At 42.5% G+C, this 135,703-nt stretch overlaps 4 protein-coding genes across 5 annotated transcripts; 3 read left to right on the forward strand and 1 right to left on the reverse strand.

The window, feature by feature from the left end:
* Positions 1-11,499: 11,499 nt before the first annotated feature.
* Positions 11,500-41,852, forward strand: efemp1 (EGF containing fibulin extracellular matrix protein 1). Of its 2 annotated transcripts, none has more exons than XM_064317962.1 (11): positions 11,500-12,829; positions 13,497-13,587; positions 15,384-15,429; positions 15,960-16,214; positions 32,127-32,249; positions 32,777-32,896; positions 34,637-34,756; positions 35,052-35,171; positions 37,673-37,796; positions 38,415-38,610; positions 38,932-41,852. In XM_064317962.1, the coding sequence occupies exons 2-11, from the start codon at positions 13,507-13,509 to the stop codon at positions 39,091-39,093; spliced, it is 1,347 nt and encodes a 448-aa protein (XP_064174032.1). In that variant the 5' UTR covers positions 11,500-12,829; positions 13,497-13,506; the 3' UTR covers positions 39,094-41,852. The 2 variants fall into 2 exon arrangements, with proteins under 2 accessions (XP_064174032.1, XP_064174033.1); XM_064317963.1 differs by having other exon boundaries at positions 11,500-12,760.
* Positions 41,853-41,992: 140 nt separating this feature from the next.
* On the reverse strand, positions 41,993-89,573 carry LOC135245221 (myoferlin-like). Its single transcript, XM_064318139.1, has 55 exons — positions 89,309-89,573; positions 88,850-89,067; positions 88,097-88,152; positions 87,656-87,747; positions 76,602-76,710; positions 76,160-76,259; positions 73,223-73,389; positions 71,667-71,795; positions 71,411-71,473; positions 71,024-71,074; positions 70,762-70,792; positions 69,860-69,975; positions 69,381-69,507; positions 68,927-69,001; positions 68,804-68,814; positions 68,336-68,404; positions 68,108-68,151; positions 67,569-67,651; positions 65,722-65,846; positions 65,059-65,172; positions 64,439-64,616; positions 64,159-64,283; positions 63,798-63,907; positions 62,951-63,143; positions 61,739-61,894; positions 61,076-61,214; positions 60,397-60,494; positions 57,976-58,092; positions 57,450-57,552; positions 57,198-57,337; positions 56,330-56,494; positions 55,981-56,068; positions 55,321-55,398; positions 54,903-55,084; positions 54,404-54,562; positions 54,191-54,292; positions 53,402-53,563; positions 52,887-53,052; positions 52,251-52,327; positions 52,071-52,082; positions 51,465-51,563; positions 51,023-51,151; positions 50,730-50,885; positions 50,376-50,467; positions 50,113-50,283; positions 49,687-49,835; positions 49,279-49,418; positions 47,941-48,029; positions 47,281-47,376; positions 46,605-46,746; positions 46,272-46,371; positions 45,838-46,031; positions 45,279-45,388; positions 44,367-44,514; positions 41,993-43,497 (listed from the first exon to the last, which is right to left on the reverse strand). The coding sequence occupies exons 2-55, from the start codon at positions 88,935-88,937 to the stop codon at positions 43,459-43,461; spliced, it is 6,054 nt and encodes a 2,017-aa protein (XP_064174209.1). The 5' UTR covers positions 88,938-89,067; positions 89,309-89,573; the 3' UTR covers positions 41,993-43,458.
* A 12,087-nt stretch (positions 89,574-101,660) lies between these two features.
* Positions 101,661-119,155, forward strand: LOC135245223 (cone cGMP-specific 3',5'-cyclic phosphodiesterase subunit alpha'-like). The gene is made up of 22 exons (XM_064318140.1): positions 101,661-102,549; positions 102,921-103,073; positions 103,981-104,070; positions 105,844-105,984; positions 106,121-106,195; positions 106,301-106,365; positions 106,869-106,935; positions 107,477-107,524; positions 107,737-107,886; positions 108,086-108,229; positions 108,609-108,674; positions 109,402-109,548; positions 110,242-110,349; positions 110,707-110,816; positions 111,149-111,236; positions 111,323-111,423; positions 111,906-112,013; positions 112,240-112,303; positions 112,465-112,539; positions 113,306-113,389; positions 113,945-114,089; positions 119,103-119,155. The coding sequence occupies exons 1-22, from the start codon at positions 102,088-102,090 to the stop codon at positions 119,153-119,155; spliced, it is 2,544 nt and encodes an 847-aa protein (XP_064174210.1). The 5' UTR covers positions 101,661-102,087.
* Positions 119,156-123,940: 4,785 nt separating this feature from the next.
* On the forward strand, positions 123,941-133,917 carry LOC135244894 (leucine-rich glioma-inactivated protein 1-like). The gene is made up of 8 exons (XM_064317558.1): positions 123,941-124,662; positions 124,962-125,033; positions 127,180-127,251; positions 127,342-127,413; positions 129,134-129,205; positions 131,237-131,406; positions 131,787-131,951; positions 132,528-133,917. The coding sequence occupies exons 1-8, from the start codon at positions 124,472-124,474 to the stop codon at positions 133,343-133,345; spliced, it is 1,632 nt and encodes a 543-aa protein (XP_064173628.1). The 5' UTR covers positions 123,941-124,471; the 3' UTR covers positions 133,346-133,917.
* Positions 133,918-135,703: the final 1,786 nt, after the last annotated feature.

Here is a 135,703-nt window from a genome sequence, read left to right on the forward strand (position 1 = left end):
TCTCAGAATCTTGCATCAGAGCAGTTCTGGTGTGGTAAATGATAAATGGACTGCATTTATCCAAAGCACTTTACAATTGATGCCTCTCATTCACCAGAGCAGTTAGGGGTTAGGTGTCTTGCTCAGGGACACTTCGACACGCCCAGGGCTGGGATCAAACCGGCAACCCTCCGACTGCCAGAAAAACGCTCTTACCTCCTGAGCTATGTCGCCCCTATGTGTGTGTGGGGGGTGTGTGGGGAAGAACGTCTTAAACAAACTGACCCCACTGGAGCTCCTGACCCTATAAACCAGGGGAGAAAAGGGCTGGTGTACTTAACAAGGTCATAATTGAAAATCGTGGTTCATTAATTAGCAGATTCGTTAAATAGTAGAGTCCAGTACTGGGCCAAAACAACAATCTAGACCCGCATTGGCCCTTTTTGGATAAGATGGGACACCCCTGCAATGAATCCCGTACCCACTGCAGTATGTAACAAATTCTTATAATCCAGCCTGGTAGTCAGGCTCTTCTACAGTCACTGATCCTCGATGTAAATTAGGGTTAGGGATCATAAAACTGAAGTTGAATCAGTTGTTTCAGTGAATATATCCTAGCTAAAAGATGGAGCAGAAGGCTTTTCTCAAGTTGTTTGGCAGCGCTGTTATGTGTGGATGTTATTGAAGTGATTTTTAGGGCTGGCCCAGTAAATAATTTGATCACTGGTTTGGTAGAAGTTTGACTTCCTGCAGGAGGAAAAGCAACTGCGTTATGGCCTAGATTTAAGAGGTATTTAGCCTCAGAGTGGTTAGGCCTTAGGAAATGTGGTGTGTAGCACAAGAGTGTATACAAAGATACTGTTGTACATTTAAAATGGGGTCATTGTAAATAGCTTAAGTACTCATCAGGGAGTGTACAATATCGAAGAGTGAAAAGACAGGTGAATTCCTCTTGAGTTTCTGAATTTCTGTGGTAATCATTGTCTTAAAATTTGTTTAACTAGTTGATAAATTATTGTGAAATGTAAGATGCATATTTATTTTCTTAAACTTCTCAAATTTTTAAGGGAGAGAGATATTAAAATTTTTCCATTTTCATATACAGCTAACCAGGAACGCTTCAATAATATAGGGGGTATTCTTTTAATAGACATCCTTATAATTGCATTTTTTTATTGTTCCAAAAAGTATTCATCCAAAAGATAATTTTAGTCATTAAAAAGATCATCAGGATATATGTCAATGACATTTTACAAATATTACAAATGCATCGAAATATTCAGATCTTTAATAAATATAAGATTTATTGAATATTATAAGGCAAAGTTTCAGATGAAATTGACATGAATGACCATGCAGTATTGAGATTGTTTTCAGACATAAAATAATACAATTCAATAGCGGTGTAAGACGTAATTCTATGCGACTCAACGAGCATCCGAGAAGTCGGAAAAACGTATGTAGGTCCTACTACTGGGAATGCTTATAATAGAATTTCAGGAACATTCAGGGAACCAAAAATAACTGTTTACAACGTAGGTTTGGATTTAAGTAAAATGCAAGAGGATTTTTAAATTTGTATTTATTTTTATTTTATTTTTTGGGCGGGGGTATTGAGCGGAAGCGAGAACCACTTTAATAGTCATAGCATAACTCAATTATGGCAATAAAACTGCTGCAATGAGGTGATTTGTATCGATCGTCAGGACAGCACATACAGCAGACCCATCACAAAGGTCAGCGTTCCAACAGGATTCAAATTGCTTCCTCCATATTTGCATGTCGCATAAATACAGTTTTAAATGGGTCCAAATTGTTTCTGTGATGTATGCCAGCCTTTCGGCTCGTAATGATGCACCCACTCCGCCCCAATCGGCTCTGTCTGCCAGTGGACACGGAAGTCTCGAGAAATTATGTATCCAATAAAAGGGAGTGGATATAAATATTAGCAGGCGGAGATTGGAGTCTGCTGTTCCAGCGGCCGTTTCATTTTCCGTTTAAATAACGGACAGCGACGCTGCAGACTGATTACTAGTTTTTCCTTAAACTACCTCCTAGCCTGCTGCCCGATATCATTGAAAATCAAAACGCTAGTGAAAAACATGCTCTCGCCAATTGCAGCGAATGCTTGTAACGAATAGTCCCCATAAGATTCATTGCAAACAATTTTAATCTCCCCGAATAAAACAGTTCCAGTTTAACAGAAACATTGTATATATTTGCATCTTAAAATAACAGCAATATTTTATTTAAAATGATAGTGTTCTAGTGGGATGACTCCACACAAATACTAAGGCATTGGCTACTGATATCACACCGTTGTTAAACCTACATGTATTCAGCTTTAATATTTGATCCTACAAAAGACTATTTTAAAATGATGGTATTGGATGTGCAGAATTACCTGTTATCTCAGTTTTAGAATATGCGCAATCTACTTTTCTGTTTTACCCACATCTGTCAACGTTCATGCCTTCAAGAATGATTAGCCTACCCATGGCCCGTTCTGTGCTACATAGCTATCTGTTCAATTCCTAAAAATGTGATGTAATAAACAAAAAAGAAAGTATTTCGTATCTCCTTGTTCCTGGAGGTAAAGTCAAGGATCAATAAATCTAATATTCTGATGAAGTGAACTATAGAATTGGCTGTAAAATATGGAGGAATCGTCATTGCGTTTAATAGGCTGAACACTGGTGATAAACTACGTGCGTGCGCGAACGTGACGGGAAGCCCGCAGGTTTGGTCGTGTTCCGCACCGACCTTCTCCGCCCTCAGTCAGTTTTTACGGCCGAAGCTTGTACATTGAAGTGGTTTATATCTTTTATTTTTTATATAGGGTAGGCCTACATTTTATTTGCCTGCTTGCAACAAGGGGAAAGAAGAGGTGGCTGTTTGTTTGGTTCCAGGTTGCAGTCTTCATTCCACAACCCCCCACCCCCAAACCCTCATTTTCCAGTTTGGGCTATTCAAAGCTGCGTTGCTGAAACGAATAATAACGTCAGTCCTGCTCACGAAGATTTCAATTGTTCGCAGGCAATCTGCGCCCCACAGGGTCCCGGTGGACGGGCCCTCTGGGGCGTTTGGAGGATCTCCTGCAGGTCCTACCCAACCCCTCGCCCCTTTTCCTACGCTCAAACTGTCTAATTCCTCACCCATCAGGGCCTCTATCAAACAGTACAATAACCCTCTCTGGGACGCCTCCCTGGCCCAAACTTCTTCATAATTCGGATGACAGGGCTATTGTATGAGGAACTCTTTGAAAATGGCTTCCAGCTGACAAGTTACATCTTATTTTCGTGGGAGGGAAAGGAAAAAGAATACAACTGTACAGTCGCGTGTGGGGGGGTGGGGCTGGGGAGAAGGGAGAAGGGGGTCGCTGTTAGGGCAGGGGTGCGGGGTGCAACAGTGCGTACAAACTGTAGCACATTTGAAACGCCGCAGTGCAATTGTTCGCCTAACCTCTCATCTCTCTTCTCATTGTGGCCATGAACTAGACATTAACTGATTGTCTTGTTTTTTGGTCGTTCATTTAAATCACAGAGGTTGGATTTTTTACAAAATTTTTTCATTGAACACAGCAGCTGAACTTAGAAATGGTTATGGTAAATACTCAGCAATTAACCAACTTGAGGCAGGGTACAGGGGCCAGATATGTTAATTTAAGTTGTTTGGTAAGACGTTTAACAATGAACGCAGTTGGGTGCGCTGCTGAGTCTAGCGACATCTGCAAGCGGCACCAACTAAACTGCCACATTCGTCGCCTGCCTGAAGTGATTAGGCAGCCTGACGGTGACCGTCTCAGCTCCTCGCGACAGCGGTATAAAACAAGTAAAATCAGCGGGAATGCGGCCGCGGGGTGGCTGCTCCGATGCCGCCCTGCCTCTCGCCTAGAATCAGGCTACTCGGAAAGATGACTTCCTGTGTGTGTTGACCCTAGCAACCAGGTAGTGTTGTTTTCATTGTATTTTAGTGTTATATATTTGTGCACGCAAGCAACAGTTAACAGAAGGCCTATTGTAGGCCAAAGCGAATAAGAGTTGTGTTGTGTAGGCTTGTAGGCTATTTACTGAAGCAGGGCTGTTGTAGAATTTGAAGGAGACCAATTACAGCTTTCCAATGTGCACTTAGGTAAATGATACGGCTTAAGCATTTGGTGTATACGTCTGTTTATGGCATGATTTAAGAGTAGACTATAAAACTGTTTATTAGCAACGTTCATGTACAAGGGAATGAAGAGGCGTCTTCTTGCTTCTCGCTTGTGAAACATGGGACTGAAATGACTTGCATGCTTTAGTTAATTTTAATTAAGTGTGTTTTTTAGTTTACGGATGTAGGCTTTTCAGACCAAATCCTGAGGAGAAACTGGCGTTCAGACAGATGGCATTAGCTTTTTGAGCCGTACTGCGCTCAGCGGGACCCACAGGTTGGGAGGTTAGGGCTGTCAAAATGACTCAAGCTGCGGACTGTCGGACAGTTCCATGTGCTGAACTTAAAAATGTTCTTTGTCAGACCTGAACCAGCATTTCAGAATTGCTTTGCCATGGCCTGAACTCACTGGATCCCACGTGGAATCAAAACACTTTGCGAATTATACTTTAGTAAACAAAGTTGAAGTATTGGACGTAGGCTATTCCTGATTTTTTTAAAGTCCATACTTCTGAATATGTGCCATAGGCTACAGTGTAAAATATAAACTGAAATAATTAGATGTTAAAAAATTAGCCTCTGGAATAAATGGAATATTTTAGCATTTCCCCCCTCGTTTTATGTTTTGTCCCGCAAGTTGTGCTGTACGTTGGCTGATTTGTTGATTTTGAAAATTTGCGGTCAAGCAGGCCAACACTTATGCCAGCACAAAAATATATTGTTTCAATATAGTCATGTCAATTTGATTTACGTACAGTGAAGAATTATTGCATGTTCGCCCTCAATATAATACAGTTGTATTGGAAACCTCGATATCGGTGTTGGCTATTTTAAAATGCTTGTTAAATTCCTAGTGCACATAAATTGTTTGCATGCTGTGTGAGCAGAATTGCGTAATATTAACAGGTGCAGTGTAGCAATATTTCTATTCACTTTCCATTTTAAAAGCAAATGGATGGTACATTGGATTAACTTGATATTCAGCGCAACGAATCCCGTAAAATGAATGATACGTGACGATACCTATAGAGGGTAGGCCTACATAAAAATAAATCTTCCAGTGTCGTGGCAGAATTAACTATAATGGAGAAGCAGTCAATTTAATTTCCCGTACTGTTTTCTTAATCCAAGAGCGCATCAATTGTTTGCGATATGATACGGGAACAAAGAATTCGTCAGCGAAACATTTGGTTGGAAATCTTTTTTGTTTTAATAACAAAATAGATGATTTGTTAGTTTCAGAATCCCCACAGATAAATAATCAAAAACAGGGACAAACATAATAATTTGCTTTGGAAATATCTGAGCAAAAGTAAGCTTGTTCAAAAGTGTCCGTTGATGGTATTTTTTATTGCGTTCTGTGTTATTTAGCCAGATTGTGAAAGAGGGCTCTTCTGTTTTTGCTCCAAAACTTGACTGAACCAGGAGAGGGAGCCAAGAGCTTGCAACATTGCAATCCCGTACCTTTTCAAATTGGAGGCAATCGCGTTATTACATACATAGACAGGCTAAGTATTGGGTTTGACCCCAAATAGAATTGATAAAATGTCGAAATGTTTCCGACGGAATCAACACGGTGCGTTAAAGCTTCTAAGCAATGCTTGTTTCTTACTTTCCTATCACGTTAATTCAGGAAAAAAATGTTAAATTTAATAATGCTTATAAAATGTTCCACTCAGGCTGTAAATTATTATCTGAACTTATGAACCTGAAAGAAATTAGATGTACTTTATTGCTGTCCTGGCTATGTATCTGTTGTTGGGTCCTAAGATACACACTCAAAATACTTGTATGTTTTCCTGTAGACTTTCAGTCCAGTCTTGGGTTAGTTTGGCCTATCGATGAAAAGAGTTAAAATGGAACATCAAAAATTCAAATGTCATCTTTAATAATTTACAAATGCCAGTGAACACACAGGTTTGAGACTCATGGAGCAGAGCAGAGTTTCGAAGATCTATGCTCCCTGTGTGCAGCACAAAGCCCACGAGAGAGAGAGAGAGAGTGTGTGAGAGATATGGAGGGAGGGAAGGAGAAGAGGGAGAACGAGAGAGAAAAGAAAGAGGGTATGAGAGAGAGACGGAGATAGTGACAGTGAGAGAGGACCGATAGAGGGTGTGTGAGAGAAAGAGAGAGAGAGAGGGTGATAGAGGGAGACCGAGCTGGTGACAGAGAGAGAAGGGTATTTGGGGGGGGGGGGGGGGTCAAATTTACGACCGAGGGATTAAAAAAAAAAATTTAAAAAATAAAACCAATTCGAAAAATTGTTTTCCTTTCATCACCCCCCTGCCCCCCAAACTTTCCTTTTACTGTCTTCCTCTCAATTTGTTTCAGGATTCGGAGGGGGTGAAAAGGCCAGGACCTCAGTGTGAAGGTGCAGCCCCCTCTCGCCCCCCTCCGGCCCCCCAGGGGCTCTAACTGACCCAGGAGAAAAGGCCCTGACAACAAGGCACGTGCTTGTGCACCATTTCCATGGTAACCATCGGACCTTGCCTGTAGGATATCGACTCCCTTGGGAAGAGGGGGGGGGGGGGAGGGGTTTCAAAACTTGGCCCAGCTGCTACCGGGAAATCCCTGTTACACAGCACCAGATCCTTACACCGCTTGTACAGCAGATGGCGCCACAGCCTCTCCCAGCTGTGCCAGAGATGGACCCCTCAGTCCCCCCCCCAGGTCAGCCAATCACGGGTGGATCACCGTGTGGAGTAACTCCTATCCCAGGACTTCTCTTCAATCAGGTCAACAAATGCTTTTGTTCACCGTGACCTGGACACCGAGGTCAAATCAGCGAGCCAGACCTTCGTGCAATTAAGATAAGTTAATCAAAGAGAACATGCTTGAGAAATAACTTAAAACACCTGTTTTTCAGTGACATCATCTGATGGAGAGATTGGCTATAAGAAAGACCAGCATACACAGGGCTTCCCCCAGGGCTGTGTGTGACCCATAATGCTACACCCACAACGCTAACAGGCAGAAGAAGTGAAAAAAAACAATCACAAAGAGAAAAAACATTAAATAATTAAATAGGATACATACGTAAACCAGCAGGCAGAGGATTCTGATTATCAGTGGCTTGTTAGCGGACATCCACAGGTTGTGACATGGATTGTGAGTGTTTTTCATAAACCCCCTACTGTGACAGTTAATCTACTGCCCTTTTCCTCAAGCCAACAACAAAATTCAGGGAAACTGGATGCTGTTCGTGTTGGTAGTGTACATTGGTGTCTTGGTGTACGTTGTAAAGTGTCAATATCTAGTTAAGGAGCAAGACTAGCTGTGTGACACGTGGCCCCAGTGAAGATTTTTGTGGTGAAAAGTTGGTGAAACGCCATCTCGGTGTTCAGGTATGAAAACTCATGGTTACATTTGGTTAAAAAGTGAAAGTTTTCTAACCGACTAGGATGTAGCCAGGTTACGTCTGAGCTTTATTGTGGCTAACCTAGTCCGTCTATGTCAAAGTGTCTCTCAGCCTGGATTTCCACTCCTCTAGATTGGGGCTTTTGCTTTTTACTGGGGGAGGCCAGGGACGGACTGGGTAATCTCTGCAGGCAACTGTGATGTGGAGCTTTATCTCACATTAACCAGCAGAGATTCTGTGGTCTGTCTGCACTGTGCCTTCCTTCAAGCGAAGCTGCTGCCCGTTGAAACCGCTACCTGGGTACTGTGTGGAGTTGCTATGGGAACAGCTGTGTGCAGTGGGCTGGGGACTGGACGTTGGTCTGGAGAGTTGCAGTGGGACATTATTAGCCAGTTATTTCGACACGAAGTTGCTTTGGTGTCCCTCTATCCACATTGTAATTAATGGCCAAGGTGACAAAAAAAAAAAAACGTATACATAAGTCGTTTCAAGTCACCTGGTCAATATGAAATAACTGTTCAGGGCTGTAACAAATTTGGAAGTTAAACCAAGGAATGTGCTTTGCCTTCTTTTGCGTTCATAAGTAATACCATGCTCTGCTGAATTGATTCTTCGACTGTGGGTTCACTTTATTGAACATTTGAATGCGCATAAGATGTGCCAGATTTAGCCGGGGCCTTTGCCCTACGGGGTATCTCTCACTCAGGGAAAAACTTCCAATTTGATGCTACTCATGATTATTTGGAAAGGGGCGTGATTAAGCAAAAAATGCTGTCGCAGTGGATTTTCTGCTCTGTATTGTAACACCAGAAACTCCTGTAGTTCAGAGACTCCTGCATGCTAGCCTCCGTCCTTCTCAGCGATTGCAACAGGACATTTATACCGATGGTTACATTTATCAAAAGGAGACATCAGACAGAATGCCCTTGAAAGGCTATTTTATTTTTGTCCTTATTTGTGGTTATTCTTCGGTGTGCGAGTGTGTGAATTGCCCTATAGGTGCGGCAACAGGCAGCGGTATTCGGATGCAGCGTGCTACGGCCGACGCCGCGATGTTGCCCGTGGGCGCTACGGCGACGCGACGGTCGCTCGCGGCGTCGTGGCGACGCGCGCTCTGCCCTGGAGTTCTCTGCGCGCGCCCACAGCCGCCATCTGGCCAAATCTCAGCAGGCAACTGTGAGTGTTTTTGCCCCTCTCACAGTTGCCATTGGGGTTGTGCTAAATGTGGGATTTTTCCTCTGGAGAACCTGGTTTCGTGGTCATTAAGATGTTTATTAACTGTAAAAATATGTGCGTAGTTAGTCTAATGATTGTGTATAATTAGTACAAATATCCGTATTATAGTAAAATATTTTATTTGGATGGACTGCCTGAGTTATAGTACCCTGTGCCATGAATAATTTTAAGAGTTATATTTAACGAACCAAAGAAAATAAATTGTGTGATGTGACCTCAATTCATTTCAGGTTTTAGCTTTTTTTTTTTTTTTTTTAATCCTGAAAGCTAGTTCTTGTACAGCCCACTAGAGGAGATTTTGGTGCTGTAATTGTGATTTACATTACAGTGCATTTGGCCTGCCAATCAGGGTAGTGAAGTGGCTATCTATACAGAATAGACAGTGCCAACTTTTGTGCTCACAAGTGAAATGCTTTACATCAAAAGGAAATTTTGCAATTTTTCATTTTGTACATTTGGAAACAGTAATTGCAGAACATAATCTTAAATTTCTTAATTTAAATGTAAGAGGGAAAAACATGACCAGACAGGGCCTTTTAAAGCTCTGTTTGTTGCAATAGTCCTATCAGCCTTGCCTTCTGTTGTATTCTTTCATTCCTTTTCTCTGGACATTCGTTGTGTTGTTGTGGTAGTTGTTTTTTATTTTCTTGCCTGGTCTCTCTCATATAAAGTATTGTTTGGTACTCTGGTGACTTAGAGAGCACTTGGACTCTGAGCAAAGAGCTGTCTGATGTTGATGACGTTGCATCAGGAACTGATTGGATGATATTGAGGCTTTCTGATGTTGATGATGCTGCATCAGGAACTGATTGGATGATATTGAGGCTTTCTGATGTTGATGATTCTGCATCAGGAACTGATTGGATGATACTGAGGCTTTCTGGTGTTGATGATACTGCATCAGGAACTGATTTGATATTGAGGCTTTCTGATGTTATGATTCTGCATCAGGAACTGATTGGATGATATTGAGGCTTTCTGGTGTTGATGATACTGCATCAGGAACTGATTGGATGATATTGAGGCTTTCTGGTGTTGATGATACTGCATCAGGAACTGATTGGATGACATTCAGGCGCCATCAGTACCGGTTGCATTGCCTTCAGCATCGAAAGAAACGACGGAAATTGTCATGAGACATTCCTTTATAACATATGCCATTTTTTGCTTGTGCGTGGTTGTAAGAATATCATTTTTCCATTTTTAAATGTCAAAATAATTTTTATTGCTTGTGTCAGCAAATATTAAGTTTTATGTTAATAGGCTGAAGGGACAATATTTTCAGAATATAATGCCCGGGGATACAAAAGTGGTATTACTGAGGGTTATGATCAACCTGAAAACAGATGAAAAAAATTAATTGGATTTGTGTCCTGGCATTGAAATGCACAAGACAGTAAATTCTCAGATGTCGTGCTAAATGATGTCTTCTTCTTTGTTACAACATGTTGAAGTTTTATTCTTGACATCTGAACAATTTTTTTTCTTTTTACTTTCAAAAGAAAAAAGTAGTTGGTCTCTTGCTAGATTCTTCCATGCTTTTCACAGTATAGCTGGGGGCAAAGGAAACCTTATTAAATTACAGGGACATTGCATAGTCAGGAATGCCAAGTATAAATTCTTGCCTCCCCACCTCTTGAATCCCATATTCAAACAGCCGCTGGACGCTTGTACCATAGTTCCTGTCCGAGTTCAGCTTTAAGAAAAACATTTGGCCAAAATAAACTTACCAAAAAAAAAGATTTATTGGCTAATTTGTTATTTAAATACGTTTAAAACGAACCATTTCTTTATAACGGAATTGCCTCATACATGGCATGCATGAATGATAAATCGGTAATTAATATAAATCAGTTTTCGGTTAACTTCTGTGTAACCACAGATGTTTAGAATAAAACAACATACATCATTGCCGAGCACTGTAAAAAGTATACTACGTGTCTGTGAATTGGCTTGGTGTACAAGTGCTTTCTCTGTGTTCTCCAGACAGTCTCTGACATGCTCAGACTTTTCTGTGTGTGTTACAATCAGCGCGGAGCCTTCTAACCGGACGGTTTTAATAGGCTGACTTTGCCCACAGTGACTCCCCCCCCCCCCCCCCCCCGAAAAAAAAAGAAATAGGCGCAGTTTGTTTTTTGTTTTTTCTTGCTACCGCTATATAAAGTGGCATTCACACTACCCTAGGAGAAACGCAAATTCAGTAGTTTACGGAGGGCTGTCATCCATCACGCCTGACTTGCACGAGCAGAAGTATTTTTCATAGTTACCATAGCAAACAACAAACTGCAGACTGCAGAACAACGTGCTCTACTCAGAGGGCTCCACAGTCACCAAGCGAACATTTTAATATGTCTGACTAGTATTTGCTGTGGAGTTCTCATTTGTATATAAACCCTGCAATTGGGAGAATGGTGAATTACTGCACTGTCTCTGTGGCACCCTGAAATGAGCCCTTTCACGCATAGTGTTCCAGGGACGTTTAACGTGACTCGTAGGCTATATTCTGAACTCCCCTGATTAATCGGAAAATATTTTAAAATGATGTTTTAGTATTTGTAGACTGAAATAACTGGCGATTTTAATTTTTAGTAACACGACAGTGTTTCAATATTCTTTCGTGCGACCTTGCACAGACAAAACGCGGACATTGATTTGATTCCCTCATTATATTCAGTACTCTAGCGTTTGGCGCCATCTATTGCTTAGCTCTTGATGTTCTGCAATAGGCTTTTCCACGTATTTCAAGTGATAGAAGCCTTTCAGGGAATAGTTTTTCCTAACCTTCAACAAACATATGAAGAATGAGAACTAATTATTGTAATTCCCTTGCAGTTTGATCCTTATCAGACCCAGGTTATTTTAAATAATTGAAATGAAAGTTTTTGTGAAATATCTAACCGCCGAGACACCGGCGACGTTCCAACAGATTATTGGCAATTTTAAAGAAACACAGAACAGAACAAAACTCTTCTTTCATGTGCTTGCACATTTTGGTTAGTAACGTGTTTCCTAGAACATATTCGGTGTCTTGATGATAGACTATCTAATTGCGAGGCGTTTTTTAATAGACCGACATTCGTTACACATACGAAACAGTTGCGTAAAAACAAAACTGGCCTGCTATTCCCACTGAAATGAGAATTAAGTTTGAATGCCTATATTGATCTACAGGATGCAAAATAATGTAGCCTATATTTTATGACCGCTGCACCTCCAATTTACGAAGTATAGTCATGACGAATAGACCACTATTTTCTTTGTGATATGTTTTTTCTCAAATCGCCACATTTAGAAAAGGTCACGGCAATATATTGCTATAGGGTGTGTGCTTGCTTTTTCAAGTTTAGTAAGTTTAGCAACGTCTCTTGAGGCAAAGGCTGAGCTCGAAAGCTGCAAGAAACGCCTGACAAAATGTGGATATTGATGGAATGTAATCAGCCGTAAAACACGATTTTATTTAAAACAGAAAACAAATTTTCTCTTCATGTTATTATTTTCGGGTTGTTGTATTTATTTATTTTTATTATAGAATACAATGGCAGTGTAGAACGAACATTTTTAATGCGCACGGGTAAGATGTAGGCTAACACTGGACGTTTGGAACATTTTATTCATCAATCAATCAATCGATCAATCAATCAAAACTTTATTTCGGACTCAAGGTCCATATAAAAGGCAGAACATTACATAGATAAAATTACTCATTACTTATCGCCAAGGTTGTATTGCAGCCTGTAGAGGGAGCCACATCCTACCTAGATAGCACTACAATCTTAAAGTTGGAATCGGATGAAGGAGAAGTCCGTGATACAGTGGTGGTGTGCAACCTGCACGGAACGGAGCACCGCCCCTACATTCCACGCGCACCGCATGTTCACAGCGATTGTTGTTAATAATAAACCGTCCGATTAAGCCAGAGGTTACTCCTCCGTCAAGCGGGTAGAGAACGCCAGGTCCGACGCTGCAAGTGCGGAACAATCAAAGGGATTGATCTTAAGTGCCGAAGCCGTTTGTTAAGAGAGGGAGCATATTTTACAGGTATCGTTAATGTGCGCATGCATGTACAGTGCATTGGCATAAGGACGCGTTTATTCAAGGTTGCTTCAGGTGAGCGGCACTATTTTGTGTTTATAAAATAGCGCTGTATTACACTCAAGTTACTTGAAGAATTAAGTTTCCATATTGTAAGGAATGCATATGTGTTCTGTAATCTTATGTTAAATGTTTTAATCATTTTTTTGAAAGGATGTGTGTGTTTTAAAATGAAAATGTGTGCAAATGTTATGAAAATACACCTGCAGATCTATCTGTGTGTGTGTGTGTGAGGGAGAGAGAGAATGAGAATATAGACAGCATTCTGCATTTGGTCATTATGGGCTCATTTTTGTCCCGCTGTTTTTGTTGCTGTTTTAAAATGAACTGTAAGCGTATAGACTCATCAAACAGTATGATGGAAAATGCCGGAATGTTCTTTACAGAGCCGTGTGGTGGGATGTACCAGTGCACTGATATGTTTTTAAGTAATTTTGTAAAAAATTACACCGGCGCTCGTGACCTATGCAGATAAGTGACGTGAAATTCTCAGCACTCCAAAGTATTTAAGTTTTAGCTGGCCTCTTGCCAATGAAAATAGTGTGTAAACGCGGGGATATGTTCGCGCTTGCTCAACAATTCAGCTACTGATGTAGCCTAATAAAGTGTTTTATAGTATGCAGGCTGCCTCGAAAGACTGCACAAAAGAGTTAATGAAGTTCTCACCCCTCCTCTGTTTTAGACTCTTCGCTATGTACAGGATCTGTTTGTGTTTATATGTGGCCATCAATTGTGTTGGTTCTCAAGAGGTAGAAGAACCTATCTCCTACACGGTGAGTGGCATTGTTCAATACTACATGGGACTATACAGGGTACATACTAAAGAACAAATAGCCAACATTAACTAAATGAGATTGCAAATAACATAAGTATTTAGAAATGCTTATGTTAGGTTTGCAAAGCTAACAGGTTCAGTTCCAGACAGTGGAATACAGTAAACAGAAATTATAAAGTGAAAACTCTATGATATATTAAGATATTTTTTTGGTGGGATATTTTCCATATTGGGGTGGCACGGTGGTGCAGTGGGTAACTCTGTTCACCTCACAGCAAGAAGGTCCTGGGTTCAAATCTCGACCTCAGCCTTTCCGTGTGGAGTTTGCATGTTCTTCTTGTGTCCATGTGGGTTTCCTCCGGGGACTCCGGTTTCCTACCACAGTCCAAAGACATGCAGGTTAGGTTAATTGGAGACTCTAAATTGCCCATTATTTTGAGTCTGTGAGTAAATGGTGTGTGTGGCCTGCAATAGATTGGCGACCTGTACAGGATGTATTCCTGCCTCTTGCCCCAATGCATGCTGGGATAGGCTCCAACACCCCCTGCAACCCTGACCAGGAATAAGCGAGTACATATAATGGATGGGTTTTAGGTGTAATCAAGAAGAACGTGGAATCTGTTAGATTAAGTGTATAGGGTTCTGGTGAAGAGTCATATTTAGATAAATGTTGCCAGTTTTATGTTGTACCATTATTGATGTCGCAGTTTGTATTCTATACAGAGATCAGTGACTAATTGAAAGAACTGAAGCTTCCCTAGATTGGGAATGTCATGTCCCTCCTCGTTTCAGTTCACTGGCTGCTTGTTACAGCTCACATCAGGTTTGATGCCTTTGCGCTAGCCTACAGGGCAGTGAACGCAACAGCTCTACGACACCTCCAGCCAAACCCCAAACCCCCCTGCGTCCCGGCCAGGGCTCTCCCGTTTCACATCCTTGAGGCGGCTGGCTCTCCTGGTCGTGGTGCCTGTCTGTGCTGGCCCCACAGTAGCGGGACCGACTTCCCAAATCGGTCAGGGACAGCTGATTCATTGGCTATCTTTGGACGCGAGCTAAAGACCCACATCTTCAGACTGCATCTTGATGCCTATGCCAGCCCATCCCTGTGGCAATCCTCAGATATGATAATGTATGTTTTTGGTTGTTGTCGGCAACAAGGGCGTAGGTTTGGTCTCAACATTGGTAGGGACACGTGCAAATATCATACCTGAGTAGGTATGATATTTGCACATGACGGGAGCCTTCAGATAGCCCCCTCCCTGTCAGCCAATGAAATGCTAGTATGCCTAAATTGGTCGTTTAGGAGACAGCCTCTGAGAGGGCAGATCGGAGTTATCTAATATGATTTCACTCCAAAGATAATGCGAACGAGTCGCTAAAATATTGGAAGGGACATTTCTGTCCTCCAAAATATTGGTAGGGACATGTCCCTACCGTCCATATGCAAACCTATGCCCTTGGTCGGCAAAAACAATGCTATTGGATTGCCTGCTGGACAAAGAATGCTAACTCCACAAAGCAAGGCCATTGATCTCAGTGTCAACAGACTTGGTGTGATTGTTCACATATTCATATTGGTTAAGACTGGGGGCATTAGACATAAATGAACTCCGATGCACCGTTTGCTACATTTTTTTCTGTTTACATAAGAATGGTCCAATTTGGTGTAATCAAAATCGAGCTTGGAATCTTTTGGATTATGAGTGTAGGGTGCTGGTGATGAGTGAGTCTAGGCAGGCATGCCAATTTAAGCCTTAATGTAATTTACTGTTGTACACTTTTTGTATTCAACAGTGCACAGATGGCTACACATTTGATCCTGTCTTACAAATATGCAAAGGTAAAAAACAAAAGTTTTAAAACAGATTTTTAATTTAGATTTTTTGTGTTTAATGAGCAGTATACAGTGCAACCCATGTGTGTATTTTGTTCTTACACTGTGGGTACAAGAGATATGGGATATTGGGACCTTCTACTTGATTGCTGCTTGTTCATAATGATGATGTTCAGATATGTTTCTGAATAAAAAGCACTTTTAGAGTGAATCCTTTTTAAATGTGGAGTGGAACGTGGGGAAAGAGAAGTCTGAAAATGTAACGTACTGTAACATGACATAACATAATGATGGGAACAGGCCATTCAGCCTCACAATGCTTGCAATTTTCCTAATTAAATTGTACCTAGTGCTCTGATTACCCACAGACTAGATAGTATCTAATGCTGTATCAAGCCTGGTCTTTAAAATCCCTGGAGTTTCTGCCTCTATTACGTGACCTGGCAGGCGTTTAGTGCAAGGCTGAAGTGATAGATTGTACGAGGCACATCATTACCGGGAGCAATCGTTCCCTCCGTTTCTTTCCTGTTTTTTAGACGTTAACGAGTGCGCCATCATGCCGGACGCCTGCAAAGGGGGCATGAAGTGCATAAACCATTTCGGCGGGTACCTGTGCCTCCCCCAAAACGCCAAGATCTACATCAGCAATGGGGACGAGGACGCCCCTTCCCCCACGCCCGTGCCGACGCCGGCGCCACGCCCCCCGCCCGTCCGCCGGGTGATACACAGCCAGGCCGTCTCCATCCGGTGCGCCGTGGGATTCACGCTGGACGAGCAGAACTACTGCAGGGGTAAGGCCTCCGGCTCTCGCCCTCATGGGCTACGAGAGGGGAGAGGGGAGAGGGGAGAGTCTGCTTTGGTACCGCACTCTGGGGTTTTATAGGGAAGAGTAGGTACTTTCCCCCAAAAATTCTAAAGTCGCTGCAGGTTTTCACTCCAACCCCTACAACAAAGGGCATCTCGTTGAACAGCTAGAGATCTCCTTGAGCTGCTGATCAGCAGAATCGGGTGTGCCGAGTTGGGGTTGAAGTGAAAACTAACAGATCTCCAGGAAGAGGGTCGGGCGGCCTTGCCTTAAAGGGCTGACCGTGTTTCCCACACCCACTCCAGCCCGCTGGAGCCAAAAGCCAAAGTGAGTTTGGGCCTCTAACCTCATGCCACGTTCGCGCTTCTTGGGGGCTCGCCCGTTGGATTTGGTCAAGGTGCACTGGACGGGAGATCTTTGGATTGTCTTTCTCCCCCGTGGCTTGTTGTTGGTTGATGCCTCGTTCAGCGAGAGTGTGTCAGTTGGGTTGAGTGTAATAGTTTATTGTGGGCTGGATGGGTAAACCAGAAGCGTTTCTCAAATCTCCAGTCCTCGGTAAAAAGTGAAACTGATGGAATTGGTGGCTTGAATGGAGGTAGAGGTTTGTGTTTGGGTCAGATATGGGCTGTGGTGGCAGAGGACATCTTTTGCTCTAGTTAGACTTGAGGTCAAAGCTGTAACCCTTTAGTCAGGGCTGGGGTCAAGCCATAGGCGGCATATCCGGTCACCTAGGGTGGGGGGGGGCGGCAATGATAGTAGCTGGTGGAACCCGCTTGGTCTACAATCACGTCAACCCCCCCCCATCCCCCGCTCCACTCCCCCACCATCTTGGGCCGCAGAAAGTCTCGAAGCCTTGCCCCCCTTTAGCTCGCCCGTCATAAAATTTATGTGCATTACTGACGCCATTAAAGAAGTACTTTCACCAGTGTTCAGAACAAAATGACTTTCACATGCTTGAAATTTTTGGCTAATAACGCATTCTCAGATTCTCATGAAAATGCTCCATTCTCTCAGCAGAAGAGTCACTGTTATGTACCAAATCTTCCCACAACACAACAACAACAATGACAACACGAATTTGAACGCAGCATAGAGTCCCTTGTGCCCAAAGCAAAACAAAGTTAAAATAAATTCCCCCAACGTACAAGCAAACATGTTTATTATAAGGTCACACAAAAAAAAACAAACCCAAAACTATAATGTACAAAGAATTGTAGGTGCTGGACAAAACAAGTCAGGCCAAAGCAGCGCCTACAGAAGACTACTGCCCCTAGTCTGCTATAAATAGTGCCCTTTCTCCCGATGAAAAGAAATGGTGAGTCTTCCACAGGTTTTCTAAACCTAAATCAACATTCCCTATCCAACACCACACAAAAAGAAATCAAACAAAGCCACAAATGTCATCAAAGTGCACGATCCAGCCACAAAATTGCTCCACAAAAGCTTCTCTTTGTCTTTAGCTGCAGCAGGCTTTTTGTAGGGCCACCAGTAGGTGAAGCCAATCTGGCGATCAGCAGCTCATTAAGGTGGAGCACAGGTAGAGAGAGAGAAGCACAGATCACATGCAGGGGGTTAGTTTAAGCACCCGCCTCTAACAGTCTCTCTGCATGCCCAGAGGCTGTCTGTGAATACCCAGCCAGCCTCGTCATTATAGAATGGCAAATAAATCACTCCTCAGGTAGGTGAGTGAGGTGAACAGAGCAGGAGGTAAAGCCGTAGCTGCAGTGTGTGGTTGAACTTGCGTTGCTTTTTCATCACCAGGGAGACACACAGGCGTACACGTGCACACACACACACACACACACACACACACACACGCACACACACAGAAATACACACACGTACCCACAGGCATGTACTTACACACAAACTCGCATGAGTGCATGCATGCACACACACACACACATCACAACAGGAGAAGCTAAATATTAGACCGTTCGTGTCATTAGTGGTACATTTGGTGCATTGCTTGATATGGCGCACGGTTTAGTTTTCCATGTTCGTAAAATCTTAATTTATTTTGGTCTGAAACATGAAAGGAGGTACCTGAAATCATTCTGTTGTCGCAGCGGGACACTTCAATCGCGCCGTTTGTTTTGAACCGGGTGAGGCGTATGCCAACGGGCGCCAGTTAAAAGCGGCCACTTCGCAGATCTAACGCGAGGACCCGTAGCCACACGCTGTTTTGCACAAAAGCAAAGCTGACGATGTGCCAGCTTTGGAGCATGATTTACTCCTGCCATTTCCTCCTTTGCTTGTTTTGGATGCGTGACGTTGAGTTTTACCATCAGCGCACTTGTTTTCATAAATGGAGAGAAGCCCGGAACTGCCCCTTCCCTCGTTCCCCCCCCCCCCCCTCCCCCAAATAGGTTCAGTTGCACTTGGGGCTTTGTCAAATCCCACAAAACCGTATTTGGGAGAACAGATGTGGAGCTTATTAATGTGCTGGGAGGGGGGGAGGTGGGAGGTGGGGGGGGGGGGAGATCAGTTTTACTGTTTTACCACATGGTTAGTGTACATCTGAGACTGTGGAGGGAGGAGGGGGAGGGATCACACACAGTTTAACGGTTCAACTAGATTCAAAGCGAAGGGGGTGAAAAAGCAGGTGTTTTAAGAAAGCCCCCCCCCCCCACCCCGGCCCAACCGATCCCGCTTTGCCATCCAAAAATTTCACAAGAGCTGTCTGCTAGCCCAGTTAGTAGCAAACGACAAATCCAGAGCTGAACGCGGAGATGGAGATGGCCGCTCGCATCTCTCCCCCCCCCCCTCCATCAGCGCCAAGTTACGTTCTCTCAAACCGCTTCCAGTGAAGATGTTTTGGCCTGCCTGCCGCTTCCTCTCAAAAACAGGAACGGTTACACGGCTTTGAAAGTTCCGGAGAGACGCTCCTTGTCGAGCGCTCCCTTTCCCCTGCGTAACTTCTGGATTTAAAAATGGGGTACGCTGTGCACTGTTTTCGTAGATTTTTTAAAAATGAGTTGATCTTTGAACCGTGCTACTGGATTAGCGTTTTTTTTTTTTAACCATTAAAAACTTGCGGAGGAATTTCATGGACATTCCTGGCCGGCTGGTTGCCATGCGCACTGACATTTATGGAGCCTTTTTTAAAAAATAAAATAAAATGGGAAAATGCCGTCAGTTTTTTTAATTTACTTTTCCAATGATTAAAAGAATCCCAGAGGGAGATGTGCACTCTTAATTGCTTATGTGTACAAACTGATGCAGTCCTGATAACCTGGAGAGAGGCAGGGCTTGGCAGCCTCTATGCCTGTTCTCCATGACCTGGAGATGACCAGCGTTAGTTCTACCAGTGCTGATGCTTGTCCTCCTGACCTGGAGATGACCAGTGTTGTTTTACCAGCGCTGGTGCCTGTCCTCCATGCCTGGAGATGACCAGCATTATTTCCAACAGCGCTGGTGCCTGTCCTCCATGCCTGGAGATGACCAGCATTATTTCCAACAGCGCTGGTGCCCGTCCTCCTTGCGTGGAGATGACCAGCATTATTTCCACCAGCGCTGGTGCTTGTCCTCCTGACCTGGAGATGACCAGCATTATTTCATCTGCGCTGGTGCCTCTCCTCCATGCGTGGAGATAATCAGTGTTATTTTTTTACCAGCTCTGGTGCCCCTCCTCCTGACCTGAAGATGATGACCACTGTTATTTCCACCAGCTCCGGTTTGTTTAAGTCATTAGTAAGGAAAACACGGTGAGCAGTTCAATTTAATTACTTGCAGCTGTGGCAAGTTTTTTTTTTTTTTTGCTCTCCTTTCCAGTCCAGCAGCACAGCACTCTCTAGGGCTGGGGGGTGTAGTTTTTTTTTTTTTTTTTTTGGAAACGGCATTTTATTATCCAAAGCTTGGGTTCAAAGGCTTGTTCTAAGGTTAACCCTTCCCCAGTGGACCCTTTCGGGGCTGACGTGATGCCGGTGGCTTCCACGTTGCTCTGGATGTGACCTCCCTCCGTACCAGTGACACGTCCCTCCCAGCGCGCTTGTTGCGCTCTTTCCAGGAGGATGAAAGGCGGCCGGGCTATGACTCACATCCACAGGTGTCAGCGGTTTCCACTTGCTTTCCTCCTGCTCTGTTTCGCGTTGTCGTTTGGGGTTTGTGTGCTTGCAGAAGGCACACTCCAGTCCTGGGTCTCTTGAGCAGGTTTTTTTTTGCGCTAATGAAGAAGTTGTTCTAGCATGCGCTGGCAGCTCAGAGGGAAATGCACACGCGCTTTATGAAGTGACTGGTAATTGGGTGTTCAAACAAGGCTGAAGTTTATTTGAAGTTTATGAAGTTTATTTCAGTGACATACGGAATACCTCTACCAAAGTGTTTGTAGCTTACGCTAATATTATTGTTGCACCAATAACGGAGCTGGTTCTGCTTTATGACCAAGACTGAGTTTCATGACCAACACTGACAATTAGTGAGAGATCAAGCCCTGTCCCCTAGAAAAAAAGCCTGATCACTCTTTGATTCAATATTGCTGTATACTATGAGGTTTAATGAGAATTAAATTTTTTAAAAATCACTATCCAGATGGTACTTGGCTATGCAGGCTAGCATGCATACAGTTTCAACTAGTAGCTTACTTGTAGTCTGCCATTAAGATTGCTGTAGATCTGGCAGTATTTTGCAAATTGCCATTACATTGGTCTGTTAGTGGGCATTCAGATTGAGGCTGTCGAGATCACGATCAGCTGCAAAGAGTGCGTTTTCAATTACAGCACTGTATTTTTCCCCGGAGTTTTGCAGGAAAAGGCACATTCCAAACGCTGAAGGTTATTGTCCGTTTGAAAAAGGACACCCGAAAGCAGAAAGCCCTTTTTGACAACGCATCTGACCCTCAGAACAAGTGGCTCAGCTTTTTGACTTGCACGCTCCTGAGAACGGTACGAAACAGGCAGCGTGTGTTTTCCAGTGTTTGCGTTTCCCTTTTTAATTTGTATTAATCCCAGGCCTGTTTCCCTTGGAGTAAATTTTCTGCTGTGGAGGTGCTTAATGGGCTGGATTTAGTGCTTAGTTTGCATAAGGCCCAGACATCGACTCTGTTAAGACTCCACGAATTCATTATTGCAGCAATCTTGCCGTATCAAATAGCGCTTACGCCTCATCCTTCCCCAGAAGGATGTCTGGACGGGCGGGATTGGGGGAGAGCTGGTGCATACTGGGAGCCTGAGGCTGGCTTAGCGTGTCACTAAGGTAATTCAGGTGAGAGCCAGGTGAATTTACGCTATTGTTTGTGGGACAGCAGGTGAGGTGGGGGGGGTGGGGGGGGGGGGGGGGGGGCTCTGTGCCACTTGGCCCAGTCTGCTGAGGTCGACGTGGTATCTCTTTCCATGACCTCTTGGCTCAAGGTCATCCATCATCAGAATTTGCCTGCCGATGGCCTCTTTGAGCTTGCTGCACAACAAGTAATTAATCTTCCAATAACAAATAAGTCACATGGAAACTCAACATGCTAGTGCTGGAAACTGACTAAGACAAATAACTAAAAGCTGAGTGCAATCACTCTGTGTTTTATCTGTAATCTGTGCTATTGTGCTCGTTTCTCTCAAAGGTATTTTCTATGTCTCATGAGCTCTCAAGAGACAGCTTCTTAAAAAAAAAAAAAAATGTTAGCCTAATTCTGACACCAAACCTGAAACATGAGAATCAGAATACATTTACGTTGCGCTGATTTTGATTCAGCCTGATTAACCGAATACCGACTAATCAACAATGGATTCAGTCTTCCATTAAAAAAAACCTTCAATTTCAAAACATTTAATGATTTCCTCTTCGGCAGCTCTGCGCATATTATTGATAGCTGCAATGGTTCACAGATAACTATCCACATATTTAGTTGGGTTTTTTTTGGCTTCCTGTGTTTGCCAAGCTCGCGCTCTTACGGGCAGTAGCAGGACATGACGAGACACGATAGTGTACACTTCCAGTCTCACGTATGATTCAACACATTCCCAGACGTACCGCCGACATTTCTGGCGCACGAGCGATACGTAACTCGGGTTGCGTCGCGGTGTGGTTTACAACGAGCGATGTTTTAACAGGACATTGGTGATCGAAAGCAAAGGAGCCATCTGTCATGGTTGGGGGTATTTTTCCACTGCGTTGGATCTTTTGCAGGAATTCATTTTTCTTTTTCCTTGGATGCAATGCAATGCAATGGAGATTCTTGTTCCCTCAGATTTATTACTTTATGATAAAAAAACACTTGAACATGGAATGATAAGCATGAGCTCAATGTGAAACATGGGAAAAAGCTGCAGAAACGAACTCATCAAACGCTAGATAAAACGCACAGCCTGACAGGAAACTGCGGATCACGTGATGTTTACTCAAGGCTGAAAAATAAATCTGGTGGAAAAACAATAGACACAGTGTCTGTAAAGAAGTAAAAAATGAACCTGTTTATTTTCCAGTCGCTTGCATGGGTATTAACATGGCATGGATAAGAAACAGTAGCTTACCAGCTGAGCAAATGAGCAGAAGATATCCTGCAAGAATAACATGCAGGTCTTTTTGCCATGGTAGCAGCTGACAGGAAATACCTTCAAATCTGATATGAATCTGTATTTATCCCCCTGAAAATGCCCAAACTGTACAGTACATCTAAAAAAAAATGAAAATGTTTTGTATTTAGAAACTGCTATTTCTAAACTTCTGAAGTTTTTTATTTCATATTCTTTGTGAGTAGAGAAATGTGATGTGATTTCAGTTTTGATAGAGTTTTGAAGGTGGTCAAAAGCAAATATTCATTATGTATTCTTTCGAATGAGTGCTTTACCCCAGTGGACTTCTGAACAGGAATAATTTAGGGTAAGGATATGGGAGCTCTTGAAATAAACAAAAGGTGCTGTAAAGCCATAAAAATGTGTTTGGCAAAGACGTTTTTAATGCTCAGGTAACAGATAGGTGTGCCTTTGTTTTCCTGTCTTTCTTCTGTCTGTGCTGGAATTGAGAGTGGTGATAGCATTTCTAAATACATTTTTTTTTAGCTCTTATTCTGCCCAATTTGGAATGCCCTATCATATTTTTTTTGGCATTGGCCTTTCCTGCAACCCCCATGATCAACAGGTGGCGCGGGCACAGTCCGCATGTAAAACCAGATCGTAAAGCCCAGTGTAAGATGTGGCCATAAGGCTCTTGGACTATATAGGATTTACTAGCTTGTGAAAGTGACAGTGTTGAGCAGACGTTTTACATCTTCCTTTAACCTCCTGTCCGGGGGGATCTTTGATGAGTCAGACCTGGCCTCTATCCCCTGCCCCTCCACATGTGCTGAGCTCTGGAGTCGACGTTTGGACAGCGTTGGGTGTGTTACGGCCAACAGCAGCGGTGTTTTGGTTGGACAGGACGTCGCTGAGCGTACGCACCGAATGACCCTCGCCGGGGTGCCTTCTGTTTTATCCGAACGCTCGGTAAATTAACGACGGACGTGTCGGATTTCAGCAGGCCGTTTTAGCCTTTGGATTTTTGGGCTGTCGTAGGCATCAAGCCCCCCCCCCCCCCCCCCCCCCCCCGTCACTCCTCTCACAAGCTCTGGAGTTTTGAGCGGTTTAGTCGCCCTCCGTCGGTCTGTCTAAAGCGCCCTTTCCGGGTTACCTGCAGTATATCTGCTCAGTTTGGGGATTAAAGGAACACCCCTTTGATTTTTCAAAGGCTGTTTGTGAAGACTTGTCATAAGAGGGGCTGTTTGATCCCTGTTTACCCTGATTTATCCCTCCCAGTGCCGGACAGACAGGGTGTGGAGGAGGGCGTTTTTCCCGAAAAGTCGCCCACCTGCCCCCGATATTTTGAGAGCCCTTATGGACTTGTTTCAGCTATTTTTCAGTCCAAAGCATTTTTATATGAGGACATCACAAGACTCCGAACTATAATACTTCTCCTTGTTCCCTGTCCCTGGCTCCTTTGATGTTTTTTCAAACAAAGAAAACCAGGAGCGCCAGTTTGTCTCGTGTTTTGAATTGGAATTTGAGAATAGTTGCTAATTAAGGAATTCTGGCACACTGTGGTGTGGACAAACCTCAACAAGTATATTTTGGATGGATTTGGTTCAATTAGAACTGTATTTCTAAAAATAATCTGGTATTTAGCAAAAATTCTCCATATAATTAAGCCACACAAACTTGTTTCCTTGAGATAAGCAGAAGTAGGATAAAGTATTTTTTTTCACTTGATTATCATCTCCAGTGACCGCCTTTATGCTATAGAACCCTGTTACTCAAATATTGCTGGATTTTCGCCCTCCCTTTACCTAGTAGTCAGGTGTGAAGACAGTCTGGCCAATCAGTAGCATTAATTGTTCAGTTAATTACCTGAGAAAAAAAAAAAACTAAGGATTTTGATTCGAGGGTGAGATTTGAGTATCCATGCTGCTGTACAGCTAAGTGTGTGTTAGCATGCCTTTTGGGTCAGGAGCCTCTTTTGTGATGCAAATCCATGTTTCAAGTAACATATTGACTCATTTCCCCAGAGTAATGACAATAAGAAAAATTCACAAAAAATACAGAAATTCTGCAGCGAGTGGTCAATGTTGATGATGTTTTTGTTGTTGACTCAGCTAACCTATGTCCTGTTGCTCTCAGATGTCCTGATTTTTCCACTGACATTATGAAAACCACGTAAGGTTTAAGCTGCTGACCCAATGAATCACGGCCCATCTGAAAAATTACACATCCAACTTCAAAAAGCTGAAACATTTTATGCAAATGTAAGCAAAAAAAATTAAGTCTTGTGCAGCGAATTCCATCTGCATGGTTACAACTGAATCAGCACATCGTCCAACAGTAGGTTTATCCAAAAACGTCATCGCTTCATCTGATGAGTTTGTATGGAATATTCTAGAAAGCCTTGGTGTGTGTAACTCAAAAGCAGATGCAGAAAGGTTTATATGTGCTTTCATTACAAGGTGGCTTGGCTACGGCAATGTGCTGCCCAGTGGCGTCCCAAAGAAGTCCACTGAATAGGTGCAGTTGGTTCAAATGCAACTGCTGGAATATTGAGTAAGACTATAAAGAGAGCTTGCATTACTTCAACACTTACATCTCTGCGTTGGATTCCTGTGTTGTCTTTGAATTGATTGGATAGGCTCAGCACTGACACATGCTACACACATTCTTGGTTTGATTGGTAACTATGGTGTCCAGGTCATCGGTGTGGGTGGAGATGATCTGCGTTTGGTGTCTTTTCTGATGTACAGTAAACACAGAAAGAGATGCGTCTCCCAGCCATAGCAGACCAATCAATCTAAATCCCCTCTCAGTTGAACCGGCCCATTGGCTAACGTGTTGCGAGCATTCCTCTGCAAAATAGCTTTGGTGCATCACCCACACAGTAAAATATACTGTGTTAATGCAGCTCTAACAGAGTTACATATGAGACCAACTGGAAAGTACTCTGCAAGAGTGGATTTAACCTGGTTTTTTTTTTTACTGTACAGGTGATTCAGTCCTGGTTTTTCCCAATTTTCATATTTTTCCATATTGGGTGGATGGGGACTGTGCATCTTTGTGACTTTGTGACTGTATCCTTGTAAAAACAACAACAACAACAAAAAGCCTTACAAATGTGACTGAGCTGAAAGGAGGCAGGAGTTTGCTGGTTTTTGCACAGGGGATTATGGAGACCGTGGCGGTCTGGCCGGTAGGCATTGGGACACGGTCCAGCGCCGGGCTCATCTATCAGATAATCAGCTCTGCCCCGCCCGTCCCTGCCTGCCTAATCATGCCTGCCGATCTGTCACTGGCGGGCCTGGCTCGTTTTCGGCTCGCGTCTCGGGCCCCTGATTAGCGGCCGTTTGGCTGGGGAGCTGAATACCTGTGCCCCCAGCGGAATGCCAAGGTTTTCTGAGATGGAGGGGACGGTGGTTTCTTGTTCAGGGAGGTTACAGGTGGTATTGTTTCTTTCTGAAGGGAGAGAGAGCTCGGATAGTTTCTGAGGGAGAGAGGTTCGGCAAGGTATCTTTCCGAAGGAGAGACTCGGTGTAGTTTATCTGTGAGGGAGAGAGAGTTGGAAATGTGTATTTCTGAGGGAAAGAGCTGGTACAGTAGGGGAGAGATCTGGTGAAGTTTCTTCAGTTTCTTAAATTCATGAAAACTTTAGCTGTATCTAATGGAGCTACACCTAAGCCAGTTACTGGTCACCAGTTGTTGTTAATGAGAGATGCATCTCTTCTCTGATTGGAGAAGCGATGCTGATGGCTGGCCCTAAAACTTGCTCCACGTGATTTTGAAAAGTTCAGTGAAAACTGCCTGGTTGATATTCAATCTAATTATTGTAATAGAAAAATGATGTTGTCAAAAGAGCATGTTTGAGGATGCTGTCCCAGTGATTTAAAGGGCCAGAGATCTAACATTTTGCCTGGAGCAAACTCTTACCTTACGACGTGACGAAAACGTGTCGCAGAGAACCCGTTGCGCCTTTTTTTTTTGCCCGTTTGCTATTAAGACATTTTTTTCCCCGACATTTTAATGGCCGCTCCTATCTTATTTGTGGGAAGCGGGGAATGAATTGGAAGCGAGGAGTCCGATAAGCTGACGGAAAAAATGCCCGTTTGATAAATACGGGGAGATTTTTTGGAGAAGCGTAGCGGCACCAGTTGTTTGTGGGACGCGGTGGAAAACAAGAGCGGAACAGGGCTGCATTCCTGGGCTTCTTGGCCGGCCTTCCCGCTCGCTTCGCTTGGGTTCCTTGGCACGAGCCTGCTGGGATTACTCTGTGTGAAATCAATTCTCCTTTGGCAGGCCCTTCTCAGATCTGGCACATGCATTTTTTTTCCTGTTGAGGTCACAACCGTTGAGATGCAGTTTCACAAAAAAAAAATACCTGGAATAATTTCCCGAGATAAGGTTAATTGAAATGTTTCTTTTCTCTCTAGCTCGTGGTTCTTTTCGGGACTTGCTGGCTGCACAAGAGCTAGAAATGGTTTTGGTGTCATTTACTCTGCGTCGCACGTCAAGAGCTGCAACATATTAGTGACCTTTGAAGTTTGCTTTTTGAAGTTGAACATTCAAAGATGCGGAAACAGCTGAAAAATTGTTAATGAAAGATTCTGGTGTGGCTGAAGTACTGTACGGGCTGCTGGATAGCCCGTCATGTGAACGCGCTGTTCCAGGACTGTGGGTGCGCCCTACTATTACTACAAGACATCCGCAGACTCACTTTCAAACTAATTTTTGAAGGACTTTCATTGCGAGCGTGGAATAAGTACTGCATACCTCTGAAAGAAAGCACTCAAGCAAATCTTCTGTAGCTGTTATTCAGCTCACAAAGTAGCCAGTTAACTAGATAGCCTGGTCACCGAACTAATCTATTCCAGTCAGGCCAGATAGGCCAGTAACAAATTTCCCCATTCAAAAAAAAAAAGCCCAAACATAACCATCTCCAATAAGCTTCACTGCCTGTGACTGGATTTTGTTGATCCCACCCCCCATCTGAAGAATATTGAGGAATATTGGACACATCCAATCAGATCAGAGTGCAAGGGCAGGATGTGTACATCTGTTCCACAGACATCCAGCCGAACAGTGTCAAGTCTATAACGGAGATTAACAGTCTTTTAAAATGGTGTTGCATATCGTTAACACGTTAGTTTGTGGAGTGCAATATTTACTATGCAGTAGATTCAATATCGAGAACTGTTTGTGCTTCCGTTGTTTTTTGTATGGGGGAAACGCTGCAGAGCGAATGAAGCCTTTCCGCTTGTGTTCGTGTTTGGCAGACCTACAAATAGGAGTTGGGAAATTTTACGGACTGTTGACTTAAAAAGAGTTTTGCCTGTGCTTTTCAAGATTTACAGTTTCTAATAAATAGAACCAAATAGAATATCTGACAGATAATATGACTCAAGCTGCACTTTGGAGTCAGTCCCACTTTCCATCCCAGTGACTCTGTGAATACAAACCAAATCCACCTGTGATTTTGTAATTATAAGAATTTCTAGCATGTCAGTAAAAATCGGGTCACAAAAAGCAACTGCCACATCGCTTGTTGTGGCCAAGCCCTAGTTTTAAGAAGGATCTCAGCTGTTCTTTTGTGTTGTTAGAAATTGTGTACACCCATTCGCTTTGTGAACTCAACACCAGCTTCATCTGTTTCTGTGTTTGTAAATGTTGAACTGTATTCCTCCATCTGCGTTATTAAGTACTTTGAAATTATGATGATCTTTCTCTCTCTCTCTGTCCCTCCTGTTTCTCTCTCTCTCTCTCTCTCGCTCTCTCTCTCTCTCCGTGGTAATGGGGTCTTCCTGCGCTTCACTCCTCTGTCCTCCCTGCACCTGGTACGGAGCCACTTTTAACACGCCCCAGCTGTTTCTGGGATTGGGGGGCGGGGCCTAGTCGGAGCGGGCCGTCGCCGCAGGGATCACATTAAGGCTCCGATGAAACCGCAGCGAGGGTCAGAGCTGCTGTGGCCCTTTCTCTTTGAGACCCGTCCAGCGCAGGCCTCAAGCTCCCCCCCCAACCCCCCCTCCAACAGCCTTTAAACCCCCCCCCCCCCCCCCCCCCCAAAGTAAGATATTGAGATCAAATGGGCAGGATAGCCAATAAATCCTTCCTGGAATGATGTAAAAGGCCTGTACACCTAAAAGTGAAAGCCTTAGAATGGCACATCCACCCGCCCCCCGCCCCCCCCCAGCCTGCACAACCCGCTTTGTTTTACAACCAATGGAACGAGACGGTGTCATTTCATTGCAGAAAGGCATTGGTTTTCACAATTGCTGGGGATGGGGGGGGGAGAGGGGGGTACAGCAAGGTCCTGTTTAATAACTCTTCAGGAAGGAAACCAAAGGAAACCCTTCCCCCTGTTAAAAACACGCTGTCACTTCAGTAAACTGAATGTGTGTTCAGGAGTGCATTATTAACGCTTGCATCAAACTGCGGTATCCTGAAGCAAAGCTGCTTCCTTGCATGGATAGCCTCAGTGTATATCCAGCTCTGTGAATGTGAGCATGGATATGAACGTCTGTTAATGTGATGTTGTGCACTCTCTGAAAACGTGGTCCTGTGTAGCTTTTCCGCCAATGATAAAAACGCATTGGAGAGAGCTTCTGTGCAGTTAGCATCCTGGGCTGCCGATTATTAAGTCTTCACAACTACCAACGGCTTGTCTTTCTTCCCACGTCTTCGCCCTGCATTTCTTCCTTCCAAATTTTTTCATCTGATACTTTGTGCTCTCTACTAAATTATTTTTCTGATGAGGTTATTTCATGGAAGTTGCCTCCAGAATATTTACCAAAAAAAAGGGCAGAGTTTACTGTTAGACAAGTCAGATAAGTGTGTACAGAAAGGCTTAAAGCTGAGAGCCGGAAAAGGACAGGGCTGATTCAGTACTTAAGATATGATTCTATCTGCCCTCAAATGTTTCAGAACAGAATATAGGGGCCCATCGAGAAGGGTCGAGGGAGGGGGGAATGGGAGGAGGGTAGGGGTTGGTCAGGCTAAACCAGCTACTATTTTTTTACAGCGGATGTGATTTTGGGTCTCTTGGCACAGGTGCTTTCTGTTAAGGGTTCAGATTACCGAGAATGTGAGCGGAGCCCCCCCCCTGGATTGGGTGGGGCTTCGGCTGGGTTTTCTTTGCCGCGTACCCGGGAGATTTCGCCTCGAATCGTCCGGGGGCTGCGGCGCGTTTGTTGCAGTTGTGGAGGCGGGGAGGGAGAGGGCTGCTCGCAGATCCAAGGGACGCTAATGCTAATGAGGCTCCGGAGGCCGCTTTGAGCGGAACAGTTGTCACATTCTCTGTGATGTATGGCATGAGGGGAGTATCCGCGAGAGATAGGAGAGATCCCTTTATGCGGTTTTCTGTCAGCTGCATAATACATTGAAGGATTTCTTATGGGGTGTGAGTGTGTGTGTGTGTGTGTGTGTGTGTGTGTGTGTGTGAGTGAGTGAGAGAGAGGGAGAGAGATAGGTGGTGAGATGTGAGTGGGAACAAAGGAGGAAAGATGTTGTACGCCCTCCCTCTTAAGAACGAGCTGTGATAGTGCTTGATAGTGCCAGTGTTATTGGACTCTTAGAACTGTATTCGAAAGGCTCCTCTGAAGTGAACCTTTTCAGCTGATGGAGGGACAGGACACTCAAAGAAAGAAGGTATGGAGAAAGTGCCTAAAAAGGTACAAAAGCTTATCACTGGGGTGGTACCCTATAGGTACATAAAATTGTACCCCCTAGGCAGCAACACATAATTAATTTGTACCTTTTTGCTTGTAAAAGGTACTCAATAGTGCCCAAATATTCATGTACTTTACCGCCACTGTACCTTTATTTCTGATTATGTACATGCTTCAAGACACTTGTAGAGAGCCTCCACTTCAACCTCATCCTTCATTCCCTAAGCTAAGCAGCTCTTCCATTACGTGAGTAGCACTGCTGACCAACACCATTGAGCAGGGCTATGGCAAATTATATTTCACCCATGTGGCTTGCTGAATTATATGTAATAATAATAATATTATAAGTCTGTAGGTTTAACTCCAGTCCTGGAGGGCTGCAGTTCCTGCTGTTTTTTGGCACGTTTCAGCACCTAAGTGCTTAATTTAAGTCAATGAATGGTTATTGAGTCCACAAGAACACCTGCAGACACTGGGATCTTCCAGGACAGGAGTTAAACCTGTAGACATTGCGGACCTTCCAAGACCGGAGCTAAACCTGCAGAAACTGCGGCTCTCCAGGACTGGAGTTAAACCCGCAGGCACTGAGGCCCTCCAGAACTGCAGTTAAACCCGCAGACACTGCGGCCCTCTGGGACTGGAGTTTAACCTGCAGGCACAGTGCCCCTCCAGGACTGGAGTTTAACCTGCAGGCACAGTGCCCCTCCAGGACTGGAGTTTAACCTGCAGACACAGTGCCCCTCCAGGACTGGAGTTTAACCTGCAGACACAGTGCCCCTCCAGGACTGGAGTTTAACCTGCAGACACAGTGCCCCTCCAGGACTGGAGTTTAACCTGCAGGCACAGTGCCCCTCCAGGACTGGAGTTTAACCTGCAGGCACAGTGCCCCTCCAGGACTGGAGTTTGAGGGTCCTAGTTCACAGCCCTAAACACCTTGCTTTTCACCCGCCTCAGTGAATCAGCTCCAGCTCACTTCACAGGATTCCCCCGTTTGAGTCATCCATTCGCTGGAGATACGATCGACCATTTCCCGTCCTCCACACCCACCGCTAACTAGATAAGACCCTTCCCTCCACTTTTGATCAGCTGCCATCAGCCTTGGTCCAGTGTCCAAAAATGTTCACGGAGGGAAGAAAGCACAACACCCCGTCAGCTCACAGAAAAAGATTTACTTGAGACCAGTTCATGTGAGGATCGATGGTTTAATTGCGGGGGAGGGAAGGGTGTTTTTGAGGTCCTTGCTGTCCACCTCTTTATCTTTCGTTTTGCCTTTCTCACGCTTTGAAGATACTCTTATCCAGAGTGATTGCCAGAATTTTCTCCATTTCATGTTTGCTGAATCTGCGAACAGTTCTGTGTTTCTGTTGCTGTGATGATTGAGTTAGTCACACTCCTACAACTGTGGGAGCTTCTAGTTTTTTATGCACATCTCTGCATTGATTGAGTTTGTTAATGTGTTTATCTTGTGGGTATATAACAAAGTAGGATTAAGGAGTTATGCAACTAACTTTCAGGAAATTTTTCAGTTGAAATGTAATTGGTCAAAGCCAGGTTTATTTCAAAATATTTCCCAAAGTTAACCAACTACTTTAACTAAGTAAGTACAATACAGTAACTAAGACACAGAAATTTTGTTCTGAATATTGGGGGAAAATTAATGTTTTTTTAAACGGTTAGAAATATGAAAGAATTCAGCCGGTGTCTAAAAGGTGTACGTATATAAAATTCTGATTTGACCCAGGTCTGGAACTTTTCCCATCGTAATTCAAATTTTCGGCTCTGTCCTCTCTCGCACAGATATAGACGAGTGCAACACAGGTAGACACACCTGCAGCTCAGATCAGGTGTGCTACAACACCAGAGGCTCCTACAACTGCCAGTGTCTGCCTGGCTACCAGAAGCATGGGGATCACTGTGTGGGTAAGTATTTCCCATGATGCACTGGGCTCAACCCACTCAAAAGTGTAGCACAAGGGAGCTGCTGAGTGACTTATCCTGCTAAGGCACAGTTCTAGTGCGTGGGTAGGCTCCGTTGTGGTTTTGAATCTGGGCCGTGCCACTGCTGACTCAGCCGGTGTTGGTCAGCCCCGCAGGGCAACGTGGCTCTAGTGTTGGGCAGTGATGGAAAGCCAGGGGTGACTCTGTGAGCATGTTCTCATGTGTATGTGTGCCTCTGTGTATGTTCTCATGTGTACATTTGACTTCATGCATGTTTTCATGTGTAAGTTTGACTTTGTGTATATGTTTTCATGAGTAAGTTTGGCTTTATGCATGTTTTCATGAGTATGTTTGACTTTGTGTATATGTTTTCATGAGTAAGTTTGGCTTTATGCATGTTTTCATGTGTATGTTTGACTTTGTGTATATGTTTTCATGAGTAAGTTTGGCTTTATGCATGTTTTCATGTGTATGTTTGACTTTGTGTGTTTCCTGCGGTAAACCCTCAGACAGGGACGAGTGCCTCCAGGCGCATTACTGCATGCACCGATGCATCAACACTCAGGGATCCTACTACTGCGAGTGCAACACTGGCCACAAGCTCGCCACCAACAATCACTCCTGCATAGGTAAGAGTCCTGGCCTCCCACTGGCCCACAGTAACAGCAGCCTCCATTGACTGGTGGAACTAAAACCATAAAATAAGTCAAACTTGAGCATTTTAGTCTCATGTTTTGACTTAAAATCTTATTTCTATTACTTTTTTTTGCTAAATACGACAAGAATGTTGCGAATGAGGTGAGTCAGTTTTATTAATTTCAAAATTTGCCAATGGGATGCGAATTTCGCATGTCAAGAAAAAAATATGTTAGAATAACCTTTTAAAATAGTATTTTTATCTTAAATATAATTAAAAAAAAAGATTTAGTCTCATTTCAAAGACTGAGACCCTTATTAAGACAAGCGGTTGAAAATAAAAGGCAAACTTTAGCAAGAAACTGCTAGTTTCTGTCAGGTACTCGTACATTTTACATCCCTGTTCCTCAAATCTTGGTCCTCAAGGGCCGAGAACTGCAGGTTTTCCACCTGGCCAGGTTCAGGAATGGGGAAACTTGACTGAAGACATTCTGGCCAACTGGTAGCACTAATTGTTTAATTGCTTACCTGGGAGGAAAGAAAACCAGGGCCGGATTTGGATTCAAGGGCCAGATTTCATTATTGCTGTTTTACACTAAAGGTTTCTGATTAGGCTTTCAGCACAGTGTGTGGAAGAGCTAAGGATAACTAGGCTTGGACCATGGGGTGTACCTGTTTATCAAAGAACAGTACTCTACGTAGCCTGTGGAAGTCCAAGTTTTTATCCTGAGGAGTCTGTAAAGGATAAAATTCCATAAATGGAATTTTGCAGTTGTAGTTTAATTCTGTTTTTTTGAGCAACCCAGGGATTATATTTGTTCTTGAGTGGAATGTCATGTAACAGAAAGGTATGATGATGTTAGTGGAGATGTTGAGTATGTTATCCAGTTTGACAGAGTGAGACGTGTAGTTCATAATGTCATCTCTTACCTTAGCTTACAGCATCCCTGTGAAGAGGGAGGGATATTAAGAAACCAGATTCCTCTGATTTTCGGAAGTGTGAACTCTGATGCCGCTAATCTTGACACCCAAAGCACACGGTTTTTTGTTCACCTTTCGCGCCTGTGTTTTCTGTGCTCTCATATCGCCGTTTCACATGAAAAATGTAGCATTCTGAACTTGCCTGCCCAGACTCGCTAATCAACCGAAATAGCGATAGAGCAAATGGCACTTCAAAGATGAAGAAAGATCTGAGAGAGAGAGAGAGAGAGAGAGAGAGAGAAAGAGAGAGAAGGACACGGGGATTACAGTAGCCTCCTAATCCTCCATACAGGGGCCCCTCTGCCATGTGTGCTCTTACTGCACAAACACCATGAACGCTGTACGCTAGAGTCCTCACAGCCGGCACCAAATTACAAGCTTAACTGCCACGAGACATGGAAGAACAGACAGGATAATTGAAACACCTGACTCTCCCCCCCCACCCCCACCCCACCGTTTTCGGAGGACATCCTTTTCATCAGGCTGAAAAACAGCCTATGGTGATCCTACCACCCTCCCCCCGCCATTTCCTTTTAATTCCCAACTGTCAAAGTCCTGAATTAAAAAAAAAAAATAAAATTTTTTTTAAGGATTTCTCAATGAATTAATTGCATTTCAATCCGTTTTCTGAACCGACTGCAGTGAAATAGAATTGTACCCAACTGCGCCCCCTACTGGCGGTTAGGCTCACACATATCAGTTATATGTTGAAGGGATACATGGACCCTGAACTGCCTCCATTTGTTTTACAGATGTGAACGAGTGCGAGGGCTCAAACCCGTGCCAGCACCAGTGCATTAATGTCATCGGCTCCTTCGTCTGCCAGTGCGACCAGGGCTACGATTTAGCGTCCGACTCCCGGTCCTGCCAGGGTGAGCGCGCCTCTCTGTTCCCCTCCGAAACCTGGTGTTTATGAAGGACACTGAAAGACTCAAAAGGGTGATTTAGCAATTTTAGAGCCTTTTAGTAGTGTAGTTCCACAACTGCAGCCCATGAGAGGGGCTGAGGTGGGTCACAAGAAAAAAGTAAAAATCTTTTTTTGCATTGTATTTTATATTGTTTTCACTTCATATCCGAGCAGCTCAGGTTGTCGATGAAGAGCTGTTTCACAGATGTGCCTGTGAATGTTAAATGGTGAGGAATTTTGCTGGTGTTGATTGCTTGCAGATATCGATGAGTGCAGCTTCTCCAGCTACATGTGCCAGTATCAGTGCGTGAACAACCCTGGTGGGTACTCCTGTTCCTGCCCTGATGGATACCAGCTCCAGGGATCAAGGTTATGTCAAGGTACGGGCATCCTCGCACTGAAATACCCCCCCCCCCTCCCCACAGACCTCCTCCCTAACCCCCTCCCTACCAACCTGGAGTAGCCTTCCAAAGAAGGGGAAGGGATTAATGCGTTTCCCTTTGCTGGTGATCTTAAGTGGGAGATATATTGTGGAATATGGGCACACTGTCATGGAAAGAATGCCTGGGTCAGAAAAGCAAACAAGGCAAACTTCCACCTCGGCACGTAACCGGCATTTCGCATGCATTTGCGAAGAAAAGTTTTTTTTTTCCCTTCTTCTTCTTCTTGCGGTTGACTCTGACCTTTCATGGTCAGGCGCTGTTGTTTTTCGTTCTTTTTTTGGAGGGGTGGCGGCTCTCGGGCCATCCCGAAAAAAGCTTCCGTTGCTCTCCTCTCCTAAGCTTCTCGTGAGCTTCTTTTCTCTCTTGTGTCAGGAGGAGACTGAGGTCGCGAGGGGTTGGGGTGTAACTCAGCGGTCACCCTGCCCTTGTGGTTAGGGGAGGTAACGGGAGGCTACGCTGGTAATTTGCAAAGCAATGTGGACAATGATCTTCTACGCATGTTGGGCAGGGTGGATACTTCCTGTTTCCTGTGGAGCCCTGAGGTGTTGAGCGTCTGTGGCTCACCACAGTGCATGCCTGGGGTTCCCACAGTGTGTGTATGAAGTCCCCACAGTGCGTGTCTGCAGTCACCACAGTGTCGATGTCCTGGAAGTTCTCCACAGGTGTATTGAAGTCCCCATGTGTCTGCAGTCACCATGTGTGTTGAGTCTCACGTGTCATCTAAAGTTCTCACGTGGTACCCCGCAGTGCATGTCAGCAGTCACCTACAATGTGTTCCTGGGGTCCTCACAGTGTATGCCTGCAGTCAGTGATCTTTTGTGGCTGAGCTCAACACCTGGACACAGATTCTGTGGACTCTCCTGATGCTCAGCACCTGCGTTCCTTCCTTTCTTTCTGCTTCTTTACTGCAGAAGGTTCTGGTTGGTAGCAGGAATGATCTGTATTGCAGTACTGCACAGAGCATCCATTCCCACAGAACCGCTTTGTCATGGCCCTGGTGAATTTCAAGAAGGTGCATCAAATTGGAATATTCCAGCTGTGGAGAGCTTTAATTCTGCCCTTGAGCTTTTAATTCTGCTGGGGAGTTCAGATGCTGGAGGACTCGCATTCAAAGCCCTGCTCACTTTTTTACCATCATCAAATTCCAGTAAACACCGAGAAAAACAAAAAAAGGCAATGTTGGGATTTTTATGACAGAATAGGCACAATGAATTAGTGTATGCTGCTTGCTGTAATTTCTCGAGTGAGTTTGACATTGATTACCCTGACAGCTTGTTGTGTGGCGTGACGTCATTGTCGACTGGACTGGCGTGTAGTTCTGCGTTCTCGGAAGCTCTGTCAGCTTCGCCTTTTCTCCTCACTAATTGCTGTGACATTCGTTACGCTGCGGCCATCTGTTGAAATGAGGAAAGCTAATGAGCTGACACCGTTTCGTGATCCCCACAGACAGCTGATGCGGTTGGAGGAGCGTGTAAATGAACAGGAAAAGCATACTTGTGTTGTTTGCGTGTCGTCCAGCAGCTCATGACCAGCCAAGATTCTGTTTCCTTAAAGTTGAATTATAGCGCTCTCGTACCAGCGACCCATTTAAACCAGGTGGTGAGTTAACTGTAAGCTACTGCTTTAATTAATTTAGTGCTGAGTGACAATGGAAAAACCAGCACGCCCTTGCCGCGCTCCTGTCCGAAGGTTTGGGCCCTTGAGTAGAACGTGCGTTGCTAACCAATGGGGAAATGCTTGTCACCACCAGAAATGACAAAAAAGCTATTAAACACACACACACACACACAAACTCAATATAGACACAAAGAACAAAATAAAAAGAGATCTGTAAGCTGAAGGCAATCATTTCTCAGATGCAGCTGAAGTCCAGTAATTACATAGAGTATCACATACGAATAGAGTTAAGCTGCAGATGTTTCTATTGGTAAAACAAATATAAAAATAGATTTGAAAAAATTAATAAGCAGGCAGCAAAATGAATCACGAATCATAAACATAAACCATCTGGCCTGTAGGCTGTAACTTTATCATGCAAGGAGATCCTGTCATTTTTCCAAAAAACGGTGTTCAATTTTGGCAAGTCTGCCCAGACTGGCTAAAATATATGTTGGCTGGCGGTAAAAATTGGCGGTTTCCGTGAGAACCGGCACTGTTTACACGCAGTGTGCTGTGTTGTTACACCGCTGTCCGGTCTGTCAGACTGGGCTTTGCACGGTCGGAAATCGCCGCCCGCTGCGATGACCCCTGACCTTTGGTGTCGCGACGCCTTTTAAGTGGGTCAATTTCTGTCTCTCACTTGTAAAAAGGTTTTAATCTCAATGTGACTTCCTAGTGCAGTAAATAGAACGGAATGGAATAGACTAACTTTATTTCTCCCACAGGGAGGTTCAGGAAAGCGAGGAGAATGAAGGGGTGATGATGTTTCTTGTTGACAGACATAAACGAGTGCGAAAGGGGCCACACCTGCCGGGACGATGAGAGGTGCCAGAACTACCACGGAGGGTTCCGCTGCTATCCCAGAAACCCCTGCGAGGAGCCCTACGTGAGGACTGCCGAAAAGTAAGCCGCTCCCCTGACAAACACTATCCCCAGTTCAGCAAGAGATTCACACCAGTAAGAAATACAAATAAAATATGTATATTGTAACATGTGCAGCATTATTTACATAAAATGTATAGAGAAGAGTTATATTTACAATCTATATGAGACTGCAAGAATTGATGCCTTTTAATGCAATATGGAAAATATATGGTAAATGCATGCAAAATGTATGCCAATTATATTGTATTATAGTGTATATACATTGTTATTTTGAGGGCTATGTATATTATATACACCAACAGGTGTAGGTTGACTAGTAGGGGGGCACTCTTCCTTGTGGACCCCCCCCCCCCCAACCACCACCACAGTGATGGGGACATTGTGTTGTAGAAGGTGCCCCCACTCCGGATTAGATTTTAAATCAAGGTCCTGTCGCATTAGCCACCAAGCATTATGTGACACCTTTCGAAAGAGTTTGTTTTTAACCTCCTGGTGGTCTTCTCCAAATGTATCTCTATTTCTGAAATCATCCACCTACTGACCATCCATCTGATTGGCTGTTCGTTGAATTCCATACCCACCCCACGTCCTTCATTGGAGCACTGAAAGAGGCTTGGTTGTTTTTGTTTCACCTAGCCGTTGTGTCTGTCCGTCGATGACGAGCGCCTGCCAGGGCCTGCCCACCACGGTCGTGTACAAGTACATGAGCATCCTATCGGAACACTCGGTGCCCGCCGACATCTTCCAGATCCAGGCCACCAACATATACCACAACACGCACAACTCCTTCCAGATAAAGGCCGGGAACGAGGACGGGGAGTTCTTCTTGAGGGTGAGCCCTGGGCACCTGCACCCCAGACCTGGGTCAGGCCTGGGTCAAATTATATTACATTCCTATTGTTCCAGATTTAAAATAAAATATACTGTGCAGTTGTTGCGTGTAAATTGTGTGACCTTGTGTGAACTGCTGGTTTTATCATTAGCTTATAGCTAAAGGTGGGAGGGGCTGTGTAGCTGAGGCAGCATCATGGGGAAGCCAAAACTATGCAAGCAAATTCTCACCTGTCTTTTTACCTGTCGTTCCCCTTTCCATTCTCCCCATTTGCATGTCGTTCCTCTTTCTGTTTTTCTGTCGTTCCCCATCCTCTTCCAGCGTTCCAGCAACCTGAGCGCCATGCTGGTGGTGACCAAGCCCCTGTCCGGTCCGCGGGAGCAGATCGTGGACTTGGAGATGACGACGCACAACAGCGTCATCAGCTACAGCTCCAGCTCCTTGCTACGGCTCACCATCATCGTGGGGCCGTACACATTTTAATGTCCCCCTCGCCCCCCTTCCCCCCCCCCCCCCTTGCTGGGACGCGTGCCACTGCTTCTTACGTACAGTACAAGACAGCCCAAACGCTACAGCAATAGCCACTTAATGCAGCATACGAGACATTATTGAACAGCTTGCTTCAGCTCAAGTGAAAGGTGTTGTACTATCTGAGGAGAAACACAACAGGACGGTAGGGGCGGCAGTGTAGAGTTAGCGGTTATTCAGGCTAGAGAACCGGGCTTGTAACCAAACTTCGCAGGTTCGATTCTCAACTAGGACATTGCTGTTGTACCCTTGAGCAAGGTACTTAACCTCCATTGCTTCAGTAATATATCCAACTGTGTAAATGGATGCTGTGTCAGAGATGCTAAAGATAAGAGCGTCTGCTAAATGCCAGCAATGTAAGGACCCTTCTCATACTGCACACTTCTTACACGTGCCTTTTTTTAGTACTATTAACCTTTTTACAGAAGTAAATTAAGCACTGCTGCTGGCCTCCGTTTATCCAATCCCCCCCCTGGCAGGGCCAATGTTCCAGTTGAATTTAAAAAAATCATTTGAATCATTGCCTGTGGCATTTTTTTTACACTGACTAATAAGGGGCTTTTACCCAGGTCAGATAAAAACCTGGCTGGAGAAAATAAAAAATAAAACCAGGTGCAAATATAGGTGTCATTATTATTGGTGAGTGTTTTCCTGCTGCACCTCGATCCCTTTAAGTCCTTTCGCGGTCAAGGTGTCTGGCTCACTCTGTCATAATTGGACCCTTGATGTTTCCACACCAACACTTACACGCCATACCAGGTGGCCGAACAAGACGACACACTGCATTTAACGGCAGATTCCGCCAAATCACAATAATAATTTGATAGCACATGCCTCTTGTTTGGTGAAAAATATAATTGATCCGTCTACAGACTATCGTTTTCAGACGGTTGCAGTCGTATACGGGGATTTTGATCTTAGGACCAAAAGCACCCACTTAACGTCGATGAATGAGAGAGTGCCAGTTCGACACAGGCTTCATACAATAAGCGGTTTATTAAAGCAGTTTATTAGGATGTACACATGGAGACGTGCAGAAACAGCTCCCTCTTTTGGACCTTGATACGGTCCAGGAAGGTCAGGTAATTATTAGCTCTTCTGTACTGCATATATGTAAGGATCTAGAATTGATAATGTTTGGATTTTGAAAAAAAAAAAAGAGAAAAGCATTATGTACCCAAGCACGTCCAGAGAATGTTTTGGTTTTGAATTGCCACCTCCAATTGGAATCCCGCCTACATGATTCATCAGCAGTAGCAATTGTCCTATGGTTTATTATTAAAGCACATTCTCAGACGTTGGGCAGAGTTATTCCCCATAGTATACCCCATGCCCTGAGAACACTTTCTACCATCAATAAAGATTGGACAAGATGGAACTGTCTGTGTTGAAGTCTGATGCAGCCTTTATTTAATTTGTATGAGGCCTGCTTTACTTTAGTAACAAACCCCAGGTGTTACAAAGTAATAGCAATTTTTCAAAGCAGTATTCAGGGAAATGCTGCATATTTTCAGATCTTTGGACTACAGGCAAGGGGATAATTTAATAATTTAGTAATGGCTGCAGACGCCAGACCCATATTGCCTTTACGTACTGGGCCTGGCAGTACTGTTTTTTCCTGTTTCTCTCTGAAACTAGTTGTAAATGGCAATGTTTTCCCGTATTGAGGTTGGGCATGTTGAGTGGACCAATTCCAGACCCTTCAACAAGTGCTAGCTTGCTGTGGTATGGCAAAGACTCTGGGTGCCAGGCTAGCTACTGCAGGTTTTTTCATTTTTGTTACGACTGTCAGAAAACTCTATGGTTATGGTCGAAAGAATCTTTACACATAGTGCCTCGAGGCATTAGCACACTGCGTTACTATACCACTACTTTTGATTCCAGACTGTCAGTTTCTAATAGGGCTTCTGGAAACATTTGATAACAGGATGCCTGTGCCAGGAAAGTTATCTGATTGGTGGTAGCAGATCTGTACTGCTTGATTTGGTTGGCTGACATGGTGTGTTGTTTCACACAATGCTGCATGCAGAAGGGATTCTAGAGAGGTATTCATTTAGCAGAGTACATCCAGATAATATTTGGGTTTTGAATTGCCACCCCCTAACAAAATCCTGATTACACTAGATTGGACAGTATACCCCGTATCCTGATTTCCATTGAGGCTAGTATACCCCCTACCCTGGTTTCCAAAGAGGTTAGTATACCCCTTCCTGAGCACCAAGGTGGCTAGTATACCCCTTATCCTGAATTTCAATATTGTGGTCTCATTCTGCGAATCATTCTGAATTATTTCTCATTGGTAACACCTTGAATTCCTCTTTTGTGTTTTACACAGATCCTGATAAATAATGTGTGTATTGATGATACCATGGAATCATGCTGCTTTGCAGTTTATAGAATGCTACTATTTTGATATGAAATTTAAGTGCCTTAAAATCATCAACAGTTTACACTGTCCATCACCTATAAACCTTTGTACTTGTGTTCTATTTAAATCTGTATTTTCCCTGTCTTTGAATGCCCTTTATCTCTGATGTGCATAGAAATTTTGTAATGAAATAAAATTAAATTGTAGTTTTTCATGTGCATCACTCTGTTTGACACCATGTTTAAGCATCCATTCCAGGGTAGGACACTGACATTTTGCCTACCATACTTCAGGTGTGATTTTATACGAAAACCTTTTTTTCAGAAAATACACTTGTGTTTCAAAATGATTTGACTGTTGCTTAATGTTTTTGCACTATTTTCACTTTTGTATGTGATTCATTTTAAGAGTACAGCTTCAGCAACTACCAACACTTTTATGGGTTGTAAATAAAGGAAGTTGCACAAAAAAAGGCACAGTACATTAATTAATGCATCTTTATTAAATTACACATCAGAAACATTAATAAAAATCCAGAGAACATTAGTTTACAAACTTAAAACCATGTCGCTTGCCTTGAGCAAGCATGTGTATACACTGGCTGTCATGTAAAGGATTAACAGTTCAAATAACACTGGAAGGTGCTGGGATGATTTGGTTTCATAAAGGCAAAGACACTTTTAAGTGGCACAGATAGGGTCTGAATATTTCTTGCCGTGTAAGCCAGAACCCCACCCTGATGAACGCCTGATTAGCCTAAACAAATCGGCGCTTCCTTCCTGCATGGATTTGCCAAATAAATAATGCATTGGCTTTCTTTTCCACAGCTGACAAAATTGATTTCCTTTGTTTTCCAGAAATGATTTGATGTTTTTGTACTGGTTAACATCTGCATGGCTATAAGGGCTTTCTCTTGCCACTACAGAAACAGTGCAGAGGTTTCTGATTCTACCAAGCCCATCCTTACTGTTCTACAAACATACATATTGTGAAAATGGTGGGATGTAAACTTTGAATTATATAACTGTTATTGTATTAGCAAGTGAGTCAAAGGTTTAGATTTCATTATGAGCATCACCAAAGAAAACGGCTATGAAAATACACTAAGAGAACCTTTAATGTAGTCAAATACTTAATATGTTTATGTAGTAACAGGTTGCGTTCATTCCACTAAAAGTGTAGTACATTTGGAATAAACAGATATTGCATTACTGTGTTGGCTGTGCGTAGCAGGGCTAATGTGCGCAACTGAGCCAGGAGGCTGCAGGCTTGAATCCCGAATGGAACACTGCTACTTGTGTAGCTTTGAGCAAGGTACTGGCACTGGCAACTAAAGAACTCCATCTGCTTCAGCAATCTAAAAAAAAAATCCCAATGCCCAGTGAGTAAAAGCTGGAATCTGTATGTGTAAAGGGATGGAAAACTAGGTTGAGAGACATTTTTGACATTCATGGACTAGGCTAACTCCAATATAGCTCAGGTTTTGCCCAAATATAGCCTGGCTAAATGTAGCTGGGGTTTCACCTGGATGCCTAGACTGTGTTTCGCCAACTTTTTTTTTTGCCAACTTTTCACTACAGAAATGTACAGGTTTGCTTCTATGACAAAAAGGTAAGTGGATCTTACTTTATTCGGCATTCGTAATCACGAGGTGTGGTCAATGAAAAATGTGCAAAATAAAACATTATTTGTTTTTAATTCAGATTCACAGACAGATACCATTGTGGTTATATGTTGAATCTGAACCTAAATGCCCAGCTGTGTGAATGGATAAGATATAAAATATGTAAGCATGTGCATGCTAGCTTATGGGCTATCATGGTACTCATGGTAGCCCATAATTTGCAACAGCTGTGGGATGGCCAGTTATATGTATATATTAGAAGCATGAAGCAGCAGGTTCCATCATCCATGTTTATAGACATGTGGATTCGACTGTTTTGATATGAGGCTCACTTGAATGGCTTCACAATTTTCATTGAGATGTAGTTCTGTAAAAGACAAAAAGAACAGTTTACCAAAATGTTTATCAAAGAGTTATCGCTAATATATACTGTATATATATATATATATGTTTGTTTCCCGAAATTAGAGAATGATGTGAGTGAAATTGTTCATATATGTTTCATATAAGTTCACCTGGCAACAGCACGTTTAAAAGTAGTTGACAATACAAGAATACAACTCTCATTACAAGTTAAGGTCAAAATGTATTCATTTTATGGAAGAAACAAGATTATGCTGCAAGAAAACCTGTATTACCACAATCCATATATTTTGTAAGAACTGCAGTTTTATGCTATTTTAAATTTAAGGGCTCCATCTGTATAATCTGTGTGATTTGGTTAATTTTACGTCCCAGTTGAATGAACACTGCCACCATGTGGCAAATGCCTATAGTCAGATCAGAATGGATTGGAATCCCCATTCCTTAAAACAGAGGTAACCAACCCTATTCCTACTGTCCTGTAGGTTTTCACTCCAACCCTAACAAAGCACATTGCATTCAACAGCTGGAAATCGTTTTCAGCTGCTAATTAGTATAGTCTGGTGTGCCAAATTTGGGTTGAAATGGAAACCGACAGGATGGTAGATGTTCAGGAACAGGGTTGGTTACCACTGCCTTACAAAGATGTGAATCACTGTACATTTTACTATGCCTACTGTATTTCATTAAAAGCTCTGTTTGGTGATATTAACAAAACAGCCTGTGATAGGGAATATATTTTCTGTACACATATTCACATTCTATTTGAATGCACTGCGCTTCTTTGAATATATATATATCACTCGTACTAAAGAAAATCTGACAAGTGCTATTCTTACAAGCAGGTTTGACTCGATAATAATTTGCACTCACCGGTAATGAATACAGAAGGATTCCAAAGAACAGCAACACTAGTAGCAGGATAATGATTCCAATGAATATCCATTTGAATCTGCGCCAAACGATGAATTTCATAGTCTTGCATGGATTTGTAAACCAGAAGAAGGAGGTATCAGGTCGGCTGTGGGAATAAATAAAAAAAAACAATATGAAATGAATAAAGAAATAAAACCCTCCAATTATTGATATGCAGTGTAAAATGTGGGCGAGGCCAAGGACTGGTACTCAGCTGACCTCCCTAATTGAACCCAATGATCAGCTGTGAGGCGGGATGTTTTAAAAGCCTCCAGTTCACTGGCCAGGTGGCACAACGGCAACAGCAGAGCGACGTTAGTAGCAAACGCAAGACCTACAACTAGGTTTTTTTCTTTTTCTTTCTTTCTTTCTTTCTTCTTTCCCCGTCCCCCCTTTTCTTTTAGTTTTCTCTATTTGGTTGTCTTTGCTTTTTTTCGATGGCGCTTATAATTTAGTTTTTTCTTCTTTTTGGCATTTATTAGTTTTGGGGCATGGTGGGTATTAGCATAGCTGAAATCGGCAAAGAAGCTTAGAAGCCGAAGAGCATGGTCACTGTAGGTAGGTCTGCTGATATTTAGGTGGTACTGCTGCATACCAACGTCTTCTATGTCTTCCCGGTTTTGTTTTGTGTGCGCGCGTGCATGTACGCTTGTGTGCGTGTGTATATTACACTGGCATGTTGGATAATTATTACTATTTTTGTAATGCATTTGTAAGTGTGACTTTGTGTGCATATAAGTGTGATTTCGTGTGGCGTATATGTTAGCCTGGATATTGTGACTCAGGTTGTTGGCTGCGTGTGTTATAAAATTATGGTTTCATCCTGTTATGAATCCTCCCCAGTCCCAGATGAAATGGGTGCTCCCTTACTTGGGAGGATCCAATTTGGGGTTCATGTTGGGCTCGTCCCGGCCTTTCCCAGCAGGCTTCTCATCCACCTCCGATTCAGTCACGATTTCCAGGGTCATTTCCACCTTCCCCTGAAAACGAAAGATGCACGCACACACAGATGCAGCAGAGAGTACTCAGACTTGCATTTGCCAATAGCCCTTATCCAGTGCAACTTCTGCAGATTATATGAATGTCTGATCTGTTCAAACTGCTGTGTTTCCCTGTTATTGCAAAGCATATTCAGTATCTCATAATTCCATGTAGAATGAGTGCATTACATGCCAGTACTTAAGTTCTTCCACTAGGGGGAGTAAGGAGCTATACTTCACCACAGGGGCCTTAAATTCAAAACCATTTTTTATCGGCACATTATGACATTCTGCTACATAGCCTTTAATCACCCGCAACAGACATGTAGTTACACACGTTTGAGGATACATAACCAGACATCTAATTGAAGTTACTTTTTTACAGAGGACAGTCCACCTTGTGTATTTGTATGTTTGAAATGCACATATGTGAACGCTGTTGCACTTACACCCAACTCTTTCTTTCCGTCCTGCTCAATCACACAGGGCCACCAGCCTCTAACAGACTTCTGATCGAAGAGAGAAGTGGAAGGCAGAGTTTTGGATTGGCCGGAGCCTATCACCCCTGGCAACATTTTTAGGCTGCACTTCTCCGGTGTCTTGGAAGGAGGAATGAGATGGTGCAAATTCAGCTCGACGGTACCTGTAAAACAATCAGAACAACTGCAACCGTTACACAATCAGAACTACACCTGTAACACAGTCAAAATGCCTACATCTGTAACACAATCGGAACAACTGCCCATGTGACAGTCAATAACTGCACCTGCCAAGAGGCAAAGTCTGAATATGTTATATAATTGTAGATTTGGGATTATCCCAACACGTGACTCTAATTTTGACATTTTTTTATTTATGTTCAGGAATTTTTTATTTTATTTACCCAGATAATCATCCAGGGAGAATTTGTCATTGTCCCAGATCTGGACTATTAGCCGTGGCGGTGTTCTGAATTCGGTCTTATCCAGGCTCCAGAAATGCTCCTGTCACAAAAAATTCAAACTATATTTAAAAATTCTGTTTTTTTTATGCAATAGAATATTGCAGAATATGACACAGCAAAGCATTACACTTACCAAAGTTTATTCACCTTCTTCGAAAATCCCAAAAAATTTTGTGGTAGTTAATTTGAAAGCCTTTATGTCAGTTACTCTTGAAAGATGTCATTGCGCAGTCTACACTGGGGATGCTTACAAACTGCCAGACATGGACTCACCTTTTTAGACACAAGGCAGAGCTGTTCCGCTGGCAGGTAGCTGAACGGAAAGACGAACCTCCAGTTGAAGTTCCCGTCCCCGTCCAGGGACCTGTAGTGGACGTCAGTCTTCTGCTTGTCCTCCTCCATCCCTGGCATCCACCTGCCCAGGTACACACCACAGGTGAGTCAGAATAGCTGCCCTATACCACACAGGTGAGTCAGAATAGCTGCCCTGTACCACACAGGTGAGTCAGAATAATTGCTTTAAGGGGGAATCTCCAAAATGCCAGGATCAAATATGGCAGCCACACTAAGTGACGTTCGGTTCCAATTTATGACAGGAAGGAGGGATTGTATTCCCTCACTCCTTTGTTTTTTCCTTCCTGCCACCATGGGTATGAAATGCAACAAGCAGGGAATCCCAAAATGCAATGCTCCATATGAAGAAGAGACGAGGGCCGTTTAGTTCCGTTCTGGTTTGCTACTCGTCTACCCTCCCTGGCAGAGCGCCTGTTGAGGTCACTCGTTGCACGTCACAAATTTTGTCACGAAATCGGCCCACTCGAGGGAAGAGGGCAAGGGAAGGGAACATGTTAAAGCCGATCCCAGTGCAACCTGGGAATACCAGCGATGGCTGGGAGACACCTCACTACGTTGACAGAGCAGATTTGAAACCGGCCCGTTGATGCGTTACCCTTTGACATAGATGTCGCTCATTTTTTCCCCCGTGATGCTGGTTTCGTCCAAAATGACGTCGGTGGTGTTCCAAACGACGACGCGCAGGAAATATCTGTAAAAGAAGGAAAACGTTACCCGTAAACCATCTCTCCCTGGACAAAACACTGTTCAGGCCACCTATTACAGGATGACAAAAATGACTCGCAAACCATCCATCACAGGACACCTCTGAGGATAACCTATGGTTGTTTTTATTTCAAACATCATTGCTCTTCATTAGACCGTTAAAAAAAAGGCAAACAGTCTCCCCTCCTTACGTGTTTAAAAAAAAGAAAACTTAATTCAGACGGGGGAAGCGTTTTAAACTCGGAGCTCCGTGGGAAGAGTTAAACTGGACATACCAAACTGACACCAGGTCAATGGTCCTTTATTGTGGTTCCATAAGTGCTTGCTATGTCCGACCAAGCACTTTCCCTGGATAAATGATCTCTCAGTGCCCTATCATTATATCACACAGCATTCGTTTAGCTGACTAATGCAGAGTGACTTGGAATGTATGGGAACAAAAGTACATTCATCTGATTAATGTAAGCAGTAGTGGCAGACCAGGTTTACAACATTCCCGAAATCCTAGCGGCTATATTCCAACTACTCAGCCTTATGAGCTGGCCCTTACTTTTTGGCTTGACGAGGTGTAATGTCAAAGGGTGGTCCTGGGACACCAAGGCTTTTAGGGAAGACATCCACCCACATTTGGATCTTTCCCTGCACGTGAGAAAAGGCACAAGAAGACATAATGTTGAGAACAGGTAATCGGTCCATCTAGATTTGTCATTGAGCTACAAATGAGAGGCTGTGCTTCACTGCATTACACACTCCCAGGGTCTCTGCCTGTAAATGGCCTGGAGAGCTGATCCACATGTGAACAAGGCTCTGTATATACTGACCTGGGACAGTGTGGATTAGAGTGGGACTGACCTGGGACAGTGTGGGTTAGAGTGGGATTGACCTGGGACAGTGTGGGTTAGAGTGGGATTAACCTGGGACAGTGTGGATTAGAGTGTGACTGACCTGGGACAGTATGGGTTAGAGTGGGACTGACCTGGGACAGTGTGGGTTAGAGTTCGGAGACTGACCTGGGACAGTGTGGGTTAGAGTTAGGAGACTGACCTGGGACAGTGTGGGTTAGAGTGGGACTGACCTGGGACAGTGTGGGTTAGAGTGGGACTGACCTGGGACAGTGTGGGTTAGAGTTAGGAGACTGACCTGGGACAGTGTGGGTTCGAGTTCAGAGACTGACCTGGGACAGTGTGGGTTAGAGTGGGACTGACCTGGGACAGTGTGGGTTAGAGTGGGACTGACCTGGGACAGTGTGGGTTAGAGTGGGACTGACCTGGGACAGTGTGGGTTAGAGTGGGACTGACCTGGGACAGTGTGGGTTAGAGTTAGGAGACTGACCTGGGACAGTGTGGGTTAGAGTGGGACTGACCTGGGACAGTGTGGGTTAGAGTGGACTGACCTGGGACATGTTTGGTGATGATGGACGTTGGTAGTAGGAGACTGACCTGGGACAGTGTGGGTTAGAGTAGGACTGACCTGGGACAGTGTGGGTTAGAGTTCAGAGACTGACCTGGGACAGTGTGGGTTAGAGTGGGACTGACCTGGGACAGTGTGGGTTAGAGTTCGGAGACTGACCTGGGACAGTGTGGGTTAGAGTGAGACTGACCTGGGACAGTGTGGGTTAGAGTTCAGAGACTGACCTGGGACAGTGTGGGTTAGAGTTCAGAGACTGACCTGGGACAGTGTGGGTTAGAGTGGGACTGACCTGGGACAGTGTGGGTTAGAGTGGGACTGACCTGGGACAGTGTGGGTTAGAGTTCAGAGACTGACCTGGGACAGTGTGGGTTAGAGTGGGACTGACCTGGGACAGTGTGGGTTAGAGTGGGACTGACCTGGGACAGTGTGGGTTAGAGTGGGACTGACCTGGGACAGTGTGGGTTAGAGTGGGACTGACCTGGGACAGTGTGGGCTGGAAGCTGCTGTAGAGAGTCCTGGTCTCCACATGCTCGGGGACGAGGCCCTGTTTTCTGAGCACGTGCAGAGCGATTCTTTCAGCTGGGGGGCCCATGTGCTGGTGCATGGTTTTGTTGGCTTCTGCTCAGCAATAAAACAAACATGCCATAGCTAAAAATTCCACTTAAAAATGGGGCACAGGTTTCACAAAAGAAGCTCAGTTATTCATATCCTGTAAAACTGTAAAAATTCAGCTTCAGCTATTGACGGCAAATAGTTGTGTATTCATTTTTTTAATTTTTTGCCTTGTAAAGTCCAAAATCTCTAGCTAGCAGACAGAATGTTCATTTGACCTTTGACCTTTAGTTCCAGGCTTTAGCCGCTGGGCGACACTCTGGCTTTAGCTTACCGAAGTCCAGCAGGCTGTACTCCTGGCCTCCGAAGCTTAGGGTGTTTCCGTTGTCTGTGGTTTGAGGGGGACTGATGCCTCTCAGCTTGGCCAGGTTCTGCAGGATCTGGGACGGCTTCAGCTGATCTCGCCACTGGTTGATACCGGAGCTGTTTTTGAGAGGGACTGAGTCAGAATCTATTCCTCCACAGCAGGTGGACACTGACTTCCAGTACTACCGTGGAAAACAGGATGTGTTGTAATGATGAGTAAATGCTCTTCAGTGCAGAACTATTAAGTCTTTATTACTGGTAAAAAAAAAACTTTAATTATATAACCAAGTTATAATAATGGCCAGAAGTGAAACGACAAGCATTGGAATTCACCCAGTATGAAGGCTTGGAAATGAACAAATCTCTAACATGTAAACTGACAGGAAACACTCACATGCAGTACGTCTCCGGTAGTCCACAGTATGAACCGAAACGAGAGAGGAATCGGTTTTCCAGGTCAATCACTGTCTCTCCGACTTTTTCATCGCGGCTCAGTAGATCGTAGTCGTAAATGGCGATTTTCAGATCTTTGTCTTGCGGAAGGAAGCAGGAGAGTTCGAACATCCTGCAGAGGTGGAAAAGTGAAAATGTCACACTTCTGCACAATTAAAAATAAAAAAAAATCTTACAAAATGTTGTTCTGCTTCTCAGGATTACCTTCCAAACACTGGATTGAGGGTGTTGGGTTTGTACTGATCCCGGTCCTCAATAGTTTTCTTTCCCAGAGAAATCTTAATGTAAGGATCACACTGCAAAGGGAAAAAGCATTGGTATACAAATGGTCTGGTGCCATAAACGTGCCCATTTCTGGCAGATGTCACCTACAGTGAGTGTGCTGTGTAACTGCACTGGTGTGCTTGTGCAGCAATACTGAAGTACAGTTGAGTGTACAGTCTCACTGATGTGCAGTGACTGTGCAGAGTTAGACAGTGAGCGAATGTGCGCTATGTCAGTGTCACAGGCCTCCAGTGAACACACGGTGTTGGTGATCTCTCTTGTGATTCGGCTCACCATGCCGTTGTTGTCCTTGGGCTGCAGGTCGATGCCGCGGATGATGTAAATTCTGACGAGGCAATCCTGAGGCCCGCTGTCGGGGAGCTCCCGAAACTGCCGAGGGGGTTCAGCGATGCCCGGGTCGTCTGACAGGGGGTACACTCTGAATGAGCCCTGAACAAAAGCACATACACAAAGCCCATTATTACAGTAGCGAAGGGGTGTTCGGAATGTTTATATTCATGAAACCTCCACCAGATGGCAGCAAAACTCCTAAAATGGGACCTGGTGACTGCAGGGGACCACCTCACCTTGAACTCTCCGACCACTGAAGGGTCGTCTTCGTCCTCCTCGTTCTTGCCTCTCTGCAGCTTGAAGGTTTTGCAGAAGTCATTCAGTCCTCTGAACTCTGGGACCTCCTCCAGTTCAGTGTTGTAGACCTGAACAGGCACGTGAGAGATATTCTGAAAGGTCTAACAAAAGCCTTCTTAAAAAAAAAAAAAAAACGTAGGTGCAGTAACACCAGGGGTGTCAAACTAGATACCCAGGGGGTCACAGTGTCTGGGGTTTTTAATGGTTTCTTTTCAGTCAGCTGCCAATTAAGGCATTGAGAACAAGGTGTGTGGATTCTTTAGCCAATCGATGACTTGAATAACCACTGGTGCTGAAAACACACCGAAAACGAGCCCCTCCCGGACTAGTGTTTGACATTGACACCTGTGATTTACACACACACACCCTGATGTTCCTCACCTTTAAGGTGTCGTAGCCTTTCTGAAGGTACGGGCCACACTTGTCATGTTCTCCAATGGAGGAATAGAACTTACTCCACCAATCGACTGCTTCCTTCTCCTGCAATCACACAGTGGACTGGGTCAGAACCACCAATGTAAAGTCAACAAATAAAACAGGGACTAGTACGTATTTATGTCCCATTCAAAAATGACTTATTTTGTACTTGTTTCAATGTTTCAATTATTTACTTGTTTCAATTATTTAAAAAAGTTAGATGCATATTAATAGGCAACTTTAACTGACAACTTTAAGTGCCAACTCTACCTCTCTGAAGGGTGACCAGAAGTCCCTTTTTTCCTGTAACAGCCCTGAATTAAAGCCCCTTTTCATGTCCTGACTTATTCTGAGAAAATCTTGATTTGTCCCGTATTTCAGTCCTACCATATTTTAATGGGTTTTAGGGCTGTAATCTCCATTCCTGTAGGTTCACATCCCATAATATATGTACACGATCTTCCAGGGAATCTGCTCACCCTACCACTCAGGTTGAGCTGCAGTTAAAGGGTGAAGGCTCAAAATGGGCAGTTATAACACAGAAGCACAAAGTTTCAAATCACATCTCACCTTTTCTTCTTGCTGTTGAGGAAGACGAGCAGCATCAAGATGAGGAAAAGGTAAAAAAAAAATTTTTTAAAAGAGAAGACCAGTGCAAATGTCAGTCTCATCAGGATTTAAAGGATGAAAACATCAGAAAGGTAACTTTGTAAACCTCAGAGTGCATGTTCGTAGGCTGAGGGGGTGTACCTGGGCTTCCAGGGCCAGCTTTCGGTCCTCAATGTTGATGATGGTGTGAGGTGGTGCAGCAGAGGTCATCATAGCCACTAACAGAGATATCATCAACATTTATTACTTAAAATGAACATCACACTGATGTGATTAACATTATTAAAAATAATAATTATAATAGTAAAAATAATAATGATAACAGTAATTTGGCATCTCCTGACGCCTGCCAGCCAGCTGCTGCTTTTCACACTGCAGCTGCAAGTCGCGCATGTACATGGTATGGTAAGTGCAGAGCAGGGGTGGAGGAGACCCAATCATACACATGCGCAGAGAGAAGGCCACGGACGCCTGGACTACCCAACAGCGCGTGATGTTATTTTTTTTCATTTATTTTTTTCTCGTACTGCGACAAGAAAATGTTTTTTTTTTTTCGCTTACCAGATTACAGATGCAGTACTTTAGAATTTAACCTTACAAAACAGGGCATGGTACCAGCAGCATAGGATTGCATATGATTAGAACTTTTTATTTCCAACGAGAACAAATAATAGTACCATAACTTCAATGAGTAGATGTGACTTGAAATGGGCAGTCCTTGTTATAAACAACAGATGAAGGCAGTCTGTATTGTAAACAAGGGAAGAAACTCTTTACCTTTGGCGCACCGGGCGACCTCAGCCCCGGTCCTGTAGGGGTCACAGCGGAACTCTTCCAGGGAGCTTATGGTGCACTGTCCCACGATGGGCTTCCGCCCAAACGGTCGGTGATCGATCACCTTCAGCACGATCGGAGGAGTGTACATCTCCTCTTTGGGAAGGAGCTGAAGCAAAGCAGAATCCGCCTTAATCTTTCACCCAAGCTCAACTTCACACCAAGTAAACTATACGGTATCTCACATGGCTGTAAATCTCAACTTTACCTCCCACACAGTTTTACATCTCAACCTAACCTTACATCTCTTCCTTATATCAAATTGTAAGTCGCTCTGAATAAGAGCATCAGCTAAATGGCTAAAATTTAAATGTGAATCTCAATTTACTACCAGCCAGTATGGTAGGACTGCCTTGTCGCTTGTCTAGAACCCTAAAACACGTTTGACTATTTTTAAAAATGGCCTCTCATTGGGGTCCTGCGCTGTGCTATCTTGCAGGTGGGTTCTGGGACAGTACCACTTTGAGGAAGAGGACCGATGCGGGGAAGTTTGGGCTCTTCTTGATGTTCCTGATGACGGCGGAGCGCACGATCTCGCCCCCGCACTCCACGATGAGGCTGGGGGAGGACACGGTGGCCAGCTGGTAGGGCTTCATGTTGCGCAGGCCCCAGGCCAGGATCTGGAAGGGCAGGCGTTGGAGCTGTTAGAGCCGCGGCTGACACGCTGAGACGATGAGGGTGATCACGATGATGATCTGGGTTAACTTCAGAGCTGGCTGCTGTCACAAACACCCCCCACCACTGGCAAGCAACCCTGTTTCTGGAGGTCTACCATCCTGTAGGTTTTAATTCCAGCCCTAATTTGCCACACGTGATTCTACTGATTAGCAGCTCAACGAGATCACTAGCTGTTGAATGAGGAGTGACAACCTCCAGGGTGGTAGATCTCCAGGAACAGGGCTGGTTACCGCAGTTGTTTAGGGCCACAACCATCCCTGGGCCACAGAATTCAAGTTTCAAGTTGTGTTTGAGACATTTTAATTGTACAGTAGTTACATGTCTGCTGTGATTGATTCCCAGGTCCACGATCACTCCCCAGACCCCCCTCCCCATGATCGCTTTATCCCCAAAAATTTAGGGTTGCCAAGGGAATTCTGGGTCCCCTGAAAGAATATTGCTCTGGGCCCCAATTTATGTGGGCCCCCCTCAAGCTGTGGGTCCCGAGAATCTTCACTGCGTTTTCACCCCACTAGCAACGGCCTTGAGCCCCCCCCCCGGACTCCTCGCGGCGGCTCTGGCTGACTGACCTCGATGGCGGTGAGCTGCACCACGGGGCGGATCCCCTGCGGCACCATGTAGAGCCTCTCCGCTCGCCGCGGGGGCAGGAGGGGCAGGTTAGACTCATTCGCCTGAGGACAGAGGGGGCAAAAAACACAGAGACTGCTCAGTACCGCTCGGCGGTGACCTGCGTCCATGGAAACGCCGCCGCCCGGCAAACTTAGCAAGCTCAGGTACGCTACCTTGTCCTTCAGGATCAGCTCGGCAGCCACCAGCATCTCCCCGGCAACCCGGCCCTTCTTGATTACGGGGTACCACAGGAGTCTGGGCGAAACGTCCATTCCAGGCTTCAGCTTCACCAGAGGGGGGCAGGAGCACCTGCCCAGAGCCTCGTCTTTGCCCTGTGGCGCAAGGTACGAATCACCACTGGGTCTAAACCAATTCCCAGTGGGTCAGAAAACTGCTGGGTGTGCACTTAATTCAAGATATGATTTAGCCCAATTAAAATACTAAGAATTAGCACCTTCCCAATAGCCTTAAGTACAAATAAACAAAAGAAAAAATTGGAGGAAAACTTATAATTTAGTAATATATTATAAATAATTTTGTGCTACTTAACTACAACTTGAAAAACCAGCTGGGATAATGTTCAGATGTAAAAATTGATCATTGTGAAAAATGTAATCTGTGCACAACAGAGCCAAATAAAAAAAAATAAAAAGACAGAAGCCGAACGCCTACCACTTGGTCACTGTCATAGAGCTCAAAAACCACACTGGACGGGTTGTGAGCTAAGGTCTGGGGGTCACCGTAGATTTCGATGTCGTCGAAGATGAGGGTCTGGTCCCAGGTTGGGTTTAGAGTGGACTTGATGATCTCGGTGGTTTTGCTCACGTGCAGAAAGGACACGTGTGCATAGGGATCTGAGTAAAACACACAACAGCATAGCCAATGTAGAATTATGACATTATCCTGTAAAATGGGAAGTGACCGAAATCAGAATATGGCCACTTCGCTGCAGTCTAATATCTGTGATATCATGATGACAGGTTACATTACTTAGGTAAGGTAAGCAGAGGTCCAGATTACAACTCGAGTCAAGTAAACTGTACTGGCAACCAGAAAAATTTATTATAATGCCTGTTTACGAGCTGCTCACCTGAAAAACTGTCTTTGTCCATGGCAGTGAGGTCTTTAGCTTGATAAACATAGACCCTGAGGTGGTACATAAAAGACCCTGCAAAAAAACAAAATGTGAGTGACTGAAAATGATAGGAAATTATGAACTGACCAGGAGAATTCCATTTCTAATAATGACCTCTGTGAAATCATTGTTGACAATCACTCCAGTCTAATGTCTAGAGCTGGGCTTTGTTGTTGAGTTGTTTTGTGTGTATGTGTGTGTGTGAGAGAGAGAGAGAGGTGAACGTGTGTGTATGGTGTAAGTGTTTGTATGATGTGTGTGCATGTGCATGTGTGTTTTGTGTGTGTGTGTGTGTGTGTGTGTGTGAGAGAGAGAGAGAAATATTGTATGTGTGCACACGTGCACCAGTGTGTGAGTGATGTCAGTTTGAGTGTGTGCATATGCGTGTGTGTGTGTGCATACGTGCGAGTGTGTGCGTGCGAGTGTGTGTATGTGTGTGTGCGTATGTGCGTGCGTTTGCGTAATGTATGTGTGTCCAGAGGAAGGGGCCGCAGGCGGGGGGACCTCTGCATCTCCTTCCTGTGACGGGGCTGTGATTGCCTCTCTGAGTGCACATGTGCACCCGGAGACACAATCACAGCTTTTAATCAGCTGGCTCTCGTTCTGGCCACTCACTGTCAAAGCTGCAGGAAACAGTGGGCGTGTTGGCACCGAACAGCTTGGTCGGGTCTTTTTTGGAGCCCTTCTCCTCATCATCAATCCCCTGAATAATACACAATGGCGGGCCTTGAGTGCACTGTCCACATCTTCCATTGTGTCAACATTTTTCAGGAAACTACCGTGAGCGCAAATTCCAGCAAACACAATTAACTGCCCGCCTGTGCAGTAAAAGAGAACGCCATTTTAAAGCTGGTATTTATAACACTGGGGTACAACAGAATGAAACATCTGTATTAGTAACATCTGAGGTTTTACTGTACAGACATAATTATACAGGTCGTTTGGGGCTCCGCTAAGAGCTCACCAGCGCCCCCTCCAGGTTGAAGATGGCGGACGGGCCCAAGCGATCAGAGGGAGCCATCTTCCTCCTCCAGCGTCTGCGCCGAAACGTGTCAGACGAGCGCTCCTTCCGGTGGAACTTCCAGCCAATCAGAGAGGAGTACTCCCAGCCCTCCAGAGGCCCTCTTCTCTGTTGGTCCATAGGGGCACAGAAGGCAGGACCATGGTGAGTATTTCCAATCTTCAGTTGCACAACTGCAGCAATACCACGCCAACAAGAAACTCAGCCACAGCATAGCCACGCCCACAGGAAGCTCAGTCCCAGCACAGACACGCCCACAAGAAGCACAGACACGCCCACAGGAAGCTCAGCCACAGCACAGCCACACCCACAGGAAGCTCAGTTACAGCACAGCCACGCCCACAGGAAGCTCAGTCACAGCACAGCCACGCCCACAGGAAGCTCAGTCACAGCACAGCCACGCCCACAGGAAGCTCAGCCACAACACAGCCATGCCCATAGGAAGCTCAGCCACAGCACAGCCACGCCCACAGGAAGCTCAGCCACAGCACAGCCACGCCCACAGGAAGCTCAGCCACAGCATAGCCACGCCCACAGGAAGCTCAGCCATGGCACAGCCACGCCCACAGGAAGCTCAGTCACAGCTCAGCCACGCCCACAGGAAGCTCAGCCATGGCACAGCCACGCCCATAGGAAGCTCGGTCACAGCTCAGCCACGCCCACAGGAAGCTCAGCCATAGCACAGCCACGCCCACAGGAAGCTCAGCTACAGCACAGCCATGCCCACAGGAAGCTCAGCCACAACACAGCCACACCCACAGGAAGCTCAGCCACAGCACAGCCACGCCCACAGGAAGCTTGCTCCTCTCACCTCTGAGGGGGTGGTGGGTTCCGCCACCTTCCGCCGCTGCCGAATCATCCTCCTTCGGCGGTGCACATGGTACATCTTCTCCACGGGACCCCAGGACTTGGGTTTGTCATTGGGAGGGACTGTTATCCCGTACTCCCAACCTGGAGTCACACACACACAAACAGGCCAAACAAATATGTCACATATATCAAAATATGTAAATCATTGACACGTTTCTAAATGTGGGGTTTTAAGTGTTTTTTTTTTTTTTACCTTTTTCGTCCACGGCTCGGTTGGTGTCGTAGCTCCACTCGTCCTCCCATTTCCAGCCAGAAGGGCACTCGATCTCGTCTGGGCTCTGTGCCTTGTCTCCATTCTGCAAATCACCACCGGCCCTTACAATCCTGTCCATCTCTAATGATTGTTTTATACGCTGTAAGCCACACGGTGCTACAAGACAGCCATTGACTATTACACCCTAAAGGCCAAGCAGCACAGTTCACAATGAAGTTAAGAGTCAGATTTAACCCTTGTGTCGTCTTCATACTATGTATGCACCCCGTGTCCACAGGGTCAAAAATGACCCACCTTTTCTGACCCCCCCCCCCCCAGTGATAAAGCCTCTTCATTGAATTTTAAACCTTAAATCAATATTTTTCATGTAGAAACAGCCGGACACTCATTTCACTGTGGTTGAACTCAGGAAAGGTAAATGTTTTCCCTCTGAGGACAACGCAAAGGTTAAGGGGAAATGTTGTGTCTTTGGTGGAGTGCGATAGGGCAGGTGCGGTTTCCTCACCACGTCCGTGTAGGGTTCTGCCGCCGGTTTCCACTCTCCTCCGGGGTAGCGCGTCTCATTCTGGAACACCTCGTCCATGAACTCCGTGTGTCCCGCGTCCGCCTCCGTCAGCAACCTGGTTCACACGGGTAAGACATGCTCGGTGCCTGCAGAAGCCAAACTCTAGGGCCACCGGCCCACTCAACCGGGGATCACTGCTGGTCAGGGTGCCAGATTAACCCTTCTGAAGAGCAGGTTTTGTGGAATTTTTTATTAAAAATTTTCGCCCGGTACTCTTATTTTAAAAAGTCAGTGTTCTAGAACTCCTTTTGTTTGTTTTCAATTACCATTTGTGATTGTTACATCGGCATTAGAATGATCGGTTAAGAGAATTCTAATCACATATTTATGATCTCATACCTTAAAGGGACCAGAAATGGATTAAGCATGGCAGCCGGGAAGCTGATCCTGTTCTAGTTCATGGATGGGCCACATGGTCCCGTATAGAAACTGGACTGTGGTTGCCCACCCACGGGGATACACACAGTTGAATTTGGCATTGCCCCGGGATGGGAGGGTTTCATTTGGCTGGGCAAAAGGGACCCCTACTGGTCACTTGTGTGCTTGCAAGTTCATGTGTTAAGTTGCACACAAAGAGGCCTGATTTACTAAAAACCTCTTAGCATATGCAAAACCTTTTAGCATATGCAAAATAACGCAACCAATGTTTGGTGCAAAACAAATCCCATGACCAATCATTGCTAAAAAGGTTTTTGCACATGCTAAAGGTCTTAGCGAATCAGGCCCAAAGCATCTTAAGTGTGGTAAAAGGCAGCAGCTGATATCATGCGCTTCAGAGGGGAGCACAATGCTCGTCTGTGCCCTCCTGATTCAGGAGCGTGGGCCATTGTAAGGAGCTGTGGCATTATTGGAGCGTTCCAAATTGGGATGAAAAGGGGGAAAAAATTTTATAAAAATGGGCTGAACTAATGCAGTTCTCTCGGAGCTCACGAGTTGATGGATGACGGAGCAGGCCGAGCGCAATCCGTAATTTTTTTTTACAGTTTTGTTTGTATACAGACCACAATATACAGTGCTTCTTGGTGAAAGATCTATGAGTTGAAACAGTAACCATAACAGTAGAGTAAAATATAACCTATTCTTCGCAACATAAGTGTGCAAGTTTTCATTCCGAAACAAGCGGCTAACTATTTTGACAGGTATGTGTGCGCCTCTAACGATCACGTGGTGCCAACAGCAACGTTGGCACGGAAACAGCCCCATTTTCTGAAGTCGCCTCACATTCTAGACGGACAGAGGAAAAAACAGTGACGAATGTGTGTGCAATTTTCATATTGTTTTTATGGCCTCCCTCCGCTCAGCTGTTAACTCCTGGGAAAATGGCGTCAATTGTAAGGACCGCAGTGTTATCACACAGTTTAGAGTTTGTGTGCCAAGAGGAAGAAAGTTCCCCTCACCCCCACCCCCCCCCCAAAATCACTTGTTATTACATTACATTACAGGCATTTAGCAGACGCTCTTATCCAGAGCGACTTACACAACTTTTTTTTACATAGCACTTCACATTGTATCCATTTATACAGCTGGATATATACTGAAGCAATGCAGGTTAAGTACCTTGCTCAAGGGTACAACGGCAGTGTCCTTACCCGGGAATCGAACCTACGACCTTTCGGTTACAAGCCCAGTTCCTTACCCACTGTGCCACACTTGTCACGCACAAAATTTGGGAGTTTGACGTAGAGGGGAAAAGACCAGAAAGTCAAGCAACAGGATAAACACAAGGAGAGCATTAATGAACCTTTTCAACAATGTTCATGATTTCAGCAGTGGAGTGCAGGTTATACACAGGCCTACCAGCCCCTGACACACTGAAGGGAATTCCAGAAAAGTCTGTTTCCTCCGATTGTGTTCTGGGTGTGGGGATTTCTTAACAGTCCTTCAACTCATAATAAATCATTACTGCAGAGAAACCCAAAACCCAGTTTAATGCTGACTTTTTGTAACTGCATGTGTTTCATGCTGACTCTTTGTTACAGTATGTAAATGGTAAATGGACTGCATTTCTATAGCGCTTTTATCCAAAGCGCTTTACAATTGATGCCTCTCATTTGCCAGAGCAGTTAGGGGTTAGGGGTTAGGTGTCTTGCTCAAGGACACTTCGACACGCCCAGGGTGGGGTTTGAACCGGCAATCCTCCGACTGCCAGTCAATCGGTCTTATCTCATGAGCTATGTCGCCCCATGAGCTATGTGTTTTATGCTACTTGCTACTGTCTGGTGCTGTATGGGAGTGGGGGGGGTGTTGGATGATTACAAAAGTTAGAATAATTTAAGAAGGTTTGTGAATAGCATTTCGAACAGTGTCCAGTCATGTGAGTATGACAAAATCCCACCTCGTGGGTTCGACAAAACTCCTCACCCCTTCCCGGTCGGGCAGGAAACTCCGCCCTTCCAGTTCCCAGTAGCAGAGAATGTGCCGCCACTCAGCTGTGCCCCTTCCGTAAAACTGGGCCGGTCCTGGCCACAGCCCAAGCGTGCCCACCATTACCACGAAACTGCCATAATTGTCATATGCCACATGAAACCTGAAGATTGCACCACACAGCTACACACACAACGCAATATCCATAATATGCACATACCGACATACAAACTCTATAACATGCACCAACACAAAACAGCACATTCATACACACTCACCATTACAAACAACATTCTAATACCCATACCAAACACATCCAACACTACAACCATTACCAAACACACAACCCAACACTGCACCATTACAAACACAACAGACCGCAACACTGCACACTAAAAAAACAACAAGCTCTAGTATGCTGCACCACTGCAAACAAAATACACTGCATAACACTGCACCACTGCAAACCCAAGACACTATTGCGCTGCAGTCCATCATTTAATGTGGCTCTTTTTAACACACAATACACAGAATACTAATTTCTAAATAAATATCACCGCAGTACACACATTACATGACCTTGCCTGGTAAAATCACTCAGTAGGGTTTTGTTTTATTTGGGGGACGGCGTGTTGATATAATGATGTATAATCGTGACTGTATTATTTGGATATGATTCTCACCATCTCTGCGAACACGCTGAAGGTCCCCTCGGAAAAGCTGTTGAACTTCTTCTCGTGCGCGGACAGCCCGAGCCACATGTTCACCCGCAGCTGGACCGGAACCTTCAGACCTTTATTTTTGTCCATGGGGTACTTAAAAAATATTTTTAAAAAAAGAAAAAGCAAGCTAAAACTCCACAGAGCGCACAGTGTAACAGCATAAAATAGGTTAATGTTGAATCTGCCTTTTGGCCTTAGACCTCATCGTCAGTCCTTAGAGGTGAATCTTATGAACGGACAAGGACAACAGCTGCCCCAGACATCGGTGGGGGTGGGGGCAAGGGGGGGGGGGGGACCCAAGGGTTCAGTTTTAGGAGTTTTTGGGGAAAATGATGACAGTGGTATGCACCTGTATGGACATTCTGTTTCCAGCCACAGCTGTGCAGTGTACACTAGGTACCTATATGAAAAATAGTCTGTTTGCAATTGCAGTTGTGCATTCCACTCTATGGTACCTGTATGAAAACAGTCTTTCCCATTGTAGTTGTGTAGTGCACATGGCATACCTATCTGAAAACCGTCTTTCCCATTGAAGCTGTGTAGTGTACACTATGTGCCTATGTCAAAACAGTTTGTTTCTCATTGCAGTTGTGTAGTCCGCAGGTAAGGTACCGTACCTGCATGAAGATGGTCTGGGTCTGGCCGCAGTGCTTTCCGATGGCCTGCTCACTGAGGGTGGAGTACAGGACCCGATTGGCTGGGATTCGCGCGTAGGCCACCCTCCTCTCCCCCCTCAGCATCCAGATGATCACGTCCGGCATGCTGTTTTGGGGCTGCAGGAAGAAACACATCCGTAACAACTCAGGAACAAGGAACTGGTACACTCTCAAAACAGATGTGTTAAAAAAAAAAAAAAAAAACCACACACACAATGTGTCTATTTTTAAACACACATCCATATCTAGCTAAGGACAATGCGTTTTGTGTTACTTTCAACACAGTCTGTGTTAAAAGTCTCCCTTTGTAACACACAAATTGTACATTTGTCACACAAAAGTAGTAACATTGACATGTTGAAATTACATGAAAGCAGTAGCACAAATAGTGTGTTTGAGTACTGGAGTGTGTTTGACTATCAGAGTATATTGAAAGAGCATATGAAAGCACATTTTAGCACTTATTACTGTATTAAGAGTTTATTTGTGTATTGCAGAATATTTGACTTTGAACCTATTGAGTCTGTACATATCAAAGAAAACGTGAGCGCTTGTGTATCAGGGCTTATTCAAGTAGTGGAGTACATTTGAGCCTCTACATTTCCAAGCAAATTGAAGTGCTTTTGTACCAGAGCTTAACTGAGTATTGGAGTCTATCTGGGCCCTTAAATAAAGTGTTTTTGTATAAGATCTTATTTGAGTATTGGAGCGTATCTGGGCCCTTAAATAAAGTGTTTTTGTATAAGATCTTATTTGAGTATTGGAGCGTATCAGAGCCCTTAAATTAAGTGTTTTTGTATAAGATCTTATTTGAGTATTGGAGCGTATCAGAGCCCTTAAATGAAGTGTTTTTGTATAAGATCTTATTTGAGTATTGGAGCGTATCAGAGCCCTTAAATGAAGTGTTTTTGTATAAGATCTTATTTGAGTATTGGAGCGTATCTGGGCCCTTAAATAAAGTGTTTTTGTATAAGATCTTATTTGAGTATTGGAGCGTATCTGGGGTCTTAAATAAAGTGTTTTTGTATACGATCTTATTTGAGTATTGGAGCGTATCAGAGCCCTTAAATTAAGTGTTTTTGTATAAGATCTTATTTGAGTATTGGAGCGTATCTGGGCCCTGGCATGTGAAAGCATATCTGAGCACAGCTCGTTAAGCCACGGTGGCCGAACCTCGTCGGCCAGCTGCTGCAGCTTGTCCAGCCAGTCCTCGATGTCCCCCAGCGTGGCCAGCACGTCGGTGGCCGCCTCCTTCATGTTCTCGGCCTCCTGCTGGATGGTCCCCAGGGTGCTGTCCCGCATCTTCTTCAGCTGCAGGTCCAGGGCCGTCAGGTTCGCCCTGCCCTCCAGCTCCGGCATTTTGAAGCTGGAAGGAGCACAGGGCGTGGCCTCTGATCAACAGAACCATGGCATCCACCTGATAGTGGTCCGTCCTTCACGAACATTACATTTACATTACATTTATTTGGCAGATGCTTTTATCCAAAGCGACGTACTGTAAGTAAACGTGGCTGAACAAACAGTTCTTTCTTTTCTTTCTCTTTTTTTAATTTATTTTTTTAATTTGAATGAAATTTTTTTATTTGAAAGTTGTGAGGCATAGCATGTCCAGTTCCCAACCCAATTTGGAATGGCCAATCATCTGGGACCGCAGCCACGTTCATGCACAGATGTGTTAAAAACACATAACGTGTCTTTTTTTTTTTTTTTTTTTTTACACAACTCCGATGTCTAGTTAACGACAACACATTTTGTGTTACTTTCAACACAGTCTGCGTTAAAAAGGCTCATTATTTTGCAAGTAGCTGCGAAATTGCACAAACTGGAATTAGAACTGAACAAAAAGCCAGGTGTGAGCCAAATGAACAAATCATTTCAAGTCTTCAGCCAAATTATCAGCCATCAATGGCTGTCATCAATCAACTTAATTTATTATCAACACGTCTTTCGTTAATCAGCTCGGTTACCAACTGTCACTGATCAAACTGCTCGTTTGAAGCTGCCACCGTCTGTGCTTTACCTGCTGAGGTCTTCAATCAAGTGGTTGATCAGTTTGAGCCAGATCTCGGCCAGGCGAGTTTCAGGAACTTTAGCCGAAACGGCCGTCTTCAGGGAGGTGATGTTGGACTCCTGAAACCAAAAACCAAACCTTAAAGCACGCATTGGGAGGAAAACACAGCTGTACGGATGAACGGTGCGTTTTATACGATGTTGGAATGGATGAAAACGACATCTAAGGCTTTGTAAATACACATAACTGTCCTTGTGTCTGGGACGCAAGTCATATAGTCATACTTCTACCTCTATTAGAATTGTAGTTTTGGTATATAAGAAACAAATTACATGGATAGCGCTATCAAGTAGATGCCACGTTCTCTTACCAATCGGTCAACAATGTACAGGATAACGTTGACAGACTCTAAACGGTGGCTTATGTCCTCCCAGAAAGACGTGATGATGACAACCGGTTTTGTGTTGGCCCAGGGCAAGTAATAGTAGTGATTTCCTATTAAAAAAGGGCATTAAATAGACGCTCCATGAGAGAAAATCAAAGATGTATCATTTGAAACAGTACGAAACTGCGTCGCAAATGATGTCATTACACAAATGCAATTAACAGTCTCTTTGTTTCTTTGGCAGGCTAATTGCTCCCGCTCTCACCATCGAACACGGCGCAGCTGTACTGGGTTGTTGAGGCCAGGGGCTTGCACGTGGAGTCCAGCTTGTTGCCATAGTTTCCGATGCTGACTTCGAACTGGATGGGTTCCCCAGGTTCCTGCAGCATGCACCCGCTGTGGAACACCGCGCAGAGAGAGAACTTCCTGCGCCGCTGGTACTTCTGCAAGAAGAGACGCCCAGAGCCCACCGGTGAGGCAAAGGAACATACTGCAATATATTTTACATACAGTATGTGCACCTTTTTAAAGATACAACAGTAAATATATTTCACAGCAGTGTATGTTTAAAATATATATATATTGCAGTATCTGAAAGTGGCAATAATTTCAATGTTTGCCCATACATTCTGAAGCGTTGCAAACATTGTGATATATTCTATTTCTACATATTTTCAGTGTGTTGTATCTCCATGAGGCCAGACATGAGTTAAGCTACTGTGTAACCGCCGAGCTGCTTGTGAAAGGAAACAACCAACATTCCGGAATGAATCTCAGAAAAAAGAATCCACTCTTCCGTCATCTCCCAGTGACCAGCAGGGTTCCACACGTCTTCCCAGCGTCTTCCCCTGAGATGCTACAACGCGCCACACCTGATGCCTTTACCTCAGCCACAAGGATGTCGTCGCTCGGTATGTCGTCAATCTTCTTTTCAGCTTTGGCGTCCAGCTGGGTGGTGAGTTCAACCAGAACTCTTCCCCTGTAGGCCACCCCTTCGCCCTGTCAAACAAAGACTCCTCATTTTTAAAAGCACACCATAGCGGAATGTTAAATATTTGGCGGGATGTTAGAATGTTGAAAATGTGTGGATTCTAGTTTTTTATGTTCTCAATCACTAAGCAGCTGCATTTTGGTGGTAACTTGAAAAATATGAACTGGTGGTGGCTCTGACGTGACAATGAAATCCCTGACTATGAGAAAAATATATTTTATATAGATAAAAAGCTTCAGTATTGTAAGTCCTATATCACAGCATTGCACGGCATATTATAGCATTACATTTATGTCAGGGCTAGGTTTGTAAAGATACTCAAAAAAGTATTTACATAGCAATGTATATAACAAAGAGCACTCTCGTGGTCTGTCAGTTATCAGAAGTTCACTGAGTACTCAAAGATGAAGTGTATTGCTTTATAAAACTTACGCCTGGTTCACAAAGACGTATGACGTCCTGGAATTGTTTGTCAGTACGATTCTTTCTCCCAGCAGAAAACTGAATTCCCTTGAATGGATTCTACCGCAAACACACATTATCGTATGCCAGCGTACCTTCCCAAAGTTGAGGTCCTCGTACGGGTCTGCGAGGCCAGTGAATTCTCTGGGGCTTCCATAGAGGTTTACGTAGCAGGGACCAAACGCTGGCAGGAACCCCACCTCCGAAATCCCAGAATTCCCTGCGAATCACAGCGGCAGGTCTTTATAGAGTGGGCTAGAAGTGGGTGAGAACTGTGAGTTTTTGGTTAGATCACATGCTGTCCAGGATCTGTCTGTTAGTACTGTTTTCTGGGCTTGGTTAACTGAAGCACATACAGCATAAGCACATGTAAGCATGCATCGCAATCACACAAGGAAATGAGAAATATTACATAAAGGATGTAGAATACCTTAGGTCATAATAAACTGAAATAGCAGGTTCAAGTTAATATAACAGCTTCGCCTGTGAAGTTAGTCTGCATACTACTACCTTAACTATGGAACCAAGGATTCAGCAAATAACACAAGCAAACCATTCAGGTCCCATAATAATCTAGCATAGGACCTCCTCACAAATGTAAATGAAGGAGAATGCAAACTACATGGGCTTGTTATCATACATGACCATCAAAAACAAATGTCTCAGTGCCACGTTTGAAGGAAAAGAAACAGGCCAATGCCATTTTACTGGTCTCCACACGTAATATTTAAAAAAAATGTAAATGCTTTTTCCCGGAATTTTTTGAATGTCCAATTATATTTATGAAGGCCAATCATTGTGTGTGTGTGTGGGGGGGGGGGTGTTTGGGTCTCTAGAGAGCAGTGAGACATGGATCGTAGACCGCTGACCTTTAATAAACCTGGAACCCTGACTGATTCCACCAACAACTAGCCCCTCCAGGGCTACCAGCCACAGTTGGTTGGCAGTGGTGTGGTCTGGGATCAAACCCAAACCATGGGGCCCATCCAAGCATTAGAACGGTGTCTTAACAGGATGAGCCACCGAGCAACCCCGCACATACTTATTATCACCACCCTCAGTTTCCATAGCACAGCAGAGGGAAGGTTAGAGGTTAGCGTAAGCATAACAGCATAAAACCAGGGGTTATGTGATTAATTGTACTGTGTACACTAATTCACAACATATATGCTTAACCCACAGAGTGCCACTGCTTTACTGATGCCATTGTTCTCAAGAGAATAACTCCTTTGTGGCACAGTCTGCAGGTAGCCATTCCACAGTGAAAGTGGAACAAAAAACTATTCAACAGGGCCACAGCACTTTCCTCTTCTATCTAATCACTATCTGATATTAATATTTACCCATTTCAACTACATTTTGAGTTGTCCTTTCATTTGGTGAAATTCTTTCAATGGCATGTAATACTTTGCAATGATTAATTTGACAGACACACAGTGCGGACAACACAAGCGGTTATGCACACTATAAGCTATAAACCACAAAATTTACCCAGTGCTAAAATCGAGTTGTATTCCAGGTGACAAATAAGGTTTTTGTGGACCAAAACTGCCAGCTGAAAATTTATTTCCACATATATTGTGCTCGCTTTCTCTCCTTGCGACTGTTTTCACAAATAATTACGCAGCTGAACTGGCATTATTTTTCAAGCAATTTGCATGAATGAAGCTTTTTTTCACTTTACACCATGCATATAACTGGTTTTAGCGCTGGATTTCATGCAAAAGAACTGGGCAGCCACTATATGAACCTTCAGGTCCTGGTGCAGCCTCATTGCCCGAACATGAGTCTATTTCGAGAGAAAGAAACGATGCATGTCAATCAAGAACAGCTCAAATGACAGTATTCACATTTATATGCATATTTTATTTTTTGCCTCACATTTGTCATTACCATTTGCACACCGCTGATTACACACTGACTTTCCACGACAGGGCCTTACCGTCAATCTCGCCACCAGAGGACGCTATTTTAGTCAGGTTTAAGAAGGTGGTTCCTATGGCATCGTTCCTGGTGAGCCGATCCCTGCAGGAGAGATTAAGTGGCCTGCAGTTAGTACTGTTTATCCAACGCTGCAGGGCCATGTTGTGCTTACAGTTAACACAGCTCTTCTCCCGCTCCGGAATCCTCCTCTTCAGACCCCTGCCCTCTCCCTGACCCCCCACTTCCAACACAGACTACAACTGAGTGCTATATCCTCCTAAGGCCTGCCAATGCATTTTTGTCTCCTGTAGGGAACATGAGTCTCTGTTCTTAATCTCAAGAACCATATACAGTATTCTACTTTGCTGAAACCCACACTAAAAGGGCCATTCCATAAAAATAAAAGGAATAGTATTTTTTAAAAATATTTTCACATTTTTTGTTTTTTTGTCATCCAAGACATTTGTATTAGGTAAAAAAAAATGTAAATACTTTTTTTTCTGCCAGGATATTACACTGGTTAACTTTAACATGCAGCCTGCTGAAAAATTCACTTACCAGTCGTAAACTGTCAACTTGATGCGTTCGCACATTGATGGAAACTGCATTAACAAAAATGAAAATAAGTCTCTTCTGGTTTTGATAACATTACAATATGATTATACCTATGCTGGTTTCATGCGAATATCTAATAATACATATTCTGTCCTGATAGAATATTAATCCTTTAGACACTGAAAGAAACATCTATTCTCACAGATATTCAGAGAGTTTTCTTCCTCTTACCTTGACCTGCAAATTGATCCGCTGGTTCCATTCTGGGTTTGCATTTTTCTCTATTATTTTTGTACAGATCTAAACAATGAAACAACACAAACTATTAGAAACCTAGCACGATACTGTTTACATAGCTTGAGATACACTATTCAGTCTATTTGAATTCATCATTTGTAGTGGTCAGCGCTAGCTAACTAAAGAACTAGTGATTTGTTAGCAAAATTTCTGTTTGTTTGCTAACAAGTTTAGCAGCAGCTTTTTACCAAGCAAATTTACCTGTAGCTACTTACAATACAGTACGATACAGTTAGCGCTCTATATGCTGTAAGTGTACATCCACATGATTTTCATGTGTCTATATTGGTGTGATAGCTTGAAAACATGGGCAGCTGTATCAAGGGTGCATGTGCATACTACATGCAACACCTAGCTGGGCATGGCTCGAGTAACGATTTCGGCAGTCGGAGGTGCGTCAACCTGCATCGAGTCTGGCAAACCCCAACCCACCTACTGCTTGGCGAAGAGAGAAATGTAAGCCTTTGTAAACGCATATAAATGCAGTCATTACCATTCACAGGAAGAATACTTGCCGCAATCAACCTAAATGGATCCTGTTTTTCTTGTCACCGTCTCCTCCAAATACATGCTTGATTGTCTGAGCAAAAGCATCATCCACTGAAATAAGACAAACACACGTCAGACTCTTACACATTTGAAAATATTTTTGACATCCTTTTATTATACCTCTTCAGCAGCCTAAGAATTATTTAAAATGTGTTATTCAAATTAGAAGGAATAATGAATAACTATTATATTTATCTAACCATTTTTGAGCTGTGAAGACAGTGTTCAGAGTCGGAGCAGTGTTCAGGGGTAGAGCAGTGTTCAGAGTGACATCAGTGTTCAGGGGGAGAGCAGTGTTCAGAGTGACAGCAGTGTTCAGGGGGAGAGCAGTGTTCAGAGTGACAGCAGTGTTCAGGGGGAGAGCGGTGTTCAGGGTGGGAACAGTGTTCAGTGAACAGTGAGAGCAGTGTTCAGGGTGTTTGGCTCGTACTCTGTGGCATGTCCTCAGCCCGGTACACCTTCAGTGTCAGAGTGACCCATCGCAGGCTGGTTCCAGCCGGCAGCAGCAGGTTGCTCTCGATGTCGTCCTGCTCGTCATCAGCTTCCTTCTTCTCCATCTGTACACGATGACATCACAGGAGTCACATGACCCAGACTTCAGAAGCTTCAGCATGAACACCTTCCACCAGCCTCAGAGCACTATGGATCACTCCGAAAAAGCTACGTAATGAAGACCTTGTAATTATCCTGTTAATAAATACGCAGCCGTTATATTGGCACATGTATTTACACATGCAGACTAAACTATGGTTCTCTGACACATCAGTAGTTAGGAGAGTGGGTGGATGGGTGTGTAGCAGACAGTCTCTGTGGAAGTCTGTGTGAGGGTGTGGGTGTGGCAGGTAGGGTGGGTATAGTCTGTTGTAACAGGGAGGATGGGTGTAGCAGCGTGGTTGAGGGAGGCTGTACCGGAGGCTCATCTCCCGCCCCCATGATCATCACGCTGACTTTGAGGTATCCCTTGGCTCCGGAGCTGGAGTCGTCGGCATTGCCCATGAGAAGCCACTTCCTCAGGATAGCATGAGCTTGTGCGCACACAATGGAAGGTCATGAGAAAAGGTACACACATAAGTACACCACAACCCATCCAAGCTCACCATTTACCTACTAGGGAGTATCCAGCACTGCTTCAAGCCTGAACTTGAATACCCTGTATGCATACCCTGGTATCCATGTGGAATTTATTTTAGCAAGTTTCCACATATGCCCCCTTGTCTGACAGAACACAACATGAAAAATCTTTTGCAGCTCACATAATATATTTAATCCCATATATGAATTCAAAAACCTCAATCAAATCCACCCTTAGTCTCCTTTTGCTCAACCTGAAGAGATTAAGTATCTTAAGTTTTGTTTTCCTACCTTTATGTCTTATGTTTTGTAATGTTTGTAGTGCCTCTCTATTTCTTATCTCAACAGCCCTTAAAATATTCTGTCCATCTGATGTATTTGGGCATAAGCATATCTGTAACCGCTTCTCTGGTAAAGCTTTCAACAAAGTTATTGTTTTCAGGATCAGCAATATTCATATTTCAATGAACTTAACCTCTTTCGTAACTTAAATTTTTCTATAATATTGAATAATTATAGAACACTTATCACCTTTTTTATACGAGTTAGGAGAGTAGCCTTTAAGCTGCTTATTTCTTTTAAAATCCTGGCACAGATATTGTCTTCAACACACACACACACAGCATACACACAACAAAAATATGTATTTACAAAATTAAGGAATTAATAATTTATCAATACTAAAAAAAAAAAAAAAAGACTTCCTCAATGCAATGTGCTGAATTCAAACCCATATATACCTGGTTCATCATAGACATAGCCAACATCCAGCTGCAGAGAGAAAAATGAATTTTAAAAGTTTAAAATGACTATATATATATTATCAACTATACATACCTATACATACCTACACATACTATGTTACACCCTACAGCCCACACAGTACTATGTGAAAACCAGTGACTATTTTACACCCTACAGACCACGTTACAGGGAAGCCAGTGACGGTAGTTAGTGAAAGATATTAATGACCGAAGGGAGACTGGGGGGCAGGTAACATACCTTAAACTCTCCCATCAAGCTGTCCGCTCTCAGGGAAAAGGAGTCATACACCTGGAGCAGGGGAGAAGGTTACGGTCAGGTATAGCTTTACGGATCAAACCAGGACTCGGCTTATTTACAAATTCCTCATGAATTCAGAGTGGGCCAGAGCAAGAGGCTGCGTTAGTGCAGGGATATGAATCATAGTCTTGGACAACAGATAAGGTTTGCGAGCTCATTGTCCGGCTCATATTAACAGAAACAGATTTAAAACTTATGTTTATTTATGTTACATATTCTAATACCTCTGCATTTGGAAACAGAAAGAGATTTAAAACTTATGTTTATTTATGTGGCACATTATAATGCCATTTGGAATTACTCAAGCGTTTGGAGTCATTAACTCACCCGAATGCTGATGTACTCGTCAAACAACTCTGAAGGTAACATATTGACGTTGTAAAAGAAAATCTGTAATAAAATAAAATACAAACATGCAACATAAAGCTAAGTGAGATACGGTGAAAGGCAGAAACATAGAGCAAATATCTTTAGTTATTCTTGAAAATTATTAATTATTGTTAAACTATTTTTTATCAAAATTATTACGGTAAAAAAAAATATTTTTGTGATGTTGACCAATAAGATAACTACAGGAAGTTACCTCATCAAAGAAAGGATTATTTCCTCTTTTGATCCTGGTTCTGTGCGTCTGTCCACAGAGATTCACCTTGACGACGGGCTTGATGTTGTTACCGGGCAACTGACGTGCTTCAATAACCCGAACACGGATCTGATGAACAAAGTTAGGAATCGGTGAAAAAAGAGATTAATATTCAGATGTGCATAGGTTATATTCCTCTGAAACATTGTTGAACACAAACGGTTACACACAACATTAATCATTCCTCGGTATTTATTGTCAGCTATTTAAACAGAATAATGCAATGCAATAAACTTCAAGCATAGCAGCTGAAAATTAAAAATAAGCTTCAGTACAGGATCCACTGCATCCATTTATTTACAATAATGATACTGTACACATCCATCACTCATCAATATCAACCAAATATCATACTACATATATGTATACACACACACACACACACGCACACATATATATATATGTATATATATGTACAGGTATATATACAGTATAAGCCACATCGCAGTGTCTGGATACATATATTGAGCTAATGAATGCCTTGTGCCTTCAATTCTATTCTGTAGTATGTTTCATTTTACAGTTTATTCCAGGCCAGGAGTGTCTCTCTACTTCCTTTTCCTGTTTTCCTGATTTTTTTCAGGAAATAATTAGTCCATTCTGTAGAATCATATCACGACATGTAAATCATTAACACATAGCGAAATCGTACCGATTACTAATATGTAGAAACAAAAAAGTGTACTAAAAAAATTATAAATAGTTTATTTCTCAAAATTATTGAAGTACACAGACAGTCAGATTAATATACCCATGTTTTTACTGCAGAGAGATTGCACTGTTTATGGACTAGATCAGCCATCTGCAACCATGATTCTACTTTAACCGAATAACAACAGAATCCCATGGCTTTCTACAACCAGGGTTGTAGACTTTCAAGGTAAATGCTATGCATGGTCTAAATGGTGGGGGCTTCATTTGATGTTTAAAATGTGAAAATAAATATTACAATTCAATATTGAATAAATTGCAGATGTCATCCTCAAAAGGGTGCCTTTAGACCAATCCATCTTGTAGGCCTTTAATACACTGCACGACTGCTAAAAATCAAATATTCTAGGGAGTGAATTTTTTATTAAAGCTATAAAATAAATGGCCATGTGGGTATAATAAAAATACATTTAAAAATGGGTTTTTAAACGTTTTTCATGAAAGCACAACAAAACTACAGCACGGTTTTCTCTCTGAAACTATGAAGCAATCGAGCTGGTTTACCTAACGGCAGCCCCTGTGTCAGGGGACTGAATCCCAGGTGCTGGAGAGCTGCATGCTGTGCTGGTTTTCACTGTCACGCTGCACTTAATTACTCAATTAAAGCAGTTGATTCCACGGTTGACTCACTTCACCTGGTCACTTGGGTCTGAATTGGGAGCTGATTTTACGGTGACAACAAGACAGCAGAGCTCGTGGCCCTCTGGGTCCAGGATTGCAGATGCCTGGTCCATATGACCGCTGCTTCCATTGTGATACATAGTCCTGACTGTGGTACTACGCACCTGGAAATCCTGGGGCTTGTTGGACAACAGCCGATAATTTTTCTTGTTCGCGCGTTTCAACCTTGGGACGGCCTTTCTCGGCTGACCAGGAGGGGGGGTCGTCCCCGGTGTCGCCCCCTGCCCTCCGTCCGCATCCTCCACATCCTCCTCCTCATTCGTTTCTCCCCCTGCAGTAACGGATCAGACACACCGTCTCCTTTTATGTGGACCAGACCGAACGAGAGACTGCTTTCTCCTTTCTGTCCTCGTGACATTTGGCTACCGCATCACAAATCCCAGCTGAAATCTCATACACGACTTTGAGGTTCATACCTTTCAGCTGTTGCAGGGAAGTAAGATAAAAGCTCTTTCAATATTATTAATAATAGCCACCTGTAAGCTAGGGTATAATATATTGGATTTCAGGAACAGATGGGTGTTGTGAACATAATACTAGATTATTTGTTTTATATACAGTCTATGGAGCCAGCAAAACATAATCCGGAATTTAGAAATCCTTCCAAGATGGACATTTTCCTGTCTCAAAAATAAATGTCTGGGGAAAAGTGAATGTGTGGTCAGCCTACGTAAACGGAACCACAATTATAATTTTGAATGAAAGATTGAAACAACAGAGGCAAATTGTAGCTGAATTTTGATACTTCTATACTCACACTGACTCCTCACTCCTCAAATGAAGAAATGTCCCTTTATAAAACCAGCTGTTTAAAATCAAAACATTTACGAATCTAATACGTGAGTTCAGGTGAAACACTCGTAAATTACACATCATGTGTGCACAAGGTTCATTTAACTAAATTCTCGCTGTGTCTATAGGACAGTGAGAGTGGTTTAGTAGGCTTGAAAATCAACATAGCTTTACTATTAATATCAAACAAGGAAATTATCTGAAGTTGAAAAAGTGTCAGCAAAAAGGGATTTATTTACTTGCCAAAAAGCTTCCTAAAATGTATTAGATTGTATGTATGTATGACTTTTCAAAGTCAGGTGCTAATTTTTCTTAAAGAAATCTCTATACTAACCTCTGCCCCCTTCACCTTTTTCATAATAAATCGCTTCAAATGTTTCTTCATAAATCTTTTGTTTAAATTATAATATTTAAATAGTTTTAATCCATTAATGGGCTTGGAGCAGTGTTTAGGGTTAGAATTTCTGTTAGGGATTGGGTTGCAGTATGGCAATGTCATGCGGCGATTAGTAATATGCCTATTTTTAAATCGGCGTACTGTATACAAAAAAAACACCCACATTCTAAATGACTAAAAATCCTCCATGTTGTGTGTAACAAGGGAATACTAGTCACCTGCTTATTTTACGGAAACCACAACAGTACAGAAAAACACAAAAACAGCCTGTTGCTAGCAGGAAGAACAGGGGCTGTTATCTCTGCCTGATTCTGTATGTGCACATCTATTCTACATTACTCATTTGCATCAAATATTTCCATAAAAACACTTCCCTTCACGAAATAGAAGAATGCCCCCACCCCCCACTCGAGGAGATTCTAGGCAAGGGCAAACCACACATCAAAGGTATGGCTATCATTAATCAAAACTCAGGGCCAACAAGTTCAAAGCAGTTCTTTGTATCTACTTGGCAGTAATAGCAGTGGCAGTAATACACAGTAACACTGAAAACGCAGTATTAACCCTTGTGTTCGGTTTGGGTCAAATTGACCCGTTCTGAACTTTTCGTAAGAGAAGTAATGATGCATTTGGTATTTCAGAACCTGTGACTAAACAATTGTACATTTGGTTCTTGCTTTTGTTTCAGTTTCTTGTTCAACTTTATTTGCTTTGGTTTTTTTGAATACTATATGATAAAGATGAAAAATAATTGAGAACGTCAGTTCAAACCAATAAAGATAAATAATCTACTGATGTTTACAGATATATATGATTTATGCCTCCCATGCCTTCATTATATAGTGGATTTTTAAAATATAAATTTTTAATCACAAAACAATGAATGACACTTTCATTGTTAAATGTGATCTGGAAATGGCAACCATTAATCACATGTATCATTTGGGATTGAGACAAAAATGATATACTTTGAGCATTTTTGTATAAATTCTATTTGAGTATGTCTTTAAAATCCCAGTAATATCCCGGGTCATTTGACCCAGGCTAACAGTTTCACAGGCGCTAATAAGTAAACGGAACACAAGGGTTAAAGATGTTGCTCAACGTTTGGTGTGTAGGAATCATCACCCCCTGGTACACTATTTATTGCACTGATATCTACCCGAGCACAAATCAAATTTCTGCTAGTGTTCAACAAGAATGTCTACTGTTTACAATATGGCGTCTGCATTCCTACGCAACATTACATACTATTTCTGCATTACTGAATTTGATAAATACAGAGGACACTATTCATTACATTTTTGACCTCAACATAGATATTGTTTCACATCAGGTGTAGATTTAAGTGCACTAATTCAAGTGAGTTAAAACAGGTGGACAAAACTAATACTTTTTGCGCTCCATATATTTATATAGAATTCATTGTAATGCTTTGAGGCTTACAGTATTTATGTAAGTTCATAAATTACAGGACACAAAATGTTCTGAAATGTCTTTTCTAGCCTTGGAGGAGGCTTTGATTTCTTCAAGATGCCATGTGAATCTCATATCCCAGCCGTTACCCCACGAAATCATTGTCACCAAAGACAAACATTTACATTACAGACATTTAGCAGACGCTCTTATCCAGAGCGACTTACACAACATTTTACATTGTATCCATTTATACAGCTCATTAAATACTGAAGCAATTCTGGTTAGGTATCTTGCTCAAGCGTACGACGGCAGTGTCCCACCCAGGAATCGAACCTATGACCTTTCGATTACAAGCCCAGTTCCTTACCCTCTGTGCTACACGGCCGCCCAAACACAGCGTGTTAGTGCCATTATGGCAGACGAGGGAGCTTACCAGTGTCTCCGGACGCCTGCACCCCATCTGCCTGCTCATACGGCGTTGGCACGGCAGCACCGGCCGGTGGCTCGTATCCAATCACCATGTTGATGGTTGCCTGTACAGCGATTCAATCTGGTGAATGCACTGATCTGCCTAACAGTCGGTGTTATTCAATGTTACGCGATTAGACAGATGAAAGTTGAAAATATTAATTTCACCACCACCAAGTATTACAATGAGCTAAAAACGAACACAAACATGAACGTTACTTATACAAATGGACACACTTTCATATTGTGTTTCAGTCAGTTCAAAAAGAGTTACATTATTTTAAAGTAACTGCGTTAAAGTAACAGCTGTCTTCCACCTGTCAGAGATATTTATGCTGAGATTCAAAGTTAAGATTCATAAAATCTGGAATACAGTACTGATGGGTAAATAACACAGACTTTCTCACCCCAAATTCCTGATTTTTTTCATTCACGAGAGGCAAATTTTTTGATGGCAGGGATCTTTGCTGACCATTGGCTAAGTCTCTGAGGGAGATTTTTGCAGAGCCAATGAATCTACGAAACATCAAGTAAAAGAAAAATTAATGTTTAGGATGTCACACATTCAGAAATTAATTTTACATGAACTTAGTGTAAACCCGCAGTGTTGCCCAATAGTGGTCAAAGAAACAAAAAATAGAGGAAGCTACTCAAGGTTGTATGACAAAAGAGAACAGTGCAGTTGCTTTCGACACACTATTCTTATTTACAACACTACTTTTCCCAAAACAATGCCTATATGCTGTCTGTGAAATAAGTATTTTTACGCTCTTACGAACTATGTAGTGTTGTGTCGTGTCAATAAAGCTATGTAAATCTGATGAACGAGCCTTCATAGAAAATCTTTTCAACTTATTAACTGACAGCAGGTGAGGGCTGTGTCTCACAGGGTGCTGAACTAAAAATAATAAATTAAAAAATACAAATAAGAAAAAAAATTCCCTGCTTCTTCAACAGAAAACTGCAGGGAGAACATGACACCGGCACAGAATTCAGGCACAGAAACAAATTCTCTTTTGCCGTTAATTTTTGGTCACCTAATAAAGAGGACTAAGTGTCTCCATATGTAATATGTAAACTTTACATGCAATGATGCTTTTTTTACATGCTTTTTTTGGCCTGGGACCCTACTAGCTAATGGTTATGATTTCTCAGATGAGATAAACCACTTGTGAAAATGAAAGACTGAGTGCAGTGACCTTGCATTATCAGTTTCTTAATATTTAACCACATGGTAATAAAGGTAGTGTGGGCAGTGGTTCAGTCTGACTCACAGGTGCACAGGAAATGAGCCAGAGTGGCTATATATGCCTTTCAACATGTTCCACCCTGTTCTCTATTTCACTTCCTTCAAATATGCAGCACCGTGGAAACCAAATCATCCATTGTACTCAATGACAAGCAAAAGGCCTCGTATTACAGTGTGGCTGATATTTCACACACATTAAACGCAGCCACGTTCAAAAACACATATATGCACACACACACACACTAAGTAAACAGCTGTAACATGGACACACACCAATATCTGACCTGTTACCTCTTGTCACAGAGGCACATAAAACAGACATTTACTTTTTTTTGCATGGATGACAAGCCTGTGAAAATATCTGATTCATCAGCACAGGAAAACATGCCGACTGTACCTCTTCACAACTGTTTCATTCAGATATACAGTAGCTGACTCTGTAATATTGATCAATGTCTAAATCTTCAAACACCACTGCACCTTTTTGCATTTGCTTTCATTCAAAGCATTGTTCCAATGTGGAATTCTTTAGTAGTATAATCTAAACGAATCTGTAAATGCAAACCATAATACTGTAAATATGTTTCCATGTTAATGGACATAATGCAAAACTCATAAATATATCTTCCATCAAAGTATTGATCATTATACCTCACGTGTGTATATAGTAACTAAATAATGTCTATAAAAATATGTCTATAAAAGGTCACCAGTGCCCTGGTACTGATGACAGATGGAGCAAGAGAGAATGAGAGGAAAAAGATGTGGAACTGCATTGCAGTACCTACAGTAAAATACTGTGCTTACAAACACATTTAGATGACAATAATTCAGTCATAAATGCACTTACACCACAATGCTGTCCTTAAAAATGTACTCTCACTACATTACTGAGCTTATAAAAGCACATTCGTTATAATACTATGTTTATAGTATTTGCACTGTAATTGTGTGCTTTAAAATGAAATGTCACAACCATACTGTGCTTACAAAAGCATTTGCATTACAACACGCTTGGAAAAAGGGTACAAAAGCTAACCACTGGGGTGGAACCCTAGAGTTACATAACATTGCACTAGGGATGTTAACAGTTAATCTATTAACTGTTAATCGTTAATGAGAAAGTTAATTTTATTGATATAAACAGTTAAATTTCAATAAACAATTTAAATGAATAACCTAACGCTGGTGGTTAGGTATTAGATTAGAGACGTTTCTTCGTCTTTAGACACAAATCTCCTCAACTGGTAGAAAGTGTTGTCAGAAAGACCAAAAAACTAAAGTGGTTCATTTGTTTATTACAACATTGAGCATGAATAAGCAGCATTAATAACCAATATCTTCTGTCACCATCACAGTGGCAGTTCAGCTCTCCGGTAATGACATGTCAGCGGCCCCCCTTCTCCTGTGCAGATTTCTCAGTACGTGAATCCGTGTTGGTATCATTATTTTTTTCTTGCACTTATGGCCTTAATGCACAACAGGCAACTCCTATTTTAATGATTGTTTGAGCATGTCTTAATAAAACATCTATGATATACAGATCTCATGAATTGGTAGACCTATTGGCAATTGGATTTATGCTTATCGGCTTATCATTATTAATTGACTGATTGGTTCCAACAATCAATTAAAAGAACTGCAAGAAATTTGCCTCCCTAAATTGTATCTCTAGTCGGCAATACATAATTTATTGGTACCTTTTTTTTGCTTGTAAAAGGTACTTATTTGTACCCAAATAAAACAATATTGCTCTTTCAAGGTACATTTGGGAAATTGATTCCTTAAAGAACAAAAATGTACCTCTACTATAACTTTATTTCTCAGAGCAATGCATTTTTTAAAGCATTTTGTCAGCCATCATTTGACTTTATTGTATTAATTTACATAAATGAATGACAGCTTGTACTGGTGTAAGGCAGCTGCTGCCACTGTAGAGCAGGGAATGGCTGTTGTGCATTTGGCAGTTACCAACAATGGCATTCATTTGCCAACAAGCTCCATCATTCAAGACAATGGCACTTCTCACAGTTTGAACGGCATGAGCATTTCTGCCACTGACGGCACCCTGTGTCACCATCTCCATAGAGACAAATATTTCTAAAATTTGACAAATCTCATTAGAATACAATGTGCACAATCAGCAAAAAAAAAAAAAAAAAAACAGAATTTCTTTCTCCATTGGGTAAAGACATGTTGGGCTGCTGAACGGGTTCCATCGCTGCTGCTTCTCTTTCTAATGCGGAGCAGACTCTTCCTACTTCCAAAACGCAAAGGAAATAAGCCCGCCTGGTTGCAATTAAACTCCCAGCCGCGGGGCTGGATTTTCCGAGGCGAACTGAGGTCGGTGTCCCGTCTGCGCATGCGGAAGCGCGTGTCTGAGAGCGCACGGAGCACAGTTACGCAGCAAAAACCGCTGTAACGAACGCGGAATTCTGCCAGGACCTCGGAGGGTCACGCAAAAACAAATCATAGCGGTAACTTCGCAGTAACCCCCGTGCCTGTCAGCAGGATAAATGTGTCCGGTGAGAGTACGCGCGCTGGTGCTGCTTCTCCCCCGCAGAAACGGTGTTTATCTTTGAGCCCGTGAGTCTCGCAGGCTCAGACAGGGGCTCTCTCAATAGCTACTCCACAAGTGTTTTCATCTCATTGTAAATGGACTGCATTTATATAGCGCTTTTATCCAAAGCGCTTTACAATTGATGCCTCTCATTCGCCAGAGCAGTTAGGGGTTAGGGGTTAGGTGTCTTGCTCAAGGACACTTCGACATGCCCAGGGCAGGGTTTGAACCGGCAACCCTCCAACTGCCAGACAATCGGTCTTACCTCCTGAGCTATATCGCCCCTGTATATTGTATATTTTGTTTTGTGCTGTAATAACTTTGGCTTGTTTTCCTACATTGTAGGTCTCTATTACAGGTTATACGTTTAACAAAATAATCATTGTTATCATCATCCTTGTTATCATAGTTGAGATTTTATGAAATTATCCTCCTTCATATACCACTAGGCGTTTTTTTTGTTTCATCACAAACGAATACAAATTTGGCCAAATTCAAAATACATTTGAGGCAGGCTAAAAAAAGAGAAAATTTTAAAAAACTGTCCAAACTTTACAAGCTTTTCAGAGTTTCTTGCTTTTGACCACAAGCCCCTGAATGCCCCATTCATTGTAAAGCTGGCTGGTTGTCAGAAACGTCTGTACCTAAAATATCCTTCATTGCACAGCACAATAACCATCCTGGCCAATAAAAAACATGCAGCATGAAAACTGAGACGGAAACAAAATCCCTGAGAAAGTGAACGGCCCCTTTAACCAAAAGTCCTGAGCTCAGTCTAATAGGATGTTGTTCCAGAGCTCTGTCTTTAATTGGAGGCTGGAACATGAGCTGTATTTGGATTGAGACGGAAATTATGGGCCTCCTACCCAGCCACAGCCAGCTGGCCAATTTTGTGTGAGAAATACCCTGACAGTCCAACAATTCCATAGGCAGCCATCGACCATCAAATCCCTAAGGGGTTATGCATTTTCCATTTAAATTTTCCACACGTTGAAGTTGAGCCATGTTGAAGTCATACTGATTCTGGGCCTCAGTGTTTTAGACATAATTTCATATTTTCAAACATAAATGTGTCATAGATTTAAAAAAAAACTCCCTGTTACATTTCTACTCCAGTGTAAAACCGTTGCATGCATATAACCTGTGCATAAGGCAGAACTGTTCAGCTAACGTGGCATCATGTGATGTGATTCTTCTAAATGCATATGTTATTCAGTAGTAATGGATAAAACAGCTGTCCCAAAGATCACTTAAACAGTCATCTGTCTGCCACGTCAGAGCAATAGCACCGGTATCCTGTCCTAATTGTACCTTCGCCAACACAATGAATCTCCCTCAGTCATCACCCCTCCCCATCTTCTTCTCCAGTGTTTGTCCTTTGCCTTTACGGTAAATACTAGCTTGCTGCCAGCAACTATTTAGCAGTTGCTAAATAGTAGTTATTGCTTAGGACAGTAAACGTACAATGCTTGGTGTTTATACAGTATGACATGCAGTAGCAAATAACTATTGTGACAAAGTGCAGCATGATCACAGACCAAAGAACATCCAGACCCGTAATGAAACAGACTTGAGCATCTCTCATATACTGTATAGTATGACAACACCATGTCAAAATATGTAGCTAAAGGGAAAGCAAAAACAAACATGTAGACAGATGGCCATTTGTGTGCCAGAAGTAAGAGCCATTTGCATACTGGTGCTCACGTTTCCGAATGCTCTATTTTCACACAGCGCTTACTTACAGTAGGTAGTTAGTTATAGTAGCTGTTAAATGCTGTAGTTTCGTGGGACCTTCGAAAAATGCAGACAAAAGAGGAAGACGGGGCATTAGGGGGGGTAACTGCATGTCAGAGAGGAAAAGGGTTCAGTGAGCGCAGTTTAGCCACAGACAGTGCTGCATTATTTGGGGCGGGGAGGGGGGGGGGGTTAGGATGATTCCATGTAATTGTACATGGATGAGGGTGGCCTGAGGTGGAGGGGCCCAGTCTGAGATTCCCCTCCCACAACAAATCCCTGGCACCACCCCTGGTTGCAAAGACCAGCTTTAACTTCTCAAAAATGCAAGGCTGTGCTCGCAGTGCCCATAACAGTTTGAAACAGAGAAGCACTTCCTCCTCCACTGCCAAAAAGATGGAAAATAATTATCCTTTTTTAGGGGTTCAAGCAGCGAAGCTGGTGGAACCCTATTGTATCTGTTAGGATTATTATTCTTATTTTTCTCCGCTAAAAGTGTCTGAAGCTCAGGAACCATAAGTCCTAGAGCAACCGGATTTGGTAGGTGGGTTTCTATGGCCCCTCACTACTCAGACACTACAAATCACCTATGTCGGCCAGATGTTGGCGCTATAACATGCTTAAAAGGCCATAACTCCCACACCATAAGTCAGATGAACACAAAACTTAATCGACTATGCAGGTGAATGTGCTCTACAACTTTGCTATTGGGACCACCAATGTCTGCCATATTGTTTGCCCGCCATTTTGATTTTTTATTTGCGGCGCGGAAGCTTTCTCCGCTAAATGTGTCCAACCAAATTTGGTAGGTGAGTTCCTATGGCCCCCCACTGCTCAGGCACTACAAATCATCAATGTCGGCCAGATGGTCTGCCAGATGGTGGTGCTATAACAAATGGTCATGCTTAAAAGGGAATAACTCCCACACCATAAGAATATTTTTATGAATGCCCAGATAGATAATATTGTCCATTATGAAGTTCAGACCCTCCCTTCACTGATAAAAACTAGACCCGACGGTGTCGGATTACTTAGTAGTGATTGTACATATATGGAATATTAATGTGATATATTGGCTGTTTTTGTGGCCTTTTAGCTCGCACTGTCCCAAAATTCCATCAATGATAAGATCGGGACTCCAACGGCACCGAAAACCGATAGATTTCACTGAACATTCGACTGTTTACATTTATGGGGTTCTGAACCAGTGACATCATAATAACTCTTACTGGTTGATTTTATGCGGTCATTTATGGCAGTTGGTTCTCTCAGAATTCTGACTGATAGCCAGGTCAGTATTTTCACTGGACGCTTGATATATCCCGCTTTATAACTTCAAAGTCCCAAGTCATTTGTGAATGGTTTAAATGGATTTTGAAAGTAGACACTACAGTCATGGTAACGGAAATGTGTGTGCTGTGAAGGTTAGGTAGCAAACAACAAGGCTGAATCCTTCTGAGGCAATTTACATAGCAACTATACGTTCAGATCGCCTAGTTTCGCTCACTGTGGCCAAGCAGAATCGATAACGTTAAATATAGGGTGACCATATTTTGGTTTTCAAAAAAGAGGACACTGGGGGCAGGATGGTGGCATAGGGCAGACGGACACCCGCAGTGAGTGGAAGGTTGCGGCTTGGGGGGGGGCGGGGTTTGATGTAATTGGTGGCACCGTGGCAATGTGTATGGGGTGGGGGTGGGGGTGGGGTGGGGGGGGGGTTGGATAGTTGACAAATGCGTCCACAACCATGCAACTGTGTTATTGAACTTTAATACATGAACAGCTAGTCTTTAACAAGACAAATAACAAATGCCTTCATAGCCATTATGGCCAGATAATCTTATTCCTTTCCATTCAACTTTTGGCCCTCAACAATAAAATAAAAACAAACAAATAAAAAAATAGTTTAGCTTTTAACACCTTCTACATAACTCTTTCTTTTCATGGCCACAAATTAAAATAAAATTTTTTAAAAATTAGTTGCCATAAAAAATCCACTATTTCACTAGACACTTTTCAGTCCTCCTGATGTGCTCTGGTATGCTGAAGATCAAATCTTTCCCACGCCACCATTCTTCCGATCAAAATGCTGAATAAACAGAGGGAATATTTTCACAGCACCGTGATTGCTCCATGGGCGTAAATTACGGGGTGGGGGTGGGGGGGAGATATGTTGGGTGAAGGTATATGATCATGAGGACAAAACCATTTTAAAATCACTCCATAGGGGGCGCAATAGTGCCAATGCTTGGACCCCTGCCAATGCCGCTTGCGGCTTTAATTTTTCATTGTACTGCTTTGCCCGGTTTTGCCAAACCAGCCCGACAAGCGTAATATTCCAAGTCTCCTAGGAAAGGAATGGAGGAACAGAGCTCTGTTAAACAAGATCAGCGCATTGTGTCTCAGCTTGCCACAATCCTGACTGATTTATTTGTTTATTGTTTACATCAGGGCTGCCCAACCCAGTTCCTGGAGATCTGCCCTCCTGCAGGTTTTCATTTCTACCCTAATGTGGCACACCCGATTCTACGAATTAGCAACTCAATGAGAATTAGTTACTCAATAACTCAGTATTGTTATCGATTATAATCAAGACTTTTTGTTTTCCCCTTTTTTTCTTTGTGATTGTTAGTGTCCTCAGCCCTAACATGTCATTAGGCAGGTACACTATGGATAACCCACTATGCACCTGCATGTCAGCTGTGCTACTGCTTGTTACCTATAACCTATAATCAGTGCTGTAGGATCAGCCCTGCTGTAATCAGAGTGCTGTAGGATCAGCCCTGCTGTAATCAGAGTGCTGTAGGATCAGCACTGCTGTAATCAGAGTGCTGCAGGATCAGCCAGCGCTGCTGTAGGATCAGTGCTGCTGTAATCAGGGTGCTGTAGGATTAGCCCTGCTGTAATCAGAGTGCTGTAGGATCAGCCCTGCTATAATCAGAGTGCTGTAGGATCAGCCCTGCTGTAATCAGAGTGCTGTAGGATCAGCCAGCCCTGCTGTAATCAGAGTGCTGTAGGATCAGCCAGCCCTGCTGTAGGATCAGTGCTGCTGTAATCAGTGCTGTAGGATCAGCCAGCCCTGCTGTAATCAGTGCTGTAGGATCAGCACTGCTGTAATCAGTGCTGTAGGATCAGCCAGCCCTGCTGTAATCAGTGCTGTAGGATCAGTGCTGCTGTAATCACAGTGCTGTAGGATCAGCCCTGCTGTAATCAGAGTGCTGTAGGATCAGCCCTGCTGTAATCACAGTGCTGTAGGATCAGCCAGCCGTGCTGTAATCAGGGTGCTGTAGGATCAGTGCTGCTGTAATCACAGTGCTGTAGGATCCGCCAGCCCTGCTGTAATCAGAGTGCTGTAGGATCAGCCCTGCTGTAATCAGAGTGCTGTAGGATCAGCCCTGCTGTAATCAGAGTGCTGTAGGATCAGTGCTGCTGTAATCACAGTGCTGTAGGATCCGCCAGCCCTGCTGTAATCAGAGTGCTGTAGGGTCAGCCCTGCTGTGCCAAGGGTATGCGGCAGGAAAATGAGTCACGTTCATGCACTTCTGACTGCACTGTGTTTCCTCAGGGGGCCACAATAATGGCAAGGCACACTTCCTCCTAGAGCACGCTCTATAAACATAGTCCTGGACCTTCATACAGCACGCAAATAGGCGGGGGTGTGACCAGGGAACCGGGTTTATAACCAGAGGGTTACCAGCTGTATAAATGGTTAATGCATAAATATCTGTTACTGTGATTTACAGGACAACAGTCTGATAGCATCTTCAGCTTGTGAGCTATAGTGAACCAGAAGGTATGAAGCCCTAGTCACAAATTTTATAACACCTTAGGGGCTAGGGCCGCAGTCCTTGGAGGTGATCCAATGTTTTTCTAACACTTAAAGGCAGGAAATACCTCTGTCCTGTACAGATGAGCCCACTAACCTGCATAAAGCAGTATCTTAGTATGGTCATCTCACACGTACACACACTCACACACACTCACACACACTATACGGCTTTGTGTGAGGAAATCCCTACAAGTCTGCACAAGAACCCACTCCATTCCACACCTCAGCTTTACTTTTCTGTCTGTTGCTAGGTTATGATCTGTCCTGCAATCCTGGAAAAAATCTTTTGAGCAGGAGTCACTTTCCCTCCCATCCCCCCACCCCCCCCACAGACAGGCCGGCAGGATCTCAAACGTGACTCAGAGGAGGCCGTCTCATATTGTACCGAGCCTGGGCCGGAGCGCTCCCAAAAATCTGAGATTCTGAAAAAACCGAACTACCGTCACAACTGCGCATACGACTGCACATATTGACCACGCATGCAGGGGTAACTCTCTAAATTCCGTACGTTCATAGGATTCAACGTTGCTTTGAGAAGATAATAGTTCTCATGCAGGGTTTCTTTTTCCATGCATAAACACAAACATCTGAGATGTGTATGACCTACCAGGCGATTGTTTGCCAGACGATTATTTTCATAGGCTAATCTGTTGAGTGCTAGCACATTTTGTCAAGCGACTTCAACTTTAGTTGAAAGCTTGTTAACAGAGGGGTCTGGAACTCTGGGCCTGTCATGGATTACACCAGACAGACACCATGTGTTCCTATTTTTACTCATACTAAAGGATACAAAGCAAATGCTGACGTGTGCTAAAGGTTTTTTTTTTTTTTTGTGTACAAAACTAGTAACACAGTAGTTGTCTTGGACTATCTGCACTACAGCTAAACTATAAAATGCCCAGTGTTAATTAAACTCTCACAATGTTACCCCATATCAAAACCAGTTCTGTCACAGAATCTCCAGTGAGGGCATCTTTCATTAGTCAGCTGACGTACTTTGCATGCTTCATGAAAGGCAACAGACTACCAGTTCTGAGAAATTATTCTTGTAAATTATTATTACATTTATGTCACATCAACAGTTGCCAAGCCTTTCTAGGAGAGAAATGAACACCTATTCATAAGGGTGTCTCAGGCCAGGTGCGGTGAACTGGGATCAGTTTAGCCTCTTGGCTCATCACAGATACAGCAGGAGAAACCTGATCCTGGATCACACTCCTACTGCAAGTCACTTGAGAGTGCCTGGTTCGCCAAGCTTCCCTTGCAAAGCCCAGCAAGTCTGAACACTGCGCTGCGGGGTGTGGCTTGCTTGAGGGCGCATTACCTCACACGCTAATACTGCTTTCAGCCCCGACACGCACAGGTCATACAAGTCAGCGCACTGTGCTGCCAATTTAGCAGTTATCAAGTGTGTCATCGCCTGTGCTAGATGCGATACAGACAAGGTAGCGGGTTCAGGTTCACAGTGACCACATCCTGTGTTTTAACTCTAACGAGTGATAATATTGCTCAATTGAGGAGGGTCCCCCCATGTAGCTAAGGTTCACCTCTATCTCTCAGATCTGCTGAAATACCCCCCCAGCCACACTTTAATTTTCAGTAATAACGAATACCTGTCACCATCTGACAAGTCTAAACACTATTCTCATCAGAAATAACAGGATCAGCATGAAAGTTAAATCCCTTCCAACCTTTTCTAAGTACCGTGAGCTGTTATCAGAACTGATGCACAGAGATTAATCGAAGAAATATACATTTTCATGCACTGTGTGTAATTTTGGCTTGAAATTCATTATTATTTGGGAAAAGTACCATTAATTAATAGAAAACACCCAGAAAATGTTTGACGTACAAACCACAAGCCCTTTTAAAGCTGCTCATAAACACTTGATAAAATCTGACCAAACATTTCACTCGATTTAATTTTCGCAAAAACAAAAAAAAAGGTAGTGAAAGTGAAATAAAACTAAAAGTCTGTAAATAGCTTGATCTTGATAGAAACATTAATACGGCAGCACGGTAAACAGGAACACATGCAAAACACTGCACCCTCCCTGAGGAGCTTGCCAGGTTATCATGTACATACTTGTCCTTCCCAATGGTTTCATAGTCTTTCACAATCACATCAATAAAGGAGGAGGCATCCAAAAGAGAGCCTTTTAAATCAAACTCCAGAACCTGCAACAAAAAAGAAAAGGAGTTCAGTCACACACAGCCATGTACCTCTAGCACACTCACAATGGAAGCACTTACAAAAAAAAACATCACTCCGAATGTTTGGCATATTTTAGCTCTGCCACAAGATGGATAACTGAACGAATTCCCTCATGAACAAGGGACATGGATGGAAGTGTTGAGTCACCAGGCTTTGTCTGAACAAACAATAAAAGAAAAAAAGTCTAATGTTTATGTACTTCCTGCTGCTAAATTTTGTACATATTCCATAATAGCCTCCCTGACCTTCAGAAGAAAACATTTTAACACAAGAGGAATTTGTCCTCGCAAACACTGATATGACTTTACTCACTTCATTCCAAACGGGATTCAGCTCATTGTCAATTGCTTTGGTTTTCTTTTTTTCACCTGTAAGGACATGTATTGTTACGGTACAGGAGTAGTAGACTTTTTGGTATTAATACAGATGTGCTCGACAGTCATTCTAGTCTACATTCACTGTAACAATTTTACAATCCACAATTGTTTTTTGTATAAACAAAAAGCAAGCTCGACGACTACATGGCTTCTGACACAAGCAGTCGGAGAATCATGTTTCATTTCCTTAAAAGGAAATGCATTTTACAGAAAATGCTTCTGCCCCACATCATAGATTAATTCAATTAGCTAAAGATTATTATAATGTTCAGCAGAAGCTTTGGTTACTACTGACTATGTTCGGTGTAATTCGCTATGCATGTCCACTGCTTGTATAAACTTTAAAGATGCTCTTGTAGTTTAGGTCGCAGTAAATCACTTCTGTGACTGTTCAGTTGGAATGGAAGGACAGGCGCACAGCAGATGCGCAATATAAACAAAGCTCCACTGGATTTATACGATTCAGCTTTTCAACTTTATTTAACTTTACTCGTTATACAGTGTTCCATCATACATTTTACATTTATCAGACATACAAACGCACGTAAAATCACTGAGGCGAGCACGCGCACACACTAAAAAAAGGCGATGCTGTTCATAATCAGTTTTTGTGCGCACGCGAACACATCACCGTGACAAAAGGACCATAAGAATTAAACCCGCTTAGTTGAAATCCCTGAGGACTCACCTCGAAAAACAATCCCAACAATAGGATCCGGATTTCCAATTTTCTTTTTCGGAATATTTTTAGCGGACTCTACCACGACTCGCAGCATGATGGCGAAAAACTTTGTATATCAACTGTAATCCAGGCAGACGAAAGAATCGTGGCATGCATGCTCTGGCACCTCGATCTCTACAGGCAGATGTGACTGCAAAAAGGAGGAAATGCCCGTTGTGTTTCATCTAGGAAAAGGAGAAGAGGGTGTGATTAGGATTGGTATTACAGCACCGATGATGTGCAGCGAGCGAATGTCGAAGAAAACAAACTTTTAAAACATTATTTTCGAAATGGAGCTAATTTTTACTTTGAAACAATGCGCGTTAAATACTCTTTGTTCATATACCCGATATAGTCAGGCTAAGACAGTTTATTGTTGTTACCAGCATTTGCTTATTTTTCTATTTAGGCTATGTCTTCCTGTACCTTATGTTAATTGCCTGTCTGATGATTTAATGCCGAAAGTAGGGTACAACAGCATGGATGTACCAACGATCTCAGTAGTAGACAAGAATTCAAACAAATGCACTTGAATGAATAAATGGGTAAAAGCTAATTTTCTGAACAGATTGTCAAATAAATGGCACGCCAAATTACAAACTCATATTACATAGAAGAGAATAGTGTTTAAAAGTCGCATGTGAATACTTCATTATTTTACAGTCTTCAGGTAGCTAATCCAGAACTACAGAAATTGACTTGGCCCTGATGCTGGTGTTGGGACTTCGGGGTGGTAGCCGCACTGAAAGCGATGGTATGGTATGGTATACACTGCATTTGTATAGCGCTTTTATCCAAAGATACGGAGATAATGAGATGGAAGTTACAGTCAGATTTACATGGTAATATTCAAAAAAGGTGGTCGCAACGCTGCTCCGGTCCAGGAGGGCCGCTACGCCCAGTTTTTGTTCTGTTCTGTTTAGTTTTGTTTTTTTTGAGAGGGAGTTTCAGTCTATAAGTGGGGAAAGGCAGTGTAGCACTCTAATACTGGAGTTGGAGATCGCAGCTTTACAGAGACATTCTAAGCTTTGATCCATTTTTTTTTTAAATGACTAAAGTAAAATCAAGTAGGAACAAACAGCATCCTTTTAGCATAAATGGCAGTCATATTAAATTCACAAGAACGCCCTGTGCTGCTGCAGTCTACTGTCATTTACACACCGCTTCATATCAAATGCTCGTGAAACAGAGCAGTGACAGTAACACAAGATTCTTTCTAAACAGTGGAACACATCAGTGCACCTGGCTGTAGAATGTAAATAAACCACCCCACTTTCTTCCACATGGGCCCCAGGTGGTTCCCAGACCCGGTCCTGGGACCCCCCTCTGTATCCTGGTTTTCGCTCCAACCACAATCGCAATCCCATAATTTTAACAAGATTCAAATTTTTCTTTATTAGGTGCTTTTCCTGTTTAGAGGGATTGTTTACCATATGAAGATATATTATGTCTGAAATAGCTTTGCTTTCGCAAAGGATAGAATTCCCATGTTGATATTGAGCTATGCTGTGCTTAATAGGCTATATTACAAACAATAACATAAAAAGAGGTAACCTTATTTGATCACATGAAGGACAGAGGTAAATCGATAAGCATCTAATTCAGCGGTTGTGTTAATTAATATTTTTTTCCCTTAAACTTATTAACACAATGCAGGTTTGATTCATTACCATTTGCTTCGTCTTTGAAGTCTACATTATCTTGCAGATGGTTAGTTTTAGTGGCCAGGTGTCCGCACTACAAAACGCTTCTGCAGATTCCTGAGAATATGCAACACAACAACCAAATTGTAGGTAACATAGCCTAAAGGACGAACTTTGTGATGTTGCTGAATAATGTTTTTTTTTTTAATGGTAAAATGCTGATTTTTATCCTTCTCTCTAAAGGTCATTTTATTTAAAATATGGACCTTGACACAGGTCTGGAGTAAACATTGTGCAGTCATAATGCACACTTCCCCCCTGTCCACCTTGGGAGTTTCAGAGCCTCCATACTGTTCCAGTATGTTCATCGTTCTCTGGGCTAGCCAATCGGATTGCAGCGCCGCTCTGGTTTAGTTTGCATAGAAGTAAAGCAGCTCTTCCACTATGGAAATAAAGACATGTCAAAAGTGAACTCAAAATCACCATCCTTCACAATTCGTATTCATGAATACAACATCTACGTTACTAAAAATGTGTAATATGTTTGCTTTTGTTTTCTCATCAGACATGACACTCATGTTAATGATGGTGTGGCGAACTGACTCATTTTCAACATTGTAAGTTACCGTGGATAACAATGTACTGTACTGTATTCAATGATTATGATGCACAAAGTTATGGTTATGATGTATTTAAATTTATGATTCTGATAAGTAATGCTACATGATCTCTGGTCATGACGTAATAGTCATTGTTTCATCTCATACAAGGAAAGATAAATTAGGAGATGGGATATAAAATATAATAACGTAACATGAAAAGCATGCAGGTCCTCTCCTGCAAGCATGAAGACAATTTTTCGGTTGTTCCTGCTTGCTTTTCTTTGCATACAATGTGCTGTCTTTGCATTCAGGCAGAAAGAGTGGAGACATCCACAAGAAAATTATTCAGGAAACGTACCGAGTATGTGCATTAATACAATGCTAGCCTGAGGAACGAAGGAAGAATTTAACCTTTGTGTTTTTTTTGTAAACAATTGTCTCTGTGAGCATGGATACTTTTTGTTGCTGGGAAACCTCTTAGAACTTCCGAGGCTTCTGAGCTCCTTTTCCTGGAAGGCTGTCCACAATAATAACCAGGATGATTAACTATTTTAATAATTAATAATTACATTACATTACATTACATTATAGGCATTTAGCAGACGCTCTTATCCAGAGCGACGTACAACAAGTGCATAGGTTTCATGATGTAGAGGCGCAAAAGAAACACTAGAGTGAAGTAAGGATCGTAGTGCCAGAAGTGACCACATCGATCAGGACTCCAACCCTGTAGAGTAAGCTTGTTCAGCAAGCAAGAATCCTACCAAGTACAAACTAGCACTGGAATCACACCTAATCATACAAAAACAATCCTGCCAGATACACTAACATAATCAAATTATCCTAGCTAGGTACAGTGAGCTGAACTATAGGCTAAGGAGGGGTGGGGAGAGGTGCAGCCTGAAGAGATGAGTCTTCAGTCTGCGTTTGAAAGTGGTGAGATTCTCTGCTGTTCTGACCGTCACGGGGAGGTCATTCCACCAGCGAGGGGCCAGGACAGACAGCAGACGGGAGCGGGAAGTGCAGACGCGAAGAGGGGGAGGTGCCAAGCGTCCAGAGGTGGCAGAACGGAGAGGTCTGGCTGGTGTGTAGGGTCTGATGATCCTCTGAATGTACCCTGGTGCTGACCCCTTAGCTGCCTGGTATGCAAGCACCAAGGACTTAAATTTGATGCGAGCCATAGCAGGCAGCCAGTGGAGGTCAGTGAGCAGGGGGTGACATGAGAATGTCTGGGGAGGTTGTAGACCAGACGCGCTGCAGCATTCTGGATGAGCTGCAGGGGTCTGATGGCAGATGCTGGCAGACCAGCCAGTAGCGAGCTGCAGTAGTCCAAGCGGGACAGGACCATCGCTTGAACCAGGAGCTGGGTTGCGTAGGTGGTGAGGAAGGGGCGGATTCTCCGGATGTTGTACAGGAAGAACCTGCACCTTCGACTCACCGCCGTGATGTTCTGGGAGAGGGACAGTCTGTTGTCCATCACCACTCCAAGGTTTTTTGCGGTGGGTGATGATGACACCACAGTGTCCTCCAGGGAAATAGAAAAGTCGAGAAGGTTAGAGGATGGAGCAGGGATGAAGATCATCTCCGTCTTGCCTGGGTTCAGCTTAAGATGGTGGTTATCCATCCAGCTCTGGATGTCCCTCAGGCAAGCAGAGATGCGAGGGGGGGGGGGGGGGGGGGGGGGGGGGGGGGGGGGGCAACCGTTGTCCCAGACCTTGGAGGAGGTGGGGGGGCCCAATGCTCTGTGAACTTATGGTAAATATTATTGTCCTGGGCCTGGAAATAATATAACACAATTTTGCCCCCAAGCCTGTGAACTTCATCCAGCAACTACGAGTTGGTAATCAAATCTTTTCTCATGCCAGCCTTTGTACAAGAATGGGAAAGCTTTGTTGCAAATGAATTTCATGTGTAAAGCAGGATGGAACTATAGTACCTTTTTAATATGAAATGGACAAATATGTCAAAAAGTATTAATGCAAACACAACAATATTTTCTGGCAATGCAAGCAGCGGTACACATTTGGGCTGCTCAGTCATGTGACCTGCAGTCAAACGTATGCTAATGTCCCTTTCTAAATCATTGTGTGGAGCAAAGGTAAATTATGCAGTTGGAAGAAGGTTACGGTTTGCGCAAGCAGGCTACTTTATAAATCAGTGCTGAAAACAGTAGTTAAAAAGCGAGATTGCGCTAGTTTGGTGAGAGTGCAGACCACAGCAGGTAAGCTTCGAATTTTGAAACTACCTGCGTGTGGAAATTGAAGAGCTCAGAGGAGATAGCTCTGCACCAAACCTGTCTTTAACTTGACAGGAGTGAAATGAGGACCAGGCAGGGACAGGGCGTGGTTTACAGAGCCGATAAAGCTTTTCAAGGCCCCCCGGCTGCAGTGAAGGTCAGACGGGCCACTTACCACAGCTGTGAGCTACTGCCATCTACAGGTCTTAGTCGGTAGTGAGAGATGAGGTGTATTCATTACATTACATTACATTACATTCATTTGGCAGACGCTTTTATCCAAAGCGACGTACAACAAGTGCATACCGAAGGTCATTGGAACAACTACCTAACAAAATTCTAGCTTGTACTTCCCCCTAGTTCACTGTGTGAACTGGACTTGTTCTTGGCTATGAATAACTGTACAAAATGAGTAGTGTATCTTATTACTGTGTTTCGTAATTGTTCTAATGACCTCGATATGCATTTTTGTACATAATTTTGGATAAAAGTGTCTGCCAAATAAATGTAATGTAAAATTCTGTATAAATTACAGAAATTTCATCTATGGATGCAAATTCACACTGACCAGTGGTTATATACCTCCTTTTGCTGCTTCAAGCCCAGTACCCACCATCCCAACATTGAGAAAGCAACTCTGAAGGGTAACAATCATGCCACACTGCTCAGAGTAGATTAGCTGAACACACTATTCAGGTAATTGGTGCAACCATTAACCAAGTAAAAGAATGGAAACCAGGTAGACACAGGTCAGTCAGTACAAATGTAATGTTTCTTCCTCCACTATACCAAGCTGACATGCCACTACTGGTGTAAAGTGTGCTATTGCTAAACCGATGCCTAACTGCTTTGCTGGTGTGGTGTAATAGCTATGATTCAACCAGACAGCTTAAATGACTGAAGACAAAAAGGCATTGTTCTGTGTATGATTAGCAGACATCTAGATAGCAAACATCTGATTCTAGAGAATAGAAATCAGAATGGGACAAAGTGACGCACAGTATGTCAACAGCAGCAAGGGATGCTGGGAGAAGAGTGAGAACACCACTGTTGTGTGTTGTGCTGTTTGAAACCCATGAAAACAGTCCACCTTGATTTTGTTTGGTTGGACATGCAGTTGTTTTTAGTACCTGCCCATCAGGGATTTTCAGGGAAATCGACAGGTAAAACCCTTTGCTTCGCAATAATCACCATCATGGTCTCATTTTCACAGTGTGTGGTGTAGACACACACCAAAGTTCACAACACTGAAACAAGTATTTGATTGTTTAGAAACCCTCAGCCCTGTTACCACATCCACTCACAGAATTCTTCGTGTCAGAGCTTGCCTCACACAACAGCAGCGTTATCCACCCAACTCAATCACTAAGCCGAGAACATGATTTAGCCAGATCTCACAGGAATGATGGAAACAGTTCGATAACAGATTCTGTGTTGTTTTTCATTGAATGAGAGAGGAGGAGAGAGCAAGAGAAATCCCAGACAGTTTTCAATTAACTATATTCAGTCAAATCAACAAGCAATGACTGTATTCCAGATGGCGCAAAAAAAAGAAGTCAAAGTCCAGACCAACATGAACAGAAGCATTTAACGGAAGCATGGATTTGCTCCACTGATCTGATTTTGTTCTGGATCAGCGACAGTACTTCCTTTCTCTCAACTTTACAGTTGGAAGTGGGGCTTTCAGTGCCATCTGCTGGTCAATATGTACTCCGCATGTAGCGGGTGGTAAAGCCATACAATCCCAGATTTCAACTGATCCATGGGGGGTAGTGGAGTGTGTCCCCAGTTCCCAGACCTCCAGAAGGCTCTGATAATCTGCCGAAGGGCAAAGGCCTGCACTGCTGGCGTCCATCTTGACAAGGGCCTGACATAACTGCAGGGCCCTTTGTGTTGAAAGGGAGATGATGCATTCAATTTGATTTAACTGTCCTCAATTTTGTGCCAACAGCTTTGGGAAAAGCAATATGTCTTGATAGTATGCTCACTGCACCTCAACTCACAGTCAATTGAATGAACCTTCCTGTTTGGCACAACGACCCTTAGGGATAAGTTTCTCATGGGCTCGATAAAATTTAGCCACACACTTTCGTATTTACGTCTACCCCATGGGCTTTGGTTCTAGGCATAGGTTATGTAAGTGGTTGCTTAGGGCACCATCTGTCCGCAACTTCACCTAGGGCAGCAGAAAGACCAGAGCTGTGCCTGTATACTCCTCCATGTTGTCTTCTCTCTGCCGCACAATAGCCAGAGTGTAAACCTGACATGTGCATCACAAACGTGAGGACAGTTTCTGTCGTGATGGAAATGGGAGGGTTTATAGATCCCATAATAAGTGGCACTACCAGATTCTGTCAAGCATTTGAGTGAACAAATAAAAAAGAAAACATGGTTGATTATTTAAATCACTGATAGCTGTTGATGGCTGCAGCCATTTTGAGGCTTATGAAGCCATTGTTAGGCTTTAGCGTGCGGCTCACCATTTGCCCCTGTAATGCCAATCAATGCTAATAATTCCCTCTGTAACCAACAATATTCCTTTTTCAGCTGCAGTTGAGAGACATGGCCACAGGTAAATCCCCTGGTTCCAGAAAGCCAGAGGAAAGTCCTTGAACACACAGTTAATTCAATTAAAAGTCTGTCGTAGTCTGCTGTCCGAACAAGGCACTGCTCCATCTGGGCAGAACAGCAAAGACACATAATGTCTGACTACGCATCAAATCTCTACTACATGTGAACAACTCACATTGATACTTATCACTATAGCAAACCAATCATGTTCCCCTGTGCATTTAGAAAAACACCCTTTAAGTAGATGTTATTTATTACTTATTAGCAGTATTGTGTTCATTTCTGTAATGCGTGGTTTTTAAATTTGGTTTTACAGATTGAACTACAGATTTGCTAAAAATGTCTATTTATTCATATTACTTGTATGCAATAAGTGTGCATTTTGCACTAATCTGCACTATTTATTATAGGAGTAGCAAATGTGTGTAATATCAGGTAATAATCCTTGCAGGATTATGATTGTCAGTGCTATCATCTATGTAAAATATCTTCAGGTATGAAATGAAGTGTATTAAATAGTAAGGTAGTGCTAAATGGCAATAAGTTGTTTTCAATAAATAGTGTGTGAGGGTTTTGAAGAAAATGGACACTCCGTTTTGTGTGCTCCAAAGGCGTTTCTAATTATTACCCGGGGACTCCCTTCCTTGTCACGAACATCGTTCACAGAAAGCACCGTCTGGTGAAACGCCTTCGTTAGTGTGTGAGGGAGCCGCTTAAGAGCAGGGGTTTCTCACAAATCGCTTTTGGAGACGACCCTCCGGAACTGCACTGCACCTCAGATGAGATTGCAGGGGCCAAATCCTCATTATGCCGCACTATTTAAGGCCCGGGGATTACCATAGCTGGGTTGGTGGGCGGGTCAAGGTGGTCTTGCTTCGGAAGAGGCTTTGAAACAAATTGCGAGTCCCTTGGATTTGTGTCTGGAGTCTCGGCGCTAGCGAAGGCGTGCCCTGCGGGTCGACCATAACCACCTCCACCTCTGAGGAACCTCCAAGGAAGGGTCTGCTCTGACAATAATGCTATAATCTCAGAGTCTTTCCAGGAACCCAGAATTGCAGTACAATATACAGTATATGTGCTAATGGTACATTCTCAATACAGAAGCCATTGTGTTTTCTGAATTCTGGGAAAATGTATAGCTTCACAGTTACATTACATTACATTACATTACAGGCATTTGGCAGACGCTCTTATCCAGAGTGACGTACAACAAAGTGTATAACCATAACCAGGAACAAGTGTGTCGAAAACCCTAGAGAGAAGTACCGTTCCAAGTGCAGGGAACAACTGCACCCTGTATGTTAAACTGATTAACACTAACACAAAGTTCCATTCTCTTTTGTTTGCTCTGATTTGTTTAAACTCCACGGTGCCCTCTAGTAGGTTCCTTTCTATACCTGGATCACCTCAAGTATCTAAAATAGGATTTCCTCCAGCAGGTCTCTAAAGCTTTCCCCTGCAGTAAAATCCTTCCTGTTCCTACATCAAGGTCATGGGCCATTGAGGCTGCTGCGTATTTAGACTTGGTCTCTCTAACCTGTCCGCATTTTCACAAGCCTTTAGATGAGTCCTCTCGCCACTAAAAACCCCACCGGCCCTTGGGTTTGATGGTTAAACATGGTCAAGCACAGACTGGTTAAGTGTCCTGGAAAATAATTTAAAGACTTTCATTGCTTGTGTCAAAGCCATTTACTGTTCTTTTTCAACTTGTATATTACATTTCTCAATGCACTTTTATATTGTGCAGGGCAGCAAATTATTGTTTAACCTATAGCACTTCTGAATTATACAACCAGTTAAAAACCTAAGCCTAAAGGCTAAAGTTAGTGATAAAATGAAGATGGTGGAAAAATAAAAAATGTAATTATTTCACAAATAGCCTAAATGTTAGTGGTCTAACATTAGTTTTGCATATACCTGCTTGGGACTTTTACAGACAGAACTGTATGATATATCAGAAACACTTCTCGCTCATTGACAAACCAACTGTGAAATTCATGAGCCTGTTCTTTTGAAATTGACCACAAAATCTCCAGAAAGGTTTGTCCAAATCAGAATGATTTCAGAGATGGTCTTTTGATTAGGACCATCGAATACCGCTTTACATTACATTACATTTTATTTGGCATACGCTTTTTTTCAAAACGACTTACAATAAGTGTGTACTGGTACAAGGTCATTGCAACAACTGCAGAACACAGGTCCGATGAGGTACAATTCTCATTAAGTGTCAGTTATCCATAGCCATGAACATCAAGTCTAGTTCATGCAGTAAGCTTAGGCTAAGTCAGTAAAGTTATGGCAAGTTAAACCTGAACTCAGGCATGATAGTACAAGTGCAATACAAAAGTGCTAGATGAAGATGCAAGTGTTACATCAATATCAAAGATCACTTGATGTACCTCACACATAGAATTTCTCAGCTTGACATGCAAAAATGCACATTTATTTTGCTGCTGCGTTGGGCATGTGCATTCGCAAGGCACCATTTTGTTTTTCAAGTCAGTAGTATAATGAGTATGCATTTTATTGCTGCTAGATAACGAACAGAGATGCGTGATGTAGTGAGGTAGAAACACAACAGATTTCTCTGCATTGATATTCCAGAGGTCCCAGGCCTGTCAATCATGTATATTTTAATGCTGCAAAATACAATCTCTCATCCTGTGAAAATGTACGTTTTCTAAGTAGCATTGTTATTTTTTAAAATTATTCTTCATAAGCACCTGTTGTGGTCAATTGTTCTGAAATGCTTTTAGAAACTCCTTTGTTCGGGCATGTCGGAGGCAGACAAAATGTTCATACAAAATGTGCAGAGTGTGGTGGAGAGATCATCTCTGTGTTGCGCGCAGAGAGCTCACTGCCAAGTTTTGACCTCTGAAGAGATCGGTCCATTCCAAATCCTAGCCAGGCTGGTTGGCTGTTTTGACTAGCGTGGATTACTGGATTATGAATGTATGTAACCTAGAAGCTTTTTATGGCCTGCAGCAAACAGGCTGTTCTTTTGAAGGGGCGGGACTTAGTGGCAGTCATGGATAACCGCCCTGGCCTTCCCCAAAGCTTCAGACTGGAGGAGCTCAAGCAGCACGCTCTTCTTCTCTATCCCATAGGCCTGCGATATATACTTAGCCTCCCAGTATACGCTTGTGCGTATGAATGGTGACAACCACGGTTCTTATGAAAGAGAGAACTGATGTGTTATGGGGTCGTTTGGCTGAGACTGGAAATCGGGCTGTTGAGACCATTTTTATGGTTGTGTGGATTGTTGCCATGCAGATGACTGTTATGCAGGACATGCTCTCATGGGATGGATGGGATGGCCATCCTTTTGGAGGTGTCAGGGAAGTGGTGTTACGGTTGGGAGGTGGGGTGCTTCAGGTTCCCTTAAGCCCCACTCTTTGAGTCCCTGTGGTTCTAGTTCACATTTGGACAATGGTTGGCTGAGGCTCAAGGATCATTACAAAGTTCTGCTACCAAATCTACAACCGTAACTCCATTATGACAGTGAGAACATTCTCTATCACCATAACTCCATTATGACAGTGAGAACGTTCTCAACCACCATAACTCCATTATGACAGTAAGGACATCCTCAACCACCATAACTCCATTATGACAGTGAGAACATTCTCAATCACCATAACTCCATTATGACAGTGAGAACGTTCTCAACCACCATAACTCCATTATGACAGTGAGAATGTCCTCAACCATCATAACTTCAGTATGACTGTGAGAACGTTCTCATCCACCATGACTTAATTATGAGTGAGAAGTAGAAATGCTGAAAAGCAGGGTGGGCCATTTAACCCACCAGTGATTCCCTTGGTTTCCCTTCAGTTTAGAAATGGAGAGTGGATTAGTGGGGCTTTGGCAATGCTTGACTGATGCCCTGCATTCCTGCAGTATTAACTCCTTCTACACAAACCTGGTTACTGATAATTATTAGTTTAATGTTCAAAGATAATTTTGAACAGGTAAAAATGCATTAATAAGTAACAACTATGAAAATAATGAATGATGATTCAAACTACTAAAGACCTGAAAGGAAACACTTAATGGAAACTTTACAGGAAATGGGGGGGGGGCTAGAGACTTTGTCAGAAGGTTCTCCACAGGCATACTTGAGAATGAAAATTGGGTTCTGTATGGTACAATGGTCTGTATGTGAAATATGCAGATTGTATTTATACTGTGTGTTTCAGATACATCAGTTATTATATTTAATAATATATTAGGTTGGAAACAGTGTTTCTTTTCTAGTTATAGTTAATTTGATTATTAAACATTTGACAATATTACTCACATAATATTACTTGCTTTGTGTGTGAGAGAGAAAGATGGGAGATGGGCAAATTGCGGGAGACAGATATGAAATGTGCTCTATAATAAAAATAATACTAATAATAATAATATGAGGTAAGCATCCATAAGATCTAATGGCTGATCCCCTTACAGTGCTTAAGAAAGACCCCATTTTCAAATATGAAAGCATTAAAATATCTATTTGTAAATGCATCAGTGGTATCAGAGGGTGAGAGTAGGAACAGAGCATTTCTCAAAGGTCATAATGTTATTTCCCCAGGGCGTCTAAAATCATAATGAGTATTAACAACTGAAATCTGCGCCCCCGTCAAATGCTTTTCCTGGAAATTTTAAATACTGTGAAAGTGCACGATGGACCAGCGGGCGTACGCTGTGTCCTTGGAGGTTGTTAAAAACAGGAGACGAACCATGTCAGAAATCAGAAGAGCTTTGATCTGCAGTTGACGATGCATAGCAGTCTCTGCACCTTCCGGTGTCATTGGTCCAGCGGTAATAGATCTCATAGCCAGTGCACGCAGCAGTCTGCTTGTCAGACCTGTTTTAATGGCCATATAGCCTGCCTTCCAAGTCAAAACCCTTCCATTAAAAAAAAAAAAGTGCATTCCCTAAGGTCCACGTTCTTTCAAAAGGAAATTACATTTCATTCAATGTACTTACTTTAATGTTGCAGACACATTCAGATACGTCCAATGTATTTAACATAGGAATCGTATTGATGGTGAAAATAAACTGTGATTATAAAGTCATAGACTTATTATTATATATAGACACATTATTATTATATAGACACAGTAAACCCAGCCATACGCTACTCTGAGGTACATTTTTAGTGTTATTTTGGTCCTTGATATCTGAAGTGGGTAGTGGGAGGTAGAGTTTGTCCTCATTAGGCACTTAACTTAAGCGCTGAATTCAGGTAATGACAGACTGAAACTCAGCCAGTTTAGCTTCCTCGGTTCTGAGAACTTATCATGGTGATATCATGGTGAGCTGCCATTTTAATACTCGGGTTGGGATTAGGGATTTCTGGCTTGTCCTGGTCCAACATCGAGGCAGCTAGGAAAAAATCAACACAAAAAGTACTCTTCTTATAGTTGGTGAGTAGAATAAAGAGGTATGCAAGATGAGCTGTTTAATACTTATATATGAACGGGCCTGTACAAGGCAAGCGTTTTATCCGCATGGAGTGCAGAGCTCTGACGTAACATTCACAGCCGCTGTGCAGCTAGCGTCAGGCCACACGTCAAATCATAATCTTTTCTGGAGTTCATATGGTGGCTAATATGACCCTGAGTGAGACTACAACGAGGGGAGGGGGGGGGGGGGATACTTTTCCAGTGTGTGTCCACTGATGTCCGTGTGAGAAATTATTCTTTGTCGCCACAGAAACAGCCAGACTGAGGACGTCCCAGAAGATGAGCGTTCAGCGGGCCAGCAGCCAGGATAACCGTCGTATGAACACAACGATCATGTTTTATGTCGACACCTTTCCTGTGTAGATCATACCCCCGGGTAATTTGGTGCTCATTAGCTCTGATTGGATTGTCGAAACTAAACTGATCAGTGTGGGATTTGCAGATTAAGAAAGCTTGGCCTAATGCCATGACGTCACATTAATCAGGGCCCGCTTGGATCCCCTTAGACACTAAGCCATTGCCTTCTGTTGGCAAGAGCAAGAGGCTCTCTTTCTATTGCCAAGGAGCGAATGATGCTGGTTGACACTGCTGGCAGGACCTGACTCAACGGCTTCTCTGCTACCTTCCTGATTTCACACAAGTGATGTATTTGTGAAAAGAGGAGGACAAAAAAACAAAAAAACGAGACAAAATGGCTGACAAGGGCAGCGTTGAGAAGTACCTTGAGAACAACCCCCAGTTCGCCAAGGAATACTTTGATAAAAAGGTGCAAGCTGACGCCATCAAGGCGGCTTTCTCCCTCGACGTTAAAGAAGCCACCTCGTTCAAAGATGTCAGCCAGATCCAGGAAGCCGCCTTCATATTTCAAATTATCAAAGAACTGCAGAACGAGACCGTCATGGAGAAGACGATGCACAAGGTCCTTCAGAGGATATGCCAGCTGGTCAAAGCGGAAAAGTGCAGCTTTTTCCTGTGCAGGTCCAGGAACGGAATCCCCGAGTTGACCACCCTCCTCTTCGATGTGACCGCCACCTCCAAATTCGAACAAAACCTGGTCAGACCAGACGCCGAGATTGTGTTCCCCACTGACATGGGCATAGTTGGATGGACGGCTCATTCAAAGAAGTCATACAATGTTCCAGATGTTAAAAAGGTACTTGCATCAGACCTGATTTGCTAGCGTGAACTCTGAATACATGTGAATTCTGTCCCAATGGCTGTGGCTTCAATAAATGTTCTTAAAGAGCAATAACTTGTGATAACTTGAGATATCCATGCCATAGTTTTAAATCTGAGTGAAAATTATTTCGAAACACGATAACTCTTGTAGTGTTCACAGTGCATTGTGGTATTTGACTACAAGTGGGGAAAACTGCGAGACAAACTTTTCCTTTCTTGAAAACACCTTTAAAGAAATCATGGCACACTCTCATAAGTTCCCTCAATGAATATTGATAATGTCTACTGAAGGATTGCCTTGAACAGTTGATTCAAATATTGGCTGTAATTCTTTTTATTTTTCAGGATTCTCATTTCAGCGATTTTGTGGACAAGCAGACAGGATATACCACAAAGAACCTGCTCTCTGCTCCACTGATGATGGGAAAGGAACCCATGGCTGTCATCATGGCATTAAACAAATCTGGAGAAAGTCAATTCTCAAAAACAGATGAGGAGGTAAGAGTGATGAGGAGCTATTTTTTTTCTTCCTTAGATTAATAGTGCTCAGAAGTGCCATGTGACAGTACCTCTGAACAGAAACAATACAATGCTATTTTGTACTATATCTTCATTGTACGGAATTAACAGGCGCTATCATTGCATAATGATTAACAAGCAGTAGCGTTGTGTAGTTTAGCAGGTCTTAGTGTTGTGTCGTTTGACAGGCAGTAATCTTGTGTAGTGTAACAAGCAGTTGTATTGTATAGTGTAACTGGCAGTATTGTTTTGTAGTGTGACAGGCAGTAATGTTGTTTAGCGTAACAGACAATTGTGTTGTATAGTGTAACAGGCAGTGGTGTGTAGTGTAACAGGTAGCACTCTTGTGCAGTGTAAATCCAGCAATGTTGTGTAGACAGTGTAACATGCAGTAGTGTAAGAGGCAGTAGTGTTGTGTTGTGTCACAGGCTTTATTGTGTAGTGATTAACGGGCAACTGTGTTGTCATGTGGTTAATCAAATGAAAAGAAGGTCTCCTGCTTGAATGTGGGAAAATCAACCCAAGAAGTCAAGCCTGTGGAAATCCATGTAATTTGCAGCCAAGCCTGTCCGCTTCCCGTCAAAATTATTAGTGCGAGTCATTAAAGAGGCCAGCATTAGACCCTTATCAGTCTGTCCTCTGTTTCCAAAAACAGATCAAGTAGCAAAGTTTCACTGCAGGCGTTCAGTGTTCTAGCCTGCGGTCTCCTTTGGCTCAGTTGGTAGCATTTTGTGCTAACGATGCAAAGGATGTAGGTTCTATCCCTGGGGTCTACATACACTGAAACACTGGAACATACACGCATTCATATACTGCATCATTTTGGGGAGGGCGGGGAAGCTTTTTCGGGTTGGTTTCTAACTGAAGACTTTCAATTACATTCCAGGTCTTCAACAATTACCTTAACTTTGTGACAGTGGTTTTCCAGCAACATCACACCAATTACCTCTACAATGTGGAGTCCAGAAAGAGTCAGGTAGGACCTCACATCCGTCCATTTCGAAGTTTTGTTCATGTGATCTGACGTCCTGTACAGAGGGAAAAATCTATCATCCAGGGAAGCACAAAGTGAAAGGGCCTGTAGTCCTACTGTTTTTCAATGAAAAACCATCACAATTATAAATGTAACCAATTATGGTGTGCTGTTTATCTGCGGTTTATAAGGCAAAAACATCAGAATGCAGATATTCAAGGATCAAATAAATTGTGTAAACATGGTGTGTGAGCCTAGACAATCACACCTTCCCTGTCTGCTTTTAGCCTTACAAAGTGAATAGAGCATCACACAGGTCACTGCCATGTTAACCGCAAGCGATAAAAAACCTGTAATTTGACATGAATGCTTTGTGGCATAAGATTTACAGAAAATGCAAGCTTGCATTGATATTATGGTTAACTCATATGCCTTTATAATAATATTATATGCAAGTGCTGTTAGTCAGATCACAGCCTACATAACTTTCAAGGAATCCTGAATCCTAGATCAGGGCTTAAACATCCATCCTGGCCGGCTGGTTTGTGGCGTGTTTCAGTTTATGCCACTGATTGGCTAAATATTCCAATAATATAAATAAACCCTTGTTTCCTAGGCCTAAACTCGACAGTGATTGGAAGGAAATCGCAAAACCTTACTGGCACAGAACAGTATCTTGAAGTCAGAGGTGGAAAGGCCCGGGGTCAGAAAGTAAAAGTTCTGCCATGTGTTTCTTCCACCAATGAACTCGGCCAGCTGATTTCACTATGTAATTCTACCTCCTGGCTGAAGAATTGTGCTAATTAGAAAATCCTGGAAACTGGAGCAAAATCCTGGGGAGGACTTTTACTTTCTGAACCTGGATTTTTCACCTGTGCCTGTAGTACCGCAGACACACTCCAGGACTTGAAATCTAGATCTCTGATTTACAGCAAAGACTCCGAAACAGTCTAGCTACTGCAAATCGGTTTGCTCCACGACACAGGAAGAGTATTACTCCCAACAGGAAGCTGCTACATGCTAGCATGCTAGCTCACTTACATAACCTCCTGAGACCCAGGAGGGGGAAAAAAGCCCACATTTGTTGCCTAACACAAGTACCTTGCTTGACAAAAATATGTTGCAGTGAAAATATTTTCAAAAAAAGTGTTTATTCTATTATTATTAAATGTCCCTTGTCGTGGAGGTTTCAGCATTGTGGAATATAGGGTTTATGAGGTTAAGGCCCGAGACTCATGTCCCCTACAGGAGACAAAATTGAATTGAGTTCTTGTCATCACAAAACAGAGCCATGGGGCATCCTTTTTATTTATTACTCAGAATACTGAGAGTATAGTGGTGGGTTTTCTTCCTCGTGCAGCTATGACTGCTGCTATGCTCACTGACCAGTCTGGCTTACACTTTGCCTGGCTTTTAAACCGACTGTGTCACATTGCAGCCAGGTTCCAGGTCATCTTTAAAAATCCATGCGCAATGCAAAAGGTAATTTGTGATCATCTTTGTGTATCAGGCATGCCCTGTTTTGAGATTCATGTGTATAAAAGTGTGTCAGTTTGGCACTGAAACCTTTGTAATTGGCATAATTTAGATGCACATAAACGAGGCAGCGCACAGTGCCGCACTGTCCGTGCGTTCCCGTTGCCGTGGGTACTTTGTGAATCTAACGCATCTTCATTTTCTGGTACTTATGGCGGTTTAACGGGCGCGAAAGCACCGAAGATTTTTTGAGGATTCTCGTGCCGAACATCTCCGCCAACTCCGTCTTCTTGTCTGCAGATGTTGCTGTGGTCGGCCAGCAAAGTGTTTGAGGAGCTCACGGACATCGAGCGGCAGTTTCACAAGGCCCTGTACACAGTGAGAATCTACCTCAGCTGCGAGCGCTATTCCGTCGGCCTGCTGGACATGTCCAAGGGGAAGGTGAGTGCGACTTTGAGACGCTGGGGAAAAAATTAAACGTCAAAGCGTTACAGTGTTCGAACGTTGTTATTTCCTGTTCAAGGAATCTGGACTTGTAAGACCTGAGTTCATTACTGGATGATTTTTTTACGCGCAGGAATTTTTTGATGAGTGGCCGATTAAACTTGGACTCGAGGAGCCATACAAGGGCCCAAAGACCCCAGACGGGAGGGTATGTACTTCACCTGACCTTTCTGTTTTTTTCCCCCCTACACACATCAAGCACTCCGCTTACCTGTTTCCCCTTTGCTTGTCTCTTTTTCATTTTTTTGTATAGGAAGTTCATTTCTACAAGATCATTGATTATCTCCTAGAAGCAAAAGAAGAAATCAAAGTTATACCGTGAGTATGGCATAATGGTTGGATGTGGGATACCTGTGGGGTTTCAACCTTGCTGACCTCTGACTACTCCCCGATTCCTGGGAAAATGGTGGATTTTCAGTATTAAATGCTATCTAGTGCTGCCTGAATATGACAAATTCACCGTGCAATATGTTCAGTATTAAAACCCTTCTCATGTGGTAGTGCTCTTTACCTCTTTTATTTCTCTTGTAATATGTTGTAATGTGTACCGTGTTTGATCGAAGCACTAGTACTGTTAATTTAGTCTTAGATATTTTATCAGATAGATATTTCATTTTATCAAATAGATTAAACTGCAAAAGGATGGGTTAATTTATTCAAACCAGCCAGTATTGTACTGGTGCTTATTTGCGAAAATGCCCTCTAAAGTTCGGAGGGGGAAACGTGATCAATAAAAAGTCTTTTGTGGCTCTGTGTGTAAAATGTCTGTTAAAACACTGGAAGTGCTGCTTGTTTACTCGTTATTTCTGTCTCATTTAAAGCAACCCGCCAGCCGACCACTGGGCCCTTGTCAGCGGACTTCCGAGCTATGTGGCAGAAAATGGCTTTGTAAGATCATTTTCACTCAAATACACACGCAAAAAGAAAAAACTAATTGCATTGCGATGATAATAATGCATAAACTTCTGATCACAGGCTTGTTTGTATGGTTTATTATTATTATTATTATTATGTGCCAAAAATATGGTAGCAATATGACTTTTAATGTTTGAGGAATTAATAAAAGCATTGATCCTTGGGGCCTATTCTTCGTTCAGTAGTAAGTTTGTTAAATAATGGCTGTTACAGCAAAATTATAATACAGCTATACTTCACAGGCCAATGTTACACAGAAATTTTATGTACAAATTTTTTATTTAAAGCTTGGATTAGAAATTGCTCAATGCCTGTAATCACTGCTTGCAGCCATACATATGTCGTTTTTTGTATTTAAAATTCCATGTATTTAGATTCCACGTGTGGATTACAGTAAACAGACTTACGTCTAATGTGAAATTCACCTCGTTGACTCTTGGTGTTTATATGTAGATGAAAAAGTGATTTTCCAGAAAAGGACTGGTTAGATATTTTGTGTTCTTCATTTTTGCAGATCTGTAACATGATGAATGCTCCAGCAGATGAGTACTTTGCCTTCCAGGTAAAAAGGTCACTGACTAACACTGTGTGTGTGAAAAACTCAAGAATGTGTAGCTGAATGTTCTGGATCATATTCAGTCAGTTTGACTGCATAAAGCTAATACTTCTTCTTGGAATTTCTTTGGTTGACTGTATAAAGTTATTCCTTCTTCTTGGTTATTCTAGTTATTCTAAAGTTTGGTTAATCCTAAAGTTATTCTAATTTTTCTCTAGAAAGAGCCCGTGGATGAAACCGGCTGGATGATAAAGAACGTACTCTCACTTCCTATCGTGAACAAAAAGGAAGAAATTCTGGGCATCGCCACCTTTTTCAACAGAAAAGATAACAAGCCGTTTGATGAGTATGATGAACAAATCACTGAAGTAAGCAGAAATAAAACCTGATTTATAGATGTAAATTCCCATCTTTCACAGTTAGTTTCGTTTAACTTCCCATATTTAACTGCTAGTTTAATTTAAATAGTTCATATAATTTTACAGAAAATCGCCAGCTTTGTAATGTTTTTTCACTTAGTTGTGATGTGCTGAAATGTTGCACATATTTATATTTATATTGTTTCAGACCCTGACCCAGTTTTTAGGATGGTCTGCTCTGAACTGTGACACCTACGACAGACTGAACAAAATGGAAAACAGGAAGGACATTGCACAGGAAATGCTCATGTGCCAGACCTCCTGTACAAATTCTGAGCGTCAGTCTATCCTGGTGAGTACAGACCACCTCTGAGCTCCACAGTATCCTGGTCTGTACAGACCACTTCTGAGCTCTACTGTATCCTGGTCAGTACAGACCACCTCTGAGCTCCACTGTATCCTGGTCAGTACAGACCACTTCTGAGCTCCACAGTATCCTGGTCAGTACAGACCACTTCTGAGCTCCACAGTATCCTGGGCAGTATAGACCACTTCTGAGCTTCACAGTATCCTGGGCAGTACAGACCACTTCTGAGCTCCACTGTATCCTGGTCTGTACAGACCCACCTGTATCACTTCTGAGCTCCAGCGCTGGCTAGCGAGACAGTTACAGGGAGGCATCTGGCATCGCTGATAAGAGTGATTGATTCCCTGTGTGTTTTCCCTTGCAGAATGCTGAGGAGAAACTTGGCCAGAAGCCAGAGGACTGTGATGACAAAGAGCTGTATAAACTCTTGGTATGGATTTGATTTTACTTCTGGGCCCAACCATTTGCAGTAGAACCTGTACATAACATAACCTAACATAATGACGAGAACAGGCCATTCAGCCCAACAATGCCAACAATGCTCACCATTTTCCTGACTAAGTTGTGCCTAGTGCTCTGATTACCTATAGACTAGACGGCATCTAACACCGTATCAAGCCTGGTCTTGAAAATCCCCAGATTTTCTGCCTGATTTTCATGACTTGGCAAGCTATTCCACACATTGAGCACTCTCTGCATGAAAAAATTCTTGCTAATGTCTGTATGAAATTTACCCTTTGCTAATTTACATTTATGTCTCCTTGTTTTAGTGACAGAACTCAACCTGAAGAATCTCAGTGTAGTTCATTTTGGTCCCCTTTATGAATTTAAAAGTACATGTGTAGTATATATGCATCTTTAACATTCAGTGGAATCAAGAAGTTCAGTTACTTCCTACATGGGAGCATCTACTAAGTTAATGAATTAGGCCTGTTCATCATTTGAAGACCCAAGTTAATGCCTTTTTGTTCTAATCCATTATGGTTGATCAACACTGTTGACTAATTAGAAAATGAGGAAAAACACTCAGACAGCCATGTGTAAATGTTATAGTTTTTTCTTTATTGTACCATAATAATTGAAAATAGTAATGTAAAATAATGTAATGTCTAATGTCTGTGTGTGTGTGTGTGTGTGTGTGTGTTGCTGTCTTGCAGAGAACAAACATTCCAGAATGCAAAGATGTTGACCTGCTGGAGTTTCACTTCAGTGATTTTCCACTGTCAGAGCACGACCTGATCAAATGTGGCATTCGCTGTTTCTTTGAATTAAAGGTTGTGGAGAAGTTCAAAGTACCTGCGGAGGTGAGAGATTCCTTTATAGGAATGTCTAAAATATAAAATCCAAACAGGAATGGTTGAATTACATTACATTACATTACATTACAGGCATTTGGCAGACGCTCTTATCCAGAATGATGTACAACAAAGTGTATAACCATAATTGTTTAATCAAAGTCAATAAGCAACATATGACCTTAAAGGTATAGTTTACTTTGTGGGTTATTTCAGCCCAGACAGTAACTTTGTGCACTGACTGCTTTTTAATATATTCAGAGGAGTTTCTGATGACCTGTCAGGTTGTGCATGCGCTGTAGGAAGTAGTCCTAACTGTAAATAATATTAAATATGCATTTTAAAGAACAGAATAGGGTATTACAGGCCTACATACATACTTGTATCAGCTGTGCCAACTGCTTTGGAGTTGAAATGCATTTTCTTGTAAAGCTGGCAGGTCATGAAGCATCTCTGGATATCTAGACTAGAGATATCCAGATAGAGATATCTTTCATTGCTCACAAAAGCAGTCTGAACCTAAATCTAAAACATGCACTATAACCAAAATAAGATCTAATATACACAATATGTCAAATGGTGTAAACCCAGAAAGTGAACTATCCTTTTATTAGAAAAAAATATTTCAGATATCTGTAATTGTTTGTAAAAGAAATCTTTTAGACAATAATAAACATTATTCTCTCTGCTTCCATGAACCAGACGTTGACCAAATGGATGTACACAATTCGGAAAGGTTACCGTGACATCACCTACCACAACTGGAGACATGGTTTCAATGTGGGCCAGACCATGTTTGCACTCTTAATGGTAAACATGTTTTCTATGCTTTTTCCCCCTTTCGTTGGTTTAGAATGGGCAGTTGAAATGGAAATGATTTTTAGCGTGTCTGAGGAGGTCTAAGCAGCCATTTTAATCCAAAGCTATTTTTATCTGTTATAGTTTGAAACAGTCTTACTTTATGCTGCAATATGGACTTCGTTTAAAATGGTGCTATTTATGGTTTTTCGGAATATATCAAGCTCTAAGAAAATGTCCAAGAACCATTACAATGTAGACAAGCCCAGTACCCATAATGTTCATACTTGTTTATTTGAATGTAATGCTTTGCATAAAGACTTAGGTTGAAACATGCTCCCCTATCCCCTACCCTCTCTTGTGCTGTAGACGGGAACTCTGAAGAAATACTACTCTGACCTGGAAGCCTTTGCTATGGTGGCAGCTGGGTTTTGTCATGACATTGACCATCGGGGGACGAACAATTTATACCAAACAAAGTACGTCTCACTGGGACTCTTTCCTTAAACAATTTACAAACACAAACAATGTGATATTTGCAGTGTTTTGTCTGTTCCTTTCTTCTACCTCAAGCAGCTTAGGCATGCAGGTTAGGTTAACTGGAGAGTCTAAATTGCCCCATAGGTGTGCGTGAGTGAAGGGTGTGTGGGCCCTGCAATGGATTGACATCCTGTCTAGGGTTAACTCCTGCCTCTCTCCCAGTGCATGATGGGATAGGCTCCAGCACCTCCGGTGACCCTGACCAGGATTAAGTGAGTTAGAAAATGGACGGATGGATGGGTCATTTTTTCTGTTGCGTTGTTTCCTGTAGGAGCGCCTCTCCTTTGGCCAAACTTCATGGAAGCTCTATCATGGAGAGGCACCATCTTGAGTACAGCAAGACACTGATGGAGGACGAGGTTTGACCACCTTCCCTCTGGCTGCTCATGGTTGTCGTTTCAGTTGTTTCTGAACATCTCTAATAATTTCATCTCTTCGTTCACAGGCACTGAACATCTTCCAGAACCTGCAGAAACGCCAGTTTGAGACTGTGCAGCACTTGTTTGATGTGTGCATCATTGCCACAGACCTGGCCTTGTACTTCAAGTAAGGCTTGGTTCCGCTTGTCTGGGTTAGCCTTTCTACAGGTGTACATCCTAATGAGGGCCTGGAGAAACAACCAAGCATGTGACCACCTGGGCTGTCAGCCTGAATTTCTGAACTTTTTTTTCATTTGTCCCTGTAGACACACAAAGTTCTGCAATCATTTGCAGCAGTCAGACACGTAACTAACTAGGAATTAATTGAATGATGAACTGTGATGATTGCCACGATTAATTGACTGATTGTTTGACTAGTGGCTTGAAATATAGTTTTTGCTAGCCCTTGGTGGTGAACTGAAGTACAATGAAATAACAGCTGAAACAACCTTGATAGCCCAAATGGTGTCTAATAATGTGAAGTATGCAGCGACATCCATTTGAATTTGTTCAGGATTATGTTACAGTTGCATTTATCTTGAGGAATTATGCATGTGCAATATATGTAGATGGCACAAGACCCTGACATGGATAGTTTTTGATTTCCAGAAAAAGAACATTATTCCAGAAGATAGTTGATAATACCTCCCAAATGACTGACGAAAAAGAAATCACCAACTTTGTTGGTAACAACGCTACAAGGAAGGAAATTGTAATGTAAGTAGTAACTTTTCATTTCCAGTAAAGACCACATTACAATATGTATTACATATTGATAATATACACAGGAATCTAAGCAGATTTTTAGCTTTGCATATTTGCTGTTAAAATGACAAAGGAATTCCTCCCTAGTGCCATTTCTCCCAGTGGTGGATGTGCTTTATTGTTCCTGTTTTTTTTTTCCCATGGGCTGTTGTCCCTCTTTTTAAAAAACGTAAATCAGGGCGATGATGATGACGGCCTGTGACCTGTCCGCCATCACAAAGCCATGGGAAGTCCAGAGCAAGGTAAGTACCGCTAGCACTGCGATAGTGCGAGTTAGCGTCCTGGCTTACCTTCACGTCCTGCTTATCGATAAAGGCCAATCGATAACCTTGTCAGGAATGAACTACGGAATCCATGTTAAAATGTTGAAAACGAATCTAATTACAATGTGGTTATTTTTTAGGTTGCTCTGATGGTTGCTTCTGAGTTTTGGGAGCAGGGAGATCTGGAAAGGAATGTTCTGGATCAGCAGCCTATTGTAAGAATTTCACACTCATCATCCCTTGCACCCTGACTGTGTTCTGACATCACTCCCTATACCCACACTATTGGTGCTGTGATATCACTATCTGTACCTCCACTGTTTGCATGCTGATATCACCCCCTGTACCCACATTTGGACATTGATATCGCCACCTCTGCCCACACTGTTTGGACACTGATATTTCCACCTCTACCTACATTACTTACAGATTGATATCACCCCCTGTAATCATAGTTGGTGGTCTGATATCATCACCTGTATCCCCATTGTGCAATTTTCATCATTTACACACAATTCACATAATGTTTGATCAATGCAATATTTTCACTGATTCCCCATTGTATTTTCATTTCAAAACATATATTACAGCAATATGACCTTTTCAACAATTTTGCTTGTCAGCATAATGTTAGTATCTTTTCAATTTCGTCTTGAAAGGCAGTGTACACAGACATTGCTGTTTCCGTTGTCTCAATCTCAATTCATTACAGTCTTTGTCTAGGAGATGTTGAAGTGCTTGATGGGAATTGTATTTTAATGGAAAATCAAACTACAAATTTTAGGTGAATGTTGACAGACAAATTGCAAAAAAATTTGATAAATTATGCTTAATTATAGTTGGAGTTCCTTAAATAAAATCCCATTGTTCACTTCCCTGTGGGCGGACTGGGTATAGATCTGTGTAGATGTAAATGCTGGTAAAAGTATTAGTCTCTATTGGCTATCTTAAAGCTTACTTAATGGTTTCATTGCTTTTCAGCCAATGATGGACAGGAACCATGCTGCTGAGCTTCCCAAGATGCAATGCGGCTTCATTGATTTCGTGTGTGCATTTGTATACAAGGTAAGTATCAAACCGAGGTGGAAATTTGAGGAACACAATCTACATCATTCCCTGGATCCCCAAATCCTGGCCTAGGCCTTTTAGATTACTCCTTTAAATAAAAAAAGGAAAATTCATGGACTATGATTTAGTCAAAACATATTACTGCATCCACCTTGCTTACTTGAATTTAATATTTCCCACACCTGTTCCGCGATCGCAATCTCAAATTGCAGCGAAATAAAAGATGTTCCCTTAAATTCACATTTAGTTCACGCTTGTAGTTCACATCCACCACTGGGAGAAAATCCTGTCTTACAGGTGTCAGGTATTCAACCTGACCCATAGATAATTGCTGATCCAGGGTTGTTTTGTTCTTGGACACTGTTACTGATTTCTGTAATGTTCATTTCAAACTCGCCTGGGGTGAGAAATTTTGTATAATGACATTAGTTGTTTGCATTTGTAAATGTATATACTTCATGGAATTTCCAGGGGCAGAATTACATTTTTGAAACATATTTAAAGCCCATCTTAATGTTAATTATGGTGATGTGTGTGCTTGTGTGTGTGTAGGAGTTTGCCAGGTTCCACAAAGAGCTCATGCCGATGTTGAGTGGGTTGATGAATAACCGGATGCACTGGAAGGCCCTGGCAGATGAGCATGAAGCCAAGGTGAAAGCCCTGGAAGATCAGAAGAAGAAAGATGAAGGTGGCGACGGTAAGCAACAACAACGCCTATATACATATCTATAAAGTGCTAAGCCTCCTGTGGCAACTTCCATGCTTCAAAAAGAATTCCCATTAAATAACCATCCATGTTTTTCCTCTACTTTTCACCCGTTTCCATATTCACCGTCATCCAATCAATGTGTTTCCAATGAGTGAATATTTGTTACTGACCTTGCATTTGTGCCAGAAAGGTACGTCCTTACAAACTGCAGGACCATCCCGACCCAGAAAGTGAATTAAACGGCTGCTTGTTAGGGCCTCTGTGATGGCCAGGAGGCCCCCTAATTACAGTATTCTAAGATTTATATACATTATTTATAATGTTGGGTTGCTGGGGCCCTCAAATGAAGTCCTGCTTAGGGCCCCTCAAAGGCTCAGGTCAGCTCTGCTGTGCAGCACTTCTGACATTTGTCTGATACGTTCCAGTATGTGATGCATTTGTATGGGGACATTAAACACTACAGCGTTTAAAAATAGGAGGTCCCAAGTGGTGGTTAAAGTCATGTGTCAGGAGTGCAGGCTGTAGCTGGGAGCCTGAAATGGTGTGACATCACCAGAGAGACTTCTAGTGCCTGTAGTGCAGTGGTCTGCTGAGTGTGGACTCATCTCACTGCACAGTATAATGCGATTCAACTGTAAATTCAAATTGTGATTCAACTGTAACGAGGGTTATACATGGCCATTAGGGACCCACACGTACGCTGTGAGACTTAATTTAACACCGAACGCCGAACTGTGCGTTCAGTTTGTGGGCGAGCGTGTTGGAATGGGACCCGTGTTCCTGCTCCAGTGCTTCCTGTCTGGTGAAGGGCGGCACAGCACGGACTCGAAAAGGCTAAGCGGGGTGATTGCTAACGAACTGCTTATGAAAGCGGCAGTTGGGGAAAGGGGCGTGACGTGTTGTGCGCGGCGAGGGTGAGCGAACCGCGGGCGGTCGTGCTGAGCGTAGAGTGCGTGAGGTGGGTCTAGAACGCGGCCAAATTACACCTTTCTCTCTTTTCTCTTTGAAATAGGCGAAGGGGGGAAGTCAAAGACCTGCACCATATTTTAGACGAGCCCCTCCTTCATCGCTCTGAGAGAGGAGAGAACACAGCGCCGCAGAGGAGGGACATGTGTGAGCCTGGATTGTGACAAACGCTGTAAATTACATAGAGTACATATTTACACACCATCCACCCGAGGTGACCAAAGGACAGCTGTAATAAATGATACATTAAAAATACAATTATACATATCTGTAGCAAATTAGCATTGTACCTGACATTTATTTTTGAAACTACAGAAATTATTTTCTTAAAGATGTTCTTAAGTAAAGTACCTCCTGGCAATCAATTACCTTGCACAAGTTACCCTAAAATTCCTTTCAAATAAGACAAACAAGGACTGATTGAAGTTAATGTAATTGCAAGCTTTTAAGACATCTTGGAGGGACCACAGGAATCATCGGTATGTACTAGTTGTAAATTGATGCATCATTGATGAATGTTTTGAACTTTGACGATCAGTTATTGCTGGAATTGTTATCACAAACCTGATAGTGCACTAAGTTATGAGAGAGGGGTTATGAATGCCTTTGAAATAAGCAACCGGAGCCATGTTGGAGTTCACCTGTATTCCCATTCAGGTCAGAGCTCTGTGGTAAGAGATAACGTCACATACTGTCCGTCAACATGTCTTCAGTCCATCGCGGGGTCATTTTTGATATTTTGACGGCTCATTTTTTGAAGTCTTCGAATTATTTTGCGATGAGATAATACAGCATGTTTTTGTTAAAAGTGGTTGTCAATGCAATAATGTAACCTTGTCAGTGAAAGGTTCAGTCATCTTGAATGGAGATGTCCTCATCATTCCCTCAAATAATTTTAAATGTAATGTTTTCCTAAATATTATGCACAGATAAAACATAGCGCTTCCTTTGTATATTAAATGTTATATATTGCAGCACACCCAAAACACAAAGTATCTATGTATATAATTTGGGGTATGTGCAAAAAAGGAATACATTTCTGATATAATTATGTCTGCTTGCTCTAAAAAGAGGTGCACCATTTTGTGTGTTTCATCCCACTGTATACTTGTACAATTGAACTAGAGTTGTTAAATTAGCCATATTTAAAGACACACAAAGCTTTTATTCTGTAATACCTGAGAACACAAAGTTCCATCACTTTGCAACTTTTTTTTCATTGATTCACTGAACAACATGCAACATGTTGTTATGACCACAGGTAAGATTGCCCAGAATTATCAGGGAATCCAAATTCAATACGATACGAAAAAATATAAATATAAATAATAGATTCCATGTGTATTGAAGCGTATGTCTCCGGATGGATAAGTCATTTTTTTCTATTAAGGATGACGTCATGAAGGAAGAATGCCCACCAGCCCCATAAGTTCTATTTTCTAGAGGCGAACACACTTATTGTAGCGTACTGTGCGTCACCTCTCTTATCCAGTGGATGCTAGCGATGAGCTAATCCAATAAGTCTTGCTTTAGGATGTCAGTAGCCTAGATTATATCGGAACTTTGGCCCACAAACTGATTGATAATCACCTATCTTATACAACGTTTTATGAAGGGCTATAACTTCCTTCATATAAGTTACAGAAGCCTTGTCAGAGTAATACTGGATGCCCCTTTGGTTTTGGAGTCCATTCTGATCACGGTGGTTACTTGATGCACGCTCCCTCGATGAGACGCCAGTCCACCTCAGGGTTTATCGTACGGTCCATCTCTGACATTGGGGGACTTCTGTTGTGTTTAAAGTCTTTGTCATGATTTGAATGGGGACTGAATGCACAACCTTCTGGTGCCAGATGGATACTGACCGAAGGACATTGTAAACACAGCCCATTTCAGGTTAATACAGTACCTGTGTACTGTTTTCCCCATTTATAAATGCTTCATTGAATTCCCGCCTTTGCATATGTTCAGAGTACTTACTGAGTGGCACCCTACAGAATGTGAAAGATGCTGTCACATGCATTGGGGTCAGGATCCTATAGGCATGTGCATTGGGGTCAGGATCCTATAGGCATGTGCATTGGGGTCAGGATCCTATAGACATGGGCATTGGGGTCAGGATCCTGTAGACATGTGCACTTGGGTCAGGATCGTACGGTCTTATGCACTGGCGTCGGGATACCACATTCAGGTAACAATTCAGGAAACAACTACATTTCTGTAGTGATGTATGGTACTGAATTGCCGTACTGACTATCCATTCATATGGTACGTAACTGCCGAACAAGGTAGTACAGGCATCTTCAAAAAGAAGCACTGCTGTCTATTCATGTTATAAAATGTAAACTGGAAATAAATAACTTTCAAATTCACTGGGATCTTGCGTTTCAATTTCTGCAACATATCATATGTCATATTGGGAAACTGCATCAGGATATGCATTGAAAAGTTACTGGCAATTGTTCCAATAGCAACAGTAATTTTCGCTTATACCAAATCGAACAAGGTCCTGTTTACAGCTTGTTGCATAACACTATGGACTAAGGTGTAAATAACCGATAGCACTCAAGACTTATATATAGCACAGTGAGATTACCCCCTTAGGCCGGATTGATGAAACAAGCTTATATCCCCAGAAATGGTTCTCTAATCCAACTGCTCCAAACGTCTCTAAACTCATACAGCTATATGAATTAAACCAAAAATTATGGGTCACCCCCATTTAAGTAAAAAAAAGAATTTTGGTTGGGGGGATTTTGTGGTGAAAAATGATAATTTCTTCTCAAAATATTTGTCAGATATTTCACACAAATCCCCCCACCCTTCCCCCCAGGTGGTAGATAGCAAGATAATCAGCACCTAACATGCTCACAAAGAAGCAAACAGTCCATAACTTAATACCTTATCAAAGCTAGATATAACTACAAGCTCATTGATAAGTAACTATCAATATCATCTAAAAAGTAATAATTATTCCTTTTACGCTGCTCATTTTTTTTCTTTCTCTTTCAGTTCCTTGAATCTTTTGTCGCATAACTATTTTTTGATACTTTGGCTTAGAAATGGATGGGTTTGGGAATGTCCAAGGGTTAAAAAAACAATGCAAAATAAACCAAGATATGTACTTGGATGAAAAATCCAAATACGACTGCGAGGTACTTGAACAGTAAAATGAATAGTTCATCTATGTTTTCAAGGTTGGAAATATGAATGACTCATGTCACCTTACCACTTGAAAGAGAATATTCAAAGACACTCCAGTTTACGTCCTACCTGGCCCTTTGTGATCAAGGTTTTCTCCCAAGTTACTCTTTGTTTTAATTAAGTTTAAACGAGGAGAAAGAGTATAAGTGTAATCTGAGATTAAACCTGTGATTAAATATTTACCATGAACCTTAGACTTGTCTTGGCCAGCTGGATACAGGTATAATTACTTAATTAATCAATCAGTTACAGATTAAATTGGCTAATCTTTAATCCATAGCAATTGGAGTGTCTTGGCTACCCACCTACACTGATTGGTTCCAGCACTCCATAAAGGTTTAGTGCTTTAGGTAGAAGCACCACGCCATTGGCCCAACATTGCAATTTTTCTCCATTTATCCCTGGGATCCAACTTCCATAAGCAACTTTAAAGTGAACCGTAGCGATTTACTGTTACACAAGGTGAGAATCCCACCGTTCTGCAATCGCAGAGCCTCGACTCAAAAACCCTGTTCGTACTCATGTCCACGCGCATGACTGGCAGATGCCTCCCTGGCTCCTGGTGTCTTAGGGCTTGTCACGCTATCAGGTAACCCGGCGACGGGCTAGGCAGGGATCTGAGCCGGACGTGTTTAGCAGTTCATTCCGTTGTGCATTTAGACCGCCAAAGGGTCGGTGGGAACGTCACCGCTAAGCTCGGAACTGAAGTCTGGGGAGATGCGTCCTGACAGATGGTGTGCAAACATTGCAGGTCAACTTTGGAGGAGGAGGAGGAGGAGGAGGGAGGGAGACCGCCTTCACTCAGCTGTCCCCCTACATCCCCACCCCCAGAGAAAGCCCCCTTCACAGGTCATATGGAGGGGGAGGAGCTTCAAGAGCATTAGGGACAAACCCAGAGACATCGAAGAAGGAAAAAAAAAAACGACCACCTCGTCACCCCCCACAGGAACATGACCAGTAAATGCTACAGGTGGAAGGAGATATTGGAAAAGATGGTGAGTATCAGTTTTGTCATAAAATTACATACTAATACAGTTAAATGTGGGACGTTTGAGGGAAAATATACTATTTCCCATAAAAGATTTGTTTTGGTTGAAAGATTTTAACTGGTTTATAACACAGATGGAATATGTTTAAATATGCGAAACATTTGAACTAATGTTCAAACATTTAACAAAATGATAATTTTGGTAACAAAATTACAATTAAAGGATAAGGTCTCTATACTTCATAAACATTTGTACTACTAAACCCCACATAATACTAAACTATAGATCTGTACCACTAAACCCCACTGAATACTGATTTATAGATCTGCACTGCTAAACCCCACAGGATACTAAACTATAGATCTGTACCACTAAACCCCACTGAATACTGATTTATAGATCTGCACTGCTAAACCCCACTGAATACTGATTTATAGATCTGCACTACTAAACCCCACAGAATACTGATTTATAGATCTGCACTACTAAACCCCACAGAATACTGATTTACAGATCTGCACTACTAAACCCCACAGGATACTAAACTATAGATCTGCACTAATAAACCCCACTGAATACTGATTTATAGATCTGCATACTAAACCCCACACGGTTACTGAACAATATACCTGCCCTCTGGCCACTGAGTCAGAGCAACATCACACTTTAGTCTGTTGATAAACTAACTGTTCCGCCCAGAGGAAACACTGAAACAGTATGAGTTCTGTGCAGTGTGGGGACTTGGCTGTGTGTAAATAGGCAAGAGGATAAGCGCTCCAATTTCCAGAGTGTCACAATCCTGGCTGCTCTTTGGAGGTGGAGGGGTGGGGGGGGGGATGGGGATGGGGATGGGGACGGGACGGAGATGGGCGGAGATCCTACTCCGAGGTGACTTTCGCGTGCAGGGAAAGCACTTAAGTGCTTCTGAAATGAGCGCATTGTGATCCCCTAAGCAGATCTGAACTCGAGGAACCTGCGGGAGATTTTCTTTCGGGCGTTCATAAGTGCAGCTTCCCTTCGGGGTGTTCAGGGCCGGGCTCGATGCAGTGCTGGGTGCTCTCAAGATGACTTGTCGATAATCTGTCAATAACTGTGAGCCTAGATTGGTACAATGGCCTGTCCTTTTCATTATGCATTCTTACATTCTCGTGTCTTGCTTCCCTCATAGTGCAAACCAATCACCCAATGAATTTGCACTTCTGTGAAATTATAAACATCAAAACACATAGCAGATACATCAATAAATTGGAAACAAAAGAATGGGATGTGTACGTAATATTAAATGGTAAATTCAAACACTGTTACATAGGGTCCAGTTAATGGTCTATACCCATATGTATTTTTTTGTCACACAGATCATATAGGTTTCTTTGAAACTATATCTACGCATGTCTTTAACTCACGTTCATGTGCGCGCACACACATATTTGTACACATTAGGTTATCGTGTGCATATGCTCACAAATTCGCATATCATGTGTATATATGCACACACATACATGCACATTATCATAAAGTTATTGTCTGTATATGCAAATGCCTATGTGCAGCTGGGTAACATGCTTTTTGCAAGGCTGCAAAGCGTCTGATAACAGCTGAATGGATACTCAGGAATTCAGTCACGAATGTACAGATCATGGTATTGCATTTCTTGCTGTGCATGTTTGTCTGACTGAGCAAAATTTCACAGGTGTTTCAAATCCCCAAAGAGGTTTTTCAATACCCTCTTGCAGGTGTTTAAAAATAAACACTTCAACATCTTTTGCCATTTCAGCAGTTGCTGATTTTAGGACTTTGAAGACTTAAAAGTGCATATTACTGTTAAATATGTGGGAGTATATGGCCTCATTTTACAACTCATCAATAATATTTGCATTACGTTATCACCATAAACCATTAATTATTTCCAAGGGTAAATCCACTTCTCCATCAAATGAAATGCACTACTTTCTGCTGGTCCAACTTCTTGGTGAATTTCGCACGATTCTGCTGCCCTCTAGTGGAAAGAAAGCGAGCAAACACCCATTATATTTTAAAATGCTAAAGAATGCAATGGATATTACAGTAAGGTTATGCGACGGTCAGCAGTTGGCAGGTGCAACTGTCAAGTTGATCTGTGTTTGAATGTTTCTGTGTTTAACACCCATGGAGGTGCTATTTTCAAATGAAACTGTTGTTTTATTAATGTTGATAAAACATAGACTTAACTATTAAGAAACTACAGTAATAATAATACACAACTAAAAATAGTATAATAACAAATTTAATTTAATGGCTGTTTTTAATTTAATTTAAGACCTGTAGAATACAAACAGCTAGCACATCAGTATAATTGGCAAAAATATTTACTTTCAAAAATTACTGAATTAAAGTGATTCAGCCACATCTGTGTCAAATGATACCTAAAGTTTCTAAGCAGTATTCTTTATATTTCCAATATATAGTGTAAGACCATAGCTTTATCGTAGGAAACATAACCCCGAAGGTTTCATAGGATCACCCCTTTGAAATTCAAATTTTTTTCCACAAACAGGGTTTAGGAAAAAAATATCATCTTGCCAAAGCTGCTCTAGTTATACGCTCTTTTCATTGTTAAATTCCAGCAATTACGATACAGAAAAATAGAAGCCGGAAAAGGCTGTTACAGACTTGATGCATAACAACTGGCTTTGCAGGGGTCAATTAGCATCGGATCACATTTGTCTTTTGCATGTCATAGACAATCACTGAGAAAGTGTCCAGTTTGGTGGGGCATAACATGGACATAGGAAGTGTAAACAAAACTAAGCAGGATTACTCTCAAAAACAATAACCATCGCAGCAGTGTGAGGCAGCCACAGATGTGTTGTTTTTCACAAACTGCATCTTCCGAAACATGTTTCTTTGGCTCGTTTCATGCACATCAGCCACATATAATTTGTAGGTGATTAACTTTATCGAGTGGGGCCAGTGAAATGGAACAAAGAGCTGTTTATTTTCATGTTCCTTCTGGGGTTCCCAAAATAAATGGTCAGCTGTTGTTCCTCGGGGCCAGGAAGTACTGGAAATCTCTATGTGAAAGAGGGGGTCTTCCCAGAAATGTCAGATCAAGGAAATAAACATGTGAATCTGCACCATACATCTTACAGCCTGAATATGTTTAGTCCTCCAGAGGCTCTTATGCGCTCAGCTGTCGACAGTGGCAGCCTACGGCCCACACAAAGTCCTGAGACCTCTTATTACACAGCGGTCTGAAAAACAGTCCCTGCAAAACCATTATTATTTGATAAAGGAATGAAGCATTAAATGCACAAATGTGGGTATGACTGAAATAAGAGCTACTGAGTGTGTGTGTGTGTGTGTGAGAGAGAGTGTGTTTCCACTTAAGTGGAAATTCCACTCAATCAACCAAGAGGTGCTCCCCCAAGTGCAGCTTCAAAACGAAAGAAAGCGAGAGCTGCACTTGCTAGAGACCTGCTAAATCTTACATATTTGTGAATCTCATGTTATTTGTGGAACGCTCGTGCCATTTATTTGTTTGTTTATTTTTGAGACAATAGTGCTATTTGTTTGTTTATTTATTTTTGAGACAATAATGCCCCCAATTATAGGCTGCATCATCGGAAGCCGGGGGAAAGGGAACTTTCTTTAAAACCGCAGAGCAACTACAGACCGTGTAGGTCTACCTCTTCGTTAATTAACACCTCACACTGCGCTGATGTACGAACTGCTTTCAAAGGTAGGCCTACTACATATGGTGGTTAATCACCAAGCAAGCCGTTGACATGTCACGTGTAGTTGGACGCTGCAGTGACAGATTTAGAAAGGGAAGCAAAATGACATGAGTGCATTGTTCCTGACATGCCATAGTAATGATGTAGCATGTGTGACTGTTTCGCTACTTTAGCTTGCGCTTTTATTTTTATTTATTTATTTATTTTTACATACATATGTTTGCCATTTGCCAAATGCTCTTATAGAGGGTGATTTACACAACCTATTGAAAAGCTTGAAATGTCCCAAACTCCTCAGCTTTTCAAATAACATGAGTGGTGAAAGAGATGCTCTTGCATATTGTGTAGAAAAGACAAGAGGACAGCTATCCAAGATTCTTTTGTAAATAAGATCCTGATTTAAAAATAAGAGGCATTGCACTTGCTGCCAGAACAACAGTGCGCCTTTTCAGCGTCCCCACAGAGGAAAAACAGGGTGAACCCTTTCCAGTCTTGGAACAGGACAGGACTTCACTGTTATTAAGCCTGCTGGGTCAGATCCCCCAGTGAACATAACAAAGACTTACCATTTACCACCATCTGCATGTTAAAATTGGCCAATTCTCAGCGTGCTTAGCAACCAAGAAAAACTTGGCAGTGCACTGTAACTATGGTCTTGATCTCAACAGTTTTGAGCAAATATGATAGTATCTGCCAACCACGGAGATCGATATGTCTATATCGCGTTTAGAAAATGTCAAATAGATTACAGATTTCGAAGAATATTAGTTTCAAACAAAATATATTTGAACGGGAACATTTCAAAATTAGATCTAAGATCCCAGTAATCACCAGTTCCCCTACACACACACACACCGTGCCTCTCATATTTTCCAATAAAGGTCTGGGGGTGGGGATGGGGTGATGGTGGGGTCGTTACACCGGCACGAGAATAAAATCATTGATAGGTCCGCCTACCCTCGAGCAATAAAAGTGTTTACCAGCGCAGCGACGGTAGGAGTAGCCAATTGCAGCGTCGTTGATTAATTTATGATAGGGTAGTCTCCGTAGTTTTACCAGTGATTCACTGGGTCGCAGTTTGAGGCATAGGCCTACTGTGCTCATAACTACTGTCAGTTCTAACATTGGGAGCATTGTCTCGTCCAGTTAATCTGCCCATTTGTCTTTGGAATACAGTTTTGATGCAATGCCAATTGGTATTTTCCCTGGGTATTATTGGTTCGTATGTTTCCGTTACATCTCCTTTTATTCCACCCAGTCACTGGACTAGAGCGCCTCGCAGAACGAATCGCTTTGGATGAACGCCGGGTTACAGGGAATAGGCTACAGCTCAGTTGCAGTCACTTCCACGGCAACGTGAGAAGCAAATATTGACGCGAAAATTGAAGAAAAGGCTGGTTCGGCCGCTGAGAAACGAACAAATAAATTTACAACAGAGAATCTGGTTCATGTTCAGGAATATTCGACGCGCTGGTTGTTACCAGAGTGGGTCAAAAGGATGGGATATGCCAACAAAATCTTCAAAAGATGCACTTTCTTGCTGTGGATTTCTTCTGTTTTGCTTCTAGTTGAGAGTAAGAGAGCGAAGCAACCCCGATGCCCCACGTCTTGTACGTGCACCAAAGATAATGCCCTGTGTGAAAATACAAGACTGATTCCTCGCAGCTTTCCTCCCGATGTCCTTTCATTGTAAGTGCTCGCATGGCATATTCGCGCATTTTCAAGCAAAACGCGGAAGACGTGCATGGTTTACCTAAAAAAAAATTTTTTTTTTAAAACATACGCATTTAGGCAAGCCTTGTAATTAATCTGGAATTTTGACACAGTTCGATTTCGTGGTAAATATGAGTAGTTCTTATCAGCTCGTGTCCCCATACAACACTACTGGGAGTAGCGCGGCGAAAGGATGCGATATTGTGCATATAAATGTATTCTTTTGTACCGTAGCTACCCCGAGTCCGTGTAACGGTACTTTCCTCTTTTCCAAGATCTTTTGTGAAGTCCGAATTCAGCGAAATCCCTGGAAGAAGCTTCATTCACACCCCCGCCCTGCATCTGCTGTGAGAGTTTATTCCTTTATACATTTTCTATTGTGCATTGTTTATGCTTCGTGACAATGAGACGTTCTATTTTTAAGTGATGATCGCCATGTTTTAACGGACAAAGGTTTGAGCTCACACAGGCACATTTTCAGGTCCTGCTTATAACCTGCTGTTTTACAGCGATTTTTACATTTGTGGCTGCAGCGTGGTTCGAATATTTATTTGGAATTTGGAAAGGGCGTTTCCAATAGAAGCCAATGCAGTGACTGAAAAGGTGAAAATACTCGCTGCAGTGGATGAAGTATTCTCTGCAAACATAAATTTTTAGAACTGTATTACAGAAGACAATTAAATGATTAATCTAAACAATTAGCTTCCCATCCGTCACGCTTACAGCATCCAGTCCCCACATTGGTTAGATTTCCATGAAACATACCAAGCTAAGCTCCAAAAAGCGCTTTATATTTCTGTCATACTACATAACCTGTAGAATAAAGACAGTGAGATTCCTGCTTGACGCTGCCCGCAGGATACCGGCTCGATTTCTAACTACCGTATTGATAGGTCACCAAACTAATCGATATGGTTATTTTGACTGAATTTTTTCCCAAGAGTCCGAACTTGGGCACTGAACGAGGTACAGACTTACTATTGTCATGAAACACATCTTTCAGCTAAGATTATTCACCATCTAATCTATTACATGTTATGGTTCATCTTTATTTTGCAACATTGCTCTATTTTCATATATACTGATATACACATCTAAACATAAATTTGAGAATTCCCGACCTATGTAAGAGTCTAACTGAGTCTGCACTGATCAAGCACTTTTTAAAAAAATCAGTCCTGAATTGTGCAATTGGCTGTTTTCAGGATGTAATAGAAATATTCAAAATATTGCAGACCATAAATACATTGCAAATGACAGCATTTTTGTTTCATACTATACAGCTGTATTGTATTATCAGAAAGAAAGCGTGAGAATTGCAGCTTCACAACTCTTCATACATTGAGCTTTTACTGTGAGTTTTAATGTGAAATGCGCAGGTAAGCACATGACACAGACTTCTCTCTGTAAACGAGTCACTCTTCATTTCCAAAGTATTTTGTTGTTTTAAATAACATGTAGTGTTATACTTTTTTTGTCACATTTCCACATCTGAAGATCTGTTCACAAATTGTCACTGTACAACGACAGTCGTGGTGAAAGGGTCATTCATAGTTTATTCTCCTCTTTCATTAGGTCGAGCTTGACTTAAGCTTAAGCTACATTTTTCTTTGCTTTGTGCACACATTGTGCAGCACACTGACATGTGTAGCAGACCAGAACATGCTGCCACACGGGTGAAAATGTAGAATACGTGCAGTGTGGAAAAACCTTCAAAAATGTCTTTTGGAAGAAGAACTAAGTCAGTGCCAAGGACAATACTGCAAACATCTGGCTGCTGTCTTTTTAAAAACTATCCCTGCGCTGTTCAAACTTTTACCCCCCCCCACCCCAAAAGATATGTGTTTGCCTTTCCCCTCTTTCAGTAAGTGTGGTTCCATGTTCTTTGCCTCATAGGACACTGTGGGGGTGGGGTGGTGGAGGGGGGTGGTGGTGGTGGTGGTGGAGAGTTCCGAAATCTCTCTCGGAATGTCATGCATAGATGAAGCTGTCACAACTCATATGCGCTTTAACAATAAGGCCTGAAACGATTCTCCGAAAGAGACGGATCAATACGACAAGAGCGCATTGCCAACGAAGTCGCAAATTCCCTAGCCAGGTTGGACCCTCTGTCGGCAACCGCAGGGAGCTGTCTGAATGACAGAAACGGTTTGACAAAGAATAAAAACTGATTAGCAAACATCGGCTCATAACCTCTGACAAATGTGCTTCATTGTGCGTATGAATCTAAGCGTGAAAGACATTGCCTCAACTCAGTATAAAACATAAGTGCTTTTTCAAGACCAGTTTGTTTGGGTGCGCACTCACAGTGTGTCTCATGACTGTTTATGATGACGAATAACATTGCAGATAGCTTTGCAATAACTCTGCCTTGTTATGGTTTCTGTGGTGTACATTAATGCTTAGCTCATGTGTTTTACATCTGCTGCTTATTTTAAAAGGTACTGACTCAACTGTAAAATGTTTACATTGGTAACATTGCCCTTTTCTTAGTTTGTTTACAGCCAATTCTTTGGATTCTATAAATGAAGATGCTTTCCTTGGTCTTCCTCATCTGGAGTATTTGTAAGTTTTACTTATCTCTCTTGTATTTTATAACATTTCACGTTGATCAAAGGTGTCTTTGGGTGTAATCTTGCTTGTTTTCTCCCGCAGGTTTATTGAAAATAACAATATCAAGTCCATATCACCTTACGCTTTTCGAGGTCTAAAATCTCTGTTACACTTGTGAGTATTTTTTTTCTCTCTTTCAAAAGCAGCACTCATTTTAATAGAATGAATATTTCATGCTGAGTTTCAGGAGGTGATAGCAGTCCATGTAAACAGTGGGAAACGTGAATGTAAAAATGATTGGACAGGAAGGTGAAGCAAGAAGAGGTGTTTGGCTCTGAAGTTGTGCAGAAAGTACTGAAAACAGCCAGTAAAGTACTACAACGTTTAACATCTTCTTTGAAAGTTACGAACACTAATAATAGACTTTTATTTATTTTATTTAGGACAGAGCTTGCTATGCAATTATGTGAAGTGCAAAATATTGCAATGCTTATGATATATGTTTGAATCTGGTCCTGGAGTATACTGAATTGTGCTGTTAATGGTGTGGAATAGGCATTAATGAATAGGCATTGATGTTACAGCTCTTTTTAATGATTACTAAGGGTTGTTTATGTAAACTCCGATTTGGAAAATAAAAGAGGCATTTTATCCACACGTGTCAAGGGTAAGCCTGTGAAAATCTGCTGCTGGTACCATATTGTATCCATCAGTCCTCAGATTGTTTTGAATCATATCGCTGTATTTATATGAAGGCATTAAAACAAACAATGGCACTTTGAATGTGCTGAGAACAGTGACGGGTACACGACGGCTTCTTTGCTTGCGTTTGTCATTTTAATGCAAAAAGCATTGGCGGTTTATTTACCGTAATCAGGATTGGAGAAACAGGTTTGGGGGAAACGTGCATTTATTGAATTCCAGTAGCGTAAACCGAACTGCGCGATGATTTGGTCACGACAGGCCGCCGCAGCTCTTGATGAAACGTTAGACGTGAAAGCGTCTTTCTGTGCCTTGTCACTTCAAATCATGTGCATTCCAGAAGTTCATTCTTGCGACTCTATATTTTGCTACTTCCCCATTAGCTGGGGTGACTGAGGAGTAATCAGACACTGTTTAACAGGAAAGAGTAACTCGATTCTACTTTCTCAATATAACTAAGAATGTTGTGACTGACTGTGGTGGCAAAAATAGACCCTTGCTCTGTGACCTTAGACCACTTTTCTTCCAACCCACCAAAGCTTGGTTTTCCCAACAGCTGTCTTTCGTTAACAAACGGTCATTTTGAACATCGGTTTGACCGCACTGACATTTGAAACGTACCGTGATCGATTTACTGAATTATAATAGGAGCTACCTGCGCAACATTCAGCCATCAGGTTTGAGTAAAATCATTTTTCTTCTTGCTATTGAGAAAACATTCACAGGATGCGCAGTACAGTTTTGTACACGGCGTGCTGCAGACAGACATGGAGGCATAAAATTCAACCCAGCTGCAACCCAGCTTTGTGACACACAGAATGTTGCTTTCTTATCTGAACTCTGGTTCCACATGCAGAATGCAACCATTTTTGCATGTTCTGCCTGGCGTCATCATGTAAATAGAAATGGAAATTAGTGTAGGAATTAAAGTTTATTTCATAATTTGTTTTCTATTTTAGAGATAATTGTGTCTGCATTTTAGAGACAAAGATCAATATAAGTAGATAACAGACAAAATAGATATCTCTTTCTCTATTAAAAAAAAACTTCTATTTCAGTGTTTAAATGAAAAGCTTTTGTAATACATGCGTTGCATAAACTGTGACAAGTAGTTTATGAGACTAGGCCACTCTCTGTTTGTACTGAAGAAGCTCAGTCTGTATTAAACTGTGTTTCATTTTGCATTCACCAGGAGCCTGGCCCACAATAATCTACAGACTCTACCCAAAGATGTTTTTAAGGGCATGGAAGCGTTGACGAAGGTGTAGGTATTCGGTTTCTTTGTGCACTCTTTTAATTTATCCGATCGTTTAAACCAGGGGAGCGCAACAACGGACAGGCAGATCCGTTTCAGGATTTTGTGCTATCTTCTTCTCTTAATCATTTAATTTGGTCAATTATATCTTGAGCTTATCTTTTTTTAGTCATCAGCTGCAGATTGCGACTGTATCCTAAATGCTTCACTGTGGCTAGATATAGATATGAAAAAGCAGTTGGCATGTAAAGCTGTTCAGGAAACAAAGCCAGGGTAATTGGTTGGAAAAAAGAAAAAGAAAAAAACCTGGATACAACTGTCCCTCTGGGACTGTAACCGTCTTTGCGCACCCCTGATTTAGACTGTTAATAAAAGCCAAAGTCAGCTTTGCTTATGTATCTTCAGGGTCCTCTGCGGCCTTTTTGGTTCAAGCTGTTTTTGTTTACGTAAGTTTACTCATTTAGTATTTCTTGGCGTTGCTCAAAAGTATTAACATTTTTTAAAGGATTTAAGAAACTAATGGCAGTAATAAAGCTGGTTTATATGCACTTATTATGCCAAAAATGGCCTCTGTGTAGGTGGAGTAGACTGTCTTCTGCAGGCTCCCATGTAGTATATCATTATTAAACAGTTTGAGGACCCAGTATGAAAATATACTTATGCACAGTTTTACTTTACATTTATTTTCTCTGGATTTTGCGGTTGTATTTGATTATGTGATGAAGATAATGATGATTATTATTATATTATCGTTAACTCTGCCACGGAGGTCATTAATGATGTCTGTCGGTTTGTCCGTCTGTCCGTGGTCGACATATCTGGAAAAGAAATGGCTGGATTGCCGTGAAATGTACAGTACTGCACATTCATGTTCCCAAAAGGAATAAACTTTTGCTGACCATACAACCTTTCCTCTAGTGCCACCATCAGGCTGAACTTTCAATTTGTGATCAACATATCTCTAAAAGCACTAGCCAGATTGTAATGAAATTTGCTGTGCACATTCATGCTCCCAAGAGAAATAAATCAATTGATTTTGGGGACCTCGTGACCTTTTCTCTTGCACCACCAACAGGCCAAATCTCAATTAGCAGTGATTGGATTGGCAAGACATTTCCTGTGCACATTCATGCATGGGTGATTGCTGTGCTTTGGTGGAGGTCTGCTCTATACTGAGTGCATGCTTTCTAGTTATTACTATTATTATTATTATTATTATGATGTAGTCATCATATGTTTAATGTATAATCACCAGGGCAGTGTAGAGATTTAGAAACACAAAGTCGTAATCTTGACAGATGGCTGTGTGGGAAGTGGTCTGCACTGTAAATAACAGTACTGGACAGTACTTCATTTTGAACTGTTTGTTCCGTCATATCTGCCACCGCTGAAGCTTAGAATGCATGGTGGTGTTAATCAGCAGGTGCTAAGTTGCCCTGGCCACAGCAGATGACCGTAGGAGTTGAAATGGCACGCTGACTGGTTAACATGGATGCTCTGATTTCCTATTACAGTAAATCATGTACCACAGGGGTTCCAAAACTGGGCTCCCCAGCAAAAAGGGAAAAAATATATTCCAATTTTAATAATACGGTTTTTGTATTTCCATATGTTAGACTTTTACTCTATAGGAATTTCGCTGACACTCTTATCCAGAGTGATAGATTATTGTTTACATACATTTACTTTTTACTGCTGTATTTACTCAAGCAATTTAGACAAAGTTGGGTAAATTTGGGTAAAGCTGAAGGAAGCTGACAGTATGCATATGCATGTGGCCATTATGTCCAAAGGTGTCAGTGAGGTCCGCCACTTTTTAAAATCTGCAGAGTTTATTTAACATACGCTTTAACCCTTTATGGTGCAAGATCACAAATATGCGATAACAGTGTTCTTACCTGAGCATTCTAATGCTGGTGTAACAATCACTACTGGTAATGGAAAGAAATAGAATTCTAGAACATTGACTTAGAATTTTGAAAAACATTCTAAAAAAGACTACTCTTCAAAGGGTTCATGTGCACATCTCATTTGTCTCAGGGATCTTCGTGGAAACATCTTTAACTGTGACTGCAAACTCAAGTGGCTGGTGGACTGGCTGCATCACACAAACGCTACAGTGGATCAGATGTACTGCAGTAGTCCTTCTCCTTACCAAGGGAAGAAAATCAATGACCTCGTGCCACAGTCCTTTGACTGCATAACAACAGGTGACATTAATGCATTCCCGCTTATTATAAAAAAATTTTCAGTATCAAACCTGGGTTTCCTAATGTCGAATTGTAGTGGTTATCAACTTGGGAGTAGTCTGATGTTTTATTGAATATCATTTTTTGAATAATTTATAAATCATGGTTTGATTAATTTAATAATCCAAGAGAAGGTAGGGAACATTTTAATTGGATGCCAAGGTCGAAGGTCAACTGAAGAGCTGCTTCTTCAATATAACCATGTAATTATCGGTTATTACTCTTGTAAATTGCTGACTGGTGTCAAAATAAGTAATGTCAGAAAAAGGGATATATGAAAAAGGTGATTTAATTCCTTCTTGTTTGGGTTAATTTACCTAATTTGTTTTGTTGTTTTACAGAATTTTCTTCCTATCAGTCACTGAAATTTGAGTCCATATCAGTGGAGTCCTTTTCCTTTGCTGGTGATGAATATGTAGTATTTGCCCAGCCTTTCATTGGAAAATGCAGCTTCCTGGAGTGGGACCACGTTGAAATGGTCTTCCGCAATTATGACGACATTGACAGTGAGTACATCAGCACACTGGAAGAAGATCAGCAGCTTGCTTTTTGCTCACAAGTATGGATAATATGTGGTTGCATTTGATCAAGTCAAGTTCTGAAAACAATTAGCGAGGATCGTTTTATCTTAGTGTTAGGACTGGCAATCAGCTGACAAAAGGAACAGCATTCAGCAGTTAATGCTATTCAATAAATTTGAAAAATCTATAAAATAAAAGCATGAAATGAATTGAAACAAGCAATTTATTCAAACACACTGTAGAGAAAGACAAGACAGGAAAGATGGTAAAAGCAGTTAATTAAATTTGAATGCTCTGAATGATTGTCCTCTGTAATGGAAAATGGACACCTTGGATCCCTCACTAAATAAGGTGAAAAGCACAGAACAGAACTGAGGCAGAGCTATATTTGCATCAAACAGAGTAGGTAAGCTTACAGGTACCAACACAGCCTTCAGTGATTTCTGTTCGGTACTATAGTAAAATTAAATCTTGTATTTTGCCTTACAACAGTAAAGTGGAGAAATTTGAATGCATGCTCTTTGACGCTAAAGGTTTGTCCCGTTGCCCGTATCTTCCCAGGCACTTCGACGGTTATGTGCAAACCCCTCGTCATCGACAAGCAGCTCTTCGTCATAGTGGCGCAGCTGTTCGGGGGCTCTCACATTTACAAGCGAGACACCTCCGCCAACAAGTTCATCAAGATCCAGGACATTGACATTCTGAAGATCAGGAAGCCCAACGACGTGGAGACCTTCCACATCGACGGCGAGCACTTCTTCGTCATAGCCGACAGCTCCAAGGCGGGCTCGACGACGGTGTACAAGTGGAACGGCAACGGCTTCTACTCGCACCAGTCCCTGCACCCGTGGTACCGCGACACGGACGTGGAGTACCTGGAGATCGGCGGCAAGCCCCACCTGATCCTGTCCAGCAGCTCGCAGCGGCCCGTCGTCTACCAGTGGAGCAAGAGCCAGAAGCTGTTCGACCGCCGCACGGACATCCCCGAGATGGAGGACGTGTACGCCGTCAAGCACTTCCGGGTCAAGGCCGAGCTCTTCCTCTGCCTCACCCGCTTCATCGGCGACTCCAAGGTGATGCGCTGGGACGGCTCCATGTTCGGTGAGCTGCAGACCGTGCCCTCGCGCGGCTCCATGGTCTTCCAGCCCTTCGCCGTGGGCGACTGGCAGTACGCCGTGCTGGGCAGCGACTTCTCCTTCACGCAGGTGTACCGCTGGGACCCCAAAAAGGGCCAGTTCGTTCACTTCCAGGAGCTGAACATTCAGGCGCCCAGGGCCTTCTCCCCCATCTCCATCGACAACAGACAGTTCCTGATGGCCTCCAGCTTCAAAGGGAAAACTCAGATATACGAACACCTTATCATTGACTTGAGCCAATAGGTTTCGACGAGGCGTTACTAAGGAAACAGCAGGGAGGATGGGCCTGCAGACTTGTCGTTGGATTATATGCATGATAAAGTCCACTAATAAACCATCCATATGAATGCCTGGCTAGAAATGTCCATCTTAAGTCACCATCTAGTGCTTTTGAACTACTTTATTGTTTTCAAATGAAAGCCATTCATATTCTCTGCAATTATACATATCTTTGCAATTGCATCTTTTGCTGAGTGAAAAGGAAGGAAATGTACTTTTTAATATATTTATTAACCTATTTGGAAGAGGAAGTAAATCTGCCAAATAAACTGTTTACATTTTCTGTCTTACCAGTTGTACGCAAGGTTATTTATAAATTAAGCTTTTGTAAATATGAGGGACCATGCCAATAGGAGAATTATTTGATAAGGCGGTTGATACCATTTTAAATTCATATTTGTAAAGTTAAAAAACTGACATGTTGCAATGCAAACTTAGATGTTGTTGCGTAGAAAATTATTCTTGGCAACTTGGATTTTTATTGTTGCTTGTTTGTATGAACTGTATAGTACTAATAAAAATTACTAATGAAACAACTGTGTTTTTCTTCAGAACAGTTATGTAATGTAATATTTTACTCAAGAAACTTTCGCACAATACCTCATTACTGTAGGAGGCTTTAAAATAAATATTAACAATGAAGAATAGACACATGTAGTTTGTTATACATTTTCATGTAGTTATTGTTTATTCACCATAAAGAATTTCAGTTTACAGTCAAATGTAAAGTATCCAGTTAATTTAGTTTTTAAAGATCATTTACAAACCAGCACAGGTGTATTAAACTCTACACAGCTGTTGTCAGTTATTGAACAGAAAAATGCACAACAGTATTGGAACTTAAATCGTATCACACCTTAACATTCAAAGAACATGCTCAGTCAGAGGCACATGCAGTAGTTCAGAGGTACCACAAAGTTCTGTATTTAAAATGTCTGAGAAGTTTGATATACACAGCATTCTCACAGTCAACACTTTCATCCTCAAATGACATGGAAACTGGTAAATTGTGGTATTTCAAGGTGCTATAAATATCAGGAAATGCCCAAATTTAAAAAAAATTTTTTTTTTAAAACATTCACAGTGAAGGAAATACATTTTTTATAATGCACCAGTTTGATTCCAGTTACTCTTAAGCAATGCTATTGGACAGCTCACCGTTTGCGTCTCCTGCTTGAGAGGGAAGTGGCAGCAGTTGCAGTTGTTCCATTTCTGTGGAAACAAATGGTTCACTTTCTGCAGTTATGATAATATTTCAGTATTTGTGTACATGTTCCTTGAGGCCAAATGGTGTTTGCGTGTAATGAGGGACATTTTAGATACAGAATTTCCCAAAGACCTGGCCAGCTTTGCAACGGCCAGTATAGTGGCACCACCCGGTTTGTGGTTTAAAAACAAGAAAATACACTTAAGTAACGTTCCCAGAGGCTGTACACATGACCACATTCACTTTATTGTGTTTATTCACAAGCATAAACACAGAAATCCTTTTTAATGTTGTGCTTTCTTTCCTACTCAGTTCAAAAGCAGCTCAAGCTCTTCACTCCCAAGGTTAAGGTCCAGAGAGACGGGGTCTGGATGCACCTGGGGTAGCTGCTACAGATGGAACAACCAGGTGTGTCAACACAGAATACCTTACTCTACATTGTTCTCACTATAAACTGCTGAGGTATGTGAACAACAAAAACTGTACAAGATACAGCCCAGCATCTTTCTACCCACTGTTCCTATGGGTATATATATATACAGAGAGTCAGACACTAAGTTTTATTTGATCCTCTAAACATATGGGAGGCCTCTAGGTCTTTGCCTGCTATGAATTTGGGAGGCAAAATTTCTCACAACCCAGCATCAGTCAGCCATTGCTTCGTCTTCACTTTGCAGGCTACCAGCTGTGCAGTTCTAGCCCTCCTGAAAACGGGGGATTTTGATAGATATTTCTGAGAAGGGGAAAATCGTGAGCATCTGGCAACGCTCATTAGGTGCTGAGCCTAGAGCTACCTGATTCCGTGGAGGGAAAGGGGCCCCAACCAGAACTCATTTAAATTATAGATGTTAGCATAAATGCATCTGTGGAACTTTCGACAAACTGCTATGTCGTGTCTCTTCATCATAAATAAAGAAAATGGGAGTCATGATCACTGGCCATCTTCTGACCTAGACTGAACACCCACCTCTACAGACTGCGACTTGGCTGCCTTCCTGTTCCCACCCACTCTTTTTTCATGTAATTACTTGAGGGTTGTGAACGCATGCTGTATGGATTCATATGGATGTTAGCTGTATGAAAAAAAGAGTTGTATTATGGGTCTAGATTAGGAT

Source organism: Anguilla rostrata, chromosome 18 (genome assembly GCF_018555375.3).
Source record: "Anguilla rostrata isolate EN2019 chromosome 18, ASM1855537v3, whole genome shotgun sequence".
NCBI classification, from domain to species: Eukaryota; Metazoa; Chordata; class Actinopteri; order Anguilliformes; family Anguillidae; genus Anguilla; species Anguilla rostrata.

Bases quoted from the DNA above. Each gene is read 5' to 3' on its own strand.
- efemp1 (XM_064317962.1), top strand. From the start codon at position 13,507: ATGTACAGGATCTGTTTGTGTTTATATGTGGCCATCAATTGTGTTGGT. The intron at 32,250-32,776 runs GTAAGTATTTCC...GTAAACCCTCAG, and splicing joins GCATGGGGATCACTGTGTGG to ACAGGGACGAGTGCCTCCAG. The intron at 32,897-34,636 runs GTAAGAGTCCTG...TTTGTTTTACAG, and splicing joins CAACAATCACTCCTGCATAG to ATGTGAACGAGTGCGAGGGC.
- LOC135245221 (XM_064318139.1), bottom strand. From the start codon at position 88,937: ATGCTGCGAGTCGTGGTAGAGTCCGCTAAAAATATTCCGAAAAAGAAA. The intron at 88,153-88,849 runs GTGAGTCCTCAG...ATGTCCTTACAG, and splicing joins TGTTGGGATTGTTTTTCGAG to GTGAAAAAAAGAAAACCAAA. The intron at 57,553-57,975 runs GTGAGGAAACCG...GGTGATTTGCAG, and splicing joins CAGAACCCTACACGGACGTG to AATGGAGACAAGGCACAGAG.
- LOC135245223 (XM_064318140.1), top strand. From the start codon at position 102,088: ATGGCTGACAAGGGCAGCGTTGAGAAGTACCTTGAGAACAACCCCCAG. The intron at 102,550-102,920 runs GTACTTGCATCA...TTTATTTTTCAG, and splicing joins ATGTTCCAGATGTTAAAAAG to GATTCTCATTTCAGCGATTT. The intron at 110,350-110,706 runs GTAAACATGTTT...CTTGTGCTGTAG, and splicing joins CCATGTTTGCACTCTTAATG to ACGGGAACTCTGAAGAAATA.
- LOC135244894 (XM_064317558.1), top strand. From the start codon at position 124,472: ATGGGATATGCCAACAAAATCTTCAAAAGATGCACTTTCTTGCTGTGG. The intron at 127,414-129,133 runs GTGAGTATTTTT...TGCATTCACCAG, and splicing joins CTAAAATCTCTGTTACACTT to GAGCCTGGCCCACAATAATC. The intron at 129,206-131,236 runs GTAGGTATTCGG...CATTTGTCTCAG, and splicing joins ATGGAAGCGTTGACGAAGGT to GGATCTTCGTGGAAACATCT.